We start from the raw sequence: 144179 nt of genomic DNA on the forward strand, positions 1-144179 counted from the left end.
ACTGCAGGGGGTCCGGCAAACCTTTGCGTGATGGGGAGCATTCGCCGAAAACAAGCTCAAGAGTTAAATTATTGTTTAACATCTGCATTACTTCTAATTCACAAGAAGTCTAACACTACAGTCACAATTAGAGAATGTATATATAGGCTACTGTATATTTTCTGATCAACGTTTGCCTGCATCTCTCCTATGGTACCAACATCAGTAGAGCATGGAATTGTGGACAACATATTGTCTAACAATAACAAAATAATGGATCTTGATATGAAAAGGGTTGAAAACCACTGGTTTAGACTGATACTAGGTTTGATGTTTACTGGTACTGTAGCTCTCAACTTACTACAAGTTACTTGAATGTTGTGGTTTTTTGCGCTCCATTTCCATTCATCCTGTGTAATTATATTATCGACTATGGGTTCATCTTGCACTTTGTATGTCGCTCTGGATAAGAGCATCTGGTAAAATCCTAAATTTGAAACTGTAATTGTAAATTGCTTACAGCTGTCAGCCTGTCAAGTATATGTTGTTTAAATTATTACATATGTAGACCTACTAGATGATGATGTTGTTTTTCGACAATTAGAATACTTTTCTTTCAGGAAAAATTCAGTCCTGGCAGGGACAGGCAGAGAATGTTAGAGAGGCAGGGGCTGGCATTTCTAAAGGGGCCTTATGGTGAAAATATCGAAAATAGCAGACCTCCAAGCTCACAATGCGTCGCGCTGCGACGCGTTGTGAGCTTGGAGGTCGGCTATTTTCAGCACTTGATACCACACAAAACTAAGCATAATCAAGTCAATTCTGGAGATGTGGCATAACGGCATGGATTTCTACACATTGAGGGCAATTCTTTCAACATAAGATGCTGCATTCAAGTTCAGGAGAGTTTGGACAAGGCAATTCTCTTGAATGCTGCCTTCAGGTATGGCATGGAATGGGGACATTTGCATTTCTTTCACCTTAGTGAAAACGGCATTCATGGTCTGGAGCAGGAACTTTTTTACAGACGGATAAAAGGGCAGGGGATGTCTATGTGTGCACGACACGTGCCCGGTAAGGTTCCATTTTGTTGCTGTCAGGGTTAGATTAACACTCTGGGTTTTACCGTGTCTTTTGGTGACTCCCAAATCTCACGTGCACATTTCAAAACACCTGTGACTCCCGGGCCCTTTCATAAACCCGCCGCTTCAAACACTTCATTCTCAACGTTCACAAGAGCTAAATATTTATAGAAAGGTCACAGTGCCAAAGTAACCCACCGCAATCTCTAAATCAGCCTCGTTTGGGAAATAACGTCCAGATGGTTCATGTTTTTTTGGAGGACCAGCGCACTTCTCTCAAACCTAATCCACAGTCCTTCCTATGACAGTGTCACACGCTGAAAATACCAGATCTACAAGCTCACGCGCGGCATATTTCGCGCAGCGCCGCAAGCTTGTTGATTTGGTATTTCTGACCCACTACGGCAGTGGTTCTCAACCTTTTCAGGCCGCGACCCCCAAAATAATCATATTTTAACTGGGGACCCCCCACCCTGCACAAGCACTTGGAATTGTAGGAGTTAGCATTACATTTAGTTTGACTCCCATCTGTTCCATTGTGAAAATAGCTGATCTACATCTGCTATTTTCACAAATTCTGCCTCTAATATTTGACAATTTGACCAATGTTTGACCAGAGTTACTAAAAAGGTCTTTAAAGTCCTTAAATTGTCACTTTAGAAATGTGCAGATACCCTGTATACACTTATACTGTATGTTGGACTGTTCACTGTTGAGAGAGAAAACAACGTTGCACATTAAGTTAATCATCTGGGGACCCCCCCAAAATCATTTGGGGTCCCGACCCCCAGGTTGAGAACCACTGCACTATACGGCACGGCCATGTGGCTCTAAGTATAAACCAGGCCTCAGCCTGCAGTTGCAGTGTTTTCCACGGAGGTGGTGTTTTCACTGTTTCCATGACCGGCCGGGGGGAAGTTTTGATGTCGGCCCCTCTGCTCTCCGTAATTTCAGTGCAAATCCCCCGCAGCCCGTGCCTGACTTCCAGGAAGTGGAAGGCAGCGGAGGTATGCCGGAGCCTGCGTCATCGTCCAGTGAGTCAACTAAACCCATTTAGGCCTAGAAGAATTATTGAATGCTTTAACCAGTGAAAAATAGCAGATATACATGCTCACAGCGCGGCACCGAGTGCCGCGCTGCGAGCTTGTAGATCTGCTATTTTTGAAAAAGTCGTGAAAATGTGTGCAAATCTTTGAATATATGTATTTTCAAAGCGAACGTTTTGTAACTCAGATTTTGCTTCTGGGTGGTCCCTGGAACTACATATTTTGAGATGGGGGTCCGTGTGGCCAAATAAATATCATTTTGGGGGTCGTTCACATGACAAGGTTTGAGAACCACTGACATAGTAGTCTCTCAAGAACAGACTAACTGAACTCCAAGTTAAGTGAAAAGGACCTTTTCTTTGACGATGGCTATATCCAGATTGCTGACATAGAAACATAGGGTTTTCAAAAAAAATATTAGAAGGATTCAAAAGACACTTTTAGAATCGGGTCAAAATTCGAATTTTCAAAAATAGCAGATCTACAAGCTCGCAGCGCGGCACTCGGTGCCGCGCTGTGAGCTTGTATATCTGCTATTTTTCAATAGTTAAAGCATAAAATAATGATACACTATAATGTGTTCTAAATGGGCTAAACAGTCTGCTGGGATATCTGTGAGGGAGAGCAGACCCACAGCCATTTCCATGACTTGGCCCTGCGTACCCGCGGCCGCGTCATGCCGGGTCTGACTGAGGGAGGTATTTGGACTTACGTATGAAAAGTATTTTTCAGACGTTGTTGCTGGATGTGTCATCTTGTACTGTAACAGGCCAGGGTTACATCCTGTTTCTTTCTTCGCCCTCTCACTGTCCTGCGATGCAGTGTTTTTTTTTCCCTCATGAATCACGATTAGATTTTTTTTCTATCTGGAATGTAAACATTTGCGACTCCAATCTGCAACTTGGACACAACGCACCGTTGTGAGCTTGTAGATCAGCTATTTTCAACATTTTTATATATTTTGTGAAATGGGATATTCTACGTAATCATTACTTTTACTTTTTGCACTTTAAGTATATTTTGATGCCAATACTTTCATACTTTTACTCAACTAAATCTTAAATACTGGACTTTAGTACTCGCATCTACATTGTTGTATTGATTCTTTTACTTAGTTAATACATGTGAGTACTACTTCTTCCCACACTGCGGGTAGGACATCTAGCCTACTTGTTGACATGACATAAGTGCAATATCCCCCTCTCACCAAGGGGGCGTGCCTTCTTGGCTGCAGTGGTATAAATCTGCTCTTTCACGCAGGCGATCAAAGCTCGAATCCCTGGTAGAACATGAACTTTTTGAATTGCAAAATAGAATAAGGAAAATAAAAAATAACAAAAGTTTATTGATTTAATTTACCCGTAATTGCCGGACTATAAGCCGCGGCTTTTTAACCATGTTTTGAACCCTGCGGCTTATACAACAGTGCGGCTTATATAGAGATTTTTACAGCTAACGGCCAGTTAGTTCGTTTTACAATAGTCTTTAACAAGGATTTATAAATAGATTTATACAGCTAACGGCCACCAGGGGCGCTCTAGCGGGAATCAGGAAGGACACCTGTGGCTTATAGCCAGGTGCGGCTTATATATGTAAACATTTGTTTTTTGTTCCAAATTTAGCTGGTGCGGCTTTTATTCAGGTGCGGCTTATAGTCCAGCAATTACGGTAATCTGTCGATTTGATGAACAATAAGCATGACATACCGTAAATGTTAAACCTGTAATGGATGTACTGTTTGGAGTTTTTATTAAAAAATTAAATACAAATAAAAATCATACCCATTCATTCATTTTATCCTAACATTAAACCAAGCAAGTGTGTTTTATTTAGAAATATTTAGTTTCAGGGTGTGCAAACAGGCCTACTGCTTACACTACAGTAGGTAACTTACATTGCAAGCCTCCATAATAGGGAGATAAGTGACCGTCACGTCGCATACACAAACTTTAGAAGGCAGTCGTAGCCAATCAGGAGGGGATATGGGAAATGGGACAGATCCATGTTGATGACAAGATACTGTGTACTGCTTTGCGTGAAATGTGTTTTTCAAAAATCGGCCTAATGGTGGCGCTAGAAGATGGGCATGTGAGAAATCAGGGACGGAGGTTGTGATTTGCCATCCAATTTGTGTGATTTTAGGCAAAAATCTGTAGGAGCAGTGTTCAAAAATGTGTTTAGCAAAAATCTACCTGACGGTGGCGCTAGAAGAGGGGAATGTGAGAAATAATGGGGGAGGTTGCCTACACTACAGTAGGTAACTTACATTGCTAGCTACAAAAATGTACCCTTATGGGTCTAGCATTCGGTTCCATTGTACGATCTAAGAGTGAAACTGAGGATTTTACTGCGTATAGAATTCGGTGTGCAAGTCAACCAGTCAATGGTATATGAGTCAGGGTGCCGCCGCGAGAGTGGGCTAATAAGAAAACATATACAAGGATGCACACAAGGCTAGCTTTGAAGACAGACTCATTGATACTGATATCACCCATCATCACAGCAGCAGCAGCACCTGATAATAAAGCTATCCCTGCCAGAAGACGAAAAATGAAAGGAAGAAATAAGAGAGGAAGAGAAGAAAAAAAAAGAAAAAAGGCCTTGCCAGGTTGCTCTCGCTCTCACATACCCCCGGGGCATGGGTTCTTACCTTTCCTTTTGTCTGAACAGGGATATGGACAAGTCTGTCATTTGACCGTCTCCTTACGCTGTGTACACTTAAGATCTAGTTCTGACAGTCTATGAATCATCCGCTTGGAAACTGGGTTAGAGCACAATGGCCTCTTCATAAAGCAATGGTAGCCGGGGCCAGCTAGTATGGCACTATACTGCGCGCACCGCGGCAGCCATTTTGGAAATGTCGAGGGGTGGAGCGGAGACTGGATGACATATTTGAAGAAGGTCATATGACCAATTTTTTAGAAAGAAAACTAAAAACTGACCTTGGCAAGGCACTTGCAAGAGAATGTACAGTTTCGGTTCTACAATAACCTACAGTGCATGAAGTCGGAATAGCTTTTTAACGCCTCACATTCTTTACGTTAAAACTAGCATGTGTGCATGACTGTTGGAAGTAGAGGAAGTCCGCACACTGTTCCAAAGCTCCAGCGACAATTTTATTTCAAGTATACAACGTTTCAACCCACGCAGGTCTTCGTCAGGCACGACTGTTGACATCAGAAGAAATGTTTAATATAAACATATTACGTTGACTAAAAGATCAAGATTTATTTTTGAAGCTGCTAAGTTATGCAATACATATGGTACATGATATTTGAATCTCAGGCACGCACGCTCGCACACACACAGTTAAGCCCCGCACAAGTATTATCTAGTGGTGAAAACCTCCTCCCCCCTGCACATGATTGAAAATACCATCAATATTGACTTTGTAGGCCTATAGTGGAGAGAGAGAGACTGGGAATTCTGCCTAAATATTTAAACAACTTCTCCTCAATTTATACCTGTATATTCCCAGCGGGTTTCTCTCCTCACCTATTCCAGTGCAAGCTCCCCCCCACCCCCTTGGCCCTCGGGGCAGAGGCGTCAATTGGGTATGGCAAGCTATGGCAGCTGCCACAGGGGGAAATAATAAAATGTACTTTTTGCTAAGGTATGGCAACATGACTGGTGTCTTGCGCGCGTGCAAGACACCAGTCATGTTGCCATACCTTAGCTTTTTCTGAACTGACGCCACTGCCTTGGGGCCCCCGGTCTTCCCTCTCGCCTATAAGTTTATGCACCGGCGCACGTCGGTGCGTCGCGTGTCGGGGGGAAAAAAAACTGCCGACTCACAAGACCACGAGGCGTCGCAGGCGCGACACCTCATGGTCTTGTGGGTCGGCTTTTTTTTTTTTTTTTTTTTTTACATACGCAACGCGGTAATGAATCGGGTCTGTAGCGCGTTGCGGCGTCTCTCTGCATGAGCTGCTCTGGCTGTGCTCTCTGTCCGGTTCTACCTTACAGCGAGGAAATTAAATGTTAAATATTTACCATTCCCCTGGTATGTGACCCAGCGGATTCCAGCTGTGATGGGTAGCAGCCACATTCCTCCCACAGGAAGTTTATCCTTTCCACGTTTTCTTTTTTTCTCTTCTCTCTCTCTCTCTCTCTCTGTGGGTCCTCCCCCCCTCCCCTCTGTCCTCCCAACCCCCTCCTCCTCCTCCTGACAGTTGCTTTTGAACGTGGCTGTAAGCCTCAACCTCTGTCATGGCTGATACATAAACACAGGACATGTTGTGCAAAGGGTGTCAAACGAATCGAATCAGTCGATTACAATCTCGAAGGTGATGATGATTTGTTATAGTTGTTTATATTAGCGATTGTTTTCTAATGCTCTTTAAACCATTTTTTCATATCAAGGACCTCCAAATTAAAAATATATGTGGTGCCAGGGACCCCACACAAGATTTCTGTTGAAATGTTTAAAAAATATCCCAAATATTTGTCTTTTTTCCCAACAAGCTCAAAATGTGTCGCGATGTGAGCTTGCTGATCCAAGTTGCTTCTTTTGGGCTTGTTTTCATAGGAATGGGTGCTTCTTTCTTTAGCAAAATCTGGCAACACAGCTGATTACCTACATTACACCAGCGGGACGAAGTGAACAGATTGAGGGTGCGTTCGGAAATACAGCACGGAGCGCACTGGCCAATATAAACTAATCCGTGAGTGCGCTCGGGGTACGCATTTCCGAACGCACCCTGAGCGCACCCTGAATGAAGCAGCACACAGAGAAAAACTCATGGCGCCCGCTGTAAAGAGGCAATGGCGGCGCCCTGGAGAAGGCCAGGAATTATTTTGGAGTGGTTTGTTGGCAGATCTACAAACTTTCTGGGAGTTTGATGTCCTAGGACACAGGCGGTAGAGCTTTCAATTAATATTCAATAATTTAACCTATATTTGAATATTAAATATAAATTCATGTTTGGTTGAAAAGAGGAACCAGGGCCTCACCAGTCCTTGCGGCCCTGGGCCCTGTAATCTTGCACAGTACCTGGCCTCGCAAAATCACAGAGCCGTACATGTCTGCAGACTGCAAGATACACTTGAAGGACAACTTCAACCATTTTCAACCTATCTTCATATAATTGGTCCTCACTAACGCTCATGATAATATGGTACCATTTTTGTCTACTCGATCTGTGTCTCAGAGGAGGGCTAGCTGTGGACAGTTCCAAAACCTGCCTACCAGTGACATCATCGATGGAGAACCCAAGCTAATGGAAACGGCAGGCTGTCTATTCCTGGAAAGTTAGCGTGCTATAATGGAAGACACGGTTCTCACGTTAATAACATAATTGAAATCTGGTTTGAAAATAATAATAATAGTCCTGTGCCCGGGGGTGGGCACAGTATATGAGGGATTGAATTTCCCTGAGGAGTCTCAGAGGTCCACAGCCTTCCTATGAGAGACAGACCAAGTAGAAGAAAATAGTACCTAGTATCTATCATGACGTTTGCTTTTTTTCTTTTCTCTCTCTCTGTGGGCAAAATCATATTTTCTACCCTTGACATCAAGTTGGCCTCCATCATTAATAACAACATAATCAAATTTAAAGTGTGTTTTGGAATCTCTCAGCAGGGAAAAGTCATACTTTTGTCCAGGCGGTGAATGTGTCAAGAATGATGACCATTGCTCAGGTGAAAGGATGAGGGGGGTCGTCACTCTCCCTATAGCACGAAGGGCCCCAAGACCCATGCACCCCCACCCCGCCCTTCAATGTATATAGCCTTTTGATGCATGCATATGTGACTAGAAATCGTTTGGTAGGAAATGCCAGACACCCACAAGAAAAGAGAGAGAGAGAGAGAGAGAGAGAGAGAGAGAGAGAGCTGAGGTACCAAGAGCGTAAAATAGTTGTGGGAGAGCGACAGCTCTGCATCAATCGCAGCTCCGACGAGGAACGTTTTGCAGCTGGTTTATCGTTATTCCTCTGCTGTTTAAGCTGTCTTTGCATGTCAAAAGTATTTTCCTGCTTACAAATCAGAGGAAGCAATCCCTTTGGCCGCGGTGCCGCGGTCTAAGCCCCTTCCCCCAGGGCTCCGCGCTTTGATCACCTGTGCCGTCGGCCATCAAGCAAAAAGGAAAATAAAGAAAGAAACTTGCTGCTGGGATAAGCATGTGTTCTTTGCCCTGAATAGAGGAACTACACGAGACCCCCTCCCCACTTCCCCTCCCCTACACCTCCTCTCCGGCCTTCTCTCTTTTCAACAATCCCTTTGTTCTTGTCTGGGCTCTCCTGATGATCCTGGGAACAAACCGTCACAGCGAGGGGTGGGGAGGGAGGGGCTATGCCACTGGTCAAATTGTTTGGGGAATGCTTCGGCCTCGGCTCCATTAACGAGGACCCCCTCACAATAAACACATTAGAATCAACTAATTAGCTCGCCAATGGTACGCCGACAAGGGTTTGTCTGGGTTTGCCCCCGGTTTCAAGCTGGGTGTCCAGAATCCCAACAACGCAAGATGTCCCGGGTTTTCAACATTCACTAATTGTCCCGGTTTTCACCACAGTAAAAATCAATGGGCGTCCCACTTGGTACAGACATGCACAGAGCTACTTCTGTTAGGGAACTCAGTGCAGTTGCTGTTTATTGGCCGACCACTGGTCAGTCTCAGCACCATGCTTCTTCTCAACCAATCACATTTCACACACTTTATAATATTTGTCCCGGTTTATTTTTTGACTACGGCACAACGCAACGCTCCTAGTGGAGCCCTGGCGTAATGCTGCTGCTGCTGCTGCTGCTGCTTTAAAAATGCTGCTCACCCTCCACCGCGACCTGGCGTTTCCCAGGAACCCTGAGCGCAACGGTGGGGGCCAGTGGTGGGCAAGGAGGTAGGGAGCGCTTCGCTGTGTCCACTTGGACCGCGCGGAGGTGCCGAAAGTCGGGGGGACAAAGATTTACAATTTTGTCCATAACGGCACATAACTCGGTAACGGCACTGAGTCGGCTCATGCGACCGTCGCAACGCTCGACACGGCGACTCGCTTGCTCGGTGGTGTCTCACGTGGCTCATGGTAGCCTGAGACGGCGCGCCTCTGTCGTCAACACCGAAAACAAGCGCTCCTTTCCCTTGCAGCCCCCCACGCCCCCACCGTTGCACTTAGGGTCATTGGGAAAAACGTGGACGCCCCACCACCTGTCGTTTTGCATCTATACTTTTATGTACTGGGGTTTCGGAACCCCTATTGGTAGGGGAGTACCTAAAAGCAGATCCAATTCATCACAAAACCAAAACAAATATATTGCTCATTTTATATTCAATAAAAAATATTTTATAAGTTGCTTGACAGAATAATCGTTATTTTGAGTTCTACTACATACCACCATACCCCCTACCTTTGTGCTCAATTCATGGGAAAAACCTATGCTATAAGCGTTCCCCATGGTGTGCATACTGTACATGTGTGCGTTTATGATTGTGCATGCATGACCATGTGTGTGGATGAACGTGTGCGGTCACTTTGAAAATACGGTCCTTGTAGATGGCTGAGAGGGAGAGAACTACAAGCTCGCAGCGCCTCACTTCGTGCCGAACTGCGAGCTTGAACAGTTGCTATCTTTATAGATATTGAATAATTTGGGGGTCTTTGAGAGGCGCTGCTGTAAATGCTGAAAAGGCTTCAGTGTGCAACAGCAGAGACCCTCAGTGATATGTGTGACCCTCAGCCCCACCAGAGACCCAGACCGCTTGTCACCACTGCCCCAAGTTTTAAGACAGGCTTAATTGGCTTCCCCCTCCCCCCCAAGAGGAGGAGGGAAGGACGGATGCACACACACACACACACACACACACACACACACACACACACACACACACACACACACACACACACACACACACACACACACACACACACACACACACACACACACACGGATACATCATTGCTGTTGGGCAAAACACCTTGTAACTGCAAAAGTAGTGAAAATAGTGACCTGCCAGCTCAAAACGTGTCGCATCGATCAGCTATTTCCACTGAATCCTCTGAAATGCATTGCATTGTGAGCTTGTAGATCTGCTATTTTCAAAAGATGTTTATACATTTCAAAACTTGAAATGGGACATTCTGCATAATGTGTACTTTTACTTTTGGTAAAGTAAATGTTGATGCCAATACATTTTGCATACCGGACTTGTATACTAGAGTATACTCAGGGCTGTAGCAAGTCTAATCAGCGCTCTATGCGAGCTCTCTCTCGAATGCGCCTCTCTCCATTTTTGCGGGTTTTGGCGTGAATTTAGTCTGTTTTGGCCGGTTTTGGGCCGGTCTGGGGCTGGTTTGGGGCTGGTTTGGGTCCACTCCCTCCATTTCGGCGTCCCCTCTAGGATGGCGCTATAGGCGGCCACTTAGCTCGCCTATAGCTAAAAACAGCCCTGAGAGTACTTCTGTGTTGCAGTATTGATACTTTTGCTTAAGTAAAAAAATGTGAGTACTCCACCACTTCCACCACTGGTACTTCTTCCACCAATGCTAGCAACCCTCTCTCCTCTTCCCCTCTGTGTGTTTCAACCCGCCCGGACGGCTCGGGCCTCCTCACTCCTCAAATTGATTTAGCCCCCCCCCCTCCGGCCGGGGGCCCCATCCATTCCAGCACAGAGTGACAGTTTTACATTTGCCCCCTCGCCGTGTTATTATTATCGCTGTTGTGCTGCCAGCTACAACTATTGTGCAAATGAAAATGTAGCACCAGGCACAATATTCCCCCCTTCTTCACAAGATGTGCACTCAGCGGGCGGAATATCTCCCGAGTGTGTTTACAGCACGGAGAGCCCGCTCATTATTTTTTAATGTTAAGAGAGAGAGAGAGAGAGAGAGAGAGAGAGAGAGAAAGAGAAATGCAGAGAGCATGGGCTGAAAAAAATGTTTTATGGACAGGAAAACAGCTAATAGTTGCTGTCAGTGTCGGCATGCTCTGTAAATGAATTGAATCTTTTATTTGACTTGGCCTTGGCTTTTTGAGTTCATTTCTTTTGTTCGAAAGAAGTGAGCCAGACACTTTATGGTATCAAATACAGCATATATCAGTACATTTGTATTTTGTACAGTTTATTCTTATTTCTTTCTTTCTTATCTTCTTCATATTGAGGCCTTTTCCACCGGTTTGGGTCCTTTCTCCCACCTATGGGATGAACCAGAGGTGAGCTTTTCCACCGAGAAACAAGTTGGTTCCGAACCGTAAAAGTTGGTTTCACGGCCGGTTCGCAAGAACGAACCAAGGTTCCAAGACATTTGCCATCCCATAGGCGGGAGAAAGAACCTGAACCGGCTCTTTGCCGGTGGAAAAGGCCCCATTGTGGGCATTCACCTGGCTTATCTGAAACGAATTACAAAAAATACAAATAACATTTGATGCAGTCTCAAAGGGATTGTTCCCCCCGTTCTCACTGGCATGTACATGGATTGAAACAATATTGTTCCCCCCCGCAATCACACACATACACACACACTAAGAGATCTTATTTCCAACACGTACTTGCAAAACTGCTACACATGTTTGCGTGAAAACACCAACCCAACGCTGAGAAGCGTCAGTAGGGTTTTGCTACAGCAGGGGCCATGGGGACGCGTTAATGAGACATAGTGTACAGCAATGCTTCTATCCCGCTCGGGGCTTCAAAAGAGACTACCAATCACTTAACGAACCCTAACCAATAGTGATAGATTCATCTTTATAGTCGTTCGCATAAAGTCATTAATTTACGCTCCGTCGCGCGATGGCGTCACGGCGCGAAAACAGTAGACCCACAAGCTCAGAGCGCGTCGCATCCGCGCGGTGATCTTGGAGGTCTGCTATTTGGGGGTGTGAAACGGGCTTCAGATGAGAGGGGTGCGGGGCGGGGTGGGATGGAGGGCGGGTGAAAACTTTCTGATGGATTTCAAGTTTTAAATGGAAAGCTTCTGTGGAGCGCGCACACTACAAAGTGCCATGTGTAAATACTGAATAATGGAGAGAGAGGCCTTTCAAGTCCCCTCCGCTCAGTATCTGGCGTGGAAAAAACGAACGCCATTAATGGTGGCTTTTGGTGTGGTTTAACATCACACGGATACGTGAAACACCATCGCCAAGAGATGAATTTGTTATTATTAGTCTCCAAAGGCGCAAACGATTTACAAGCACCCCAGGCATTTGTCGTCAAGATGTGCGAAGTGCTGACTTGATTTGTTTGAGGCTCACATGACAATATTAATGAGGCCCTTAGTTGACTTGCTGCTAATGGTAGATGACGCTCGCGATTATTCATACTCTATAGTCTAGCATGTCAACAAAATGCTGAATTATTGTCACTGAGCGCATCAGTGCTTCACTTATTCGTAAGCTTTCTCTGCCATCTTTGTTGGACAAAACGCAACGCATATTGAGTTGAGGCACTTCCTAGGACATTTGATTTTATGAACCCTAGGGTGTACCTATTCTGGACTTGTCATAGGCGAACGGGCAACAGAAATAGCAGATCTACAAGCTCACAACCCATTGCAAACGTAGTCTATTCGGTGACCAGTCACTGAAGTTACAGTAGGGTGTAAAGTGGTTAATAGCCTAGAACATGGGTCTTCAATGTTTTCAGGCCAAGGACCCCTTAGTTGAGAGAGAGATGAAGCAGGGACCCACACAACCTTTTCATAGATTCCATATAGTTTCATCATTTGACAGCACAATCATCAGTGTATTTTGGATTCATGTCAATTTGTGTTTTCAGATATTTAACCACTTGAACTGTCAATACTTAATAAACTTGACCTTTCACTCTGTACTTAGTCTGCTCCTTTTCCCCTCTACACCAAACCCCTTTGCCTAAAATAGCCGATCTACAAGCTTACAACGCCTCGCAGCGCGAGGCGTTGTGAGCTTGAGAATCGGCTATTTTTTGCTAAAGGTCTCAGGGAAAAAAACTTTCTATCACACAAAAATTTGGAGGACCCCCTGTAGTAACTCTGAGGACCCCCTAGGGGTCCCGGACCCCCTGTTGAAGACCCTTGGCCTAGAACATTAAGTCAGGATTTCTCATGCCTAAAAGGAACAGAGTCATGTAAACAACTGGCATGCACACACACACTCTCAAGCGCTCACGCAGGCGCACACACACACACACACACACACACACACACACACACACACACACACACACACACACACACACACACACACACACACACACACACACACACACACACACACACACACACACACACACACACACACACACACACTCATTTTAAGACTGTGTATCGTTGCCAAGGAAGTTGACTCAGCGGTTGCCTGGCACCCGTTCTGATTGGCCAGAGCTCGGCTCTTGGAAATAAGTGTTGAAATAAGTGTTGTTTTTTACAGACTCTTAAAAGTGATTATTTTTCTCGTCCCATGGTCAAATGAATTTAGATGACTCATGAACTAAACTACCCACAATACACTGGTGGACGTGTGTAAGTAACACAAACACCGTTGCCAGCTCCTTTCAACTAAATGGAGCTGACAAAAATCTCCCAAAGGGACGTTTGCCAAATAAAACCCCATGCAGTACAAAAAGGAATAATATTACTGCATAACCAACTCGGGTGCGCAGCGCTGTTCCGACATATCATTATTCTGATGTTGCGTAATCAGACAAACACTATATCTAACCCTAACCCTAACCCTAACCCTAACTGTACTACGCGGGACCGCGAGGCGTTGTGTGCTTGTAGATCTGCTATATTCACTACTTTTGTGCGACAGCCTTGTATGATGAAGCAAGCAGGGCTTCGCTTTGCGAAACAATGTACAAATTTGAAACTTGGAGATACGAGGTTTCTGCCCGACAGTGATGATAAGACACATTTGAAACTGATGACACTATGATGCCGACATTATACAATATCATAAACAAGCACTGGGTAGGACCTGACATGCTTTGATCGACTGGTTTTGGCCATATACTTAACCGTATGACAGATCTCAGCTTGAAACATACATAAACCCATAGAAAAAAACATCCATGCCCTAAAACTGTTTCTCAACGTATTATCATATTTATATAATTTGTCATTGATTACTCTTATCTGTCCTACGGTATACAGGCTTCAACCCTGAAGAGCACAATAAAGGGTTCTGTACAGGGATTTGAACCTTAATAATAAATCAGCACACACACACACGCACACGTGCACATCACACACACACACACGCACGCGTGCACACACACACACGCACACACACAGAGAGAGAGAGAGAGAGACGCATACCAGTGAAACCTAAGAATGAGCCAGATATTAAATCATTCTTTGGCGTATATGAGAGTCTCTGATATCAGCGTGCAGGTTGTAGCTGATGTCACTTCTCCTGAATGCGTCAGTACTGTTAGTCTGAACAATAATCTGAGGAGGACTTGGCAGGGACGACACGTTGTGCTGCACCGTACAGGTGCGCACGCACGCACGCACGCACGCACGCACGCACGCACGCACGCACGCACGCACACACGCACACACACACACACACTCGGCCTGTCACGGTTATGACATTTATGTGACGATTAATTGTCACTCAAATTATTGCGATTAACGATTTCATTGTGTATTTGTCGTTGACAATTACATTTCTGTTTGGCTTTTAAGCTTTGAAGTTGCACATGGCAATCATGACACATAACCTAAATATACAAAGAAATTACTGACATGTTTGACGATTTTATACTAAAAAGAACATTGATAGTGGAAATAGCCGATCCGCAAGCTCACAACGCGTCGCGACGCGTTGTGAGCTTATAGATCTGCTATTTCCACTACTTTTTGAAAGTGTTTGAAACTATATTAATCACAGTATGTCAGGCAGCGCGACGCGTTGTGAGCTTGTAGATCTGCTATTTCCACTACTTTTTGAAAGTGTTTGAAACTATTAGTCACAGTATGTCACAGCCAGGCAGTTAATTAAAATGTCTTCGTAAAAAAAAAAAAAGTTTGGCCCCTTATTGCTGGAGAGTTTAGCGTTGGCACTCGATACGCTCCAAATCAGTAACAGCTCTTTTTTTTTTAGAGACGGAGAAAAACAAATCCCTACACAGATTTATTTCTCACAGGTATACCATCCCTCCTTTGAATCAATATCTAATTTCACTAAACAGCACTGCTGGTTCCAATACATCTGACAAACAGCCCTGGGGGCTGTTAGTGCCAATTCCTTGGAAAAGAAAAAAAAGGGGAAACGGCTATTAACTTTGGCCATGGTACAGCGATAACTGGAGGGCAATGGTTACACAATCAGCTCTCATGCTAGATAAGGTCATTGTGTTAGCACAGGTTCGGAAGTAAACCTGAAAGCCCTGTGTGACAAGCAAACAACAGGAAGGAAAGAATCAATTTGGTGCTTTTAATGAACAACTCCATATCTCTCTCCCTCTCTCTCTCTCCCTCCCTCCCTCCCGGGGCGTCACAAGGGGGGGGGGGGTTAAAGTGGGACTGAGTTCATAGGGCCCAAGGAGCAGGGCCGTGCTTACCATACAGGCAAAATAGGCAGCCGCCTGGGGCCCCCTCACAGCCTGGGGGCCTCATGAGATTATTATTATTATTTTATTTTTTAACCAACATGGCCATCAGGGGGCCCCAGTTGAGCTCTCAACTGTGAGACAGAGAACAGTTGAAGTGAGGGTGAGGGTTAACATTAGCTCATTAGAATCTGAAAAGAGCGTGGCTCTCAAAGGTGTGACCAGAGAACAATGGTCCTGATTACCCAAGCGGTTCTTTTGTGTCTGTTCTGTGATGTCACGTACATTACTTTAACTTTAAGAAGGATCGATGCAGGGAATGGATACATTATTTCTAAAGTGTGTGTATATATTTATATTTAAAAAAAGTTTTGAGGGCCCCCATATTTATATATACATATAATATATGTGTATCAATTCCATTTCATTTTGGGGGCCCCAGATAGTTTGAAGTGGGGCCCGGGATGAGATCAATATAAAAGAAGGGTAAAAAGGGCCTTAACATGAAATGTGATGTTTAACTTGAAATACTTTCACAGGGTTTACTGGGGCTTCTTAAAGATGGCACGCATAGTTTGTATACTGTTTATTTATATTTAACATTTTGAGGGGCCCAAATATATCCATTTGGGGCCTCTCAATCTCTCAAACAGAAACACCCAGGGGGCTCCATGAGTTATCGTCAAATATAAATAAACAGTAAAAAGGCCCTTAACATAGTCATGTAATGTATGTGTTTAACTTCGAATATATATGTATAGCCTTAACCCACTGACTGTCCTGTGAGACAAACTTTGTCTTTGAAAACCACTGCAAAACATGCACTTAAAAGTTATTCTTATTCTTATTATAATTACGTTTTTTTAAAACACTATAAGTAATAACACTGATTCAATTCATAGGTTTAATAGTGTATGAAACTTGAGCTGAAGTGTGTTATTTAACGGGCACATGAAGCAACCATCCTTAGATGACATTTCTGCCACAGACATGCAGCTAATTACCACCTGAAAGAAGTTGGCCTGTCGCTGCAACAATGGGCTCTGATTATCTGAAAAGAGCTTTAATGTCACAAGTTACTTTAGTCTCCTTAAAAATATAAACAAGATTTATACTGTATATATTTATATTTAACGTTTTGAGGGCCCCCAAATTCATTTGGTGCCCCACCAGCTCTCAAACTCAAGCTCTCAATACCCTCATATATAAATAGTAAAAGGGCCCTGAACAAAAGGCTGTTAACATGGTCATGTAATGTAATGTTTAACTCAGTATTCTTATTCTTATTACTTTACCTGTCCTGTGTAAGTTGCTTCTGGTGAGAGAAGTTGAAGCTCATTCTTTATCTTCTATATGTCAAACATTGTGGCCATCCATAGCTGAGTGGTTAGTGAGCCTGCCAAGGGAACCAGATCCCTGGTTGTCACAGGTACGATTCCAGGCCAGGTTAGCAATGTGTTGCAGTGTCCCTGAGTAAAACACTCAACCCCTGTTTTCTCCCTCCTCCTCTTATTATTTTCTCTGGAATTCTTTTGAAAAAGTGCTAGAGTTTATAGGCTATTAAACTTGTGTTATTAAAAAAAATATATATATATATATTTTCAAATAATTAAAAGCTAAAATATAGGAAACAAAACATAAGGGAGTATTTATTCGCGACCCCTTGAAATTGGTCCGCGACCCGCATATGGCTCCCGACCCAGGGGCCTCAAACTGGGGTTTGCCTGGGGCCTCCAAATCGCTAAGCACGGCCCTGCCAAGGAGGCCTTAAAGGAGTAGTTCACCCCCAAAAAGTTTTTTTTCTATTGATTACTCACACCATGGAGACTAAAGTAACATAATATTCTTTGTTTTTTTGTCGCATTCCTAATACAAAGATGTGATAACAATAAATGTACCCCCATTGATTCTGGATGGGGACCCAAACGCATTCGGGTCCCCATCCGGAATCAGTGGGGGTAAATTTACTATAATCCATTTTTTTTTGTCTTAGGAATGTGACAAATAGAAAAAAATATTATTGAACTCAAGTCTCCATGCTGTGAGTAATCAATAGAAAAAAAGTCATTTTGGGGGTGAACTACTTCTTTAAGTTAATTATTGCCAGACCCATGAAATGGGTAGGCCTACATAAGCAAATGTCGGTCTGTCCGGGTTTTCTATATAAAGGGTATATATGATGATGACATGATGATGACATGCCTACAAAAGGCATGATGTCATAAATGATGATGACAGACAAGGGGTCTGGCACAACCAGGTTGACCTGGTCTAGTTTTATACTTTAACTATTGAAAAATAGCAGATATACAAAATCACAGTGAGCTTGTAGATCTGCTATTTTTGAAAAAGTCGTGAAAACGTGTGCAAATCTTTGAATATATGTATTTTTTTATTTGTAACTCAAATTTTGCTCCTGTTGGGGGGGTCCCTGGAAGTAAATATTTTGAGATGGGGGTCCGTGGCCAAATATAAGTAATGTTGGGGGTCGTTCACATGAAAATGTTTGAGCACCACTGACATAGAAACATAGGTTTTTCAAAAAAAACCTTAGAAGGAATTGAAATCAGCAAAGACAAAGAATTTTCACGATTTTTCAAAAATAGCAGATCTACAAGCTCGCAGCGCGGCACTCGGTGCCGCGCTGCAAGCTTGTATATCTGCTATTTTTCAATAGCTAAAGTACCCAGGGCCCAGAATTTGGTAGCGACACCCTTGCTCTCTCTCTCTCATATTGCCACACACTAGTTAAACATTACTCCAGAGATAAGTACAGTTTTAAGGTAGTCATGGGCAGCGAAGCAGAGAGGCGGACAGGAACTCTTAATGCAGGGCTCTGTGTATTGTTTTTGTGTGCTTAGCACATGTTCGAGGACTTGTGTGAGGTCCGCACAGGGTGGTGTGAAGAAAAAGATATGTGAGTGTGACCAAATTATTTTTGGTCCGGCTGGCTGGCGTTTGCTGTTGACCCACACCTATTTTACACACAGTTAGATAAGTGCTCTGTACCCAGATAGGTCCGGTACTGTACACACACACAGCGGCGGGTCTTTGAGGTGCTGCTGGCGGATGTAGGAAAAGGTTGTTTAGTCTTGATGTTGGCTGTCATTTTGCCAACACAGTGTCCCTTTGTCTTCAAGTGGTGGATGTACTGTAATGGGCTGTGCAACGAATAATGCATCACATCTGAAAAAAGTTTGAAAAAAATAGACAAATATCTGCCATTGCAACGAAAACAAGATTGCCCTCTGCAGATTTGGTCTGGCACCGCTCGGTGCGGTCTCACCAATGTTGTGAGGGACCAATCAGGGCCAAGTATGCAAATACTTTTTTTTTATCTCCCCCTTGGAAATGCAGGTTCCATATCTACACAGTGACATTAGTCTGGCCACGCAGGGCTATTTAAATGAGACACTTTCTCAAATGCAGAGATTATATTTTGTACTGTTGTTAGTTGTGCCGTTGTCTATCCAATTTGGCTGAGTGTTGAATGTTTAATGGACCACAATGGAAACCAATCTTATTTTTTGTTTGTTTTTGCTATGGTGGTTTTAACACGTTGTATGGTACTGTACCTCTAAACCTTGTATTGCTATAATATCAATCAATCAATCAAACATCAACATTTACAATCAATCTATCATCATTCTCTCTATCTATATCATTCTATAGATATCAACAAACATTCTATAGATATCATTCTATAGATATCATTCTATAGAGGGTATGCACGTGACATCATCATCATACCCAGAAGTTATGTGGGAACGCCTACTGAGTGGCAAAAACTACTTTCTGGCCTTGACAGCCCATAGATCCAAACAGAAAAGTCCTATCTGATTGCATTAAACAGCGTTAAACTTTGCCACTCACTTTGCCACTCGATCTGCCATTCACTTTATGCACGCGCATATCCTCTATAGATATCAACCATCATTCAATAGATATCAACCATCATTCTATAGATATCATTCTATAGATTAGATATCAACCAACAGAACAAACCAGAAAGAGTCTTAGACCCCCCCCCCCCCCCCCCGCCTCCCCGCCCCCCCCTTCACCCCCTCCAAGAAAAAAGGAAAGATGAAATAAAAAATCAAACCTCGGTTCGAAGTGGAGCGGTGAATTTGAGCAGTTCTAGGTCTAAATCAATAGAAATAAAGTCATTTTGGGGGTGAACTACTCATTTAACAGAGTATCTACATTACAGTACTGATACTTTTACTTAAGCTATACCCTTGTGGGCTCAGGTGTGTGTGTGTGTGTGTGTGTGTGTGTGTGTGTGTGTGTGTGTGTGTGTGTGTGTGTGTGTGTGTGTGTGTGTGTGTGTGTGTGTGTGTGTGTGTGTGTGTGTGTGTGTGTGTGTGTGTTGGCTGCGTTGCGAGCTTGTAGATCTGGGTTTCTTCAATATTTCAAGTTAAAAGTGACTTCACCACTCAAAATGTATGCAATGATATTTATTATAAAAAGTGTACAAGTAAATAAAAAATAATAAAAAATATAAAATGAATTCGATTAAACATCAACACATCGGGTGCCCATGATTATTCACGATTTAATCGGCAGTTGCCATGGACACCCGGCATTTTACCTCGTTGTGCAGCTTAGTGGAAAATGTAATCCGAGTAAATGTAATCGGAGTATGTCCGGGTTTCACAATAGTATTATCTTTCACTCAGTCAGCATCAGTTCTTTTGTAACGGCCGGTAGAGAAGGCCGCGTTTAAACATGAACATGATTTAAATTCTACAGTAGGTTAGAAGATAAATGCACTTTTGTGCAAATAAGCAGAGGAGGACTTATTTTTCCATTCAAACCACCATGCCATTAAGAGTCTTTCATTGCAGCAAGTGATCCTGGTTAACATTGTGGAGAATGCGACTGTAGCCGGATTTTGTGTTCTCTCGCTTCACATTTGCACAAGAACACTTCACACACTTTATAAATGTAAGTATATTTCCATAAGCAATGATCCTCCTGTGTATCTTCACATTTGTCTCGTTTGCACGAGCAGCTGCATAATGACATGGTGGCGGATTTTGATCAAGGTTTACAGAGGACGTTTGTAAGTGGAAGGACTGTACAGGTTCTCACTACAACTTCATCCAGGCCCCCATGATGAGTAGACAGCTCCACCAGCCCTGGAGCTGTACTGTAGGTCAGGGGTCTTCAACGTTTTCAGGTCAAGGACCCCTTAGTTTTTAAAAGTTTAGATTAGAAGATAAATGCACTTTTGTGCAGCAGCGTAACACTGCTCTCTATGAGGGAACAGGATTTAAGGTTGACGTGTTGGCACGTCGTGGGCGTCAAATGAGTTAAGGAATGAATATGATTAATGCTTTGGTGCGGGCCCAATTGGAGGATCGGATCAGAAGCCTTTGATCAGACCCTGCCAGATGGAATTCAGAGGGGTTCGGAGCCTAGTCCCAGTTGATAGGGCCTGTCCTGGTGGTGCCTGCTGCTGGGTGGTGTCAGGGAGGTGGCTGGTGACCTGAACAGATAGCACAGACAGGTGAGATAAGGAAGGAGGAGGCGTCATTTTGAAATTTGTCATGATTTAGGCTGATGTGATTGGAATGGGGGAGGCATGTTAGAAATGACAGCTGGTTCAGTCTCTCAGTTGAACTTACGTATACAATATCATTTTTGTGTGGGTGCAGTTGTATAAGTTTGGGTGGGGATGGGGTGCAGCGGGAGTGGTTGAATTTGAAATGAGATGGTATAATATATTACAGTCTGAAGTATGCAGTATTTTACATTATATTATCACTTGTGCAAGATCCTTAAGTAAAATAAATACTGTACTGGTATGTGTTATGATGTAATGTATACATGTTGTAAGGCATACCTAGAGAGGGGTTTGGAGGCCACCCTCAGTAGATAAGGCCTGGTGGTGCCTGCTTCTGGGGGGTGGTGTTGGGGAGGTGACGGGTGACCTGAACAGATAGCACAGGTGAGATAAAGAAGCAGGAGGCATCATTTTAAAAGGAATGTTTCATGAGTTAGGCTGATCTGATTGGAACAGAGGCAATGAATTAATGGGGAAGGGATGTTAGAAATTACAGCTGGTTCAGTCTGTCAGTTGAACTTACATTTAAACTTCCATTTTTGTGTGGCTGCCATTGTAGTGTAAGGCTGGGTGGAGATGGGGTGCAGTGGGAGTGGTTTAATCTGAAATGAGACTGTATAATATTTTAGTCTGCAGTATGCAGTATTTGACATTATATTATCCCTGTCAACATCAGTGGTGCAAGATCCTTAAAGTTAAAATATACTGGTATGTGTTATGAAGTAATATATACATGTTGTATGCCATACCTAGAGTATTTCTGTAGTTTTCTTTACTGTTATCAGCAAAGCATCATGGTCTCTGGCTGTGTAGTATGAACTGTACAGAGCGGGATGTGCAGTGAAGTGTTCATTATTCCGGAAGTAGGCGTGGTCTAGGTGTCCTCCTTCAAAATGGGTTGCTTCGTTTATGAGTTGAGTGAATCCTAGTTGCTGAAGAGTTTGGGAAACGTGATTGTCGGGGTTTTGAGCAAAGCATATGTTGAAGTCACCGCAGATCAGAGTTGTTTTGAGGGGGTTAATTAAGCATACCAAATTGTGGATCAAGGCTTTATTTGCCTTGCTTTTGTAGACACTGATTATGTCAACGTCTGCTGAGACCATCATGGTGATTTGCATAGCGTCATCGTTGAAATCTGCTTGATGTTGGAATTTTTCTGGTCTGTAGTAAGTGGCCAATCCCTTACCAGGTCCGGTACTGTTTAAATGCAGTGAAAAGCCATCAATCTGCAAAGATGGGTCCTGGTTGTTGTTGTGTGTGAGCCATGTTTCACTGATGCATAAAATGTCAGCATAAGCCAGAACAGGGTCTACTTTAATTTCGGGTAGTTTGGGCACTAGGGATTGGCAGTTGAGAGCTGAGACTTTCATTGTCCACTCATGTGTGTTTTCCCATTCTGTAGGGTTCATGTTGATGGACACACTCTCCATCCTCCTCAGTTCCTGTAGGGCATTTCTATCTGCAAACAGGTTTTCCTCTGGCAGAGAATTTATGATGTAGAGTTGTTCTAATGAAGGGACTCTGCTCAGCATGACATATCCCATGGCTGCGTCGAAGATTGTTGTCAAGTCCATTGCTGCGTTTTTGGGTTTGGGAATTTCTTGTCCTTGGAATTTATGGCATGTTGCGGCATAGCAAAGTACAAGTGGGAATTGATAGACGGTTGCATTGCTGGATGCATGACTTTGTTTCTTTGACAGGCTGTATGTGAATTGAACTTTCTCTACTGGTGTACAGCCAGGGTACATCAACTGGAGTGCTGGTTGGGTTGTACGCTTGTTTGCCCCTTGATATTCTTCAGTGAATTTGACCATCAGTTTGATGATGTTTTGTTGTTTGTCTTTGATGACTGCAGCAAGGGTTCCTCTTGTGCCATTGGTCAAACCATCAAGAGTGTCCAGATTGTGAATTAGCATCACTGGGGCACCTATTTTGAGCTTTAAGGTTTGGAGAAATGCTGAATTTCCAACTGTTCCTTTTGCATTGATCTTTGGTTGAAAATTTTGAATTGTAGGATGATGATTAATGGCTTCTACTTCCAGAAGTTCTGTTTGAAGTTCTTTTAGTCTGATATCGTTATGCTTGTTCACTGTTGCATTAGTGCAGCTAATGTATGTTGCACCAACTGTGTCAGCATGACCTTCAGGTCTGATTCTGGTAGTTAGAATTCTTAGATCTTCTTCAGTCTGGTGACCCACTCTGAGTCTGTTCAGTATGTCAGCATATGTATGGTCCTCTCCTTGCCTGTGATTCTCTTCTAGTGTGATGATCTCAAACAGTTCCCAATGAGGTTGGATATGAAAGGGTAGTTTGTAGTCAGCACACTGGGGCTCAGCAAATATGTACTTTGCTTTGCATGGTTTGAGCTGCATTAGATCACCAAAGAAGAAAATTGCAAGGCCTCCAAATATCTTGTTGGGTTGGAGCATGATTTCACGAAGTCGAAGATCAAGCATGTAGAGCATATCTGCTTTGACCATGGAAATCTCATCAACAATGACTGCCCTAAGGTTTGTAAGCTGCATCCTTGTATTGTCTCGTTTCTTGTCACCCAATGGATAGTGCTGATTGCCAAAGTTGAATCCAAATGTTGTGTGGAGTGTTTGTCCTTTGACTCTAGAGGCTGCTGTTCCAGTTGGGGCAGTGACCAACACATGTGGGCATTCAGGGTTGTCACCGGTTCTGTGTAGAATGAGATGAAGCCATTGTTTCAGGATATTGATTACAGTAGATTTGCCGCAGCCTGCCCCACCATTAACCATCAGCAGTGGAGCTGTTGGTAGTGCATTTTTCTCTTTGAGTGCCTTAACAAGACCTCTAGCATATCTTATGCCCTTTTCCACAACCTTCCTCTGATAATAGTCAAGGTTTCTTGTCTTCGTCCACAGAATATGTTGTGGTTCTATTTCAATGGGTCGAAATGTTTTTTCCAAATGATTGCTTTCCTTTGGTAGTGCATGATTATCAGGATCAAGGTGAATAAAATCTGGATGAGGTAGAGGACCTTGCAGATTGCAGTCAAGAATTTCTTGCTCACCTTCAGGATTTAACATGTCCTCCATTTCTTGATTTCGTGCAGACTCTTCAACCGCCAGTCTTGCTTCTTCCACGCTGTCTAGGTGTTCCATGACATGTTGCTTAACCATCATGATGTCTTGCTGTAGGTTTGTGTATTCAGCCTTTTTTTCATTTTCATCAGAAATGCCGTCAATTCTCCCAAGTAGCTTGTCAATGTCTTCCTCTTGTCTGTATGGCTTATATAGTAGCAGCTCTGAGAACCAGTATGACTGTGTATGCTTGCTTTTGTTGAACTTGTGCATTCTCATAACAATAGGTTTGGTCCTCTTCCTCATGTACGGTGGTTCATCTGGATGTACTTGTGTCAGTTCGATAATTGGTGGAAGGGGTTTGTGAGATATTCCTTCATGGGAAGTGATGAAGAAATTTAGCTTGTCTTTAGGATTTGCATGTGATGGTGGAATTCCTTGAGAATGCTGTTTGTCTCCTGGGCCTTTCCAAGCAGGGTTGTACATTTTGACAAACTGGGCCAAGCAAATGTCTTCCATATCTTTTGGCCTTCTTTCATATTTGGTGTGTATGTCATATTTCTCTACATATTCACCTTCTCTTCCTGGAATATTAACCGTTGCAATGCCAGTGTATTGTGGATTATTGTCAACTCTAATGAGAAACTTGCTTCTCTCTTCTCTGCGGCTTGTGGAAAGGAAGACTGTTTTGACATTGGAGTCTCTGAAGTGGAAGTCTGGGAAGACCTTATAGACTGCCTCTGCTTCTCCCATCTGTCGGTGTGAGATGAAGGTATTCATGAGTGTTACCATCTTTTCCTTTAGAGTACTGGACTGTGTTTGTTTTAATGCATCAAGAAGAACCTTCATTGTACCAGTATCATCCTTTGTGTAATACTCAGAGATGTAGGTTATGACTGCATGGTAGTCCAGTGTAATTTGCAGATCTGTGTTACCATTCCAGGCTTCAGCCCACTCAGGATTGTAGGAATTGACAAATATTTCATCTATGTCCCTGGCCATGATAAGACAGTAACCTCCCTTACTGGTCTTCAAAGCTTCCAAGTAGGAATCAAAGTTTGTGTCATTCAGACCAGCTCGTTTGAGGACTTCCTTAATCCTGTTCTCTCTGTTTGCTTCATATTCATGTTTGTCATTTGAATTGATGGTGGGGAATTTCGCAAGGATGTCGGATACCATTTCGTCATCAAGCAGTACCTCCTTTACTGCGTCTAGTAACTCCTCACGTTTCTTTCGGTTAGGTGCATCTTTTTTTAATGCATCTCCCACCAGTTTGCAGGGTGAAGCTATTACAGTGGTCCATACAGGGAACTTGGGGAAGAAGAATCTGCAGGTGGTGTTATATTTTCTGCATGCTTTTGTGTGTCTGTGACAGTTGACTGCTTTTGCTATTTTAGACACGTTTTCTCCGACAACTGCAGGACTGAGAGTGACAGAAGTAAAGGTGTTTGCAAAGTTGATGACAGCTCTTTCCTCATAGTCTTGTAAGTCATCTAGGGTTTGGAATTTCTTGAAAGCTGACTTGAGGCCAAAGAATTTGAATGTGTTGAGAAGGTTATCGGAGGTCAAATCGGATAAGTGGAGTTTATTGAGAATGGGAAGCAAAGTTAGTTTCTCATGTTCACCTACAGTGTCCTTCTTAACAATGACAGTGTGAAGAACTTCTTTGAGTCTTGTTTGCACGTCCATGGCTTCGTTCTTGGTAAGCAAATTGGCAATGTTATGAATGTTGTTTCCATCATGAATTTTCATTTCCATTTTATCCATATCCACCCACAGAACTCCATGATTGTGACCGGCTCCTCTGCCTTGGAACTCCAGCTTGGTTGAGTAGTATTCCACAGACATTGGATTGTGAGGATTGAGTATAATTTCTTGAATGAAGGTCTGCACTCTGTGCTTGTAATTTCTTGTGGCAGTCACAACATTGTTTCTGAGAATCTCGTGGATTGACTGAGCTGTCTGTGTTTGCAGATAGTCATCTAAAGGAAGAGACATCTGACCGTCATTGAAATGGACCATTGTTATTTCTTCTTCCTTTCCTCCTTCTCCATCATTATCTTTGGTCACGTTTTGTAACACATATTCAATCTTCAAGCCCCTTTCTCTTAAAATTGCAGTGACATTCTCTTCCCAACGCATATCTGCACAGCTGACAGTGAAGAAGAACTGGAATGGACCATGGTTGTCTAATCTTGCCATCATCTCATTTTTTCCTTTCTTGTGGTAGCTAGGAGTGTTGGAGGTACTGTCAAACACAGAGAAAGCATTCTCAAGGTTGTACGTAGTTCCAGATATTGAGGTGGACCTTTTGCCTCTCATGAAGGAAATATTTATGTTCCTCTGAAGCTGTTTCTTTTCAATGTAGGACACTGCTGCAAAAAGATAGCTAGGATCATCTCTGAATCTTGAATCCACATTTCTTAGTCTTTGAATGAAGTAGTACTGATCAGTGAGGTTGGCTTGTCTTGGATGGTGTAAGTTGAATTTTCCATCAGGATGTTTCATTGGAAAAGCCATGGCATCCCAATCTTTACTGTGAAGGATATTTTCCGGGGTTTTTCCTTCGCCAGGTGCAAAAATAATGACATGGGAATCTGTCTGCTTGTTTTCATCATGAAATGCTTCTGGGAATCGTGCTGTTGCACAGACTGACTGGTCATAGTCAATTTGGAATTTCCTGATTGGATCATTCTCCCTGTATTCTGCCTCTTCCTTTTCTTCATCATTTTGTACTTCATTTCTGTCTTCTGTGTCAGTGTTGTCGTCATTTATGTCTTCACCGTTTTGTGAGAGTTGTTCAGTGATGGATATGTCTTCAATAGCATCATCAATAATGTTCTCAATAGCGGCATCAATTATTTCATCAACAATCGCATCTTCATTTATGTAGAGCAGCTGTGAACCGCTTGGATCCTCTCGTTCACACCTGTGTTGGAAGGTTGAGGGATCTGTGTAGAATTGATAGCCAGGATGTCCGAAGTCTTTCAATAATTGCATTGCTTGGAACAGTTGTTGAGGGTCTATAGTTGTGTGGTGAACATAATTCTTTAATGTCTTCATGCGCTTCAGCATGACATCAATGGTAGTTATCCCAGCCTCAGATGGAGTCCTGGGAAGGGTTTGCAGAGTGTTCATCACATCATCATCTCCTATAGGGATGTTAATAAGTCTGTCTTTCACAGCTGGCATCAATGAAGTTGGAAGTCTAAATATCTTCTGAAACAAGATCTTTTTGGCAATTAGATTGTTTGCCAGTTCTGTCAGTTGGAGATGTTTTGGTACAGCGGTAACTTTCAGACCATTAGCAGCTGACATGGGTGGCATTTGTCCTTTAGTGAGATATCTCTTACAGGTGTGACAGAGATACCAGTTTGTGTTTGAATCAATGTAAACACTGAATTTTGGATCGTCCAATTTGTTTTCAAAGATATGATCAAATAACTTGTCATTTTTTACATTGGATTTTATTTCAATGGTACTGCGCATATTGTTATCAATGATGGTAACTCCATTTTCAAACATCATTTGTTCACAAGATGTGCATGGAAAGACTGGGCCATATTTCACAGCCCTTCTGAAGTTTCGTAGCCTCTCTTGTTGTGTATGTCCTCTCTGCATTCTGACTTGTTTCTTTTGAGTTGCATTGTTTTTGCGATGGAGTTCATTTTCTTCAGGTGTTTGCTGAGATCTAACTATGGCCATGTTTTCTACCTTCTTTTTGTTATCAGCTCGTTTCTGTTCAGGTGTTCTTTCAGCCCTCCTGCGTCTATTGTTTTCAGACATCTTTTTGTTATCAATTCGTTTCTGTTGCTGTATTCTTGCAGACCTCCTGATTCGCTCATTTTCTGCCTTCTTTTTGTAATCAGCTCGTTTCTGTTCAAGTGTTCTTTTATCCATCCTGATTCCCTCATTTTCTGCCTTCTTTTTGTTGTCAGCTCGTTTCTGTTCAAGTGTTCTTTTAGCCATCCTGTTTCCCTCATTTTCTGCCTTCTTTTTGTTATCAGCTTGTTTCTGTTCAAGTGTTCTTTTAGCCATCCTGTTTCCCTCATTTTCTGCCTTCTTTTTGTTATCAGCTTGTTTCTGTTCAAGTGTTCTTTTAGCCACCCTGATTCCCTCATTTTCTGCCTTCTTTTTGTTGTCAGCTTGTTTCTGTTCAAGTGTTCTTTTAGCCACCCTGATTCCCTCATTTTCTGCCTTCTTTTTGTTGTCAGCTTGTTTCTGTTCAAGTGTTCTTTTAGCCATCCTGATTCCCTTATTGTCTGCCTTCTTTTTGTTGTCAGCTTGTTTCTGTTCAAGTGTTCTTTTAGCCATCCTGATTCCCTCATTTTCTGCCTTCTTTTTGTTATCAGCTTGTTTCTGTTCAAGTGTTCTTTTAGCCACCCTGATTCCCTCATTTTCTGCCTTCTTTTTGTTGTCAGCTTGTTTCTGTTCAAGTGTTCTTTTAGCCACCCTGATTCCCTTATTGTCTGCCTTCTTTTTGTTGTCAGCTTGTTTCTGTTCAAGTGTTCTTTTAGCCACCCTGATTCCCTCATTTTCTGCCTTCTTTTTGTTGTCAGCTTGTTTCTGTTCAAGTGTTCTTTTAGCCATCCTGATTCCCTCATTTTCTGCCTTCTTTTTGTTGTCAGCTTGTTTCTGTTCAGGTTTTCTTGCAGACTTCTTGATTGCCTTATTTTCTGAATTTTTTTTGTTGTCAGCTTGTTTCTGTTCAGGTTTTCTTGCAGACCTCTTGATTGCCTTGTTTTCTGATTCTTTTTTGTTGATATTTCTTTTCTGCTCTGGTGTTTGTCTGGCTCTTCTTAGTGAAGTGTGCAATCGCTTAATTTGACGTTTTTGTTCTTCAGTTCGGTTTTTAGTTGCAATCTGTAAAAGATTATTAAGAATAGTGGTTTTGTCTTCAACATCAGTGTTTTGTTGTTTCATTCTGTGTGAATGGAAAGGGTCATCTTCTGAAAGCGAGTCTTGGTCATGAAGTTGTTTCTGGTGGGGTGTTTGTTTAGAGGATATGTCGAGGTGTTTGTCTTTGGATGTTTGTAGTGTTGTCAAAGTTTTCTGCTGTGTTTGCTGTCTTTCTTCTTCATTTATTTTTGTACTTGTTTGTGAAATATTATCAAGAAGAGTGTTTTTGTCTTTGATTAAGGTCTTTTGTTTTTTACTTTTCTCCATGTGAACATCATCTTCACGTGATTTCCTTTTGATGGAATGCGATTTGGTGTGATAGATGTGTTGATGATTCTCTTGGTCATGAAGTTCTTTCTGGTGGGGTGGTTGTTCAGAGGTTATGTCAAGGTGTTTGTCTTTGGATGTTTGTAGTGTCGTCAAAGTTTTCAGTTTTGTTAGCTGTGTTTCTTCTTCATTTATTTTTGTACTTGTGTGTGAAATATTTTCAGGAAGACTGTTTTTGTCTTTGATTAAAGTCTTTTGTTTTTTACTTTTCTCCATATGAACATCATCTTCATGTGATTTCCTTTTGATGGAATACGATTTCTTGTGATAGATGTGTTGATGTTTCTGAAGAACATGTTTTGGGTTAACGCTTTCTTCACAATGATCATAATCGAATGTGCGTGTTGTGCTTGCTGGTGAGATCAGCCATGGGATGTCATGCTTCTTGTATTTGTAGGTGCCTCCAATATATTCTCTCATTAGGGCAATGGTTTTCTCTTGATCCTGACTTGTTTTAGGAACAAGGTTTTCATAATGTGTCTCGTTGTAAGCAAGAAGTACAGGAACATGGGTGTCCAATACCCCGCCAAATGTTTCAGGTTGAATCACATGAAGAGGACTTGCAGCTTCAGGACTTGTGTTGAAGATGAGCAAATTCTTTCTACATCCTCGAGATATTGCATTGGGCATCATATCACCAAAAAAGTCCACATTCCAGCAACCAGAATGCTTAAGTTTGTTCCACTGTTGTTGTCTGAAGTGTGTAGCCAGCTCAGCAGGTATGATGCCTGGATGGTTGTGTTCTATTTCATGTTGAAAATCAGTTATCCATATTTGTCTGTAGTCATCTACATGTAGGATGAGATTGTCAAAGCAGTCTCTGTCATTGATGTTGAATATAACGGCTTCATAGCAGCAGTTTCCGTTGGTGGTTGTCCTCCTTCCAGGATCCACATCAATTTGATGTTTTTGAGCACTTCTGATTGCACGTGAAAGCAAGTCATCGGGTAAGGATGTCGAGCTGGCCATAAACAAAGGAAATGTGTTCTTCTCCATGAAGACCCTGTAATAGAATGGAATGATTTGTTTCTTGACACATTTTAGATGTCATGGCTGACCATGTAAAAGGTTTGTAAAGTCTGTATGCAGTTATTCATTGTGGAGTGACTGACCCTTTAAAGTAGCGTAATGTTTACTCAGTGGATTGGTAAAAAGATTATAATGTGATAGACTTTACACGTAATTATATATATATATATATATATATATATATATATATATATATATATATATATATATATATATATACACACACACACACACACACACACACACAATAATAAAGAACAATAAAGACAATACTCAATAGCGTATGTTGTCTGTCTTTTAAATTTAATTGAGGTATTAATTTTGCCCATGATATAGTAGGCCTATATTATATAGTTGCTAGTTACTTTGCATTTATAAAAATTATAATATTATAAAACATACATAATCCACTTTATACCTATTTTATTCCTTGGCCATTTGAAAATAGCCGATCTACAAGTTTGAAAATATCCGATCTACAAGCTCACGTTGCTATTTTCAAACATTTTGTACTTTTGATAACAATAGTTTTGTACTTTTACTAAAGCACATTTTGAATTAGGCTATTTCTGAGTAGGCCTATTGATACTTTTACTTGAGTAAAATACTCTGCTGTTGTGTATTGTTCTGTATTGGTAGGCCTATATTATTCACCTTTAATTGCTGCAGCTAGTCTTTTCACGGATCTCCTTTTAATAGACCTTGTACCAGTGAACTGTACCGTCATGAAACTGTACCTTCTCCTATGCAAACTTCTAATAAAGTCTCCAATCAATCAAATGTAAGTACTGTAGCCTACTTACACTTGAGTTAGATTACTTTAGTAAATCCAATTTCCAGTATTTTTACTCTAGGCCTACTCCACTACATCTCGGATCCAAACTTTTACTCCATATAAGCCCTACTGTACATTTTGGCCATTTGAAAATAACTCACATTGTGAGCATTTAGATCTGCTATTTTACAAATATTTTTATTTAATACCGGACTTGTAATAGTACTGATACTTTTACTCAAGTAAAGAAGTATTCTTTCCTATTATGGCACAAAGTTCTATAGGCACCGGTTCTCGTATAGTGAGTGGATGGACCGTTCTCATACTATGGGAATGCGTGTGCTACACCCTAACTCGTGGCCTATAGAAATTGGCTACCCCACACGCGGTGGCGGCGGCCAGATCAAACATTATCGTCGTTTCTATCATGTATTTCTATGGACTCCGCAGCGTTTTGCAGTGGAGAGAGTTGAACAGAGCGATGGACATGAAATAAACTGTGTCAAAGTGAGCTTTTATATTACTCTAAAGGTGCAGAGATTGTTTACAAAATGTTAAGTCAGCGCACCAACAAGAGTCAAGACTACAGAGAAACAGAATTCTACCTTTAAAGTTCTTCGAGGTCCGAAGTGTATGAACATGTGTCTGCATTGCAATATCCAACGTAGCCTACTGCACAATGCAATGCTGTAGCACTACAGACTGTCTACCAAAACAATATCGCATCGTCTTTTGGATAATTATATGGAAAGCGAGCGCATTCAGTTTAATTCTTTATGAACATTAACCCCCCCCCCCCCCCCGCGCCGCCGTACTGAGTAGGCCTACAGTACAGCAGAAACGACGACGTGTGCTTCTTTCATTCATTTTACCACACGCACACAGGCAGGCACGCACGCATGCACACACACACACAGGGAGCCTTGAATAAATGTGCACTTAAGCCACGCATGTGTCTCGTTTCGTTTTGGCCTTCCCTGACAAGAGTTTAATGAGCATAGTATAAAAATGGCCAATTTGTTGTTTCTTTCTTTTCGGGGGAGGGGGAGGGGGGGGGGCGCATCGTGAGCTTGCAGATCCGCTATTTGCGAAGGATTATTTGATATTTTAGACATTTGAAAACTTGTGAAATGGGACATTCTGCACAATGAGTAGCTTACTTTTTACTATGCTACCCTACTGATACTTTTGTAGGCTAGCCTACTCAAATAATGTTACAAAGTAGCCTACCTACTGACTTCTACTTGTAACTCAAGTAGGCCTACACTTGTATGCCTACAGACAGGAGGTTACTTAACCTGGTTTTATAAACAAAGATATTGATTAATTAACACTTGTTGCATTGTGTTGATTTAGGCTCTGCATATCATAACCTGAAAACGGGGACTGACTAACCTCTTTCTTGCAGAAAAAGCATCATTTGTTCTGGTAGCTGTAGAGAAAGGTCCTTGTCCAAATGTCCTCCGTCCTTATGTGCTTGTGTATGAGTGAATACAAATGACGATGAGTTGATGCTTGGTCCCAGTGGTGTTTGTTGACTTTAAGATAATGTGTCGTTACTGAGGAATGTCAACAATGTTGCCAGGTCTTCTCATTATAAGTGACTTTGGTCTTCTTTTCCTGTAAAGTCTCTAGTTGCAGGTTGCTTTTATTTGGGCTTGTTTCTGAAGTATAGTTGCTTATGTGGCCTTGTTTTCAACATGCTTTTATAAAATAGCGAATGTAATAGAGGTCAAGTGGTGAAACCTTTGGCCTCGTTTTCATAGACCTGTTTGCTTGTTTCACTCACAGAATCTGGCAACCGGACTCCCGGGGAGCCTGGCTTCTCTCTCCAAAACAAAGCACTGCATGCGTGTGCATGCGTGTGTGTGTGTGTGTGTGTGTGTGTGTGTGTGTGTGTGTGTGTGTGTGTGTGTGTGTGTGTGTGTGTGTGTGTGTGTGTGTGTGTGTGTGTGTGTTGATTGATTGATTGATTGAAGACTTTATTAGAAGTTTGCATAGGAAAAGGTACAGTTTCATGACGGTACAGTTCACTGGTACAAGGTCTACTAAAAGGAGATCCATGAAAAGACTAAGCTTATTTCCACTGGAAACCATTTAAGTATCTCATATAACATTGAATGACAGACAGATAGAACACAGTACTATGCAGTAGATATGTAAAGAAAAACAAAACAAAGACAGTAATTCTTAAACAAACAGTATATACAAAGAAGGGGCAGGGGAGGGTAGGGTTGGGGCTAGGTTCATTATTACCAGTTGCGAACGGCTGCTGCCTGTAAGTGGCTTTTCAGGGCAATTTTAAAGGATGCAAGTGATCCACACTCCTTTATGGCCTTCGGTAAGGCTTTCCACATTTTGGTGGTATAGCAGAAAAAAGAGTTTGACCCTTTGTTGGTTTTGACTCTGGGTTGAAAGTGATCTGTGGCGCTGCCTCTGGTGTTGTAATTATGGACATCCTTAATGTTTATAAAGTATTTTGACAGGTACTTGGGTATCATAGTGGTGTAGTGTATCTTGTACACCAGGCCCATTGCAAGCTGCTGTACTCTGTCATCTACTCTGAGCCACCCCACTCTTAATTGGTGAGTAGCGTGTGCCATACAATGACCATACATGAAGCTAGTTAGCATTTGTCTTTAGGTTTTTAGAACTTTGATTATATTGCGTTTTTTGATAGATATCCATTTACACTTGTTATATTGCACAGCGCCCCTCCTTTAACTAGTGAACTTTGATTATATTGCGTTTTTTGATAGATATCCATTTACACTTGTTATATTGCTGTTGATGTACTGACATATTATCTTGTGATGTTTTGTATCAGCCACCCACATGCATGGACATACCTGTCTATTGGGAGCTTGCTGTTGATGTAGGCCTACTGACATACCTAAACTGTAAACTGTAAACTGTGCCTGTGAGTGAGTGGTGAGTGTGCCTGGCCTGCACAAAACAGCGCCCCTCCTTTAACTAGTGTGTTGTGTGTGGCCACTCAAGGTATTGCCCAGGCTACGGACAGGGCCAGCCAGCCACCCAGCCAGCCACCCAGCCAGCCAGCCAGCCAGCCACATACCCACGGATATACCTGTTCATTGGGAGCGCTTTCACCGCTCCAAAAATAAAAAGCTCAAAAAGAGCATGCTCTGACACCCTCAGACCATTTGAAGTGGTGAGGAAGGAGCCTCATTAGCAGCACGCCGCTCTGTATAGAAGTGAGTGAGTGTGATAGAGAGAGAGTGTGTGTGTGTGTGTGTGTGTGTGTGTGGGGGGGGGGGGGCACTCCCAGACTGGGTTTAATGGCAGTAAAAGGAAAAGGCTTCAAGGTTACGAGACGCTAAATAGCTGTGGAGGAGACGGCCTGCTCTCTCCTCTTGCCCCGTATCCACGTCACTGGAGCCAGTGGAGTCGTAAAGGGCCTGCTAACACTAACAGTAAACGGATATAAAAAGACTCCCGGTTTCCTTCATATACAGGCCCCCCCCGCTCCACCTCCACTGCTGCAAGGGTTTGTTGACGGGAGGCGGAGGTTGGGTGGGGAGGGGGTCGTCTGTAAATAGAACTTATAGAAGGGGACAAGCGGAGAGTGCGGAGGGGAAAAGAGGATGCGGGGCCCGGCCTTTTACCGGTCAGTGAGAACATCCTGTAGACTGTAAGGTCATGGGTTCAACCCCTGTATGTGCCACATTTTGCCCTGTGTACTGCAGCAGGGACGTGCTGGGCCCCTGATTCAGCCCGGGAAAAAGAGTTGGAGAGGCCCTCATTGTGCGCTATAGAGAGAGATCTCTCTCTATAGCGCTGCTGCTACTCAAAGATTTGCCATTTCAGATCATGACAAGTAACAAGCGAGTGGGCTAATTACTGTACATGAGTTATATTTCGTCGTTGTCGGGTGGAAACCTTGTATGTCCAAAACCGTTTGTTTTGTATTTATCATTTTAAAAATGATTTAAACTAGTGAAAACAGCCGATCTACAAGCACACAACGCCTCGCGGTGCGAGGCGTTGTGTGCTTGTAGATCTGCTGTTTTCACTACTTTTGTGCAACGGCCTTGTATGATGAAGCAGGGCTTCCTAATGGCCGGCCTGGACCGGCCGGGAATGAACCGGCCGTTCGGGAGTTGTCCCGCTTTTCCCAATGGCCAGCACGTCCCTGTACTGCAGTAACATTTTGAAGACATTTCTGATACTACAACCTGATTAGTTTGGTTGCTATAGGCAACACACTATTGTTCTCGGAGAGAGCTTTTTGCTGAACCTGCTTTTTGTTAACCTTTGCACAACAGAAAAGTGAAGCTTTTGGTCATGCTGTACTTGACATCACAAAATATATCATATAAATGGTAAGACAGAATTTATTTCCCTGTGGATTCCTCACGACTCGCGTCGTGAGGAATCCACACCTGAAATTTCCCAGAAATGCACCTTTCTAGTTTATTTAGCTTAGTTGCGCGCCTGTGTTTCACACCAAAATGCTAATGCCCAGGCTACTTTGGACCCGTAACCTTGACGTTCTAACAAGCCAATCTCACCCCAATCGAGACAACGTTAGGCATCGGCCAACTCGGGAACGCTGTTGGGACGTTGGGAATGCATGTCCCACCGGGTTGTGCAATAGCCTTTACCTGTTGTACCTGTCTGTCTGTCTGTCTGTTTAACACAATTACTGCCTTTTAATCTGAAGTTTGCTTGGTGCCTTGGTGCCGCGCCGTTTCCTCCATAGGCCGCCGCTATTATTTTGAAGGGCCGGAAGGGGGTTGTTTTTGTTTTTTTGGATTATCACTTGACGGCAACGATTACGTCATCTAGTCACATGACAGTGTGAGCCCAGAAGAGAAACATGGCTGCGCCCAGCCGAGTGTATTTGTGTACCTTATACAGGCCATGTATAGCCTACTGTACAATGTCTCTTTTGGAGTAAATGAAGTCTCTTTATGGGCCTCTCAATGGATTTACTATGGAGGACGTTCACTTCGCGTGCACGCCCGACGTGCGTTGTAAACAAATCGCGGACATTACCGATGCGGGCGCGACGGGAGCGATGTACAGTAAGTAATCATACCTTTTAGTGTATATACAGTAAGATTGACAGTCCTCACCGTCAACGGCACCATGGTTTTAACCCTTTCAATGACGGTGAGGATTGTCAACGGCAGCAGAACAGTTAAGGAGATTTCTGTATTGGTTTGCCCTTTTGTACCTTTGATGCCCATATATGGAGATCCCTGCTACTGATCCCCATCAGTAGCTTACATGGCCATATATGGGCATATTGGTCTGATCAGCGGTCTGGACAACCACCTTCCAACAGATTTCAATGGGAATAGAGCGGTTTGCTGCCATTTGTGGATTTCGGCAAAAAACAAACAAAAAAAAAACACTCATTGAAATGCATTGGCACTCTCATACAGTAGGTAGAACATTATTCTAGTGTGACTGTGCTCTAAGGGTATGGTCACACTAGAATAATATTCTACCTATGAGAGTGGATTCCACCAGTGCATTTCAATGTGAAATGCAACGTGGATTTCTGCTCCATTCTCATTGAAATGCATTCATTGGAAGAATCCACTCTCATAGGTAGAATATCTCGTGCCAGTCGAGGATATTTGCGCGCCACGCCGACCTTGCGTTTATGCAGGAGCAGATAAATTCTCCGGTTTTCCCCCCTCTGTCCAATCGGGTGAGTCGAGGGTGGAATGGGGAGGGTTCTGGAAGTGACTGACAGGCAGGGCGCTGGCTTTGGGACAGAATGCGCTCTCTGCGTTTTTAGTCAGCTGCACACAGAAAGAATTTATCCGCTGGTGACCATATTTCTACATTACAGTATTGTTACTTCTCCCACCCCTGTCTTTCACTGCAATGCAGTCAAGCAATATGAACAATGAGATAGGGCATTCACAAATATTGAATTATAGTATTCAAATTATTCAACCTAGTATTTGAATAGTCGAATATTCGACAGGACTGGCCAAGCCGGCCAAACTGTCAAATATTAAGTAAGCAAGAGGCGAACATTGTTGCGAGGCGTTGTGAGCATGTAGATCGGCTATTTTCACAATATTTATCTGCAGAACTGAGTCACATTAAATGTAATACCTACAATTCCAAGTGCTTGTCATGGTGGGGGTCCCCAGTTCAAAAATATTTATTTTGGGGGTCTAAAAAGGGGCCTAAAAAGGTTTGAGAACCCCTGGTATAGAGCATTAACAAATTCATCCACCAGGGGCATTGACAAGTAACTCATTCTTATGACTTCCTATCTCGCCAAGCTTTATAAAGTATATATTGTTTAAAGAGAAAACAATACAAAAATATAAATAAGCGAATATTCGACTTCGTTGAACAATGTCGAATAGTGACTTTGATATTTGAATATTTGAATATTTGGCGAATGTCCTACAATGAGATGAAACAACTTTTGATAATTGCAGTCCGACGGCACATATCCAACTGCAGGGGCAGTAGGACGTGCGGGGCGAGCAAAGGGCCAGCCAGGACGTACAGCCAGAAATGCAAGGCGAACGCTTTACGAGCCCGACGTTACAACGACGTCGCTTTCGCTCCGAAAAACAAATTGCATTGGAAATATATGGCCCATAAAGTCTGCCAAACCTCAGTGCATGTGTGGCAAAGCATGAAAGCGTGCCGTAAAAGAAGAAAAAAATGGTCCATGTCTGGTTTGCCCGTACCATGTGTGCAAATTACTTCCATAAGAGAGAAGGACACAAGGTGGGGGGGGGGGGGCTGGTTTTTAGGATCCATAAGTCAGAGCATTATATACAGGTGTCATAGTTACAGTGCTAGCATGCAGTGCAAGGACATTTGCTCATAAACAGCCAATAAACCACAGTATTCATAATGACTGGCTCATGAAGTATGATTATCAAATACTCTTATTTTAAGAAACAAACCGCTTTGCGGTCGGAAAATCTAGTAGTGCTGTTGAGAGCACTATGCCACGCAAAGCTTGGCCAATCAAATCCCGATGTTACGTGTGTCTGATGCCCACTGGCCAATCAAATCTGGATGTTACGTTTGCGATGCTCTCTGGCCAATCAAATCCTGATATTACGTTTGTGATGCCCTCTGGCCAATAAAATGTTATATTTGTGATTCCCACCATCAACCCACAAAGCAATTTAAACTCATTTACTACCGGAATATTTAACCTAGCTGCTCGTCATATTTGTATCCAGGTTATTTTTCATTTTTCTTACCTTTTAATGTGCTCACAGTGTGTCCATTGCGCACAATGCGCAAAAATAGCTTGTCATATCTCGTCATTGGTAGTAGTGAGTAAGAGTATAGCTGAAAGCAGCAATAAGGGGGCCAAGCAATGCAACATGCAATATTCTCAATAAGAAACAGAATAGACTGAACTTGATAGAAAGAACACCATGCAATTAACAAATGAGTATTGGAAACAACTAAGTAGAGGTCTGAGGGATAGTGGATAAAATGGCAGATTTCAAACTCTTGTTGTTGTCCAATGTCTCTCCTTCATCTACACAACAGAAACAAATTGTAGTATTCTAATTAGGCAATAGCTTTTCATCACTTTTCCAGGCCAGTCGGTTTAGCCGTGGCCTGGGATCAAACCTGTGACCCTCTTCATCCCTTCAGGTACATAAATACTGTCAAAACGTCATTTCATGTTGTCTTTAAAAAGTGGAAATTGACCTCTAGATGTAATAATTTGTGCTCAGGAAGTATCGCAATAATGGAACAACACCTCATCTTTCTTCAGTGTTCTGCAATTTGCAGTTTGTCGACAGAAATGCATTTTGGCAGGCCTTGATGCCGTCGTAATGGCAGATTTTACACCTTGTTGTGCTCTGAAAATAGCGGATCTACAAGCTCTAAAATTAAATAAAATGTTGTTCAAAAGACTATGATTAAAACCAAATCAAAATTTGCTGTCAAAATCAACACTTATGTGGAGGATGCAAATCGTTCCGGCAGAAACCTGTATTTCAACTATGTAATCGTCGTTGTCGGGTGGAAACCTTGTCCAAAACCTTCATTTTTCATTAAAAACAATTTAAAATAGTGAAAACAGTGTGTGCTTGTAGATCTGCTATTTTCACTAGTTTTGTGTAATGACCTGGTTTGATGAAACAGGGCTTTACTTTACGAGAAACGTACAGATTTTAAACTTGAAGATACACGGTTTCTGCCTGACAGTGACAATTTCAACAATGCAATGTTGTTGTTGTTGTTTTTTGTACCTGAATTGCCTGCCTACTAACTATCTTATGACCACGTGAGCTGCTATTTTCGAAAGAATGTTTGAAAGCCAAAGTGAAAGTGGATAAGCCTGACCATGAAAATTAACCGCTTTGGACATAATATGGTTTCCACACGTCAAAAATGCTAAATCCAATTTTTCCTGTGCAAGTACACTGGTGTTGGATTACCTTTCCAGTTCAAGGGTCAGAGGACACACAGTGGCCCCTGGGGGCCTCTGAGGAGAGAGTTGAGGGGGACAGCCTCAGCCTGAAGGTGCATACAGGGGTCACCAGTGGTGGAAGAAGTAGGCTACTCAAATCTAAAATATAAAATGAGTGGTATTCCCCTTTAAGTAAAAGTATCAATACGGCAATGTAGAAATACTTTGTTACAAGTAAAAATATAGACCACCAACCGAAGACTGACATCACTGCCGCCAGAGGGCGCTATCCCCCCGGTTCCCATCGTTATTCATTGTGTTGAAATCCCCATAGGGCATCATCTTAGATCACTTCATAATTTGACCTGATCAACATCCAATCTCTCTTTTGGGTCATGACCTGAAAAGTTTGTGAACCACTGCTATAGAGAGTCTAGTCCGAGTATCCAAGCTAATAGAAACTGCAGGCTTTCTATTCCTTAAAAGTTAACTTGCTATAATGGAAGCCATCTTTCTCGCGTTAATAAGAATATATTTTTAATCGTGTTAAAAATGTATCTGTCTCGTGCACCCGCTGGCCTATTGGTCCAGGCGCATACCACTTCGGCATTGCAACATAGGCATGGATGCCTGGCAGCGTCACGGTTCCATTCTCGATCCGGACGACTTTTGCCGCATGTCACTCCCCATCTCTCCCCCCATTTCATGTCAATAAAGGCATAAAAGCCCAAAAACAAATCTTAAAAAAAAAAAAAAATAATAATCTGCCTAAGCATCATGTCACTGCTAGGCGGTTTCTGGACTGCCCACAGCCCTCCTAAGAGACAAAGACAGAAAAAAATGCTATTTTATCATGAACATTAGTGCGGACCAATCACCGGTATATGAAGATAGGTTGAAAAGTGGCAAAGCCGTCCTTTAACCATGACCTTTCATGGGAGCTTGTGGTTTTCAGGTGAACTGTGCTGTAGGCACCCCGAGTTTAGATCTGACCTCAACCAGGCATCCAAAACATTGAGTTGACACATTATCGCAATATTCCCAGACAATGTTTTTTGCATGTGACCCATTCAGGATACCTCGCAGCTTGATTCTTAGACCAAGGGTCTTCAACAGGGGTCCGGGACCTCTAGGGGATCCTCAGAGTTACTACAGGGGGTCCTCCAAATCTTTGTGTGATAGAAACTTTTGTTCTCCTTTTTTATATTAACCACTTTTTTATATTAACCAACTTTAGCCAAAAATAGTAGATCTACAAGCTTACAACGCCTCGCTGCAAGGCGTTTTGTGCTTGTAGATCGGCTATTTTCGGCAAAGACGTTTGCCGTAGAGGGGAAAAAGAGCAGAGTAAATACAGAGTGAAATGTCAAGTTAAGTATTGATGGTTCAAGTGCTTAAATACGTATCTGAAAACACAAATTGACATGAATCCAAAATACAATGATGATCGTGCCGTCAAACAATGAAACTATATGGAATCTATGAAAAATGTGTGGGGGTCCCTGCTTCATCTCTTTCGCAACTAAGGGGTCCTTGGCCTGTAAACGTTGAAGACCCCCGTCTTTAGACATTGGAACTGTATGGGACCAGCACTGGCTGAAAACATGAACTGAACAAGATGGAAACCATTCGCCCGGCATAATGACCGTTTGGGTGACTTGCAAAGAACATCACAGGGGGGGAATGTAACCCCTGGCCAAGAGGTTAACAAGGCATTATGATCATTACTGGTAGAGGAGCCCTCGGAAACTACCTTTAAATGATATAGAGCTGCTGCGTATCAATTTTCAGGGCCATGTTAAGCACAACCTAAAGGCAAGCTAATCTTTAGAGTTGAGTGACTGAGCGTGGGCTTAGTGTGATGGGTGTGTTCACTCCGAGATAAGGACGCAGGCGCTTTTCTGGTCCCGATCACATGATGCGCTCGACAGAGATGGAAAAAGTTCTCACGTTTTTACTGCAATATAGAAATACTCCGTTTACAAGTATAAGTCCAGAATTCTAAATTGACTTGAGTAAAAATACAAAAGTATTGGTATCAAAATGTACATAAAGTACCAAAATTCGTTATGCAGAATGTCCTATTTGAAGTTTTCAAATGTATAAAAATCTTTTGAAAATAGCAGATCTACAAGCTCGCAATGTGTTGCTTTGCGCCCCGTTGTGAGCTTGTAGATCAGCTATTTTCACTACTACTTAAAGATATATTTTCTAATCTATGGAGTTTCTTAGATTTTTCTTTTATTTATTCATGAAATGACTTTCATGAAAATTTTTGCTTTTGGGGAATGATTTTTGAAAATGTTTTGATATAATAATTCAAAACAAAATGTAGGAAACCAAAAATGTGTCCGCGTCCCGCGACCCACAAAAGGGTCCCGACACACTGTTTGGGAACCAGTGCTAGTCTAGACTAGATCTGTAGATCTACTTGTTTTTTTCTTGTAAGCAACACCGTCTTACAATGGAGTATAAATTCAGCCATAGAAGCAGAATAGGTAAGGGAGGGAGAGAGAGGGCAATCAAGGCATGTGTGAGTTGATGCACAGTCTTAAAATGTGTCTGTGTGCGTGCATGTGCGTGCGTGTGTGTATTATGGTGGAATGTCTGCAGAGGAACCTGGCTGTCATCATCAGGAAGCTGGGAGTAAAGTGGTGGAGGGGGGAGGAAAGGAGGGAAGGGAGGAGGCAACGAGGGAGGAGGGGAAGGAAGGTATTGAGTTTGGAGACGGGAGTCTCTTTTCCCAGGTGTTTCACCCAGGTGGACAGAGCTCTGAGGTTAGGTTTAGGCTAGCTCTGGTCCAGACGCTCTGACAGGCGGCTGACTCTAAGACTAGACCAGGATTTCTCAGCCCCTACGATGGCTCAACTTCAGTCAAAATAAACTAAACTACTTCGCTTCTCACCTAACCAAAGGTAGTTTTGCGTTGTTGAAAGTCTATTATCCGCGGTGGGAAACCTCTCAGCACCCCACCCACTCTGTAAAATACATTATTTTTGTCATGAAATAAAACGCATCCAACTCGAGCCACCGCAGACACAACCCGGAAATAAGCGGCGGTCGAGTTGGATGCGGCTTCGGTCGAGTTGGATGTGTTTTATTTCATGTCAAAAATAATGTATTTTACAGAGTGAATGGGGTGCTGAGAGGTTTCCCACCGCAGAGAATAGACTTATAACAACGCAAAAATACCTTTGGTTACGTGAGTAGCGAAGTAGTTTTGTTTTGACTGAAGTTGAGCCCTCGTAGGGGTACAGAAATCCTGGTCTAGTCTTTTAGCCAGCCGCCTGTCAGAGCGTCAGCTGCCAGAGCTAGGTTTAGGCATACTTTCTGTAAGGTTAGGGTTATAGGTTAAACATCGTTTTTGTTAAAATGTTAAATGCTAGGGTTTAGGTGCAACCTGGGCGAAACACTAGTGTTGATTTAGTCTACTAAAACTATAACAAAATATTTGCGTCGACTACCTTTTTTCACTGACGAAAACGAAATAAAAATAGCTATTTTCAGCGTGCAGCCAGGTATAAAATCACCACCAAGGCCCGCCAAAATAGTTGATGACAAAATCAACTGTAGATCTTATGATATTTAGTCGACTAAAACAAAATGAAATGTTATTCAAAAGACTATGACTAAAACTAAATAAAAAAATTCTGTCAAAATCGACACTGCAACACGGCAATAAAAGAGTCCCGTTTTGGAGCGGTTTGGAGGCGCTAGTTTCAGAGCACATCCTCTACCTGGCTACGGCCAGCGTGATGAGCTGACTGACACCATGGCGTAGCCGCATGTGTGAGGAGGACATAAAAGTCTAAAATCCAGAGTCCTCAGTTATCTCTGGGGAGTGTCGAAATTTGCTTCGGGACCCGTAAGGGTCATGAGCTGGAAGAGACTGTTTTACTATGTGCTCTTCTGCTCTTTTGACAGACAGACAGTCAGAATGACAGACAGACAGGATGACAGACAGAATGACAGACAGTGGGAGTTACTCTACGGACCAGCAAGATAAAAAACTGTCTCAGAAGAGACAGTTTGTCAGAGTGAAGTTCTTAATACAAACCATCTGTCTCAATTAGGATAGAGATCGGGTTGGTTCTCAGTATGTGTGTGTGTGTGTGTGTGTGTGTGCGTGCGTGCGTGCGTGCGTGCGTGCGTGCATGCGTGCGTGCGTGCGTGCGTGTGTGCGTGTGTGTGTGTGTATGAGAGGGAGAGAGAGGAATAGTGAATGTGTGTGTGTGAGAAAGACATAATGGGAGACATTGGGGGAAAGGGAGAGGGCGAGCAGGATGTGAAAAGCATGGGTCTGAATATAGGCTCATCTAAATGATTGTATACGTGCATAGTGTTTACGTGGGCGATATGTGCTTCCTGCACGCACAGATGCACTTGTGAAGGTTTTTGTGTGCACATGTGAGAGGGAAAGTGAGGCATGTGTAATGTAACTAAGTACAGTACATGTACTCAAGTACTGTACTTAAAGGAGCTATAGTCAACTTTTTTATTGTAGGGCCGACACTTTGTTTACATCCTTGTCTATAGACTAGAATGTAAACAAAGTGTCGGTCTGACAATGGTGATTATTTTATCATTATTTTACGCTTTTTGTGGTCATTTTTGAATAGAAACACATATATGAAGCTTATTTTTTAATAACATATTTTCGAAACATTATTTTGATATGTTTTCACTTTACTGGAGCATATTCCAATTTGCAAGACTTTTACTTCTACTCCACTGCATCTCAGAGGCACATATTCTACTTTTACTCCACTTCAGTTATTTGAAAACTTGAGTTACTTTATATATTTTGATTATTATTATTACAACACATACATCAACCACTTTAGCTCTGTATACATTTCGACCATTTGAAAATAGACGGTCCGTTGCGTAGCATTGTGAGCTTGTAGATCTGCTATTTTCAAAAGATTTGTATACATTTGAAAACTCGAAATGGGACATATTCTGCATAATGAGTACTTTCTACTTTTGTTAACTCTAAGTACATTTCGATGCACATTTTACTCGATTACATTTTGAATTCCATTTTCGTTATACCGGTAACAGAGTGTTTCTACATTTACTCTTACTAAAAGTAAGATATGTGAGTACCTTTTCCACCACTGCCATTTTGGGCGCTTTTCGACCAGCAAAGAACCGGTTCTGGTTCTTTCTCCCGCCTATGGGATGAACCAGAGGTGAGCTTTTCCACCGAGAACCGAGTTGGTTCCGAACCGTAAAAGTTGGTTCTGAAAGGGGAACCACAGAATCCTTGGTTCCACTGGTTCAATCTGGTTCAATCTGGTGGAAACGCAAGCCGGTTCGCGGCCGGTTTGCAAGAACGAACCAAGGTTCCAAGAAAGTTGAACGGCACAGGTTCATGGAACCAAGGTTGGTTCGGTGGAAAAAGGCCCCTTTGACACTCTCAGGGGTTCAATAAACCACTGAGGATGTTGACAGTGTGCTCCTGGAAAGCGTCTGCGCTAAGGCTCATACTGTCAAGAGAAAACATTCCACATGGTGGCTAATTTACCTCATTATCTGCATAGTGAAATGGCTGCCAGATGACAAAGGCAGGAAATCAGCACTCGCCCCGGCAGCATTATCACTTCATCAATGCAGCGTTTCAAAACCTCAACAGTCGCCGTATGAAATCATAACTTCATCGTAACGTAACGCAGTGCTTCTCTCTCTCTCTCTCTCTCTCTCTCTCTCTCTCTCTCTCTTAATGTCAAGGACCCCCAAATTATTATGTATTTGGCTGCAGACCCCCATCAGAAAATATCTCGTGGCAGGGACCCCCATGCAATTAAAACCGGAGAAGCATCTGTGTCATTTTAGATTTAGCATTGGCTATTCAAAAATAGATGATGTACAAGCTCACAGCGTAGCTTGTATATCTGCTATTTTTCAACATTTCTTTACATAAATCTTCTCTTCTGGGGGGTCCCTGGCACAAAACATTTTCAGATGGGGGGTCCGCGGCCAAATACGAATCATTTTGGGGGTCCTTGGCACGGTAAAGAACTACTGATTTAGAACAGTGGTTCTCAACCTTTTCAGGCCACGACCCTCCATAATATTTGAACAGGGGACCCGCCACCCTGACAAGTACTTGGAATGTAGGAGTTGAGGCATTACATTTAGTTTGACTAAGATGTTGTGAAAATAGCAGATCTACAAGCTCACAACGCTCACGATGGAGTAAATGTAAAATATTTGCCTCTGAGATGTATTGGAGTAGAAGTAGGCCTACTAGTAAGACGCCTCAGGGCGACATGCGACCTCGCCCTAAAGGGCGAGGTCTCGCCAATTCTTGGCCATCTGGCCAGTGATGTACGTATATCGGACCAGTTACCCATATATGGAGACCCCTGGTACCCCGGAACCACAGTGTCAGGCATGACCTTCAGAGATACACGGATACGTGGACAAGATGTGCCAGTTTTCATAGTAAACTTGCGACCTACGGTCGCAAAAAAGTGTTGACAATTGGGAATACTCCAGTAAAAATACCTCAAAACTGCACTTAAATACAGTACTTGAGTAAATGTACTTAGTTACTTTACACCACTGGATGTTAATGATAATATAACATGAACAGTAAAAAGAAAAAAAGTTACTTCTTTCTTCAAAACATCCACGGTGGAACACAATCATTCGACATACAGTAAGGCCTGTCCATACTGTCTCCGAGACTCCCACCACAAAACCTTTCGTTGGAAAGGTCCGGTTCAACTAAAAAAAGGCGTCACTCGCAACTTCTGAAAAGCATTACCCCGAATTTGAGTTCGGAAAGCTGCACGTCGGAAAAGTCTGACCTTTCCGACAAAAGGTTTGGTGGTTAGAGACAGTGTGGACACGCCTAAACTCTGAACATGCAATACAAACAAGCATGGTGCGCCTGTAGATGGCCGAATGTTCACCCGCGAACAGGCCGGGGCACATGGGGGTTCATGCGCTTGGATATCGCATTCCGTAAAAAAAGAAGGGTGCGGAAAAAAAGCCCCGACATAAAGTCTCTCCGGAAAAACAACAACACAAGAGTGTTATTCTGCTGAAAATAACTCATTATGAACACCCCGGCAACATGGACAGGTGCTTCTCCCAAAACCCCATCTGCCAAAATACATTTACTGCAAGGGGTCATGTCCTCCGCGAGGGGCCAAGCAATGTGCTTTGTGAATGCGCGCGCGCGTGTGTGTGTGTGTGTGTGTGTGTGTGTGTGTGTGTGTGTGTGTGTGTGTGTGTGTGTGTGTGTGTGTGTGTGTGTGTGTGTGTGTGCAGGCACACGTGTGTTTTCTCCCAAATATCCTGCTTGGAACGCAAGGGGTTGAGTTGGAGCAGGGCCTTCCTGACATCAGGGCCTTCTCAGTTGAGGGGCCTGTGTGTGCGACTGTGCGTGCGTGTGTGCGTGTGTGCGTGTGTGTGTGTGTGTGTGTGTGTGTGTGTGTGTGTGTGTGTGTGCGTGCGTGCGTGCGTGCGCGCGTGTGTGTGTGTGTGTGTGTGCGTGCATGTGTGCGCGTGCACGTGTGTGTGTGTCTGCTGAGCAGCTGTTTGGGATCACTTGCTATAGAACAGTGCATGTGTAAGAAGCTCAGCAAACTCAGGCGATTAGTCCCAGCAGAACTGAGAGCCTCGCTAGCGCTGCATTCCAGCAACTTGATCTCAAGCTATTTCATCACCAACGCTGATGGCTGAATGGGCTGTTGGGTGGGGGGGCGGGGGGGCGGAGGGGGCGGGGGTCAACATATCACAAATATGGTCGATTTACTGTTTACCACTCTTGTTAAGCAAACGTCTGACCGTTTGGTACAGGCTAATATTAAGTCTAATAGCTAGTGCAGAAATGAATAGGTCAGATCTGTTGTAATTTTAGATTTTCGTGCTTGCTATTGGAAAATAGCAGATCGTCACTGTCGGGCAGAAACCTCGTATCTCCAAGTTTCAAATGTGTACGTTTTTTCGTAAAGTAAAGCCATTGCACGAAAGTAGTGAAAACAGCAGATCTACAAGCACACAACGCCTCGCGATGCGAGGCGTTGTGTGCTTGTAGATCGGCTGTTTTCACTAGTTTGAATCACTTTTAAAACGATAACTACAAAACGAACGGTTTTGGACATACAAGGTTTCCACCCGACAACAACGAGATATACTGTACAAAGCTCGACGGCGCATCACAAAGTACACATTTTGAAACATTGGTAGAATGGGCCTCTGGTCTCGATGGGTTGAGTTTTATGTAAGCATGTTTGCGTGTTCTTTGTGACCGTGTGGTGTTTATGTGGCATTCTGCGAGGCAAGCAGTCCACCGGTTCCACACCAGAGGAGATTTATGGTCGCAAGCGCTTGGAGCAGGTGCTGTCGATCGAGGCCCTAGTTCACTTCCTCTCTCTCTCTCTCTCTCTCTACAGCAGGGGCCAAGGACCCCTTAGTTGAGAGAGAGATGAAGCAGGGACCCCCACAACCTTTTCAGAGATTCCATATAGTTTCATCGTTTGACAGCAGTCAGTGTATATTGGATTCATGTCAATGTGTGTTTTCAGATATTTAACCACTTGAACCGTCAATACTTAATAAACTTGACCTTTCACTCTGTACTTAGTCTGCTCTTTTTCTCCTCTACATCAAACCTCTTTGCCAGAAATAGCCGATCTACAAGCTCACAACGCCTCGTAGAGCGAGGCGTTGTGAGCTTGTAGATCTGCTATTTTTGGCTAAAGTTCTCAGAATATGGACACTAGGGTTCAAGTGGTTAATATAAAAAAGGAGAAAAAAGGTTTCTATCACACAAAGATTTGGAGTACCCCCTGTAGTAACTCCGAGGACCCCCTAGGGGTCCCGGACCCCCTGTTGAAGAGGAAATCAGAAGAGATATAGGACATATAAGGAGAGGAGGAGAGGAGAGGAGAGGAGAGGAGAGGAGTCCAGTGGGGACTTGAATGCTGGGCGCAGCTGCAGAATGGCATTTCATTGGGATCTGTCAGCTCGTCTCTGATTGGCCTGACACTGCTAATCCCTCCAGATGTTCAGTATTAGCTGATGACTGCGTGACTGTGTGGTGTGCTGGGGGTAGAGAGAGAGAGAGAGAGAGAGAGAGAGAGAGAGAGAGAGAGAGAGAGAGAGAGAGAGAGAGAGAGAGAGGACCCCGGGTAAACAGGGGGGGGGGCTCTCTGGGACCACTGTCCGTGGGATTTGAGGGGGGGGCGAGGAGGAGGGGTTGGATTTGGAGGACAGGATCATCCGGCATCCGGGAATTAAGCGGCCCAGCACAGACCACTGATTGTGTCAACAGTTTGGGACAGAGACTCTGCACGTGATGTCCCCCTTTTACCCCTTTTCTGCTTTCCAGCTCGTTGAGTCTGTTTGTTTGCTCAAACCTCAGACTAATGCAGCGGAAGAAAGGACAATTTGCTGAATATTAAAAAACTATGAATGCCTTTTTTACCTTGCCATCATTCCTGGTTGGTGAACCGAACATTGATTTGAACTGAGCACAACATCCAACGTTTGTTTTTACTCATATCCCCTTTTCGACTGCAGCATTAGCACCACACTACACGACACTACACCGCACCACACCGCACACATAGAAATATCTAAATTTTCCATTAAAGAAAAGTACCCCTATCGGTAAGAAACAAATTGACCCTTTTAACTGTGATTATAATACAGTATGAATTTGTATTACAACTATCCTAATTATAATACACTATAATGAATTACAACTGCGATTATAATACACCATAAAGTATTAATGTATTACTATGATAATCATAATACACTATAATCAATTATAATAGTGGTTATAACACAATATAATCTATTATCATGTATTACAACTATATCCTGGTGGTCTAAATGAAACGTCAGTGAGTGATCAGTCATTATGAAGTGTTTGGCCCTGTTTGGCCTAGCTCAGACCGACTCTAGATTTTAAACTTTTTAGTACCTGCACGTTTAGTACCACTTTCACTCTCTACCCAGGTCCTTGAGGTGGAAAACCTGGCACAAGTGGGTGGTGTGGTGTGGAGTGGTGTGGTGTTGAGCCAGTGGAAAAGGGTCTTTTGGGAGCTGCCTGTACTGTATGAAGATGACTGTAAATCCTCCCGTGAACATCTGAATGAATAGAAGAATGTGTTACTTTCAGCATGTGCTTCCCCCCTGTGGCATTTCTGTCTAATGATCTTAAGGGGATTGCATTGCCACAAACCTCTGCTTGTTCGCAAGTCTTCACTGCAAGAACAGCCAAGCATCCAAGGTCCTGGTCTGTATGGTAACCTAACATTTCTCAATCTGAACAATCTGTTGAGTAGAGGGTGGGGTGGACATGGGAGTTGTTTAGGAACGGGCAATTGCACACATAGACATCAAAGGGGGCTTGAGCCCCTGCCCTTTTATCCGTCTGTAAAAAGTGCCCTCTCCAGACCAAGAATGCCGTTTTTACTATGGTGAAAGAAAGGCAAATGCGCCCCTTTCCATGCCATACCTGAAGGCAGCATTCAAGAGAATTAATTGCCTTGTCAAAACTCTCCTGAACTTGAATGCAGCATCTTGTTGAAAGAATTGCCCTCTCCTGTGTAGAAATCCATGCCTTTACGCCACATCTTCAGTATTCACTTGATTATGCTTAAGTTCAGTGTGGTATCAAGCACCGAAAATAGCCGACCTCCAAGCTCACAACGCGTCTCACTGTAACGCGGTGTGAGCTTGGAGGTCTGCTATTTTCGATATTTTCACCAAAAGGCCCTTTTAGAAATTTCATCCCCTCTAACATTCTCTGCACGTCCCTGTTTAGGAAGGTTGGTGTTACGAGGTTTGGAAGGGAGCAGGACATTGCTATCCGTCAGAAACCTTTTATATCGTTGCTGTCAGGCAGAAAACTCTTATCTCTACCGTCTAACTTTCTGCTTGTAGATCTGCTATCCTTGAATTTTAATCCTGAAAATTAACATTATTCCACCTGACAGAGACGACGATATCCATCATCTTTTTATGTTACTTAATCTTTTTTTCATTTTTGTATGGGATGTTCAATCTTATGCTTCATTGTATGACAGTATTACAAAAAAGTTGCCAAACTAGTTGATTTACAAGCTTCAAAATGCATCGATATGACTTCAAATAAATACAAAATCATTTTTTTTTTTACTTGATATCGATTAATAAACCATTAAGAAAAAAAGCAACATGCCTACAACGTATCGCACTGCAACGTGTGAGCTTGCAGATCAGTTCCCAGTCTATCGGGGCAACCGTCAGCGTCAACCGCCGCATTGCGCCAGAAATGCACTTTTTTCTCATGGTCCCATCTTGTTGTGTAACCTATTGACTGGTAGGTTTTCTAAGCAGCATATGGCCGCCGTGCCTGGCCGGGTCTCTCTCCAAAATAGACAGGCAGAATGGAAGCAGCTGCGAACAGGCCTCCTCTGGGATCCGTGCCGAAATGAAACTATCAGATGCCTCTGGGCCGAGGACGGATTTCTTAATGTGTGAGAGCTGCACTGTATTCACGCTATGGTGTTTTGTCTCCGTCTTGCCAGGGCTCTTGTACCCCCCCCCCCCCCCCCCCAGCCAGGGGTGTCACACCAAATTCTTGGGCCCTGGGTACAAGGATTCACTGCGTTATTCTGTGCTTTAACTATTGAAAAATAGCAGATATACAAGCTCACAGCGCGGCACCGAGTGCCGTGCTGCGAGCTTGTAGATCTGCTATTTTTTGAAAAATCGTGAAGATTTATCTTTGAAGGTTTTTGGAAAAACCTATGTTTCTATATCAGTGGTGCTCAAACCTTTTCATGTGAAGGACCCCCAAAATTATATGTATTTGGCCACGGACATCCATCTCAAAATATTCAGTTCCAGGGACCCCCCGAGAAGCAAAATTTGAGTTACAAATGTTAGCTTAAAAATATACATATATTCAAAGATTTTTCAATAGCTAAAGTATAAAATAATTAAGGCCTCCTCCACCTTGGGCCCTCGTAACTCAGTCCCACTTTCCCCCCCTTGTGACGCCCCTGCCCCCAGCCTCCATCCTTCGTCAGACTGGTGCTGGGGGTCACGGAGGAGAGAAATCAACAGGTCAGAATAACTCTGCACAAAGTCCTCTGGCTCTCTGCTAATGAGGAAGGGTGGTGGTGGGTGGAGGAGGCTGTGTGTGTGTGTGTGTGTGTGTGTGTGTGTGTGTGTGTGTGTGTGTGTGTGTGTGTGTGTGTGTGTGTGTGTGTTACATAGTAACTTCAGTAACTTGAGTTACTTTTGCCTCTCAACTGAGTTTTGTTTTATTTCAAAAAGGTTGACATTTTCTTTAGTAAACATCTGTGTTCCTAATATAAAGTTAAAAAAGATGAAAATTATGATCTGTTGAGGACATTTGATCGTCAATCTTAAAACTTAAATGCAAAATTATAACTTCGCTTGTAACTTCTTGTAACTTGCAACTTGAGCCAAAAATGACCCCAAAAAGTATCTCAGTTACTTGGCGAGTTTCGTAAATATGAATGTAACTCGGTTACCAGCAAGTTACAGCAAAATGTAACTTAGTTACGTAACTCAGTTACATGTAACTTTAACTTCCCCAACACTGCGTTTGGTGGGGTTGGTGGTGTTGGGGCTGCAGGCTTTCCTGGTGCATAGATTTTCTTTCTCCGAAAGAGACCCCCAGCTAGCCTCCCCCCCCTCCCACCTACACACACACACACACAGACACACACACACACACACACCCCTTCCTTAGCGTGTTTCCGGCCCCCGTCCGTCAGAAACCCCCCCCCCCCCCCCTCCACAATTCCTCTATTAGCATGCTCAGCTGTGCCTCTGTTTTTCTTTATTCACGCAACATATCACAACCGACAAGCCACATGATGCCATCAGAAAGGAGCCTGTCAGGGCCCCATTGTGCCTTTGGCCCTCAGCCCCCCACTACACACACACACACACACACACAAACGTGCGCGCACGCAAGCATGCACACATGCATGCACACATGCACGCGCACCACACGCACCATCCCATTGACTCGGTTGTGGACGGGAGCCAGTGAAAAGTCAGATGCATCATGGGAGCAGGGGTGCATGTCGCACCAAATTCTGGGACCTGGGTATACAAGGATTCGCTTCAGTTATTTTGTGCTTTAACTATTGAAAAATAGCAGATATACAAGCTCACAGCGCGGCTGCAAGCTTGTAGATCTGCTACGTGAAGGACCCCCAAAATAATACGTATTTGGCCACGAACGCCCATCTCAAAATATGTAGTTCCAGGGACCCCTAGAAGCAAAATTTGAGTTACAAATGTTCACTTAAAAAACACATATATTCAAAGATTTGCACACATTTTCAAGACTTTTCAAAAATAGCAGATCTACAAGCTCGCAGCGTGGCAGTCGGTGCCGCGCTGTGAGCTTGTATATCTGCTATTTTTCAATAGCTAAAGTATAAAATAATTAAGGCCCCTCCACCTTGGGCCCTAGTACCTCAGTCCCCCCCCCCTTGTGACGCCCCTGATGGGAGCTCTAAGGTCACTCGTGGACTGCAGTTGATTGACAAACCACTGGCAAAGGGATTATTTTATATTGCTTCTGTTGGATCAAACCATGCAGCTGTAAATGCTTTTAAAAGGATTTGTTAAAATATGAAGAAATAAAGAATGCTTGTTGGCCAAGAACATCGACCAGAACTCACTGAATGCCTCTCCTACAAAGACTAAACAGCCCTGTTGTCACAACTCTTCTGTTTCAACATACAGCCCAATCTTGGGTAAAGTCTTGTCAAAAATGATCCAAAATGTTCATGTTGCTTTATTATATTGTGTCGGGCAGAAACCTCGTATCTCCAAGTTTCAAATTTGTACATGTATTCGCAAAGTAAAGCGCTGCTTCATCACACAAGGCCGTCGCAAAAAAGTAGTGAAAACAGCCGATCTACAAGCACTAGATCGGCAGTTTTCACTAGTTTAAATCATTTTAAAAATGATAAATACAAAACAACATCTACAGCAGAGCCAGACCAATATATTGGAGTATTTATTTTATTTTATTACATCGGCATCTGCAATTATGCAGCCGACCTGTGTCTCGATTTTTAATCTCAGGCATGTCTTTATAGGAAAATCAGCTACACTTTTGGCGGGAGTGAAAGAACCTTTAAACCTTTGTTTACTACTGATGCTGTTCCTGATCTTTACCGCTGCCAGGCCAGAAGGCTGGGAGGCCTCCGTCTACGTGTGTGTCTTCTTGTGTATATCCAGTGGTGGAACGTAACCAAGTACATTTCGTCGTTGTCGGGTGGAAACCTTGTACATGTATGTCCAAAACCGTTGTATTTATTGTTTTGTATTTATTTAAACAAGTGAAAACATCTGCTGTTTTCACTACTTTTGTGCGACGGCCTTGTATGGTGAAGCAGTGCTTTGCTTTGCGAAAAAAAAAACAACAACTTGGAGATACAAGGTTTCTGCCCGACAGTGACGATTTACTAAAGTACTGTACTTGAGTACTTGAGGTACAGTACTTTTACTTTACTGGAGTATTCCCAATGTAACAATGTTCAAAATGATGATATTTTGCTGCTATGTAGTCCAAATTTAGTTAACCCTTACCCTTTGCAAATTTTATTTCATGATCATGAACGCCTCATCACATCAACCCCAAATATGAACAACTCAGAGGCAAAATGCTACAAACAGGGGCTTTTTAAGTTGTAGATAGATGGAGAAGAGATTCCAGGAACCGTGGCCAAGGTAAGTGACATCTAGAGGCCATTTTGAGTGAGCTGGGGTCCCAAAGACCACTGGTTAACATTAGAGGTGGCTCCTCTTGCTCTGCCATGCTACCACAAGAGGAGCTCAAAATGGATCCTCTTTGTTGTGTTCCTTTTAACGAGATACAAGCATCACCAGATAATTGTGGAACATGAAAGACAAATTGCATTTCACTGACATGTAATTCTGTTACAGCCGCACCCCACGCACATGCACACAAGTACGCGCACGCACGCACGCACACACAAGCGCGCGCGCACGTGCACACACACACACACACACACACACACACACACACACACACACACACACACACACACACACACACACACACACACACACACACACACACACACACACATGACTCAGTCTCTCTGTCTCTCTTTCTATTTTGATCAGATTCTTCTTACACAACTCAATAACCTATAAATAATAACCTAACCTATAAATCTAGTTCTATCTTAATCCCACTGTCAGGGACCAGGTTGGTTGGCCGGTATTCCTTTAAAATAATGTTTAGTTTTAATGTCTTTATTGTTCTTTTCATTATCATCAATGTTTTACCAAATGACAAAAATTTGTTCAAGAAAAGTAAACTACCGTAAACAGAACGCAACTGCACAGCATCCTATTTCTAGGTGAGATATGACATTTGACACAGCCATTCATTTTTTTTAAAATTACATAGTGCTGCTTTAATTTATTCATTCATGGTAATCTGCTGGGTCTAAGCTGAACATGTATGGGGAAAGGTGTAGAAGGACACATGTGTAAGGACAGAGGCTATACTGTAGTATTAGTGTTAAAGGAGTAGGTCGCCCCAAAAAATAACTTATTTTCTATCAATTACACGTCCCATGAAGCCTTGTATTCATGTATATTTATTTGTTTTTGTCACATTCCTGAGACAATAATTTGTCAGTAGGACACTATTTGGCAACTATTTTAGTCGCCTACCGGAGACTCCGTCGGTCATCAAATTATGGGTTTAGGAATGTGACAAAAACAAAAAAAATCTGAATGAATTCAAGGTTCATGGGTGTTAACTACTCCTTTAAGCACTGTTCCACAGACCGTAGTGACAAGCTGCGTCAGTCCTTACTTTGAAAAGCATCTTTCAGGATGACATTGCTTTCTCCCTGTGCCCCGAAGCAGTGGTTCTCAAACCTTTTGGGCTTCAGTACCCCCTTTTCCTGATTGCTGAATCCAAGTACCCCCTTTAATCAACAACAACATATTGATTAGAAAATTCATATCTTTATGCGGTGCTTAAACATAACAGAAAATAAATGTTTCCATTTTCCATTTTCTCTCAAGTAACCCCTGAATTACCTCTGAGTACCCCTAGGGGGTATTCCCATTTGAGAAACACTGCCCCGAAGGATCGCAATCAATTACAAATTGCATTTCAGTTTAACTCAGGAGCCGACTCACCACATTGACACAATGTTTGTGTAACAAAGCGGCAAGGACATGGCATCAACATCCTTCAGAAGAGAGAGAGAGAGAGAGAGAGAGAGAGAGAGAGAGAGAGAGAGAGAGAGAGAGAGAGAGAGAGAGAGAGAGAGAGAGAACGTTTGTTTTGACTAACCACAATTTTCATTTTACCACAATGGCAATTATAGCAATTTGTTACAAGGCTAGATGCTGCTATGTGGGGGATTTCCTACCTCTGTGTTCTCAAATAATTATGTGTCAACGACGGTTGTATTTAAACAACACAGAGAGGAGAGGCTGGCTCAACTTGGAGCTGCCAAAGTGTGAGGTTTAACCAGTGGTGAAAAAATGTGCTCAAATGTTTTACTTGAAGTACTGTATCAATACTGCAGTGTAGAAATAGTTTGTTACGAGTAAAAGGCTGGAATTCAAAATGTACTTAAAGGTCCTACACCATGCATTTAAAAATAATTTATATAACACTGTTTGTGTCCCAAAAACGTTTTTGAAAAGGTTTGAGGCTAAATTACCACTCCTGAATACAGAGCCCCTGTCATTTCTGCCTGGCTTTCAGAGCATTTTCAGCTGCAGTACCACCTTGTCCTGAGTGGGAGGACTGCGCTATTGAGCCAGTTTTGGCCCCACACTCCTCCCCACCTCCTGCTCAGCAGGCCTGCCCACCCCTCCCCAACCCTCTCCCAGCTCCTCCTGCCTCCTTCTCAGGCCTTGTGACATCACAAATCTGACCTTTCTCAATCAGGACCGTTCTGAGACATGCTAACATAGATCTGCCCATAAACTGAGAAAGACACAATGGTCAGAAATAGGACTTTGTGAGGATAGAAGTTGCTGGTGGGACACCAAGAAAATACATAAAAATTGGAAAAATGTAAATTCATGGTGTAGTCCCTTTAAAGGAGCTATAGTCAACTTTTTCATTGTAGGGCCGACACTTTGTTTACATCCTAGTCTAGTACTTTACATTATGGAAAATGTCCCATTTCGATGCAACGCATTGTGAGCTTGTAGATCAGCTATTTTCAAAAGGCTAAAAGGTATACTGTAGTGGGTATGTTTGTAAGAATTATCAAAATCTACAAAGTAACGAGTAATGAAAGATTTCAAATAATTGTAGTGGAGTAAAAGTACAATATTTGCCTCTGAGATGTAGTGGAGTAGAAGTGAAGGCATTGAAAATTGGAAATACTGCAGTAAAGTAATAATACCTCAAAATTGTACTTGAGTACATGTACTGAGTTACTTTATACCACTGGGTTATCATGACCTAGAACAGTATTTCTCAACCGGTGGATTGACACACCACCAACGCGGGTTGTAAGGCATTCTGAGGAAATGTGGACAAAGAATCATCTATAAGAGCAGGAATATTGTATTTCATATCTTTGGTCCCCCGAATATGTTGGCAATGCAAAATGTGGATTCTGGTCTGCCTCTATTGCTTCTTGCGCCTAGCCAGACACCTTTGAGTGTGTGTGTGTGTGTGTGTGTGTGTGTGTGTGTGTGTGTGTGTGTGTGTGTGTGTGTGTGTGTGTGTGTGTGTGTGTGTGTGTGTGTGTACACACACACATGCGTGCATCTGCATGTGCGTAAGCGGGCTTGCCTGCGAGAGAGATGTGTACTGTATACACAAGAGTGCATGTGCAACATTTGTGTTGCATGCAAACACTAGGCAGATTATCTGAACACTTTAACGGTAATCTATACACTGCTAAACACTTTAAGCAATTTCTAAACAGGAAAATACTGTAACTCCTCCACTGCTCACCGGCCAAAGGAAAGATTTCATATGCGGCCATCTATTAAAATGGCTACATTCTGGCCACATTCTAGTTCCCCTGATGTATTATTTGGCCATCGGAACGATGTTGATAATAGCAAAACCATGTGAGGTCAGCCGTTAGCTCGCTCCACATACTGTATCTCCGTCAGACATATGGCTTTCTAAGCACAGCTGAGGATGAAGTCGAAGGAGTTGACGAGTTGGCCTTGTTTTTAGAGCATTGGTTCTTCAAACTTTTAAAATTCCAACACACACGAGGGGACGGAGAAACACCTAAACACCTAAACCTTAACCCTAACCTCAGGTGGAAAACGTAATCACATATTTTACTTAAGTAAAAGTATCAATACTGCAATATAGAAATACTATACTAAGTAAATGTCCAGAATAAAAAATGTACTTGAGTAAAAGTATGAAAGTGTTGGCATCAAAATGTACGTAAAGTACTAAAAGTAAAAGTACAACATGTTTGAAATAGCAAATCTACAAGCTCACAACGTGATGCGACGCGTTGTCGCAGGTACTCTATTGTTGTCTACCTGTCTGTGCACAATTAAAAACGGGAAGGCATCAGTGTCATTTTAGATTTAAAAAAAAAAGATATACAGATATACACGCTCACAGCACGTCAATTCATGCCGCGCTGCGAGCTTGTACATCTGTCATCTTTGAAAAATCTTCAAAGTGTTTGAAAAATGTTGAATAATTTAATTACATTTTTTAGAGGGGGGGTCCGTGCCAAATATATATCAATTTGGGCGTCCTTGGCACGAAAAGGTTTGAGTACTACTGCTTTATTGTACCTGTACACAATGTGTAACAATTAAGAAACCTTGACCTTGAAGCTTTATACAGACAGGACCTCTCGTACTGTATGTTCTGAAGGATGCAGTTGTTTGTATTCTGTGTGTGTGAAATGCGTACATATCAGTTGTTCTGATGTATTGTTTTCATTTCCTCTCTCGTTGCAGCCTTTCTTCAATTGCGGTTTCTTGTTGTTGCCTGCGTTTCATCTTTATAATTGTATATGTAGTGCCTCTTGTAAAGCCACTTTGAACTACGTATACATTCTGATTATGAAAGGATGCAAAATGCAATAGAAGCCATGTTATCATGTGCTTCTCATTCCCATTATTTCCCCATCCGGTTCTCGGATTCATTTATTTTTGTATTGTATTTTTAGACCATGAGAGGAGACAGCAAACTGTGTGCGGGCAGAGATGCCATATAAGCCAAAATTAACCTTGCGACTTTGTGGCTGACTCACTATCCGGTCGTCTGCCGACTGCCGGTCCCTTTGTTTAAAAAAAAAAAGGCTGAAATCCTACCAAAAATTGGGAAAGTAGATTTTTTTATTGGGAGCTTTTTAAGGGGGAAAGGGACCGTCTACCGTTCTCTATCATGCTTTTAAGACAAAGGGATATCTGTTACATGGCTTGTTTGGGTGGGAGAGTGGCTTTGATCTTTGTGCTTCTTTTTTTTTGGTGGTATAGCTTGTTTTGTTGCTGATACAGGATAGGCGGACGCCCCTCACCCCATCATTCCAACGGCAGGCTGAAAGGGGATAAGTCTGTCTGTGGGTGTTGCATTTTAACCAGTGCAAAGTATTAACAAGAGCTTGTGTAATAAATCAGTGGTTCTCAACCTTTTCAGGCCGCGACCCCCAAAATAATAATATTTTAACTGGGGACCCCCCGACTCTGACGAGCACTAAGAGTTGAGGCATTACATTTTGTATAACTATGGTGAAAATAGCCGATCTACATGCTCACAACGCCTCGAGCATGTAGATCGGCTGTTTTCACAATTTCTTGGCCAATGTTTAATTTGTCATTTTAGAGGCATTAACAAATTCCTTAAATTGTCACTTTAGAAATGTGCATATACCCTCTATACACTTAAACGTTATGTTGGTTTGTTTACTTTTAAGTGAGAAAACAATGTTGCACATTAAGTTAATCATCTGCGGACCACCCAAAATAATTTGGGGACCCCCCTGGGGGTCCCGACCCACAGGTGGGGAACCACTGTACTAAATAATAACTATTGGAGTCACTGGAACACAGGTTATTTTTCCCCCCATTTCATTGAACAGTTTTGGACATACAAGTTTTCTACCCGACAGTGATGATGGTATGTACAGTATTATTAGTGTGGATGTACTGCATTCACACATCTACTATAGGTACATAATTATGTCCAAAACTGTGTGACTTTTCAGGATTCCAATTCAAAAACAGCAAAACGAGCTGATCGACAAGCTCAAAGCGTGTTGCTTAGCACCGCGTTTCGAGCTTGTGGATCTGCTACTTTTGAATACTTTTGTGTGACCAGGGGGCCCCCAGCTATACAGCTTCACTTACATTTTTAACCACTTGATCCATATTTTATATGAAGCTGCATACATGTCTTGCCAGGCTGCGAACTTGTACATCTTTCTATATTGGGGAAACATTTAGAAAAGGAATCTAAAATGTTTGGAAACATTTGAATAGGTTTGAATTTTGTAACATTTATCTTCTCTTCTGGGGGTCCCTGTGTGGCACAAAACATTTTCAGATTGGGGGGGCAGGGGTCCGCGGTCAAATATAAATTGGGGGGCCTTGACACAAAAAAGTTTGAGAACTACTGCTGCTGTATAACATCACTGTCGGGCAGAAACCTTGTATCTCCAACTTTTAAATGTGTATATTTTTTCGCAAAGCAAAGCCCTGCTTCATCGTACAAGGCTGTCGCACAAAAGTAGTGAAAACAGCAGATCTACAAGCACACAACGCCTGTGCTTGTAGATCTGCTTTTTCACTAGTTTAGTTCATTTTTAAAATGATAAATACAAAACGAAAGGTCTTGGACATACAAGGTTTCCACCCGACAACAACGACGATAAGCAGCTTGGGTCCTCCTCAGTGCATCACTGCGGCCCAAAGGAGGAAGGCTCCTCCATGAGGAGCTCCATGGCAGCGATACGGGGAATCAGCTGCATTGTGTCCGCATCAAAGTGGGTGCCGAAGCTGAACCTTAAACAAGGACTTAAAGGGATGGGGGGTGACGGTGAGGGGGGGGGGGGGGGGCTGCTGGACTGCTGTCATGGTTATTATCCCTATGAATCCTGTGACCCACACACACACACACACACACACACACACACACACACACACACACACACACACACACACACACACGCACACACGCAGACACGAAGAATATCAAATGGAATGCAACCACCTTAAAAAACATTGTATATATCCCTGCTCTGCTTGCACGTAACCTTGATGCATGAAAACTGTTCTCTTTTCACCTGTACATATTTTGTTCCGATTGTATTGTATTGTGTACACTTCTTCTTTGGCAATATAAACGTAAGTTTTCGCATGCCAATAAAGCCCTTTGAATTGAATTGAATTGAATTGAATTGAATTGAGAGAGAGAGACAGAGAGAGAGAAAGAGACGGAGAGACAGAGGCAGAGAGAGAGAGACAGACAGACAGACAGACAGCGACAGAGAGACAGGGAGACAGAGAGAAGGAGGGAGTTGGAAGGATCAAGGGAGGTGGCAGGGGGAAAATCAAAGGCACTCTTTAATTTAAGAAATCCCCCTTCCATCCAACCACGCCCCCCCCCCCCCCCCCCCAACAACCCCCCCACCACCATCATGGCGACTGATACTTCATGAAGCACGCAGACAATGGCCAGTGGAAGAAGTCACCCGTAATTCTCCTTTTGATCACCCAGAAGCCTTTGTGTCCCAAGGCTCTTTACACATTCTTTCCTCTTTGTGCCCGATCCTCTAAGTTGGGAATGATTAGTGTCTGGGAATAAATCCTCTTATTCGACCCCCCCCCCCCCCTCCTCCTCCTCCTTCCTCAGGGATGCTCCTGCTTCCAGTGGTGCAAAAAGTACTTTTTTACTTAAGTAAAAGTATCGATACCGCAATGTAGAAATACTCTGTTAGAAGTAAAAGTCCGGAATTCAATATGTAAAAGTACAAAAGTATTGGCACCAATATATACTTTGTACCAAAAGTTGAAAGTAGTCCACTCATTATGCAGAATGTCCCATTTCACAGGTTTTCTACCGATCTTTTGAAACTAGGCTACCTACAAGCTCACAACGCGACACATTGTGATCTTCCAAGCTGTATATCTGTATATCTTTTTATTCTGTATCTTTTTGTCCAGTTGTTCAGTGTTGAATAATGTACCACAATGCCTTTTTTTGTGAGTCTCATCCAGTAGTAACAAAAAGTGTGTTTTGAAGAAAACACAAAATGTTGCACGAACTACGGTTCAAGAGTCATAGGCCAAAAGGTGAAGCAGCCTGTTATAGCACCACCCTGTGACCAATTTCAAATGTGCGGTGGAGGTCCCCCTTTACAGGGAAGTGTGCGTGCAAAGTTCCATATGGATGGCTCCACCTGCTCACAGACTGCTCACACAGACACATTATTATGGATTCCACCAACGTTCTAGGGTAGACCTGCCTTACTGGTGTCTGATTGGCTTCCATCCTGACATGGCATAGTTTTACTGAGGTTAGGGTTTGGGTTAAGGTTTAGGTATAGTTTTTGTGAGGTTAAGGTTAGGTTTAGGCATAGCTTTACTGAGGTTATAGGGTTTTAGGTTATAGGATTTTAGGGTTAAGGTTTGGTTTAGGCATAGTTACAAAATCGGTACTGTCAATCAAAGCGACTACTGGCCAATCAACGGGTCTCCCTAGAAAAACGATGGTATCCATAAGCACGCCTCACAGACACACAGACACACACACATACGGAGACTTCGGACTGGAGCGATAACATAAATCCCCCCCTCTACATTGTGGTTTGCACTGTTGCAACCATAAGCTTTAAAGAGTGAGTATTGCTGTTGTGATTTAAAAGGGTGGATAATTTGGATCTTGTTTTACTTTTTCAAATGTAATTTCTTTGCCTACACTTGGCTGGCGTTCAACTCGCAACCTCCTTCTGTTAGTGTCTGTGAAGGAGTTACGGGAGATGATGCATTATTATCTATGTCGGGTGGACATAGATAATAATATCGTCACTGTTGGGCAGAAACCTTGTAAGTTTCAAATTTCTATGTTTTTTTTTTGTAAAGTATCCCTTGTAAAAAAAGCCCTGCTTTACCATAGAAGACTGTCGCACAAAACAAGTGAAAATAGCAGATCCACAAGCACACAACGCTGGCTATTTTCACTATTTCGAATCATTTTTAAAATGATGAATGATCCGTTTTGGACATACAAGGTTAACACCCGACAACAACGATATGGATCGACTTATCGCCAGTTAAAACGACTGTCATATCGTTCATAACCCTAACTGTTACTTTTCAGGATTCAAATACAAGCTCAAAACGTTCGAGCTCACAGATCTGCTACTTTTGTGATGTTTTTTTTATATGCTTATTGTAAGTCTTTTTGGATTAAAAGCGTCTGCTAAATGCCTAAACTGTAACTGTAACTGTAAACTTTTGATGCTTTTGTGTGACGCTGTAGTGTAATCAATATGGCTGTTAATTTACAAAAGAAACAAAAAGTTAAAATATGGAGATTTTGTGTCCATCAGTCTTTCCTTTTGGTGACACATCGTTGCTGTCGGGCAGAAACCTCATATCTCTGTATTCCAACTTGTTGTTTGGTGAAGTAACGGCCGACTTCATCATACAAGAGTGCCGCTCAAAAAGTGTTGAAAGTATCCGATATAAACGGCCAACGTTGTGAGCTTGTTTATCGGCTATTGTCATCATTTCAAAAAGGAACCGCTCCGGACATACAGGGTTTCCATCCGCCAGCGAGGATATGAGGGTGGAGGCAGGTGGTCGCTGTGAGAGAGAGGGCAAATCAGGCTACAGATCGTTGCATGCAGAGAGAACTGGGCCGCAAATCACAGCATTGTTCACTATCGCACGGTTAGCCCCTATCTGTTTAGTGGTGTGTGTGTGTGCGTGTGTGTGTGTGTGTGTGTGTGTGTGTGTGTGTGTGTGTGTGTGTGTGTGTGTGTGTGTGTGTCTGCGCGCACGTGCATGCATGAGCCAGCATACACCTTTCTGCTTCAGCATCTGTGCATCTCTTGTCCTTAGTACACACACACACACACACACACACACACACACACACACACACACACACACACACACACACACACACACACACACACACACACACACACACACACACACACACACACACACACACACACACACACACACACAGCCGAAAGTGTGTTTTCAGACCACTTCAACCACTTCCTCCTTTATCTCTGACACAGCAGCTCCTCACTGGGGCCGAGATAACAGCGAATCCCTGCTGCCGCTTTGATGCGCATACACACACACACACACACACACACACACACACACACACACACACACACACACACACACACACACACACACACACACACACACACACACACACACACCGTTAAACAAGGGGGAAACCCACATGTTGTGGCCTCCGGGCCTTCCGTCTGGAAAACTTATCGTTCCACTGTGTGATGTGGGACCATCACTCACATCAACTCATTAATTAACATCCTTTTGTTCACGGCGAACACACACGCGGGGAGATTTCACACACACACACACACACACGCACACGCACACACACACACACACACACACACACACACACACACACACACACACACACACACACGTGCGCTCGCCGTGGTTCAGTAACAGCGAGATTTCTCCATCTCTGGGGCGATAAGGAGGAGGACATTCAAGCAATCATATGTACCTTGAAATCACGACAGAAAGGACATGAAGAAAAAAAGAAAAAGAGTTCATCATTTAGGCCTTTATCAGCGTCCATAAGAAGGAAGCCAAGCAAATCCCTGCATGGATTTCATCACGTTTGGCTCTTGCATAACACGCACGCACACACACAAACACACACACGCGTGTGTGTGTGTGCGCACGGTACGAGCCGAAACATGTCTAGGCCTGCAGGGCACTACTCTGAGTGCTATTGAACGCTATTATGTCCAAGATGACACCTCCAGGAAGCAGCGCTCTGAGAGGGGCTCACCGTACCATAAAGGCCACAGTGTCACACCCCGAGAAAGAGCAGGGCGTACGAGATGGCGATTGTGTCGTGGCGTGACACGTTCATTGTCAGCCGGTGGATCAGCTGCGCTTGGTGCGTGACACCGCGCACAATGGAAGTGTACAGTTATATCAAGCCCTTAAGACTCCTGCACTTGGAAAGAGGAACTAATTCTACTCCTGTAATTACAGGATGAGAAGACATCAAAGGCGAGGTGTCATCGCGGGTGAATGAAAAGGAAAGCGCAGATGAAACGTGTGACAAACAGTCCCCCCGAGAAATTGACATTTTGCCCACTTAAGCCCTTATACTTCATCGCAAGATGAATAGTGAAAATAGCCCCCAAAGATTTTCAAGCTCACAAAGCAATGCCATGTATTTTCTATTTTCGCAATTCTCTAAATGTTTGCAAACTTGTCACCTACTGTATAATGACATACCCAAAATAGCGATGCCAGGATGAAAGTAGTTCAACCATATGGAGGTTTAAGTGATTAAAGGGGTAGTTCACCCCAAAATGACTTTTTTCTATCGATTACTCTCCCCATGGACACTTGAATTCATGGATAGTTTTTTGTTTTTGTCGCATTACTAAGCCAATAATTTGAGAACTCTTTGCGTCTCCATAGGGAGCAAAGCAGGCTCTTTGTGTCTCCATAGGAACCACTGTCATCAAATTATTGGCTTAGTATGCGACAAAAACAAAAAAATATCCATGAATTCTCCATGGGGAGAGTTATTAAAGGTATCACACCTACAGTACACTGACATTGGTACACACATAGACCTACTATACTGTAGCTACATTGTATCTGGAATAACCAGTAAGACGGCCTAAGGGCGAGAAGCGATAACGCCCTAAGGGCGCTGGCGCTTTGGCATGGGATCAACTTTGACCAAAAAAAATGCCCAGACCTGGTGGAAAATGTGGCCAAAATGAGGCCATATTTTCCCAAATATGGAGATGACTGACGTCTGACATCAGATGTTTGACGTCATAAACCTCACAATATGTCCATATATGGGCATTCCCAGATAAAGGCTTAAAGGAGCTATAGTCAACTTTTTCTTGAAAAACGGGTGCTAAAATAAAAATAATGTTTCGAAAATATTTCATAAAAAAATAAGCTTCATATATGTGTTCTTTTCAAAAATGACCACAAAAAGCTTAAAATAATGATACAATAATCATTTTGGCCATTGTCAGACCGACACTTTGTCTACATTCTAGTCTATAGACTAGGATGTAAACAAAGTGTCGGCCCTACAATGAAAAAGTTGACTATAGCTCCTTTAATATTGATGACATCAGGGATCTCCAAAAAACAGCATAAAAGGGATTGTATTGTGTAGTGTGGTTGCCCTAACAGGGCATCATCTGGGAATGCCCATATGGATGTAATATTGAACTTTTCGGAGCCAGGTAGGGCGTAAAATGTATGCTAATTAGTCAGACCAGACAGGGCCTTGGGCCCACACAGTTAGGGCTCAGTTATAGGGCCCAGTTAGGGCCAGACCTTAATTTTCTGGCCCATTAAGAACGCTGAGCTGGTCGAGTCATCATTGTTATGTCAGAACAGGTCAGTCATTCAATGTTATCCAATGTTTCCAACGTCCCTATAGTGCATTGCGCAGAAGGTGTACGCACTCATGCAGACTCATGCAGACTCACGCCTGCACTGTGTATACACTCAAAGATGCATGCACATGCATTATGCAAGTTCTGGCATAATGCATTCAAAAATATCAAAAGTAGCTACTTGTGATGCTTTTGTGTGAGCCTGTGGGTCTAGGGTCTATGTTGGGGTGTTAATTAAAAAAAAGAAAAAGAAAAGGTTAATTAGTTTAAAATGATGCTCCAACATCACACATTCAAGATGTTTCATTGCAACACCTGTACAGTGGAATGCCAGAGAAGTCGCCCTCTTTCAAAGTCGCCCCAGACTCGTTTCCCAACGGGTCTGTGGCCTTAAGCTAGATGCAGATTAGACTAAAATCAAATCTGTGCTTCTGGGGGTCCCTGGAACAAAAAGGTTTGAAATAGGGGTCCATCCGTGGAACAAAATATTTTGAGATGGGGGTCCACGGCCAAAAACACATTTTGGGGGTCCTTAACCACTGATAGGCACATTCTACAAATGTCTTCTAAATCAACAATTTTCTGGAAAAAAACTTATGTTGCAATCAGTGTTTCTCAAACTTTGTCATGTGAAGGACCCCCAGAATGATATGTATTTGGCTACGGACCCCCATCACAAAATATTTTGTTCCAGGGACCCCCAGAAGCAAATATTTTATTTTTGTCTATTCTGCATCTAGCTTAAGGCCACAGACCCGTTGGGAAACGAGTTTGGGGGCGACTTTGAAAGAGGGCGACTTATCTGGCTACCGTACAGTGTACACCACTATTATTCAAGTTTAAGAGAGTATCATTTTGGCTCCTGGACAACACAGCAACAAGACAAAAAGCAGTAATAGTGCTAAAAAACTATAGTACAATAACAATTGCACAGTGTAAGGTTCCTTTGTTAGATGCTGTACCATAATGATAGTGGAAAATAGCAAAGGCACAACATTAATAAAATACAAAAACAAAATAACTGGTCTTTGTAGCAGTAAGTATTTAGTAAGTAACTAAAGTCCTCGGTTGATAAAACCACAAACCATGGTGTTCTGTTATGAAAGAGCGTCAAACGGAGAGACAGGGAGACAGAGAGAGAGACAGAGAGCACCTGGGAGGCAGGGCAGGACAGCTGTGTTGTTCTGGAATGCTCTGTTATTTCCAGTTCAGCGGTTCTCTTTTGACCTAAACCAAACTGTGGGTTTTCATGAGGATCAAGCCCAACTTATGCTTCATCGCACGACGGTGCCGTGCGGCGAGAACAGCCGACCTACAAGCTCACAGCGCGTCGCGCCTGCGACGCGCTGTGAGCTTGTAGGTCGGCTGTTTCTCGGCGCGCGCGATACCGCCGCGCGACGAAAGTATGAACCCAGGCCCTCGCGGCCTGCAGGCCCTTCCACATGCAGCGGAGGTCTTTGTGTGTGCGCCTGTTCTCTTCTGACCCCCTTTATAGTCTCGCAATATTGGTTTAGGAACAAAAGGCTGCTGGTTAATTCAATAGAGCACCTTTCCCAATAAACTAAACGGACTGCTCTCGCTAGGGGGGCAAGGCCGGGGTTTTCCCCCAGGTGTTTTTTCACATGAAGACAAACTATATATAGGCTCTGCATAATGTTTTAAATAAGAGTGTGTGCTTGCATAATGCATGTGCATGCATCTTTGAGAGTATACACAGTGCATGCGTGAGTCTGCATGAGTGCGTATGTTACGCGCAAGTATGTGCACGCATCCACTGCACTCAGGGGTGTAAAGTAACTACAGTAAGTACATTTACTCAAGTACTGTACTTAAGGTATGTTTTACTTTACTGGTGCATTTACCAATTTTAAATACCTTTACTTCTACTCCACTGTCCTCCTGTCCCCAAAACAGTGGAATAAACTCCCTGTCGCACTTAGAACAACAGACTCCCTCCCTAGCTTCCGCCATGGACTGAAGACTCACCTCTTCAAACTCCACCTAAACCCATAGCACTACTGAACACTCCCCTTCCCTCGATGACCACACATGAAGCTAGATAGATTTTTTTCTAGATTGATATTCCAGTGATGTCGTTACGTGCGCATCCCGCATCAAAAACTCATTAAAGTCGCCCAGGGACTCATTCATGTCATGGTCCTGGGGTCCCAGGGATGCGCCTCCATTGGAGTCCATGTTAAAATAATTTACCGGGTCGCGGTAAAAGAAAAACCTTTTAAAATTCCACAGACACCACCATTGTTCATGGGTGAAAGCATCCTACTTTACCCTACGTTAACACAAATAAAATCCACGTAGAAAGTCTTAAACAGGCGATAGAAACGTCAATGATTCCACCGACGTCCGACGCCATTTTGCGCGCCCGAATTCATTAGGGGCACATGTTTTAGTAGTTCTAAGTTCAAACATTAGCCAAATTGTAAAATAAATATAAGAAATAGGCAAACATTTTGAAAATAGCCGATCTACAAGCTCACAGCGCTCGAAAACATTGTATTGAGGACTCAAAAATTTTCTGGGACCCATTTGAATGACCACCAGTGGGTCCTGGGACCCATTACATTGAAAACCTAGTAACATCACTGATATTCATTTGCTGTATTGTTGTTGATGTACTGACATATTATCTTGCTTATTATATTGATGTATGACCTGCTTATTGTAAGTTGCTTTGGATTAAAAGCGTCTGCTAAATGCCTAAACTGTAAACTGTACAACGTGATTTTTTTCAAAAGATTTGTATACATGACGAACTTGTGAAACGGGACATTCAGCATAATGAGAACTTTCTACATTTGGATATTTACAGTAAGTGCATTTTGATACTAAAACCTTTGTACTTTTGAACACCGGACATTTACCTGTAAAAGCCATGTAGAGTATTTCTACATTGTGGTAAATGTAAGTAATTCCATGTACTGTACTGTACTGTACTGTACTGTACTGTACTGTACTGTACTGTACTGTACTTAGGGCTGTCACGATTACGACATTTTACATTACGATTAATTGAAACTCAAATAATTGCGATTAATGATTTAATTGTGTTTTTGTCCTTGACAATTACATTTCTGTTTGGCTTTTAGGCTTTGAAGTTGCACATGGTAGATATGACAAATAACCTAAATATACAAAGAAATTACTGACATATTTGACAACTTTATACTTAACTCTTACCATGCCAGATTATTTATTTATTTATTTATTGGGTCTGGTGCCATCAAAAAGCGGCTTACCTTTGCAACGTTATAGCAGATTGATATTTTTTTTTTCTTTTCTTTTTTTTTTTTTTTTAAGTGCCTAGTCTGCGCTTTCGCTTTTCGCCCAGCAGAGGGCGGCGTCATGCAAGAATTAATGTGAATTGGCTGTTCTGGCATACCGTACATTCAGAGCACTCTGGCCATAGAGACTCTCAGAGCCAGAGAAATCAACACGGAAGAGAATTGGTCTCCGTTGATGTTAACGCATAATGGATTTTTATGACCATCACTGCTCGCGATGTGATTACAGTACATGGCGGCGCGACCCCTCATCAGCTTAAGGACATCAACAAGGTAAACGAACGAGCGCCGTATTGGCACGCCTCACTCTCTAGAATTGGGGCGAACAGGAACGTCCAAAGCAGTATAAGAGTTAAAAAAGAACATTGATAGTGATACTATACGCGTTGTGAGCTTGTAGATCTGCTATTTCCACATCTTTCAACATGGAAACGATTATGACGATTATGAAAAATAATCGTGATTATGTCAAATAATCGCGATTAGATGATTATGTAATAATTGTGACAGCCCTAACTGTACTGTACTGCAGGGGTTTTCAAAGTGGGTGACGGGGCACCCTGGTGTGCCGCGACGGCAGTCCAGGGGTGCCGCGAGATGATTTGATAATATTTGGAATTCATTTGGACACTTGAACAAATATTTAGTATCATTTTAAACTTGAAGTACCAAGTTATTTTCAGTCGGTTCTAACCAAAATGGCTATTATCTCAACGTTTTCCTCGCAACATAATCGCTGAAGATATCGTCACTGTCGGGCAGACACCTTGTATCTCCAAGTTTCAAATGTACGTCTTTTGCCCTGCTGCATCATACAAGACTGTCGCACAAAACTAGTGAAAACAGCCGATCTACAAGCACACAACGCCTCACGATGCGAGGCGTTTTGTGCTTGTAGATCTGCTGTTTTCACTAGTTTAGTACATTTTATAGATGATAAATACAAAACGAACGGTTTTGGACATACAAGGTTTCCACCCGACAACGACGACATGCTATAAAGATAAGGTGCTGGGAGTGAAAATTATAATGTAGGGGTGCCTCGGATAAAAAAAAAAATATTTATGGGGTGCCCTGAGACCAAAAAGTTTGGGAACCCCTGCTGTACTGTACTGTACTGTACTGTACTGTACTGTACTGCACTGCACTGTACTGTACTGTACTGTACTGTACTGTACTGTACTGTACATGTTGATACGTGTGTGTGTGTGTCCCTGAGGTCATCTCTGATGTGCCAGCAGTATTAAAACACTGACGACAGCTTGATAAAAGGCATGGCTCCACGTGTCTCCGCTGAACTGTCAACAGGAGCTGGTTAGGTGCTGGAGCTGTGTTTGTGTCCCTGTTTCACTCTGTCATTTCTTGTTTTTTTGCACCTTTTATTTATCCAGGGGGAACCTGACAGTTTCTTTTTTAATAGCGTGCTCCACAGCTATACGGTTACGCTCATTCGCCAGTGTTGCCAGTGATTTAGAGAGAGAAACAAGCCAACCGTGTGTCTATGCAAACAATAAGCCCAAAATAAGCCACTGGTACAGTATATTAGGGCAGGTCAGTCAAACTTCATTGTCAAATGTTGTATCGTGTGTTTGGCCACGGACCCTGAAATATTATTAATTAATTAATATTGTGGCGCCCTCTCCCCCAGTACAAGAATTGTGTTGTATTGTATTTTTCTTTCAAGATTTCTTTCAAAATAGCAGTTCCACAAGCTCACAATCCGTTATTTCCAAATGGCTGATTGCCAACTACACTTCAGAAACGATCCCCTCCAAAAACGCAACTTCCAATATTCGCAAGCGACTTTACAGGAAAACAAGCCCAAAGTCGCTTATAACAAGCAGAACTTGGCAACACTGTCATTCACACTTGGGAGTTGCCAGTGGAAGCTCTCCCTCGGAGGGTTTAAGTGACTTATTGCCTCGGGGAGGATCAACGGATGTTGTTGTATTATTATTATGTCAATTGTCGATTTGTACCCGCGTCGATGCCAGCTTACAAATTCCTGTCTATTTACAGCACTTGACTTCCAAACCGTCTGATGATGCATGTGGTTACCCCCGTATGTCAGCGTGACATTTCACGTAGACAGTAATTCCCGAGAATTAACGAGCACGATGATAACAATGATGATGAACGATGGAATGGTTATTCCGGCGCGTGATGTCCCCAAACATCCCGAGCCCATTTATGTGTGCTCGTCAGAGGCGGTAACCATGTGTGGCATGACTGTTGTGTGTCTGAGTACTGGTGGTGCATGCATGCATGCATGCATGTCAGGCAGAAACCTCTTATATCCATATTTTTAGCTTTTCTGTGTTTTTCCACTGCAAATCAACCCCCTACCCTACTTCATATATTGGCAACTGGTGGCCCGGGGGCCACATGCGGCCCCCACCTTCACAGGTTGATATTGGAGTACTGATATGCTATTGATTTCAGCTGTTACAATTCCAAACATGGAAAAATGACCAACTTTAATTACTTCAGTCTATATTAGTAGCTTAATGACTAGTATTAAAATGTTATTGTATTTTTTATGTCCAATGTATTTATATTTAAGTTCATAAAGTTAATATAAGAACATATAAATGCATTTGAAATTTTAACAAATAGAAAATGAAAAAAGTTATTTTTCAGGATTCTAATTAAAAAATAGCAGATCCACAAGCTCAAAATGCGTCGCACTGCAACACGTTTTGAGCTTGTAGATCGGCTATTTTTGCTATGTACTGTATATGCATTGTGGCCCTCTGGAGTGAGTGTGAAAATGTAGTGACCCTATCATCAAAGTTGCCCACCCCTGCCCTACTTGATCATACTGCAAAGTCAAAAGTAGCAGATCCACAAGCTGGAACCGCGGCGCGAAGCGACGCGTTTCCAGCTTGTGGATCTGCTACTTTTGCTACTTTTGAAATCCTGAAAAACAAAGAGCTTTGGACATAATATGAGCTTTCCACCCGACAGACGATGTGCGCGTCAAAATGTGTGTGAGCGTGTGTACGAATCAACAACAAAGTTGTGTATCTAACTAACTGCTAACCACTTAAATACCCTATACTTCGTTGACCGGGGTGCCTCAGGGCTCAATCCTAGGCCCACTCCCCTTTTTCCCCCTCCTCACTAAATCTCTTTGCAGAAAATAACCGATCTACAAGCTCCCCCGGGCCCCAGCGTGCCGCAATGCAAGCAACCGCGTTGTGAGCTTGTAATCGTCTGTTTTCGCGGAAGGTTCCTTCTATGACATGCCCAGAATAAGAAGAATGAATGAAGAATGAAGAAGGTGTGTGTGAATATGGATGTTCACATATGTTCAGTCTGCATGTACGGACACGGTACAGTATGTATTATTGTGTATGTACTGTATGTAGTTTTTCCTACTATTTTTCAGTCACAGACCAATATTTATGGGTCGTGAGTAAATATTTTTTATTATCGTTATTTCAAAGATTTCCAAAATCTTTTTTTTAGTAGTATTGAAAATATCTGATCGGGCCCTATAGTAGCTTGGGTCCCAGGGAGACGTCAAATGTTTCTATTGGGTCTCGAGCTGAAAGGTTTGGGAACCACTGTGTTTGTACAGTATGTGTGTGTGTGTGTGTGTGTACGAGTGCGTGTACAAGGGACGTGCTGGCCATTGGGAAAAGCGTGATAACTCCCGAACGGCCAGTTCATTCCCGGCAGGTCCAGGCCGGCCATTAGGAAAAAAATAAAAAATAAAATGTCCATTTTGGGGGCTGGGCGGCCAACAAAGTAAATCATCACTGTCGGGCAGAAACCTCGTATCTCCAAGTTTCAAATTGATAATTTTTTTCGCAAAGCAAAGCCCTGCTTCATCATACAAGGCCGTTGCACGAAAGTAGTGAAAACAGCAGATCTACAAGCACACAACGCCTCGCGGTGCGAGGCGCTGTGTGCTTGTAGAACGTCTGTTTTCACTAGTTTAAATCATTTTTAAAATGATAAATACAAAACAAACGATTTTGGACATACAAGGTTTCCACCCGACAACAACGAAATATAACTCATGTAATTGGCCCACTGGCTTGTCAATTTGTCATGATCTGAAATGGCAAATCTTTGAGTAGCAGCAGCGCTATAGAGAGAGATCTCTCTCTATAGCGCACAATGAGGGCCTCTCCAACTCTTTTTCCCGGGCTGAATCAGGGGCCCAGCATGTCCCTGACAGTATGTGTGTGTGTACGAGTGCGTGTGGGTGCGTGCGTGCACCCCTCCAGGCCTCCGCTGACTTCTCTTCCTAACACATGTCATCAGCAGGAGCCGCGCTGACGAGGTGCTGCCACTCACAGCAGCACTTTTAGGCTCAACGTGACAGCTGGCCTCTCCTCTCCACTGGCATGAAGGGCCTCTCCTCTCCACTGGCATGAAGGGCCTCTCCTCTCCACTGGCATGAAGGAGCCCAAACATGAAAAGAGCTGCCGGCTCTCACAGCCTGTAAATGCTGATTTTGTTTCACTTCCCGTTTTTTTTTTTTTTTTTCTCACTCTAAAATGAGCTATAATCCACCATCTCTCTCTCCCTCTCTCTCCCCCTCTCTCTCTCAGGCACGTGCACACATAGACATGAAAGGGGGCTTGAGCCCCTGCCATTTTATCCGCCTGTAAAAAAGTGCCCTATCCAGACCAAGAATGCAGTTTACTATGGTGAAAGAAACGCAAATGCCCCTCTTTCCATGCCATACCTGAAGGCAGCATTCAAGGGAATGTCCAAAGTAACTCTCCTGAACATGAATGCATCATCATACCGGTATGTTGAAAGAATTGCCCTCACTCTGTAGAAATCCATGCCGTACGACACATCTCCAGTATTGCCCTTTTTATGCTTAATTTAGTGTGGTATCAAGCACCGAAAATAGCCGACCTCAAAGCTCACAACGCGTCGCAGCGCGACGCGTTGTGAGCTTGGAGGTCGGCTATTTTCACCAAAAGGCCCTTTTAGAAAATTCAGCCCCTGCCTCACTAACATTCTCTGCACGTCCCTGCTCTCTCTCTCTCCCTCTCCCTCTCTCTCTCTCTGTAGAATCAAAGCCTTATTGAACTGCGTCCAAAACCAGCATGTTTGGCCCTGCCAGGTCGGAGGAAAGACAGCCATGTTATTTATTTCTTCGCTAGAGGTTGTACTTAGGGGAGGTGTTGATCACACCCCACTCAAGCACACAAACACACACACACACACACACACTCACTCACACACGGACACGCACGCGCGTGCGAGCGAGCACCATACCGTGGTCTTTTCCACGGTGACTGCAAAGCGCAGCGTGAACATCCTCTCCCCCCCGGTGTCGTCGCTGCTGGGTAATTAACCCATTTAGGCCCTAGACTTATTGAATGCTTTTTAACCAGTGAAAAATAGCAGATATACAAGCTCACAGCGCGGCACCGAGTACCGCGCTGCGAGCTTGTAGATCTGCTATTTTTGAAAAAGCCGTGAAAATGTGTGCAAATCATTGAATATAATATGTATTTTCAAAGCGAACGTTTGTAAATCAAATTTTCCTTCTGGGTGGTCCCTGGAACTAAATATTTTGAGATGGGGGTCCATGGCCAAATAGATATAATTTTGGGGGTCCTTCACATGAAACTATGTCAGAACCACTGACATAGTAGTCTCTCAAGAACAGACTGAGCTCCAGTTAAGTGAAAAGGACCTTTTCTTTGACGATGGCTGGCCAGATTGCTGACATATAGAAACATAGGTTTTTCAAAAAAATCATAGAAAGATTCAAAAGACACTTATAGAATCGGGTCAAAATTCTAATTTTCAAGATTTTTTGAAAATAGCAGATCTACAAGCTCGCAGCGCGGCACTCGGTGCCGCGCTGTGCGCTTGTATATCTGCTATTATAGTTAAAGCATAAAATAACGACACACAATAATGTGTACCCCGTTCTGAATGGGTAATGCAGTCAGAATGTTTTAGCGTTGTAGCGCTTTGCGCTCCTCAGCCAAGTGCGTGCCCTCTGGCACTTCATCCACATGTCACATTAGTGAAATATGGCGCATGTTCGGGATTGCTCAATTTCCAGTTCAACTTTTAAACTTTGTCTGGCTCCAGCCTTTAAATGATGTAAGAGTTAAATTGAGCGTTAAAGTCATTTGGGAGGCGGCAGCAGCGATCGAGGTCCAAAACAAAAGAGAAACGGTTGAAAAAAAAAAACGACTAAACGGCAATAGGCAGCACGCCTGCAGAGGCTTTCATTACCGTGTCAAAGATGACTACTGTTATGCGTGTTTGGACCTTAACAATAGATGTTCACCACAATTAAGTGGTGAAGTGTTAAAATATGGCTCGAGTGGTCCAATGTTTTTGTAATAATAATCTAAATAGTGACTATAGTCAACTGTCAAATAACTGTAGTGGAACAAAAATACAGTATTTGCCTCTGAGATTTAGTGGAGTAGAACAAGTCCAAAAATTTAAACGTTGCGTTTACATCGTATAGCTCGTATCCACGGCTTTCCAACGCCCCATAGTGCATTGCGCAGACGTTGTACCGAGCTTCCGGCGCCGCAGCCGAGTGTGATTTACAAGCTCACAACGGGCTGCATCTGCGACCCGACGTGAGCTTGTATGTCTGCTGTTAAACCGGAAGTGTGGTCCAAATAATCTCCAGTAAACTCCCGCGGAAAGAGGTGGATAGTTTTCTCTAAAGATCACACGCTATGCTTTTTTAGTTTTCTTCTCTTCTTCGCGGCAACAAACTGGGTCAACATCACAGCTTGGAAAGCTCACGCCACCTCACGTGTTCCTTCCAGAGGAACACTAATGAAACAGTGGAGGGATGGCAGGAGGCCAAAGCACAGAGAGACAGACCCAGCAGGGTCTGACTGTGTTGTGTGCCGTGGAGAACAACAACAACAGCATTTGTATCACGCGTATCTTCAGAGAGAATTACAACGTTTGTAACGGTATTCAGGGGCGTCACAGGGGGAGGGAAAAGTGGGACTGAGTTACTAGGGCCCAAGGTGGAGGGGCCTGGAATTATTTTATACTTTAGCTATTGAAAAATAGCAGATATACAAGCTCAAAGCGTGGCACCGAGTGCCGCTCTGCGAGCTTGTAGATCTGCTATTTTTTGAAAAGTTGTGAAAATGTGTGCAAATATGTGAATATATGTATTTTATAAGCGAACATTTGTAACTCACTTCCGCAGCCAAAAGCATGTAATTTTGGGGGTCCTTCACATGAAAACGTTTGAGCACCACTCACATAGAAAAAAATAAAAAAGGATTTGAAATATTCAAAGACTTGCGTAATAATAATGCATTCCCAGTCTAAATGGGTTAAATCCCCACCCCCTATGAAGAACATTCATGGGGGGGCCCGCAGTGAATCCTTGTACCCAGGGCCCAGAATTTGGTGCGACAACCCTGGCCTGGTGCACGGCAGCAGCCCCCTGATGTTTCATCTGAGCTTAAAGCCTGTACTTATCTGCCTGCCTGCCGTCTCCCTGTTCTGAACATTAACAAGTCGCGTCATGCCACCACTGGCCCCATTATTTCCCCTAAATAAAGAAGCCAGTGGTAAGTACATTTACTCTAGTGCTGTACCTGAGTACGATTTTTACGTTTCCATTTTTCAATACTTTACACTTCTACTCCACTGCGTCTCTGAGGCAAATATTGTACTTTTCTTTAGTCCAATACAATTATTTGAAAATGGTGTTACTTTGTAGATTTAGAGTATTAAGCTGGTTGCACACTGCACTGCGTGTTTTCGTTGCGTTTTGGAAATCCGAAATCCTCGAAAGCATTTTTCAGGCCAAGGAGGGAGAGAGAGAGAGCAAGGGACCCAGTGGTGACAGTTGCGAAAATCGGAAAGAAATTAACCCTGGTCCGAAAATAAATACGAAACAGGCGGCAGTGTGCAAACGTGATTGACATAACGTGAGGTTGAATTCTTTATTCACGCGCTCCGAAATTCACTCCGATACTCAGCCCGAAAAACGCAGCAGTGTGCAAAGACCTTTAAGCCCTGTTTTATCCGAATAAAAAATTTACGATCTACAACCTCACAAAACGCGACGCGTTGTGAGCTTGTAGATCGGCAATTTCCGAAAGTTTGCGACACATTTGGAAAACTTCTGCATAATACCATGCCAATACTATTCAACTCTTACCCCCAAGAGTACATTTTGAATACAGGACGTCTACTTGTAGCAGAGTATTTCTGCATAGAGGTATTGCTACTTATTCTTAAGCAAAATAATAAAGAGTAGTGAAAGAAGCCTATGACAGGCTTCCTCTCGGGCCTCTGCAGAGCTGCACGCGGTGTACCATTTCTTCCTCCGGGCTGCACAGATTGACAGAAGGCATTTCCTACAGTTTGCACGGGCAAGGCCTTTGGGGCAGTTCAACGTCAATCAGAGGCGTCAATTGGGTATGGCAAGCTATGGCAGCTGCCATACCTTGGCTACAGGGGAAAATAATAAAATGTACTGTAATCGTGCCTGTTGCTATAAGGTATGGCATCATGACTGGTGTCTTGCACGCGCGCGAGGGTGCGCGTGCAAGACACCAGTCATGTTGCCATACCTTAGCTTTTTCTGAACTAACACCGCTGACGTCAATGACGAACACAGCTCTTTTTTTTTCTTTCTCCTGGTGCAAATAAAATACATTTATTTCTCTCACCAGCATGTTCCTACTATAGGGTTTCGTGTTGTGACACATCCACGTGCATGCGTGCATGCAGCTCACATGCACATACACACACACATACACACGCACATGTACTGTATCATGTGTCGTGCAGAAAGCTCATATCTCCATAATGTAAACTCGTTTTTCTAAATGAATGCCCTACTTCGCAATACCACATTGTCGCACCAAAGTAGTGAAAATAGCCAATCTACAAGTTTACAACGCGCCACAAACGACGCGTTGTAAGCTTGTAGAGCTTTAACTTTTTTTGAATATGATAATAAAACAGGAACTGTTTAGGACGTACAAGGTTTCCAGCCGACAGTGCACGATATGAACAACGAACCTGCGCACAGGTTCACGCGTCACATACACACATGCGCGCGCGCACATTCACGCACGCACCCACACGCTTCCAAAATTCTGTATCAACATAAACAAAGGAGAGTTCTGTCCGACCGAACGCAAATTTATGCCCTTATAATTACTGTTTCTGTCATGCCATAAAATGTACCATTGAAGAAGCGTGATGATCTCATTTATTGTCATTGTTATTGATACTATTATTGTAACAGCTAACGGCACGCCAGAAGAGTCAAAACAAGACGGGAGTGGAAGTGGTGCAGCAAGTCCCACATCTGCTATAATCCGGTATGGAAGGTATGCTTTTACATGAAACCAGACCAAGAGGATATCCTTGCTGTCAGCCTGTCAGGGGTGGAAACCTTGTATGTCCAAAAGAGACGTTATCCTTTTTTATTGTTATTTGCAAAACATTTTAAAGGTAGGGTAAGTGATTTTCTTTGGTTAAAATAAGTGTTGAATATCGTTCGGTTACATTGTAAATTTGTTCTCTGAGTGAAGAGACTATATCTCTCCAGTCTCCACCCAACATATTTCATATGCGTCGGTTCATTCCCCATACATATGAAATGTGTTAGTCTCAATACGATAGAACTCTATATTCTAATAGTACTAATTGCAATAGAGTGTTTGTTCAGTAACAGGAGTCTCCATGTCTCTCCAGCTATTTGTTAAAAAATAAAATGCATTTTCAGGCCAGGATACCAATTTTATCCAATCAGGATAGAGAACTCATACAGGATACAGATTAAACAAGTGAAATTGGAACTGTAACACTATAAATATTAAGCTGATAAATGGGTACTGTCTCCTGATTGGCTGAATATGTGTCACCTACATGAACATGTATTTTCTGTTTATCAAAGAGCAGGAGAGACTTTATAGCAATGATTACTATCAGAATTAGGGATGTAACGATACATTTTAATAGCGATTCGATACATATCACGATAGATGGTTGACGATACGATACATGGACGATATTGGTTCGTTCATGGCAATACAATACGATTCGATTCAATGATTTAAAATCGATATAGTAACTATTTAGCAACTAAATTAAATCTGTGTGAAAGGTGTGGATAGTGCAGGTTTTTAAGGGAAACATGTATTATTATGGATATAAATAAGTAAACACAGTGATTATCTGCCAAATACATGGACATTGTATATTGACAAACCTGCACCTTGACATGAACCCAGAGATTACACACATTTATCGATAGACCAGTGTAGCTATATGGAAAGGAAAAGTTTTTCTTCTTAAAAATGCTAAAGTAGGTAGTATCGATACATTCGATTCTTTGCACTGCCGATTCGATACGATACAAAATAAAATGATAAGATTCGATTTTAGCTGTTTTCATTTCGATATACTTCGATTTTTTAAGTTAAAAACGATATTTCGATACAGTTACTATATCGTTACAGCCCTAATTAGAATATAGCGCTCTAACCAAAAAATCTTTTATCAACAAATATCACTTACCATACAGTACATTTAACGCAACGAGTTGTGAGCTTGTAGCTCTGCTATTTTCACTGCTTTTGTGTTACACTTGTGTATGATGAAGTAGGGAAGTGATTTTCAACCAGTGGTCCGGGGACCACAAGTGGTCCTTGAGGGGGTTCCAGGTGGTCCCCAGCTAAATGATGCAGAGTTGGTAACTAAAAGCACCCTTATAGATCTTTAACTCTTGAGAGAGCAGAATGAAACCAAATGGACCCATAAGCTTTAATGTACAAGAAGTCTACACAATTATAGAATGTAGAAGAATTGTTATTTTGCCTGTCATGTGGGATACCACATCAAAATAGCATGGAATTGTGGACAAAATCTTATCCAACAATAACAACATATTTTAAGCTTGGGTCTGGGAGGTTAAATCTCATCAAATGGTGGTCCGTGGCTCAAATGCCGAATAAATAATGGACCTTGATATGAAAAGGGTTGAAAACCACTAAAGTAGGGTGTTCATTTATGAAAAAAAGAAAGAAAATAAAACAAGAAAAAAATAACATAAAAAGTTGCTTAAAACTGGGCTACGGGGTTGAGAGCTCCTGTTAAAAATGCACGGGGATGTGTGTCACGCGTATAGGGTGCTCAAAATCAACAAAGACCTTCCAGTTCACAGAGAGGTCAGGTTACTCTAAACTTTTGAATTAAATAACACTCTCAAAGCCGGTCTGTAGATGCAGGTCTGGTGTATGCTCGTTTCATCTGCATTAAGCGGTCTTTGTGTGTTGCATTGTAGTGTCTCGTTGGAAACACTCACCTCCAGAGCAGCACACTATCCCCGCTGGCCTGGGATCAAATCCCGCCAGAGCCCCAGTGTTGCCAGATTTTGCCAGACAAAACATGCAGTGAGATCTACGAAATCAAGCCCAAAAGAAGCGACTATTGGCCACACAAACACACGCATGCACGCACACACTCGCAACATTTGTTAAAAGTTTTTTTTTAATGTAATACTTTTTTGACAGTTCGCATACAGTAGGAAAAGCAAAATGACAGCACAGTTCAGATACAAGGTCTACTAATAGGATTTAAACCCAAGAAAGCACTATGGCACATTGCGGCCCATACTCAATTCATTGAGTAAGCATAGCATCGTATAAAATAGAATGAAGATCAGTTTAACCACTTTAACCCTATAGCTATTTGTTTTTTAAATGTGGAACGTTTTTCAAACATTTTAAATCTTGTATGGCGGTCCCTAGCTGCCACAAAATGTTTTCAGATGGGGTTCCGAGTCTTTGACATGAAAACGTTTGAGAACCACTGGTTTGAACAACTTTAGCAAGCCCAAATAGTCAACTACACATTAACACACCCCCGGAAAAAGTGCAACTCGCAAATAATCAATATTTACCAGCAACTTTAAAGGAAAACACGCCCAAACGTCGCTTATAATAAGCCGACTTGGCAACACTGGCCAGAGGCTGCCTTCCCTCCTACTGCATCCCTCTCAGCTTTCCTACTGTCTATCTCCATAAAGAGAGGGAGAAACAAAGCACACACACAAAGGGGCGCGGACTGCCTAAAAGAGAAACATATTGGTGTAAAATGTACTTTTATCTACTATCTGCTGGGTGGTGTAGGTATAAAATGTCAACGGCGTTATTGTCAGCGCCACGGAAACCTGGAAGAGGGAGTGGTGACAAGTTTTGATGGAGATGAATAGGTGACAGCGTTAAATGTTGCGAGCAAAACAGAGACAATGCCGAACGCGGCCGCTTCTTTTCCCGATTCCCAGGCACAAGCCGGTAATCCGTCACAAGGTGAAGTGTTTTGAATGCCAATGTGGAACGACCTGAAAGCAGAGACTCCCGTGGAAGATGTATTTTTTCTGTGTAAACTATACGGTGTCGGGCAACAATGGGTTGCTATGCACACGGCACACACTGCGTATGTTTCTAAAACGTGAGGCTTATATATTCAAAGTAGTCCACCGTCTGTTGAAGTTTCAAATAACGCCAGAGGAGGAGGGTGGGAAGATTTTTTTCTTTTTTTTTCGGTGGAGCAAAGGCAAGTGGGATCATAGGTGAAATAATCATGTGCAGTGTTTTGCACCTGCACACACAGGTTTTCACAACCTCACTCCTATATACCGATGGCCAAAACTCGAAACCTCCCATCTGAAAATTTCACTTTGTTGGGAAAATGAAAAAGAAAATGTGTGTTCAACATTAAAAACCTATCTACTATTTCTAGTCACATGACATTTTTGGCAAAATGAGGGGCAGAACTATCTTGCAGACAGACTGACCATGTGCAGCATAGCCTGTTGTCCTCATTTCAAGTGAAATCCAAAAATCATGAAATTTGCAGATAGGAGGGTTTGCGTTTTGGCCATCGATACATTTTTTAAAAGCTCTTTTGAGCCGTTATGACAGTATTGAAGCTATAAGCACTTGCAGTATATCCCTCTTAATATGATATGTTGCATTGTGACACGTTGTGAACTTGTAGATCTGCTACTGTATTTTGGTGAGGGGAAGAATTGGACATTTTTGCACGCCTATAATGTCATGCCCAAAATAGGGATGGCGTGATTTAAAGCGGTCAAGGTGCATCACAGTGAATTCAAATCATTTCTGGTTTTAGGTTCCAACTCTTTCTATGCAAGCTACAAATGCACTCTTATGTGTCACACCCAGCCATACTGTGTAGTATGCTGTATGAGATTTGGTTTAGATTGAAAAAGAACATACTGTACAGTGCAAGTAACAAGTATACTGTAAGTACAGCACTTGTGGTTAAAGTGATATTGATGAATTCCAAATTATTTACATCACGGCACCCTAGGGTGCAGGGGTGGGCAATATAATCGATATGGCAATACATCACGATAGTTTATTTGGCAATACTGTATCGATACTTCAGGCCGTAGTATTGCAATATTTTGAGGAAAATAAAATATGTTCCCATGCATAGGAACCAATGGTAGAAGTCCGATCCTGACACTCCGCTGCCTCTAGATGTTGCTGTACTATAGTAGCTACTTCCCCTTCCCGCGGTTTCTCTCGAGAAAATGGCTGTGAACGACGAAAACAACAACATTAGAGCAGCGCCATCAGCTTTTAAAGCTGATATATCGCAATATTATCGCAATAATATCATATCGCAAAGCTTCGCAATATATATAGCCGATCGACATGCTCACAACGCCTCGCGTTGCGAGGCGTTGTGAGCATGTAGATCTGCTATTTTCACAATATTTATCTGCAGAACCGAGTCACATTAAATGTAATACCTACAATTCCAAGTGCTTGTCAGCGTGGGGGTCCCCACTTCAAATATGTTTATTTTGCGGGTCACAGCCTAAAAAGGTTTGAGAACCCCTGGTATAGAGCATTAACAAATTCATCTACCAGGGGCATTGACAGCTCATTCTTATGACTTCCTATCTAGCCACGCTTTATAAACTATATATTTTTTAAAGAGAAAACAAAAAAAAATATTCGACTTCGGTGAACAACGTCGAATAGTGACTTTGATATTCGACTATTCGAATATTCAAATATTTGGTGAATGTTCTAACACACACACACACGCACGCACGCACGCACGCACGGAGGGATGTCAAGATAAATAAAAACATTTAAAAAAAAAAAGAGGGAGAAAGAAAGAAACCACCCAGTACCATCAGGTTTAGTTATCTCCCAGCACTCCATGACCAAACAAAAACAACTCTCTTCCGTTTGTCCTTGAACAAATCCGGAGAGATGTCCCGAGGAAAGTACAATTTCCTCTCCTCTCTGGGAATGGTCCTGAGAGTGGAACGGAGTGGGAGGTTTTTACAGTAAATGGAAAGAACACATGACTGGACGGACGGACGGATGGATGAACGGACAGACGGACAGACAGCTGCTGGCCGGAGGAGGGACTCTTTTTTTTTTTGTCCCTGTAGGGTAATGGTTCTCAACCTGTGGGTCGGGATCCCCAGGGGGGCCCCCACATGTTTTTTCTTTGTTTTTTTTTGTCTATAAAGCAGTGGTCTTCAACGTTTTCAGGCCAAGGACCCCTTTAGCTGAGAGAGAGATGAAGCAGGGACCCCCACAACCTGTTCATAGATTCCATATAGTTTCATCGTTTGACAGCACAATCTTCAGTGTATTTTGGATTCATGTCAGTTTGTGTGTTCAGATATTTAACCACTTGAACGGTCAATACTTAATAAACGTGACCTTTCACTCTGTACTTAGTCTGCTCTTTTCCCCTCTACACCAAAGCTCGTTGCCAAAAATAGCCGATCTACAAGCTCACAACGCCTCACGCTGCGAGGCGTTGTGAGCTTGTAGATCTGTTATTTTTGGCAAAGGTTCTCCGAATATGGACGCTAGCTAGGGTTCAAGTGGTTAATATAAAAAAAGGAGAAAAAAAAAGTTTCTATCACTCAAAGATGTGGAGGACCCCCTGTAGTTACTCTGGGGACCCCCTGGGGTCCCGGACTCCCTGTTGAAGACCCCTGGTCTATAAAGTATAGTACAGTACATGCACACTAATGACTGACCTGCAGCCAGGAAGGCCTGTGGTTCACGAAACTTGCAGTTCATAGAATATCCATTAGAGGGCACCGGTCTGCACCTTGTGTCTACTAAGTGTTAATCTTTGGGACAACACAATAACTCATGCCCTAACCCTAACCCTCAGCAATCTGGCCAGCCATTGTCAAAGAAAAGGTCCTTTTCACTTAACTGGAGCTCAGTTAGTCTGTTCTTGAGAGACTACTATGTCAGTGGTTCTCAAACTTTTTTTTTTGGCCACACGGACCCCCATCTCAAAATATTTAGTTCCAGGCAAAATTTGAGTTTACAAATGTTCGCTTAAAAAACATACATTCAAAGATTTGCACACATTTTCATGGCTTTTTCAAAAAAAAAAATAGCAGATATACAAGCTCACAGCGCGGCACTCGGTGCCGCGCTGTGAGCTTGTATATCTGCTATTTTTCAATAGCTAAATAATTAAGGCCGCTCCACCTTGGACCCTAATAACTCAGTCCCCCCCACCCCTTGTGACGCCCCTGCGTGCGAGTACATGCCTGCATGCCCTGGCATTAAGCCCTATCTATTTACAGACTACATATGTTTGGACAATACACCCTGACTTCCTCACTCTTGGAAAACAGACAGACGGGCAGCCGCAGTTTTTGTGTGTTGTTGCAGAACGGTGCAGTTTTGTTGCTACTTGAAAGGGGTTTCGGAGGTCTGCGCTCGCGTTTGATTTATGCCTCCCTGCGTGTTTGATATCAATCATAAAACGATAACACAGCTGAAGGAAGGAAAAGGCATCTCCTGTCCAGGTCTCTGTGCTTTGAAGTCAAGGTAGACAAGAACAATGAGCCAGGGCTTCTTTTTTTATGTCATATCCATCCCAGAGTTTCTCATGATGTGCCCATTCTTGGCTGTCCCATGGATGGGACCATTAAGTTCACCATTACAGGCAGCAGCCGTTCGCAACTGGTAAAAACAAACATAGCCCAGCCCTACGTACCCTCCCCTGACCCCTCTTTGTATTTACCTACTGTATGATGGTTTTTATTTTTTTAGTTTTTTAAAAATTGTTTCCCCCCCTTTTTTTTTTTCTGACTATATCTACTGCATAGTACTGTGTTCTATCCGTCTGTCATTCAATGTTATATGAGATACTTAAATGGTTTCCTATGGAAATAAGCTTAGTCTTTTCTAGGATCTCCTTTTAGTAGACCGTGTACCAGTGAACTGTACCGTCATGAAACTGTACTTTTTCCTATGCAAACTTCTTCTCATAAAGTCTTCAATCAATCAATCAATCAATCAATCAATCAATCAAGTATTTTGTGCCTGACCTATTTCTTCTTTTTCTTTAGCTTATTGTAACTTAAAGATCCACCAGATGTCGCACTTAAAACGCCTCTGTTGCATAAGGTTCATTATTGTCTTGATTCACATCTACAGTGCCAGTAAGACGCCTACGCGCGAAAAGCGACCTCGCCCTAAAGGGTGAGGTCGCGCAGTGTGGTTGCCCTAACATGGCATCATCTGGGAATCAGATGTAGAGGTCAGCTCCATATATGGAGATCTAGGTGATGATCCAGTTGTCTCCATCTGGGAATCAGATGTAGAGGACAGGGATCTCCATATATGGGCATAAAAAGGACAAGGTCGTAATTAATTTGCAAGTGTGACTCGTGTCGCGGCAGCCACACTGGTTAAACTGACACAATATGTCCATATATGGGCATACCCAGATATGGGCTTAATATTGATGACATAAAAGGGATTCTATTGTATGGGCATTCCCAGATATGGGCTTAATATTCATGGGCATAAAATGGATTCTATTAGTGTGGTTGACCTAACAGGGCATCATCTGGGAATCAGATGTAGAGGTCAGCTCCATATATGGAGATAGGTCATGATCCAGTCGTCTCCATGTATGGATCTTTGATGAGGTGATGTCACAACAATGTGATGTCACAATGTCAACAGTGTGATGTCACAACAGCTATAGCAATAACAATAGCTATATTTATTCTATGCCTTCTTAAAAGCTCTGTGGATTTTTTTTTTGTCATTCATTTACACAAATTACGATATCAAAATACGACCATTAATATGTTTTGCTGCCAAATTTTAGGTGCAGCATCGATGAAGACCACTGTTTCCTAAACAACTATAGTAAAGAGAGTAAATATCCCTCTTTTTCTTCTATATATTATTTCAAAAGACTTTTTAAAGTTTAAACAAAGAAATCACAACTAAAAAGTAGTTTGTAAATAAAAAATAAATATAAACGAAAGAATTTCCATAAATAAAATAAAAAAAGTAGTGAAAATAGCAGAACCACAAGCTTGCAACGGTGTGAGCTTGTAGATCTGCTATTTTCACTTTTTGGTCGTGGGTAAACGTCTAATTTCTCTTTTTGGCCATGGGCTAAAAAGTTTGTGAACCACTGATGTAGAAAGACAGGGACTAACCCCCACTGTACGCAACAGTGAGGGAGGGCACAACTACAGTAGTTATCCTGTGTACTTAGTAGAAGGCAAAAACTACAGTAGTTATCCTGTGTACTTAGTAGAAGGCAAAACGACAGTAGTTATCCTGTGTACTTAGTAGAAGGCAACACTACAGTAGTTATCCTGTGTAGTAAGTATGGAGCACATGTAGGGGACATGGAACACTGGTTCTGCATGGGTGTTCTACACAGTATGAGTATATGGGTCGACTGTCACCACACTGGCCTCTGCTGGTTTACTTTGAAACTGCAGTTTGTGGAATGAAAACAAAACACTTTGGGGGCCATTCTCGAGCGTTTAACATGCATGTGCACGCACGCACGCACGCACGCACACGCGCACACACGCACACGCACACGCACACACACACACACACACACACACACACACACACACACACACACACACACACACACTTAAAGCTACACTTATTGGTTTAAAGAACATTTTCCCTCATGTTCAGGTATCAGGTATCCTGTGCATCAATGTGTGGAAATAATGCCTATACACTACAGTAGGTGATTTCCACAGACAGCTTACTGTCTGCCAAATGCCAATCCAAATGAATGAATGAATGAATGAATGAATGCAATAAAACCAGCTGCAATCCTACCAGAATCAAACCGTGGTTTTAGTTCTGTCATCACTTTTATAAACCGGTTTTATTCAGCCAAGGCCTCGGCGAGGCACTTTTATGTAACAGCATTGTCTGCGTTCATTCAAATGTATGGCTGCTGCTCACCACCTCGCGCATATCGCCCCTGATCCATTCACCACCTCGCGCATATCGCCCCTGATCCATTCACAGAGGCTGCAATGGCATGATTTTCATCTTTCATCCCTTTCTTCTCAATGTATCATTCTTGTCAATTCCCAAGTCCCCTTGGACAGGCTCCTCCCCTTTCATAGTCCACCTCCTCCTGGGTGCTTCATGTGTTTGTTCCTTCGAACAACAACACACCCACAGATTGGGAGATTAGGGAGTCCTTGACATGAAGAATTTTGAGAACCACTGCTGGACTATAGGACACTGGTTCTCAACCTGTGGGTCGGGACCCCCAGGGGGTCCCCAAATTATTTTAACTTAATGTGCAACATTGTTTTCTCACTCAACAGTAAACAAAGCAGCATAAAGTTTAAATGTATGGAGGGTATCTGCACGTTTCTTAAGTGACGATTTGAGGACTTTTTAATACCTCTAAAATGACAAATTAAATACTGGTCAAATTGTCAAATATTAGAGGCAGAAATTGTGAAAATAGACGATCTACATGCTCTTGAGGCGTTGTGAGCATGTAGATCTGCTATTTTCACAAAAGAATTGTGTAATACAAAATGTAATGCCTCAACTCTTTTTGCTCATCAGGGTGGGGGTCCCCAGTTATAAATGATGAAAAGGTTGAGAACCACTGCTGGACTAGGAGAGCATGTGTTTCCTCTGAACCACGTGGCTGCTTTTTTCCCCCCCACCATGACAGTGAGGAGTTTCACTGGGAGAAACGTACATGTAATTTGTGTGGAGGACTGGAGGTTGGTACATGTTATTCCTCAGACACAGGCACCCTGCTGTCTCTGACCAACCTGAAGGGTCCGTACAAACAGAAGGGGTTTATTTTGTGTGGTCATTTCTCATTTCCTATTAATTCAATCTGCTCTTTATGTTATGAGGACATCCACACAGGATGCGAACATACTGTATAACGCAGCAATAAAGCAACGCATCTCATTTTCTGAAACAAGGTGACATTTCCCACCGCAAATAATATCATCAAACTGCATGAATAAGGCATCACCAAACTGTGAAATAACCGTATCGTAATTTTTGTTTCATACTGTATGTGTGTATAATTTTTGCGCATCTTTGTGTAAGGACCTGTAGGAGGAGTCACTTTTGGATTCGGGCCCACTGGTTCAGAAACGATAAATTTAAATAAATGTATGTATTTGTAGATCGGCTATTTTCAAAAAAATCTATGTACCAGGGATGCAGTGGTCGAACTGATTTTGATGCTGGATAAACAGATTTCGCAGGGGACGCCCTGCAACCCCCTCAAGGATCCCTGGGGGGGGAGAACCACTGTCTTAGAGAATGAATACAAGGTTAAGTTATGGCTTCTGACAGATCATGTGCATCCTGGCTATTGTCCAAGGGAAAAATATGGTGTTTTCCCTCAGACCGACCTTGAGTGCTTAGGGGCTTTGGCTGAAAGCTTAAACCTGATATATACTGCGACATATCATCACTGTCGGGCAGAAACCTTGTATCTCCAAGTTTCAACGCAAAGCCTCGCTTCATCATACAAGGCCGTCGCACAAAAGTAGTGCGAGGCGTTGTGTGCTTGTAGATCGGCTGTTTTCACTAGTTTAAATCATTTTTAAAATGATAAATACAAAACAAACGGTTTTGGACATACAAGGTTTTCACCCATCAACGACGACATGATGGTGTTGCGTGTCGTAAAAAAGCCACTCTACAAGCTCACAACGTGTGAGCGTTGTGAGCTTGTAGGTCAGCTATTTTCGGTACGGGATACCGAGCATTTTTAAACCCAGGGTTCATGGGAGTAGAACAGGAAATGAAATGTTTTACTTTAGGTAAAATTTATGGTAAAATAATGTACAGATGGTGTGTCATACGTTTTATTAAAACTAAACGTGTTAAAAGTCTCATTCCAGAAGCATTGCATTCCTTTGCATGGTGGTGAGTCTGGGTGCGAGTTCAACTTGAGACGTGTTTGTTTTTGTTCCGATGCAAGAGATGAATTGATCTTTCATGTTTCGTTGGTTAGGATGTGTGGAGCACAGCAAGCTGTAATGCTAGATTATTTGTTAGGCTGGGTTTTAATGCCTTTTAAGGCCTCCTACTAGTAGTCCTCGTGGAGGATAAGACATCAATGACTTTAACATCCGAATAAAGTTTTGGGTCAAGTTAAGACCATTGTAGACTTTCACACAGAGGTGTCCTTATAAGGCGAACTGGAAGGACAGGATTCAAGTTAAAGTGATGTAAGTGAGATATTTGTTAAACTAAGTGTTAAATAGCTTGATTCCAATGTTATTAGCCTGGGATCAATACCATTTTAGGGTTTCTGATCGAGTCGGAACGGAAATAACTTTACATCATCATGTAACCATCATGGAACCATGGACCGCAACCACCGGTGCAGTGCACCTCCAAAATGTGTTTAAAATTAGTTTAAATTGGTATAATCGTTTTGTTTCTTTTGGTATATCTTTTATTCTAACTCGTAGCGCGACTAGTGAGAATACGCAAATTCATTTGTCTGTGGGCAAATACTGTACATATTAACTTGGGGGACCTTGACATGAAAAAGGTTTAGAAATATACAACATACAGACAGGCCTACACCGTTTTGTTTTGTTTTAGAATCCAGAATTCAAAAATGTCACAAATCTGTTAGCACTTGGAAAGGGAAGCGTTGGCATTTTAATCTGTGTAGCACACTGTTAGACTGATGGTTCTCTTGTAACTATCATGATCAGAAATCCCAAGAAAAATCTGTGGAATTTCTCCAGCGGCTGTTTCGTGTGTGTGTGTGTGTGTGTGTGTGTGTGTGTGTGTGTGTGTGTGTGTGTGTGTGTGTGTGTGTTTGTGTGTGCGTGTGTGTGTGTGTGTGTGTGTAAAGCACCCCTCCTTCAATGTGTAAGAATGTTGGGTAAAGGTTGTTAAACGGCATCATCAATAATAATATTTGGAATTGGAATTAAACATATAAAACGTACCCTATACTTCGTTGACCGAGGACCCTCCGGGCTAGGCACTCTGCCCTCTCTTTCCCTCTACACCTTTTTCCCCTCTCTACACCAATCTCTTTCAATGCATTGTGAGCTTGTTCGGCTATTTGGGCCGAATGCTCGCCTATTTTCAGCGAATGTTTTCTTATTATGATATATGCCCGGAATAGAAGACGCTAGCGTTCATGGGGTTAACTTATACCAGTTACAGACATGTAGGGTCCATTTGGAGCCCCCTCAAGGAACCCTGAGGGGGCTCCAAATAGACCCTCACACGTCTGAGAGTGTACAAATGGAACCATTTGTCCACTCTCGGACGTGTACAGGGTTACTTGAAATTTAAATAACCACTGGCATGAGCCATTCCTTTCCTGATTATCATGCAGCACGTTTCAGAATTGTCGGACAGAAACCTTGTATCTCCAAGTTTCAAATTTGTACATTCTTTCGGCTGTTTTCACTAGTTTAAATCATTTTTGAGCGGTGGTCACAACGCTCCTATACGTGGCCGTGTGTGTGGGTCTGTCTGTCTGTCTGTCTCCGTGTCTGTCTGTCTGTCTGTCTGTAGCCTGCAGTAACCTTTTCTGACCACACATGTTAAGGGAGGGGCGCTGTTGCAGACACACACACACACACACACACACACACACACACACACACACACACACACACACACACACACACACACACACACACACACACACACACACACACACACACACACACACACACACACACACACACACACACACACACCACCGCTCAGTTCACACGAGTGTGATTTTTAAAATGATAAATGCAAATCGAATGGTTTTGGACATACAAGGTTTTCACCCGACAACGACGATAAGTTAACTCTAGAATAATACGAACACAAAATACTGCAAATTGTGTCAATCAATACGTTTTGACTGTGGTGAAACCAGAAGAGAGGCTCAGTCACTGGAGAGTCACTTCATGACTTTCAAGGTGATTGAGACTTTATGGGTAAATAAACACTAAACTAAAAATACTGACTCTTGTGAGACGGTCTAGCGAGGCTTTTAGCGTGTTCCACTGTGGGCCGTCTCGCTCCAGATGAAGCAATTAATGGCTTCCATATATCAAGAGGCATGGGCAGGAGCAGCCGGAGAGGGCTCTCAATCTGCACGACCCTGTTTACTCAGTGTGTGTGTGTGCGCGTGCGTGCGTGCGTGCGTGCGTGCGTGCGTGCGTGTGTGTGTGCGTGCGTGTGTGCTCGCGCACTTGCATACATGTCACTTGTGTGTTTGTGTGAGTGGGAATACATGTACTGTACATTGGTTGTGTGTGCACATGTGTGTATGAATGCAGGAAAAGCGTGCATCAGTGCATGCGTTTATGTGCATGGTTTGTGGGAGGTTTATGTTAGTTTATGTACAGTGAATGTGAAATTGTGAACGTACCGAGTTTACGCCCAGCTACAAACTTCATTTATGTCTCTTTCCAGGCAGTGTGGCAGACAGACACATGGCCTCAGGACATTCTACTACAAGGCCCTTCATAGGCTCCATCGGAATCATTTTAGATGCTGATAACGATGCCGAAACCCTCTTCTTTGATAACGACCCAGAAACACAGCAACCCCTTCCGCCACCCCTCGAAAAAATCCATGCCGCAGACAAACTGTCTGCTGCTGGGCACAAAGAGTGTGAAGTCAAAGCAAGGTCCTGATGATGTTTTGACTGCAGCCTCTTCGACTTTACTGCACATCAATCCTGGGAGGAGAGAGTCGGTGGTGGAGCGGAGTGCGGTGCAGGGTTATTATGTTTAAACTAAAACTAACGAAATGAAATAACTAAAACTAGAATTGAAAAAAGACTAGTATTACTAGTAAAAAAAAAAAAAACATTAGCTAATTGAGATAAAAATGTATTTAAGGCTTTGCAAAAACGTTTACAAAAACTTTTGTAAAAAAGCGTGTTTACAAAACTAAGTAAAACTAAAGCAACAGGGATGCCCTTAAACTTTTCGTCAAAAATCTTCAAAGTTGTGACCTTGTATCGCCTTTTTTTTTTTTGCTATTTCTCTGAATCTTGCCTCACACTAATCCATATTACTAAGAAATAATAAAAACTAAACTAAAACTATTTTTTTTAATGAAAACAAACAAAAAACTCGATATGGAATAAAAAATAGAAACTAAATGCAAAACTCTAATAAGCTTGGTGGAGTAGGGAGGGGAGGGGAGGGGAGGGGGGGGAGGGGAGGGGAGGCAGGGGTGTCGCACCAAATTCTGGGCCCTGCCTGGGTACCAGGATTCACTGTGGGGCCCCTGTGCTTTAACTATTGAAAAATAGCAGATATACAAGCTCACAGCGCGGCACCGAGTGCCGCGCTGCGAGCTTGTAGATCTGCTATTTTTGAAAAAATCATGAAAATCTTTGAATATTTCAAATCCTTCTAAGGTTTTTAGAAAAATGTTTCGATGTCAGCAAAGCTCAAACCTCGTCATGTGAAGGACGGACCCCCAAAATGGTATGTATTTGGCCACAGACCCCCATCTCAAAATACTTAGTTCCAGGGACCCCCCAGAAGCTAAATTTTAGTTACAAATGTTTGCTTAAAAAATACATATATTCATGGGGTGCCCGCTGGCCTGGTGGTCAAGGCGCATACCACATACTAGGCTATGATGCCTGCTGGCGTCACCGGTTCGATTCCCAATCCGGACGACCTTTGCCATGTGTCCTTCCCCATCTCTCTCCCCATTTCCTGTCAGTCTACTGTCCTATCAATAGAGGCATACAAAGCCCAAAAACAAATCTTTAAAAAAAAAAAAAAACATATATTCAAAGATTTGCACACATTTTCACGACTTTTTCAAAAATAGCAGCTCTACAAGCTCGCAGCGCGGCACTCGGTGCCGCGCTGTGAGCTTGTATATCTGCTATTTTTCAATAGCCAAAGTATAAAATAATTAAGGCCCCTCCTCCATCACCTTGGGCCCTAGTAACTCAGTCCCCCTTTCCTTACCCCTTGTGACGCCCCTGAGGGGAGGGATGTGTCTAAGTGGAGACCAGAGACCCCAGGCTCACCCTGGTGGGAATGCTAAGGGTCTGTGTGTGCCTGACATGCAGGTTACCCCATGCTGCTCCCTGGAAGGCCTGGAAGCTGTAATTATGGCTCACAGCGGAGGAGGAGGAGGAGGTGGGAGGGTGTCTAAATACAGACACAGAGGAGGGATTCTGTGCACGCTAAAAGAGAACACATAAAAAAACACACTGACAGAGGCACGTGCACATAAGATGCTTTGCACTGAGATATGCTGTTATAGGCAGACATACCGTATGTGCACAAGGGAGTAGCTATAGACACACACGGCCACAGGCAGACACGTCCAAAGAAAAATACAGACACACACACACACACGTACTGCACACACACAGATCGAGAGGTGTACACACATGCACGTACACGCACAAAGACACACACACACACACACACACACACACACACACACACACACACACACACACACACACACACACACACACACACACACACACACACACACACACACACACACACACACACACACACACACACAGGGGTGTCGCACCAAATTCTGGGCCCTGGGTACAATGATTCATTTCAATTATTTTGAGCTTTAACTAATGAAAAATAGCAGATATACAAGCTCATAGTGCGGCACCGAGTGCCGTGCTGCGAGCGCCGTGCTGCGAGCTTGTAGATCTGCTATTTTTGAAAAATCTTGGACATTTTAGCAAGTCTTTGAAAAACCTATGTTTCTATGTCAGTGGTGCTCAAACTTTTTTCCATGTGAAGGACCCCCAAAATGATATGTATTTGGCCACAGAGTCACAAATGTTCGCTTAAAAAATACATATATTCAAAGATTTGCACACATTTTCACGACTTTTAAAAAATAGCAGATCTACAAGCTCGCAGTGGTGCACTCGGTGCTGCAATTGTAGATCTGCAATTTTTCAATAGCTAAAGTATAAAATAATTAAGGCCCCTCCACCTTGGGCTCCTAGTAACTCAGTCCCACTTCCCTCACCCCTCGTGACGCCCCTGCGTGCGCGCGCACACACACACACACACACACACACACACACACACACACACACACACACACACACACACACACACACACACACACACACACACACACACACACACACACACACACACACACACACACACACACAGAGAGAGTGGCTGCCAGCCCCGTCATAAATCTGCCAGCTCAATTAATCAGGCGGGTTCCCCTGGGGGGCTGCTGGAGCCAGCCACGAACCTGGCTGACATGGCCTCTCTGCAGCCCAGCACTCCCACAGGGCATTAGGGCCTCCTTCTCCCAGGAGAATGACAGGAGGAAATAACTGTCTCAACTGCAGAATGCGACCGGACTCCAGCGAGTGTGACCTTTCTGCTGTGTGATTTGAGGAGGAGGAGGGCGGGTGGGCAAGACAGACAGAGACAGAGCCGGTCTGGTCTGAACTGGACTGGACTGGACTGACTGACTGACTGACTGACTGACTGACTGACAATAGGAAGCCATTTAGGGATGTGACTGGAGCAGCCGCTCTCACCTTTTGACGCGGGGAGAAATCAATCATTTACCAATTCTTGGACCTTTTTCTGCTCTTTGTCGCCTCTCACCTTTTTGGAGCTGTGTGGAACACAAGCTCCCTATACGTGGCCGTGTGTGTAGGTATGTGGGTATGTGGGTGGGTGGGTCTGTGGGTCTGTATGTAGCCTGTATGTAGTAACCCTGGGTGACCAGAGAGGTGCTGTTGAGTCTAGCCTGCCCTGAGCATCAACTGCAATACACACACACACACACACACACACACACACACACACACACACACACACACACACACACACACACACACACACACACACACACACACACACACACACACACACACACACAGCTCCACTTCGAACAGAGGTTCGATTTTTTAATAACGTCGTGGTCGGATGGAAACCTTGTATGTCCAAAACCGTTCGTTTTGTATTTATCATCTAAAAAATCACACCCGTGTGAAGTGGAGCTGTGTGTGTGTGTGTGTGTGTGTGTGTGTGTGTGTGTGTGTGTGTGTGTGTGTGTGTGTGTGTGTGTGTGTGGATCATGTGTACCGATTTTTGTGACATTTGAAGAAAATATGTAGGAAAAGGAGCAAAAAGTGTGTTTTGGAGAAAATTCAAGATGGCGGAAAATCTATCATGGCGCAAATGGGCGTGGCCTATATGGGGAGATGCGTCATGACCCAAGGAATCCAGGGAAAAAATATTTTTAATTTTCCGAACTACGGTTCAAGAGTTACAGGCCAAAACGTAAAGTGGGGTGTTATGGCGCCACCATGCGGCCAAATGACACAATTATTTTTTATTTAATCCTTGAAATCATTATGAAGTCAATGGGGAAAATTAATTCACTAATAAATTAATATCAATTAAACTATAGAACCTTTCTCTTAGAAAAGTAATAGCCCACGATTCCCGAGTAAGCCGGTCGATTTGACATATGGCGCGAGTGTGTGGTGGCAAAACTGTGGGACTAGTGGCGTGCCGAAGTTTAGGAAGTTCAGGCTACATACAGACACACACACAGACAGACAGACAGACACACAGACAGACAGACCCACACGGCCACGTATAGGGAGCCTGTGCTTCACACAGCTCCAAAAATGTACTAAACTAGTGAAAACAGCCGATCTACAAGCACACAACGCCTCGCGATGTGGCTTGTAGATCTGCTGTTTTCACTAGTTTTGTGCGACGGTCTTGTATGATGTAGCAGGGCTTTGCTTTACCAGAAAATGTATACGTTTGAAACTTGGAGATACGAGGTTTCTGCCCAACAGTGACGACACTGCATGTTCAAGCTAGTAATTACATTTTGATGTTCAGCTCTCAAGTGTCAAAAACGTCCGGATTAAAATTCTAAAGATAAAATGTAAAGATTGATCCTCTAAAATGAACATCCATGGCATACCGTAATTGTGTTTGTTTTACATAGAATACATAGAATAATGGACGATATATTGTATCTAAAAACTTGAATAGCTTTTGTCTGGATATTTGTGCTTCTGGCTAAAATCCACTTTAAAGAATATAACAAAATGTTAATCGTGCGACGTCACAAACAGGACCCACTTTTGAAGTCCTATCTTCTCACCCCATGTAAACACTTGATCCAATACCTTCAATCGGGTTTATTTAGATCAGATTGGAATGAAGCTGTCATGTAAACGCAGCTACTGTGTTGTTGAGCTGAGTAGCCTACATTTCTTTCTATGTTGCACGATCAGTGCAACATAGAAAAGATACTTTTAATGTTATTATATTTTGTTTAATTCATAGATTTGTGTTTTTAACAAACCAACAAGTTTGAGTTGTACCCGTGAGTGACACATCAAATATGTGGTATTCAGGAATCTGGGTAGTAAGCCAGGGACATGAAGATACATACGGTCAGTGGTGCTTTGGGATTTTTTTTTCCGGGCGGACGGTCATTTATTGACGTCACGTACACGCGCGTGCATGCGCCTCTAGAGGCTATTTAGATAGAAAGGATGTCAGCAGATCTAATGGTGAGAAAACAATAGTTTTCTAGTCTTAATTGCATTGTTACTTAAGATTTTATATAGGCCTACTTTCTTTTAATTAATTTAGAAAATACAGCGCTGCAGTAGGATGGAGAAACAAAGTTTGCCTTGAACGCATCTTAAACACTAAATACCACAGTAATATGGAGCCATGTATGAGGACACACACACATCGACACATGCACATGCAGTCACAGCTGGAAACCTAGGTGTTAAAGTAGGCTATATGAATAGAGGCTTGAGGATGCTCACACATTCACCACTAGAAACCTGTTTATATGCATAGTATATAAACATGCATAGTATATAAACTGATTAAAGTATTACTTGTAGTTATCGCGGATTCGTGGGGTGGGGGGTTGTCGCGTCTCTCGCAGGGGGGGTATGCACGCGTTTACACGGTTGTGCACCGTTCGGTGCCGTCCGTGTGCGTGCATGTGGGGAAATATTTCCGGCCACACGGCGTCCGGTCGCGTCCGGCCCCCAAAGCACTACTGCATACGGTATATGTTTGTAGCTACTACAAAAACGTTGTGCAGGTTTCAACTTCAACTACAAAGCTACAAATGTGCTGTGTAGCTCTGTATCATTTGTAGCCGCCGGTGTAAGGGCATTGTTAACACACACACACACACACACACACACACACACACACACACACACACACACACACACACACACACACACAGGCAATAAGTAAACCAACCACTAGAGGATGCTATTCACACAATAATGTCTGAAGCCTCTCAAACTGTGAGGAGAGGCCCATAGTTATTAGACCAGTGGGGAACCGGGCTGTAATTCAAGGGTGCTGAATCTGAAAAACATGGTTCCCAAGCAAAACTTTTTTTTTACCAGAGCATAACAAAATGGCTCCCATTTGTTTTACTATTTTTTCAATAATTTTAAAACAATTTACCTTACTCCTAAATATGCAAATTAGAGGCCATACAGAAAACAGTTTAGTACTCAAAGGAGTCCAAACTTCGACTTCGTCCTTATTTTCTTCACTAATAAGTGAGTCTTGTAAGCAATCAAGAAATGGCGAAATGGATCATTTGAGTTAACTTTGAGTGATAGATAGATTTGCACATCATTCTCATAACAGTGAAAAGCTATGTTATGTTCAGCAAAAAAATATCCTCAAGGTAAGCATATAAAGGGGGAATAGCGTAGGTCCCATGATGGAGCCTTGGGGCACCCCACATCAGAGGGTGGCCGCAGGCGACGAGAATTCCCCTAAAAATGACTCTCTGAGAGGTAGGACTGGAACCAACTAAGTTGTACCTCTTATTTTGAATATTAAAACTAGAAAGGCGCAATTCTGGTTAAATTGCAAGTGTGGTTGCACGCGTTGTCCTGAGGAATCCACTGGGAAATTAATTACGAAATGAATTACGTCTTACCATAATTGCGACCACCGAAGGACGCAGTTTAGTATGTGAAACGGCACATCATGACTCCTTCTGGACGTGTACATCATGCTCTGACTTCACTTTTATGTCAGGGGAACCACACTAACAGAATCCATTTTATGCCCATATATGGAGTTCACTGATGTCATCAATATTAAGCCCATATCTAACAGGACTTCATATGGGAATGCCCATATGTGGAGGCCACATTGGCCACATACCACTCTAACAGAATCCATATATGGCCAAGACAGATGGCCAAGACAGCCCATATCTGTGTGGCTGGTTCTACAGACAGAGATCTCCATGTATGGGCATAAAAGGGATTAGGATGTCAGATATCATAGACATCATCGGAATTTCACATAACGAATAACTGAGTAAGCATGTTTGGGCTCTCACAGCATATCTCCATAGAGTACATGGATTTCCATATATGGGTACCAGGGGTCTCCATGGTTAACTGGTCCTATATATATATGTGTGTGTGTTTGTGTGTGCGTGTGCGTGTGTGTGTGTGTGTGTTACAGTCAGTTTGGGTAACTCAGTGAGATTTTTATTTATTTATTTGAAATTTCGATAGAGGATCAACCATTGAGTTGCAACAACTCGTTTTCGAGGTGATTGGGGTAAGAGCGCCACCTGGATCAATTCAGTTTGATAGTCTCTTATTAGCGCACCTGTGTAATTCTACGTAGTCACCATGAGATGGCGACAACAGCCATTCACTTGTGTAGTCGCTGACGTCACTCGTTTGCGACACCTCTTTCGTTGTTTATCTACTAGCCTAGCTCGGCTGTGTTTAGCCATTAGCTTACTATATGCCTAACTCTAATCCTAACCCTAACCTTAACCTCTGTAAAACTATGCCTAACCCCAACCCTAACCACCGTGGGGTGAGGCGCTATCATTCCTGCTGACGCAACGTTCGTTGTCGTTGTTGTGGATTAAAGCGACCGCTTGTTCCGCCCCGCGCCGCACGACGAGCGCTCCCGTTCTCAATTTCACTGAAACTCAAAAAAATGTGACATATATATATATATATATATATATATATATATATTGTGATGTCAAGTGAAGCATGACCAAAAGTTTCACCTTTCTGTTTACAACCCCGATAACATCACTCAAAAGGTTCATAAAATACAGGTTCACTTTCTGGCAAAAGAATCTCGGACCGAATACAATGTGTTGCCTATAGCAACCACACTAATTTTGAATGAAAAAATAATAATAATAAACTGTGTCTAATAACGGCGTGGCATCTACGTGGATCTCTTCCATCATGGTGGTGTTGGCATATTGGTGACGTCACTCTAGCCCAAAAATATGGAGGGGCGGCAGCCTGCGCTCATCGGTGTTGTCAGGCATGCACGGCAACCGGTTGTGTTGTGACAGAGGTCAGACCAGAGCTCTGCTCAGCATGTACAGTATAAGAGTTGAAGATGTTTTTTAATTAACTTCATTCCACAGAGACCAGAGGGTTTGGTGTGTGTAATCAGTGTCGTGAGAACAGATAGAAAACATAGGGAGTCAGGAAGAGGATAGGTAATTTGTCCTTTACAAAACAGAAGCTAAAACTCTGTCCCTATCACAGTGCATGTATAGATGCAGATTTGATGATGAACCGCCACTCCAGGAAGGAGTGTTCCCAGACTAAGGTCCGCTGTTCTGATTGTACATTCTTCAGATCTCAATCGAGCCATGATGACATCTACTGCCAAATTCCCATAAATGGACAGATCCCCTCAGGATCCTTCCAGCCAATCACCAGAATTGTAAACAGCCAGGAACAAGGAAACACTGATGAACCAAAAACGTACAGTCATCAAAGGTTTACCAAGACTTTGACTCAACCAGGAGAAGTAAAGACACATCAGCTGACTTATACAGGGAAGACAACTCACATCTGTAAACAGTGTGACAAGAGTTTCAGTAAGTTAAGTCCCCTGAAGATTCACCAGCGTATTCACACAGGAGAAAAACCTTTTCACTGTAAAGAGTGTGACAAGAGTTTCAGTCAGTTAGGTGACCGGAATAGACACCTGTCAATCCACACTGGAGAAAAACCTTTCTCTTGTAAACAGTGTGAAAAGGCTTTTAGTCTGTTAGATAAACTGAAGATTCACCAGCGTATCCACACAGGAGAAAAACCTTTTCACTGTAAAGAGTGTGACAAGAGTTTCAGTCATTTAGGTGACCTGAAGAGTCACCAGCGTATCCACACTGGAGAAAAACCTTTCTGTTGTAAAGTGTGTGACAAGAGTTTCCGTCAGTTAGATCACCTGAGGATACACCAGCGTATCCACACAGGAGAAAAACCTTTTCACTGTAAAGAGTGTGACAAGAGTTGTAGTCAGTTATGTCACCTGAAGATTCACCAGCGTATCCACACAGGAGAAAAACCTTTTCACTGTAAAGAGTGTGACAAAGGTTTCAGTCAGTTAGGACACCTGAAGAGTCACCAGCGTATCCACACTGGAGAAAAACCTTTTCACTGTAAACAGTGAAAGCCACATCTTCACAATGAAGCAAAACCAACCACCATTTGCACGATTGAGAAGAATTGATACCACCTGTGCGATGGTATCAAACACAACACACGTATATCTCCTTGTATGAGCCGTTCTGTCCCTGACGTCAGTTATCTCCATACATGGAGATCACTACTCAAACACACAAATCCAGATGTAGGAGGAGCACCGCTTTGACTACGGAGTCCACGTATGGTATCGTGACGCCCCACAAGCCCTGAAAACTAAACTCCAAACAGCCCAAAATAAACTAATTAGGGTCCTACTTCACCTTCCCTATCAGACTCACCTCACCGCTACTCACCAGTTAAGAGTGGGGTGGCTCAGAGTAGATGACAGAGTACAGCAACTTGCAATGGGCCTGGTGTACAAGATACACTACACCACTATGATACCCAAGTACCTGTCAAAATACTTTATAAACATTAAGGATGTCCATAATTACAACACCAGAGGCAGCGCCACAGATCACTTTCAACCCAGAGTCAAAACCAACAAAGGGTCAAACTCTTTTTTCTGCTATACCACCAAAATGTGGAAAGCCTTACCGAAGGTCATAAAGGAGTGTGGATCACTAGCATCCTTTAAAATTGCCCTGAAAAATCACTTACAGGCAGCAGCCGTTCGCAACTGGTAAAAAACTAACCTAGCCCAACCCTACACTCCCCTGCCCCTTCTTTGTATATACTGTTTGTTTAGACTTACGGTTTTCTTTTTTGTTTTTCTTTACATATCTACTGCATAGTACTGTGTTCTATTTGTCTGTCATTCAATGTTATATGAGATACTTCAATGGTTTCCAGTGGAAATAAGCTTAGTCTTTTCATGGATCTCCTTTTAGTAGACCTTGTACCAGTGAACTGTACCGTCATGAAACTGTACCTTTTCCTATGCAAACTTCTAATAAAGTCTTCAATCAATCAATCAATAGCACCGCTCAAAGAATGTGGTCACACCGAAATATGTCTGTAGCCTGATAAATGCAGGTCGTGCAGCCAGTGCAGCCCAATGTGATTTTTTGAGCGGTGGTAGCCGCTCCTGTGATTCGCTTTCAAGATGTTACTGGCCGTGTATGTCTGTCGCCTGCCGTGTATGTCTGTCGCCGGCCATACCTCTCCTGACCACACACACAGACCACCCACACACACACACACGTTAAAGGAGGGGCGCTATTGAGCAGGGCAGGCAGACAACACACTCTCTCTCTCTCTCTCTCTCTCTCTCTCTCTCTCTCTCTCACACACACACACACACACAGCGCAACGGTGGGGGCTTGAGTGTGGGGAACACGCACCACTGAGGCAGACAACACACTCTCTCTCTCTCTCTCTCTCTCTCTCTCTCTCTCACGCGTTGGTCAGGGACCGCGTTGGTCAGGAACGTGCAGAGAATGTTAAGAGAGGCAGGGGCTGACATTTCTAAAAGGGCCCTTTGGTGGACAATTCTCTCTTAAAAGGGCAGGGGCTCAAGCCCCGTTTGATGTCTGTGTGCACGTGCCTGACGACTGGCGTTGGTAAAAGCAAGAGCAGTATCATCGCATCGTCTATGCGAAGCGTGGAACAACCACGATGTGAAACGAGCAATTATAATCACACCAATGGATTATGTTTTCGTTTGAACCAAATTAGGTAGTCTACAGAGGGACGGAGGGAGTTTTACCGTGAACGTGGCTGCGTGCAGGCAGACTCGTGAGAGAAGAAATCCATGCTTTACACAGTGTTTTCGGTGGAGAAGTCTCGTAAACAGTCTGCCTTCCCGTCCCTACCAAATGAGTCGCCCGTTTCAGCTTGACTCGTTATCATTCTGAATCAATTAAAGTTACATTGTGTGAAACGTGAGCACGTTTAACTCAAGAGGCAAAGCACTGTCTGCTAGGCGGAGGACGGTCAGTGTAGGGAAAGTTCAGTAGCTGGAGGTTTATTCTTCGCTGTATGTCGGTGTCGCTAAACAAGCACCCTTTTAATTAATCTACAAGCCCACAACCTATTGGATCAGTGACGCATTGTGGACTTGTAGATCAGCCCACTTTTAATACTTTAATTAAATATAAATTAATTCGAAGCTCTAGGGGTTGGTGGGTAAACCACCGCTCAGTTCACACGGGTGTGATTTTTTTCTTCCTTTATTAGTACACAGCCACAGAAAATGTTTTCATATCGTCTGCATGTGTGTGTGTCGCTGTGTCTGCACATGTTGTGCAAGTGAATGTGGGTGCACGTGCACGATATGGGCGCTCCCCCAATTCTAAAAGTGCCACTACTGTACAACACTGCTTGTTACAGAGCTATTGAAGAAATAGTTCAAAATTGGAAATTCCGGCAGCCATTTTGTTATGCAAATTAGAAGGTAAAAACATAATATTTTCGCTTTGGAACTATGTTTTTTTTTCTGATTCAGTACCCTTGAATTATGTAAAAAATGCCTCTAACCTCCTTATAGAAGGCCTTTTTTTCTGATATCCCTCCAGACTATTGGCATGCATGCATACTCCTATAGGAGTATCATACTCCAAGGTGAAGAGCTACACTACACCTCACCGCGGTGTAGATTTCTAGCTATCACCTAAAAATGTATAGCAACGCCTACTAGGTGATAGCTAGAAAACGACACCGTGGTGAGGTGATAGCTCTTCACCTTGGACTATGATAGAGGCTTGAGACACCTTCTCTGCTGTGGTCAGGAGGTGGGCAATGTATAAACAACTTAATTTAACTTAAACTAACACATTATGCAACACAAAGCAATGGCCCACCAAGTATACAGCAACAAGATACAGCTGTGGCACACATGAACTGAACGAAATGAATGAAAACTATAGACCAGGGAACATCATATACAGAGGAAATTAGGCAAAGTCTCAACCGTGAATGGCTGTTAAGTCTTTTGAGTGGATAACACCACTCAAAAGGTTCACAAAACACAGCTTTACATGGTTTCTGAATCTCAGATCGAATACAATAGTGTGTTGCCTATAGCAACCACACTAATTACTGAATGAAAGGAATAAATAAACTGTGTCTAATAACGGCGTGGCATCTACGTGGATCTCTTCCATCATGGTGGTGTTGGCATATTGGTGACGTCACTCTAGCCCAAAAAATATGGAGGGGCGGCAGCCTGCACTCATCGGTGTTGTCAGGCATGCACGGCAACCGGTTGTGTTGTGACAGAGGTCAGACCAGAGCTCTGCTCAGCATGTACAGTATAAGAGTTGAAGATGTTTTTTAATTCACTTCATTCCACAGAGACCAGAGGGCTCAGTGTGTGTGGTCAGTGTTGTGATAAGAGGTAGAAAACATAGGGAGTCAGGAAGAGGATAGGTAATTTGTCCTTTACAAAACAGAAGCTAAAACTCTGTCCCTATCACAGTGCATGTATAGATGCAGATTTGATGATGAACCGCCACTCCAGGAAGGAGTGTTCCCAGACTAAGGTCCGCTGTTCTGATTGTGCATTCTTCAGATCTCAATCGAGCCATGATGACATCTACTGCCAAATTCCCATAAATGGACAGATCCCCTCAGGATCCTTCCAGCCAATCACCAGAATTGTAAACAGACAGGAACAAGGAAACACTGATGAACCGAAAACGTACAGTCATCAAAAGTTTACCAAGACTTTGACTCAACCAGGAGAAGTAAAGACACATCAGCTGACTTATACAGGGAAGACAACTCACATCTGTAAACAGTGTGACAAGAGTTTCAGTAAGTTAAGTCACCTGAAGATTCACCAGCGTATTCACACAGGAGAAAAACCTTTTCACTGTAAAGAGTGTGACAAGAGTTTCAGTCAGTTAGGTGACCGGAATAGACACCTGTCAATCCACACTGGAGAAAAACCTTTCTCTTGTAAACAGTGTGAAAAGGCTTTTAGTCGGTTAGTTAACCTGAAGAGTCACCAGCGTATTCACACAGGAGAAAAACCTTTTCACTGTAAAGAGTGTGACAAGAGTTTCAGTCAGTTAGGTGGCCTGAAGAGACACCTGTCAATCCACACAGGAGAAAAACCTTTTCACTGTAAAGAGTGTGACAAGAGTTTCAGTCATTTAAGTGACCTGAAGAGGCACCAGCGTATCCACACTGGAGAAAAACCTTTTCACTGTAAAGAGTGTGACAAGAGTTTCAGTAATTTAAGTGACCTGAACAAGCACCAGCGTATCCACACAGGAGAAAAACCTTTTCACTGTAAAGAGTGTGACAGGAGTTTCAGACAGATATGTCACCTGAAGAGTCACCAGTGTATCCATACAGGAGAAAAAAAAAACTTCTCACTGTAAACAGTGAAAGCCACATCTTCACAATGTGGCAAAGGCAAAACCTCAAAGAATGTGGTCACACCGAAATATGTCTGTAGGCTAATAAATGCAGGATGTCCAATGTGATTTTTTTCCTTTATTAGTACACAGCCACAGAAAATGTTTTCATATCGTCTGCATGTTTGTGCGTGTCCGTGCATGTTGTGCACGTGAATGTGGGTGCACGTGATATGGGCGCGCCCCCCACTTCTATAAGTAGCACTACTGTACAGCACTGTTTGTTACAGAGCTATATTGAAGAAATAGTTCAAAATTGGACATTCCAGCAGCCATTTTGTTATGGAAATTAGAAGGTAAAAAATATATATATATTTTCGCTTGGGAACTACGTTCTTTTTTTTCTGATTCAGCACCCTTGAATTATGTAAAATGCCTCTAACCTCCTTATAGAAGGCCTTTTTTTCTGAAATCCCTCCAGAGTCCAGACTATATATGGCATGCATGCATACTCCTATAGGAGTCTATGTTTGAGAACTACTGGATGTGGTGGCAGCTGGACCAGAGAGGGACTAGAGCAGCGCTATTCAACCTGAGGCCTGTGGGCCGCATCGTATGCGGCCCCTACGGCATGTCCCAATAAAATATATTTTGTCTACTTTCAGGGTGGACAAATCATTTCTGATGTCATTTTTCAGTTTCTCTCCAAAAAATGTTTTATTTGTATTTATTTATTTATTTTGTTTGTTCCAAAAGAAGAAACTTCATTATTTCATCATTAATCATTCCATGACAATCTTTTTGTTCAATGAGATTTGGCCTTATAGATGGAAATGTGGCTGTTTTCTGTGTGTTTCCTTAATTTTTAGACTACTCGTGTAGTGTGTTACAAAATCATTGTCTGATTTTTAGCTTGCAGTACGTGGACTTTTTGTATTTTGCTGAGTGGCCCCTGAGCCATCTTAAGTTGAGTAGCCCTGGACTAGAGCCTCCATCATAGTCCAAGGTGAAGAGCTACACCTCACCGCGGTGTAGATTTCTAGCTATCACCTAAAAATGTATAACAACGCCTAGGAGTTAGCTAGAAAACTACACCGTGGTGAGGTGATAGCTCTTCACCTTGGACTATGATAGATGCTTGAGACAGCAGAGACACCTTCTCTGCTGTGGTCAGGAGGTGGGCAATGTATAAACAACTCAATTTAACTTAAACTAACACATTATGCAAGTGCAACACAAAGCAATGGCCCACCAAGTATACAGCAACAAGATACAGCTGTGGCACACATGAACTGAACGAAATGAATGAAAACTAGACCAGGGACCATCATATACAGAGGAAATTAGGCAAAGTCTCAACTAAGCGTGAATGGCTGTTAAGTAAAGTCACCAAGGGCTCAATACCTTATCTGAACATTGAATCTATGTTTTAGCCTTGAGTTTTCACTCTTTTGCCTGGTCAGCAAAGTTGAGCTGCATTTTCGTTCCAGCCCAGCAGGTGGCGGCAGTGTGTTGCACAGAGTTCCTGTGGGCCAGGGAGGGATGTGGGCACTGTGCCTGACTGCCAACCAGGGGCGTCACAAGGGGTAGGAAAGTGGGACTGAGTTACTAGGGCCCAAGGTGGTGGAGGGGCCTTAATTATTTTATACTTTAGCTATTGAAAAATAGCAGATATACAAGCTCACAGCGCGGCACTCGGTGCTTGTAGATCGAGCTTGTAGATCTGCTATTTTTGAAAAGTCGTGAAAATGTGTGCAAATCTTTGAATATGTATTTTTTAAGCGAACATTTGTAACTCAAATTTTGCTTCAGGGGGGTCCCTGGAACTCAATATTTTGAGATGGGGTTCCGTGGCCAAATACATACCATTTTAGGGGTCCTTCACATGAAAAGGTTTGAGCTCCACTGACATAGAAACATAGGTTTTTCAAAAAACCTCAGAAGGATTTGAAAGATTTTCATGATTTTTCAAAAATAGCAGATCTACAAGCTCGCAGCGCGGCACTCGGTGCCGCGCTGTGAGCTTGTGTATCTGCTATTTTTCAATAGTTAAAGCACAGGGGCCCCGCAGTGAATCCTTGTACCCAGGGCCCAGAATTTGGTGCGACACTCCTGCTGCCAACTCAAGCATTATCTCATTCCAGTTCTTGATTCCATTACACAGGAAAACAGGGAGAAATAGGCTTGTCTTACTGCTTGGTAAATACTGCAGCTCTCCCAGTTAAAGAGTATAACTAAGTGCTGCTCAAGGCTGAGGGGGAAGGATAAGTCTGTTGGAAATCAGACTTGAAGCAAAGCCCATTCAAATCAACAGGGATTTTTCACAGCCTTTCCCTGGGATTACAATAGCAATAGCTGCTATGATGATGATGATGATGATGATGATGATGATATTTTCATTCTGGTCAAGGCTTATGAAGTGCTACTGCCTTTTATTTTCAGTTTAGGAAAGTGTTTGCTTTCACTTGTTTTTTCATCGCCAATGCCAAATCAGACTCTTCTTCATGATGATAATGATTTCATCAGCACCCAGCTATTTTATCTACCAGTGGTGTAAAGTAACTAAGTACATTTACTTAAGTACCGTACTTAAGTACAGTTTTGAGGTATTTGTACTTTACTTGAGTATTTCCAGTTTTCAGTAGAGGCAAATTTTGTACTTTTACTCCACTACAATTATTTGAAAACTTGAGTTACTAGTTACTTTGTAGATATAAATTATAATATTAAAAAACATACATTAACCTCGACTTTAGCCCTATTTTATACCTACACTATTTGAAAATAGCCGATCTACAAGCTCACAACACGTCACATCAAACATTATTGTACTTTTAATTTTGGCACTTTAAGTACATTTTGATGCCAATACTTTCGTACTTTTACTCAAGTACATTATGAATTCCAGACTTTTACTTGTACAGAGTAGTTCTACATTGCAGTATTGATACTTTTACTTAAGTAAAACATTTGAGTACTTTTTCCACCACTGTGGGGTTTCCAGGAATTCGTTCGGCTGGTATCTCCCCCCACCCCCCCCCCCCCCTCCCCCTCTCACACACTGGTAATCCTGGTCTAAAATTGCCCACTCTAATCATTCCATTACTATGTGTCATTTACCATCATACATGAGGATGATTTTGCCAAGCAGAGTTTCCATCTAACGTATGTCCAATATGCATCTATCCATCTATCAATCATTGTATTCCAACGTTATAAGGAAATGTGAAAATATAGTAGGCTGAAAAGGGGCAACGCAGGGAAGGGCGAAGGGAAATGACCACTGCAAAATTAAACACAAAATATATCAGATTCCTCGACATGGTGAGGGTAAAAAAAGAAAACATTTTACAGGAGAAAAGGTTTCATCCATGAAACAGTTATGTCATGGAGAGTATATTATACAATTAGAAGCAGATCCAGAAATTATTCCTCTCCACTTGATTAATTTCACTGTGTCAGACGATATGTTAATCACTAGCCTTCGGGGCCTTTTTACAGGCTGGCATCCACACAGAGCTTGCATTTGCAAAACGTCTCAACTGAGATGGGGGAGCCGATCGGTCTCTGCAGAGAGCTCTTACGCAACATTTTAAATCACTAAGCCCACATAATAACAGCATAGCGCCCTTTTAGAAAACTGCAACTGCAGCAGCCGACCCTGTCGTTGCAAAAATGATGTAACATGGAAGGGTGTCGGTGGTACCGAATACCTCCCGTAAGCTCATCTACGGGATGCTGGGAGATTTCAGGGCTAGATAAGCACTCGCCGTGGTTTGCAAGAAGAGGCCCCCTGAGTGAAATATCATGGACGACTCATTACCTCCGCTGCCATTTTCGTTCTCATTTTGAGCTAAGGTGGCATCGTCGCTGGGTGCACAGTTTTAAGTTCATACTGTAAAGCCTCGATCAGAGTCTGCGGTGAAGAGCTATCCACCGCAAATTTGAGGTGGAAAGCTTTCCACCTCAAGTCAGAAAATAAGTGATGGCCATCATAGTCCGTCGCGGTGGAGTCCTATTCACCGTGACTGACTGGTCCAGTTCGACCAATCAGTGAACGGGGTGAAGAGCCTGTCTGTCTGAAAGTAAAAACAGAGAGATGTGTCGGGACTCGCGGTGGAAAGCTCTTCACCGCGAGGAATGACGTAACGTTGTAGTTTCATGACTCAAAAAGACTACACCGCGGTGCCGCGGAGCCGACTCTGATCAAGGCTTAACCCTCTGAACCACTGATCTGTTTTAGGTGCAACGATGTGCTGATTACGTGTCACTGAATGAGAGTTTAAAACCTGTCAAAAGGTTAAAACTCCTTTCTAGGCTATATAACATCGATGATGTATGGGGAGTGTATAAGTCACTGATGAAATTAACACTACGGACTGTGAGTTTAAAAACAGCCATCAACCATTACTGGAGCTCCACAACTCAAGTCTGTAGCCTATACTCCTACCAAAGACCTGAGGCCGATATCTACAAATACCTTCTTAATCAGAGGTTTTCACACTTTCAAGATTTTTCAAAAATGTTCAAACAAAATAGAAGCGAAGTGGCATGAAGTGGCACGAAGTGGCATGAAGTGACGCGCTGTGAACTTGTACATCTGCTAGGTTTGAATAGCCAACGCAAACATCTAAAATGACTCCGATGTTTTCACGGTTTTAATGGAACGCTCTGAATCGCAAACGGACCGCAGTTCTGTTACTGACCCTAAGCTTGAACAATAGCAACAAAAAAATAGAACTTTGCCTAGGAGATAAGAATATAATAATGAAAAAAATTAAGAATATAGATATAAATGTTAAAAGTAAATGTAATCAGACCCTTTTGCAAATATATAGTGGTCCTGATAATAACACCAAGTCTGTTCGTTTTGTTGGTTCAGTGGTTTTAAACAGGACAATTCTTACCTGCAGGTACCAAAGGTCTACTTGAGCTTCACCTTCTTCACTAACACTCAACTGGCCAGGACTCTGTGATGACCTCTTCGTACCTCCTCGCCCCATCCTCGCTACCTCCTCTACGCTACCGCTCTTCCATTCACATGTAAATTACCATTAATTTATTTTCTCACTGTAAGATCTTCCTCCTAAACCTATTGACGTGTTTGAAGAACTAATGGCTTTGGAGGCTATAATATGTCATTAGGAAATCAATTTGATAAGTGGGGTGAGATTAATAGGTTATCATTCATCGTTGCCAGCAGGACACCAAAGTAAGTCATCAGTGTGTCAGTCCTGAGTAACAAACGTGGTTAGGTCACAAAAACAACGAGAACGTTGCATTTGTTCAACATGTTTGACACACGAGTTCCTCGGGGAGGTCGCTCAGCGTGGCAGCTCAGCAAGCAGTGGAAGCTATTGCCGTATGGGCCACAGGGCTGATATCAGTTATGTCATTTTTTTATCATTTTCTTCATCCAGGGAAAAGAAAGGCTATAGGTACGGTATGTGATAACAGAGTTATACATAAGTAAAATACTGACCATGAATATGTGGAGATGATATGCAACAAAGGCATCGTTGCTCTTGGTTCTCACCAGCTTAAATTCTAGTCTTAAGGTGGTTGCACACTGCTGCGTTTTTCGGGCCGAATATCGGAGTGAATTTCGGAGCACGCAAATAAAAAAATCAACATCACGTTATGTCAGTCACGTTTGCACACTGCCGCCCGTTTCGCGCACCACTCGGTCCCTTGCTCTCTCTATCTCTCTCTCTCTCCTTGCCCTGAAAAACGCTTTTCGCAACGAAAAACGCAGCAGTGTGCAACCACCTTTAAGCTGGTTGCGTTTTTCCGTTGCGTTTTGGAAATCCGAAATCCTCTAAAGCATTTTTCAGGCCAAGGAGAGAGAGAGCAAGGGACCCAGTGGTGACAGTTGCGAAAATCTGAAAAAAATCAACCCTGGTCCGAAAATAAATACGAAACGGGCGGCAGTGTGCAAACGTGATTGACATAACGCGAGGTTGATTTTTTTTATTAAAGCGCTCCGAAATTCACTCCGATATTCGGCCCGAAAAACGCGGCAGTGTGCAACGACCTTTATAGTAGACGTCTATTCTTTTATAAAATATCATCATTTTTTAACATTGCCACCACTGAGCCAGCCTCTCTGCCTCCCGTCATTTGTCACACTGCATCGATCGTGTCTCTCTGCGCGGACTGAGCCTGATGACACACAAGGGGACAAGAATTGTCACCGCTCCCCCAGTGACCTCTCGAGAGGAGCAGGAAGGTGTCAACCTGTCAGCTGGTGGTGCGCGCCTGTCATCACATATGAATTGGAAATCACGGCACTTCTGTGTGCCTCTCCAGCTGTGGAGACGTTCAGATTCTTCAAGGAATGATTCCCTTTCAATTTGCCAAGTCAATTTCTGCTTTTAGCATAAACGGATAATGGCCAGTCCTCACACAACAGCATTTTCTTGTTATTGACAGAAGGCAGTAGAATTGGCGACCTCAGAGGGAGACTGCATGTATGTTACACAGCAGGAAGGCTCTGGCAAGAAATAAATCTAGAGCAGCAATGGTACAGTATATATGGGGTTCTCCAGAGACAGTTTATCTTTCATTGTGAACTGTAATCTCATCCTGTTTTCAATCAAGTACATTATGAAAGTTATTTGTCAAAGGGTACAGCAAATACATTTGATTTAACTTGACACATCTAACAGCATCGCTCGGTATTTATTACTATTAATTAGAGAGGATTTTAATTTAGCGCAGAACAACCCGGTGTCCAAATGAATGAGGAAGATTGAAGGCCACTCTCTCTGGCACTACAAGTAATCTATGCTCCATCCGCGGTTTCTAATTACCTTGATGTACTCAGGACAGAAGGCAGACCAACGGTGCAGTCCCTGACCTCTTCCGTTTCCGAGGATATTTGATTGATACATATATTTCCTTTGAGCTTGTGTTGTATGCTTCAGTGCTAGGAATAAATGTATTTTCTGGCCATTAAATGCATCAAGATTAGACTGTGACAGTTTGTATATTCATTTCTTGTCGTTTTTTAATAAAGCCGTTGGACAGTACGTGGCAGCCATACGATTGTCAACCATCTCCTCAATCACACATTCTTCGCTTCCATCATCCTCCAGTAAAAGGATAAGGTGACATGAGTGGCACCAGCCTTTATACAGAATTCCTTGCAAAGAGGGAGGCAGGCTATTTAGCCTGGCGCCATCTTGACGAGCGATAATGTCCCCTTCTACACAGTAAAATCCGGCGTGTTAAATTAACACGCCAGATTTTATTGTGTATCTGCAGTGAAGTTGCTGGCTCATATTGTTTGTGGAGACTGGAGAGAGCCCCCCATTTGCCCCCCCTCCCGGGTAGTATGCGTCGATCACTGAGGCATAGGAAGGCTCCCCTCTGGCTACAGTGGTGTCAATAGTGTCTGGTTCTCTGAGCCCAGTGGAAGCAAAGGCCGTGTCTCTTCTCCTTTTCTTTCTGCCGGGACCCAAAGAAGAGCTGCTATCCCGTCAATGTGATTTAACCACTTGCCTTGGGAACCGCATGTGCCTCCGCTGGCCAGGGACCAAGTCCTGCCAGTGTCCCTGCTCCTGTTGGCTCCTCGTTTACTGTCTGCCTTTCTTTGTTTCACACAGTACCTTTATTTAAACGTGGAAAAAGGTCCCGCAGTCCGTTTCTGGGGGCTGCTCAGTGTTGTATTCTTCCAGTCATGTATAACAATTATGCACACAGTCTCAGCCACAGGACCATGCAGTCTACTCATGACTGATTTGAGGAAACCACTTTCGTATCCAGGGCACCGGCAAGTTATTTAAAACTAGTAGCTCATTATGAAATTATAATTGAATTATTTCAGTTTCACCCATACTGATGGCTACCCAGATGGCTATGATGAGCGCTCAAGGGGAAGCAGATGGGGATAAGTGTCTTGCTCAGGGACACTTCAACATCAATCTGGCTAACCATCGTCAAATAAAAAGGAACGCCCACTCTGTTTTCTTCCTTTGGCATCAGAGTCTGTTCTCGAGAGATTACTTCAACACATACCGCTATAGGGAGGGGAACCTGTGACCTTGTTTACTCTCTATCCACTAAGCTATGACCAGAGTGAAATGAGAGAGAGAGAGTGCTGCCAATGAGGGGTCAGAAAATGAACTGGTCACGTGACCCATGTTTCAGCTCGAGAGTGACAAGCGGGCGATTTAAATAACATTGGTTTCAATAGCAGCGTCGCGAATATCGGAATCTTTTGGTAATATACAACATGACAACTGTTTTAAAGTATTATACAGTGACACAACTAAAGTCTCTGTAATATTTACTTTATACTATTGCCAAAAAACAATGTAAAATAACATGGTTTAAATCATTAAAGTCGGGCTGTTGCATTGTTACTGGCTATTCACTGCGTCGTCATAACGTTGATGACATGCCCAATAGCACCACCAAGTGGCAGGTGAATGTAAGGCAATGAAAGGCATGTACTCTGTTATCGTGAGACTGTCAGTTATTAACAGCTTGCTAACCAATTCTCGCGATACTTTTATTTCTATTATTTAGCTCTTTCGGGACGTCGATATAATTATATCGTTTGCAAAACAGAAAACAAGATATCCAGAAATAACCTGTGATATGTTTTCTTTCATTTGTCTTAGAAAATTGTGTTTGTTCATAACTTGAGCAGCTGCTCTCATTCATATTGTAAACTTCCGGTTCAGAGATTTGTCACTTTAGAAGCCGCCATTGGACTCGCCCCATGAAAGTGAACGTAGGTGGCAGGACTCTCCGTATATATGGCTCTGGCTATGACCTCCCCTTGTTTCTCCAGCATGGTGAAGGCAAGACGTCTGCCCCTGATTGGCTTTCACTGAACTAATGCCTAAACCTAAACCAAAGTCAGATTTGGGCAGGTCATGCGTCTCTACCATTCTTTGCTGAGCTGAGGTTATAATGAGTCGCCAGATGACAATAAACCATAATAAACCTTATAATCCGTATTAAGTTATCAGTAGGCCTAAGTAGGCCTAACAAGCTAATTCAAATTTAAGTAATTGCGTTAGTAGTACTAGTAGTAGTAGTAGTACTTACAGTACACTACTTTACCGCAAAAAGTATAGTGGCGTTACAGTAACACATTGCTTAGTAGCGTTTCTACTCTCAACACTGTTCATGATGTCAGTGGAATCTACAGCTGCAACCATACAGTATGCTCCTGTGTCATATACAGCTGCAACCATACAGTATGCTCCTGTGTCATATACAGCTGCAACCATACAGTATGCTCCTGTGTCATATACAGCTACAGTATGCATTATTGGTCGTAGAGTGAGTGATACAGTGTGAGCCTTCTCTACAGTGGGATATGTTCAGCAGTATTTGTGAGAAACATTAGATCTAAGGTACTGTTTTATGATGTGTCATTTTACTGTGAGCGAGGTGTGATCCAGCTGAGGGGTCACAGGAAGGTGAATATACCAGAGTAGTACTAGTACCGCCTGTTGAACAAAGCCTTATGTCTCTCTCAGTCAGTGTTACCAGATGGGAAATGTTGAATTATCGTACCGGAGGCTCAGAATTATCGTATTTGACATGAAATTATCGTACACAGCCAAAAAAGAGAAATCACCTGCGTAAAAAAGCAATTTCGCCAAAAGAAATGTGTCTTTAATGCAAGAAACCACCTTGTTTGAGACTCCTGTGTGACAAAAATGCATCACATATGCTGCGTGGAGACAGGAAACGTCCTGGAGCTTACACAAATAAAAGCCTAAACTGGTCAGGAAAGACGCGACCGGTGTTTTTAATGCCTCCAAGTACAGATCTAGGGTCAGATTTCCTGATTTCCTGGCTTATTTTGAGACGCCAAACCGGATCCTGGATCAGCAGCCAGGGAATCTAGTGAATTCACGCTCTTTTTGGCGATATGCCGAAATTATCGTACATTTGGGCATTTTTGGAATTATTGATCGTACAGAGGGTCAAATTATACATCTGGCAACACTGCTCTCAGTCCGCTTGGACTGAGCAGTAGATGTTGGGTTTACAGCGTTAAATCCAATCGCTTACGTTTCTGTGTTCTTGCAAACCAAGAATGATGTTGGCTATCCTAGTTGTTGCAGTTGCCTTGATTCTTTGGCCCTGCCTAGTGGCATAACACATCTCAAAGCTACCAAATCAATTTTTGGCATTGCGCAAAAGCCTAGCCTTAATAGAAAGAGAGCAGGGGAGCCAGGGTTTGTTTCTAATGGCATGAGAAATTAATGATCTTGTTGCTAGCACTTGTTAAGACTTGACCTGCGGTCATGAGAAACCAGAAAGCCAAGGCCTTTAAATTTTGTTTTTAAGTAAAAGCTAATGCTTGTTTTTTGTACTGCATGCCAAATGTTAGTGTGAAATAGGGATGGGACGATACGCGATATTATCGCTTATCGTGATAAAAAACACTCACGATAATGGTATCGTGTAGATTTAATTTATCGTGATATCGTCCTCCGTCATGCACTGGGATCAATTCACCTTTTATTTAGCCAAGCTGCATATCTGGTACCACTTAAACCCTCTATAATTGGTAATAGGAACTTATAATAAATGTACTTGATACAGTCTTTTTTCACTCTCTATCAAATGTCTTTGCCAAAAAATAACCGATCTACAAGCTCACAACGCGCCACGTTGCGACACGTTGTGAGCTTGCAGATCAGCTTTTTTGGCAAATGTTCCGCCCCAGGACAATGAATTTTGATTATCGCGATAATAGAGTAAATATACATTTCTTTTGTCACAATAATCGTGATATGAAATCTTCATATCGTCCCATCCCTAGTGTGAAATGCTACATCTTCCAGACTCAAAGAGTGCTGAGGGCTACTTGGGTCTTCTTAATACATTTCTTGAGTTCCACATATCCAAATATGTTAATGAGAACACATTAGTATGCTCAGTCAGATTTGCTGGAAGAGTTCAAAGACAAAAAGAGCCTCAGACCATCAGCATGAATTATGAACTACGCGACAGCAGCCTTCACTACGGCAGACATACTTTGTTCAGTTGGGGATTGCTTTCTGCTGCTTTGTAATACCATGAATATCTTCAGAAGCTGTAGCTGTGTGCTCAGATCAAACAAGGGTCACTGACTTAACCACTTAAACCCTATATACTTTAGTTGACCAGAGTTCCCCAGGGCATCCATCTATACTTGGATACCCAGACTTCTTTCCCTCTACATGAAATCTTTGCCAAAAATAGGCAATCTAAGCTCACAATGTGACGCATTGTAAACTTGTAGTATCTGCTATTTTGGCCAAAATGTTTCCCCCAATAGGAAAGCCAGGGTTCATGTGGTTAAAATAAAGACAATGTATTCAACTGAATCATCTTGGGTTTAAATCAGGTTTGAAGTGTAGGCATTTCAGAGAGGGAGAGGGAGAGAGAGAGAGAGAGAGAGAAATAATGATTCAACTGAATCATCTTGGGTTTACTTGGCTTTGAAGTGGTCATCTCAGAGAGAGGGAGAACTAATGTGAATGCATTCAGTTGCCATATTTGCAGCATCTCTGTAGGAGGACAGCTCACAGTCTTGCACAAGGACACACTGGCTGTTGACAGAGATTGATCCTCTGACCTTTTTGGTGGCAGAAACCGCCATGGCCACCCATCAATGTAATTGTTTTCCAATGCTTTGTCATTTGAATTACTAATGCTATACTGGGAAGCTAATGTTACCACATAAAGCCATAGCGGAATGACAGTTAAGTGCCTCAGCCACTCGTGGGCCACTGCCGCTCATTTCTCAGAATGAAGGCATCTCTTTATTGTGTGAAGAGTCCGACTTGTCCTGCAATTCCTGTGCCAAATGGCACAACATAATACGCCTCTGTACGTTCACAGCCTTTGATGAAACATGGCGATGTACTCACGCACACGCTGGCGGCTGCAATCGCTTGCCCGCAACTACTGTATACATCCTCTAAATGCTGGTGTACACCCGACATTTGTATACAGAGCCTTGCCTTTGTGGGATGGCTTTGCATTGCCTTGTGGGATTGGAACGGTGCCATGTGGTAATGGAAAAAGGAGAGTCAAAGAGCAACTCCACAAGGTCTGTGAGGTCTTTGTTCCTGCTATTGTCAGCAGACGCCTGCCGATGGTGTAGGAGGCCACATGCTGTAATCATTTCAGTCTCTCAAGGGCGTGACTTTGTGGCCATCCTTCGAATGATGATGAGGGTATTTTGTCAGACCATTGTCACAAAGGAATATGAGACGGGTAATGCAGGCCTACACCTACAGTGTCATATACAGATGTGGTGAATCACTTATGTTGGCCTGGGCTTTGAGTCTCTGATTCTGTGAGTAAATATATATATTGTGTGAGCGTGTGTGCGTGTGTGCGTGTGTGTGTGTGTGTGTGTGTGTGTGTGTGTGTGTGTGTGTGTGTGTGTGTGTGTGTGTGGGTGTGCACGTGTGTGTGTGCGACTGTGCGCGTGCGACTATATACATGTACACATAATAGTTCATTATATACATTTACATTACACTCATGTTAAACTTCCAGCCCTTATTCGAGGCCATTACTTATTACTAAGGGCACTGATTGAAGTTGTGAATTGTAGACGAATCTCACGTTGTAACATCATGAAATATCTCACACAGTATTACACCTTACTCCTTTGGAGCTCTAATGTTGCAAGCGTTCTAGCATTGTAATCACTGAAAGCCCCTCTGGGTACAAAAAGGTACATGGCTAAAATGTTAAAGTTGTACTATGTAACTTTTTTTATAAAACAAATCTTAAAATTCTCCTAACTATTAAATCACAAAAGTTTTAGAAGATCCGCGCCGTGAATTTCAGCCTGTAAAGCCTTCTCTGTATGTAAACTGAGATCCTTGCCGTGGACCGGATCTCGCGCCAAAATTGCGTCATCACACTACCGGCCAATCACAGCGAGGGTTATACAACTGCCGGCCAATCACAGCGCATCTTGAAGTGGGGTCGCTATGGCAGCCATATTTGTTGTCGCCCGTTTGTACCATCCCTTCTCTAGGTAATTTCGCCTACCAGGCAGGGTGAAGGAGTCCGTATCTCTGGAATTACTGAACGCACAGGAACAAGGGACCCCTTAAAAGATAGATCTCAGCGAGGTGGAGGCAGACGCGGGGGTCTGAAGGTACGAAAAACGTCCGAAAGACGCGGACGCGACCGCGGTTTGCTATAGGGCTAATGACCACTAGTTGGGCATCTTACACAGTATGGCTTTAAAGAGTTTTAAAGTAGTAACTCTATAGACAGGCATACATTCACTTGTATGGATTCTTCAGTGCAAAATAAAAAATTTGCACTAAAAATAAAAGCCAAACGAAAGGCAGCATCAAAGGCACATCAACTATATACTGTGCGTAGTCGTAGACGTGATGATAGGCTAGTAGAACAAATTCAACCTATGTGCTTCTGAATCAACTGTACCTAATTATCTAATAACCCATGCAGCCACAGTAACGTACAGTAAAGCATGATGTGATTTATGCGGACACAGGATAAGATAACATACTGCTAGATGTTTCCATTTCCAGTATTGCAGGCCTCTCTTCATATTACAGCACTTTGAGACAAACTACTTTTGGCCTGACTTTCATGAAACCCCTTCGCACTATACCCAAGTTAAGCAGAACGTTGCAGATCTCTCTTCTATCTCCTCTCTTTGTTGTGACAATTGTTATTACCATGTCAATCACTGACTGAAGCCATGTGACAGGTCGGTAGCCACTGAGGAATTCAATTATTCATTTATTCTGACGGTCTCACATTCGTTTCCCTCCAATTACACACTAAGCGCCTGTCCCTGGGTGCGTGGCAGTCAGGGGCATAGTTCCGCCGATTTAAAACGAATCCAATACGGAACTAAAACTTCCTATGTTTGGCCGCTAGTTGCGCTGTTTTCCCCCCGCGAGGTACCAAAAAGAATTTGTCTACATTGGACCCCATTTGTTTTCCCCTTTGATTTTTTAACCTTAACTCATTGCATGCCAGGCCCGATAGTCCCGAGATTATTTTAATGTCTTTCCCTGCCAGGCCCGATAGTCCCGAGAATTTCCGCCATTTTGAAAAAAAAAGAAAAAAAAAAAATCAAAATTTTTTTTTTTCAAAATTTTTTTGGGACCCCAAAAAATGTAGTAGGCATGATAGAAATCGCGAAATTGCATGTTTAACCCCCATAGCAACCCCATCTATCAAACATGGCAGCCATCTTTGTTTACATTTTAGGAAAACATAATGGCTTGTATCTCATGAATGCCTGAACGGATTTCCATTCGGATTTTTTTGTTTGAAAGCTGTGAGCAATGTGGACACACGTGGTGCATTATCTAGGCATGGGTGTGCATGATCCGTGCACTATGAATTACATGGAAGTCTATGGAGACCAGAGGCACCATAGAGTACGAAGGTATTGTTAAATGGCGGGGAATGTGTTAATAAACGTTGTCATAAATACTTTATGGTTCCTGTCGCTAGTGAAAAACTCCCTTTCAATCACCATGATATGCGTTTTGTGCAAATATGGTCCCATTTATGTTAAAATTGAAGATACATTTGCGGGGGGAGTGGCCAACTAAACTGATACTAGCCTGCTGTGTTCTTCTTCGTGTGCTTTATTTCGGGAGGCTCAACACCACATTCTCCCATGTATCCCTGCGGTTCCACGTGACCGTTGGCAGCCAATAGCATGCCTTGTGATTCCTGGGGTACCATTAAAACAATGATGGCGACACCCATACAAGGGGGACAAAAACTTAATTTTCGCAGCATAGAAACCAACGGCTTCGCAACGTCGATATTGTTTTTTACAGTCTATGGTGGCAGTTAGCAGAGCTTAGTCTTATGGTGGGGCAGCTGTAGGATTTCACCTGCCCTGGCACCACTGTCTGTGGCGACTACCAGAGGTTGGAAAAGGTTTTTCTTTACTTACATTTTATTGTCTAATCAGGCTTTTATGAACACCCGGCCTGAACATATTTTAATTTGCTTGATTCAATATTTAGATATTTGATGTAAATGTTACCAGGCCCTCCTCCTCCATGGCTTCTCCCCATACACACCAATTGTAACTTCAAACTCCATTCTAAACCATGATAGATTAATCAAAAACACCCATTATTTTTTCTGGTGACTCCTAATACATGAGCAGCCCGTGTTTTTTCCATAACTTTTTTCATTTATTTTTAATAATATTTTATTGTATTACATTTTTAATGTAAGAAAGTTATTGAAAAAACACGGTCTGCTCAAATATTAGGAGGGTAGTATGAGTCACCAGAAAAATATTATGGGTGTTTTAATGAATCTATCATGGTTAAAATGGAGTTTGAAGTTACACTGGGTGTGTATGGGGAGAGGCCCTGGGCCTGGAGGGCCTGGTAACATTTACATCAAATATCTAAATATTGAATCAAGCTAATTAAAATCTGTTCAGGGTGTTCATAAAGGCCTGATTAGACGATAAAATGAAATATCCCTATAAATAATGCAATGTACAGTAGAAGTAAAAGTAAAAGTCTGTGGTAAATTTACTTGAGTAAGAGAGCAAAGGTATTAGCATCAAAATATGCACCAAAAAGTACTCAAGTACTCAGTACAGAATGTCCTGTTTTACAAGGTATCATAATGTATAAAATCTATTAAAATATTTGGAAATTGCTGATCAACAAGATCACAACGAGTTGCGATGAGATGTGAGCTTGTAGATCTGCCATTTTCAAATAACCAAAGTTTAAATAGGGCTTAAGTGGTAAAGTATATAACACACGCGCGCCCACACGCACGCATGCACGCACACACGCACGCACGCACGCACAGACAGAGCACAACTCCCTTATCCACCCCCTGCTACACCCTGTTTTCCAGACTGGATCCTTATCCAGAGCTCCACACTGGTAGCAGAAGAATGCTTTTCATCCAGATTTGAGCATGCCAAACAAACTCCCTTTGGACTCCTATGAGTGTGAGTGTGGGTGTCTTTGTGCTCACTAATTAGAAGCAGCTTGGCGAGGAAGCCCTGTGTGCACAGCGAATCCATACAGAATCCCTCCTCCCTCCCTGCCTTGCCCCATGGCAGAAAAGGCAACAATAACCTCTTTAAATGTCATGTATGAGTAGCTATTGCTGACCCAATAAGCACAAAGGCTTACACAGTGGAGTTTGGGCATTGAATTGATGCGTTTCCGTGCTCCCGTTGTGTGCGGTTCAATGTACAGAGGCCTAGTTGTTCATATTAGTCTCATTGTCTGTTAGAGAGAAAGGACAGTGCTCTCAGCACATACGTGACATATTTATATGACGAGCGCAGAACGCAAATCGAGGCATGACAGTCGCGTAATATTGTAGAATGGAGTTCGCCCATCTTGATAGAGAATTGTGAAAGCAGCATTCTGGAAAGTCATGTTTTTAGCCCTGCTATAGTGGCAGTGCTCTAACTATAGCATCGTTGGTCCGTCCCCCCTAAACATTTAACAGCTGATACAAGCCCACAACGCATCGCTGCCTCGACACGTTTTGGGCTTGTAGATCTTTTATGTTCGGTTTGCGCCACCGCCGGTTGTGGTGGGCCGGTCTGGGCCAAGATGCCTGGGCCGAATAGTTATGTCCCAGTCCAGCACTGCCGCTGCCACTTTACTTATGAAGGTTAGCAATTTACTGCCACAGGTTAGCCTGACCCTAACCGGCCCAATGGGGAAGGAGATGATCCAGTATAAACCAATCACCAAACAGTCTCACTTTGGCCACGCCCCCATCTCAGAAAACGGATGCACAGAGGGGGCATTCAGACTGAATAATGCAGTGAAACAAAATGAAAATTCAGGCTTAGTGTCAAACTAGGCACAGGTTAGAACAACACAAAATCACAGACACAGACCTTACAAGGAGAATGCATCTGTAGCCTAAATGTTTACAATTACATTATGGAGTGGATTATATCTGTCTGTCTGTCTGTCTGTCTGTCTGTCTACTCAATCAACACTACTGTAGTTAAACATCACAAAATAAAGCACTCTAATCAAGGTTCATACCAGTGTGTGTGTGTGTGTGTGTGTGTGTGTGTGTGTGTGTGTGTGTGTGTGTGTGTGTGTGTGTGTGTGCGTGCGTGCGTGCATGCGTGCGTGCGTGCGTTCGTGTGTGTGTAATCCCACAAATAACATTCAAGTGTTCCAATAGTGAGCAAAAGAAAACACACAAAAGCCTTTTTCCGTTTTGTAGGTCAAGTATGCAAAGATAGGTATTTGGAGAGAAATATTCTTCTAACTGACAACAGTGCTTTGGAAAAACATCTTGAGCGCAGCAGCAAGGCTTTTTGGATTTGTGAGCTGTGACAGAATTAATCTGGAACCCACTGTTCATGCATTGCTGGCCAACTATTACTGGCACATGAGAGAAAAAAGGGCAAGGGAGAGCGAGAGAGCTGGGGAGAAGAAGAAAGAGAGGGAGCAAGAGAGAGAGAAGGAGAAAGAAAGGGAGCGAATGAGTGCAAAACAATGTCACCTCCGGGTTTAATTGGAGGAACTTGGCATTTTACCGAAATGAAACAATGGGGAAACAGGAAATGCAATTAGGACCTGCGGAGAAATGTGTCAAACAGGTTGAGAGCGATCCCACCACGCTCACTCATTCCTCTGTAACGAACAGCTTCCGACGCCAAAGGCACACAGGGTGCCTTGTTCCATAAAAGGTGTGAAGTGCAGGTTCTTTCTGGGGTGGCACTCGGACAAGAGAGAGAGAGAGAGAGACACACAGAGACAGAGTGAGACGGTGGTGCATCCAGGGCATGCTGAGAGTGAGATAATGGCAAATAAATAATCACGAAGGCCTGCCTATTTTTCACCATCCCTGCCATCTGGAAGTGGAAAAAACAACATTAACACAAAGCTGCGGCGGCCGGCAACGAATTAAACCTTGACCGCTAAGGTTCATTGCTCATGTTAATAGCTCCTTTAATTAACGTAAACATATAATTTGACGGGTGATAATATTAACGGTCTGCCAAGAGGGATTAGGTCCAAGACAAAAGGTTGGTTTTGTCAGGGTCTTAGCTCCTCAATAAGCCATTGTGTTTGCTGGAAGATAATCATCTCTTTTATCTTAAATGGCATGCAACACAATGGCACACCAGTTGACCGTCATTCAGTTCATTTAGACACAAATGTCATGGTGATGAATAAGAAGGTGCAGCACCGATGACTAAGAAGGTTTGGTGATGACAGGAGTGCTTATTGGACCGTTTTAATTGAGCTCTGTAGTGGTTGCTGGTCCTTTTCAAAGCACAGAGATGAAACACGGTGGTATATTCAACATGGCCCAATTTCAGAGGATTTAAACAAGACCGACTCAATATTTGTGTTTTGACAAAGTCTACCGCACAGCCAAAACATGTCCATTTTAGTAAGTGGCATTTCATTTTGTGTTCACTGAGGCAGATAGTTCCAGTTAAAGGACAAAGCCTTGTAGATAAAGTGCCATTTCAAAATGTGGAATGCATAGGAGACAATAAAAACAACATGATCTATCAGGTTTTGTTGAAAACTAAAAAATACCGAAAGAGACGTATTGAGCCCTATTTAGATGATGTATGGCACAAGGTACTGCAATACTGCATGGTCTAAAGCTGTGCCTTGGGGGCATGACAGCTCAAATGTTGCTAGACAGTGAATAATGTGGGCAAAAGTAAGGTGCAGGGCCAATGGGGTTGTTTCTCTGAATTAGCCCATTTAGGCCTAGAATTATTGAATGCTTTAACCAGTGAAAAATAGCAGATATACAAGCTCACAGCGCGGCACCGAGTGCCGCGCTGCGAGCTTGTAGATCTGCTATTTTTTGAAAAAGTCGTGAAAATGTGTGCAAATCTTTGAATATATGTATTTTCAAAGCAAACGTTTGTAACTCAAATTTTGCTTCTGGGTGGTCCCTGGAACTAGATATTTTGAAATGGGGGTCCGTGGCCAAATAAATATCATTTTGGGGGTTCTTCACATGAAAAGGTTTGAGCACCACTGACACGGTAGTCTCTCAAGAACAGACTAACTGAGCTCCAGTTAAGTGAAAAGGACCTTTTCTTTGACGATGGCTGGCCAGATTGCTGACATAGAAACATAGGTTTTTCAAAAAAATCTTAGAAGGATTCAAAACACACTTATAGAATCGGGTCAAAATTCTAATTTTCACGATTTTTCAAAAATAGCAGATCTACAAGCTCGCAGCGCGGCACTCGGTGCCGCGCTGTGAGCTTGTATATCTGCTATTTTTCAATAGTTAAAGCATAAAATAATGATACACAAAATGTGTACCCGTTCTAAATGGGTGTGTTTTTGAGCATAACGTAAATTAGACCCATCAGACTGAGACGTCTCACATTCACTTCACAAGGGCACCTGCGCGCATACGCAAGTTGGAGAAGATGAACAATTTTCTGCTGAGGAAACTGATCTACATGTGTGCAATAAAGCATGCGAATATCTTGGGGAGCAGCATTAATAATGTGATATAATGGATGTCAGGGGACAGGGGAAACACATTACACAGACTTAAAATAATCACCAGACAACTTGTGTTTACTTGCTGCATTATAATACAGTATTACAGCATTATCAACTACATGAATCACTAAATACTTTGTTGACTGGGTTCCCCAAGGGTCTATACTCGGTCCCTTCCTTTTTTCCCTCTACACCAAATCTCTTCAACCAATACAGTATATCAGCTTATTCGCCTTGAATAGATAACCCATAAACCTAAAAAAACACTGCACTGTGTTTTTGTGCTGCTTTGAGTTGGTTCTACTTCTAACCAGAAGATATGGCCATTAAAGTTCCAGGCATTTTTTCATCAGTTAACATTCTTTTTTATTCTAATGCGTCATCTCATTATCATGTCCTTGCACTCTCCTGTGCTACTTAAAACACAGACAACATGCATATTTTCAGATTTCATTCTACTGAAATGTTATATTTGTATCCCCTCAGTATGCTCAAAGTACTCACCACCTCCCTCTAGTCTAGTAGATGGAATATTGTAATAATTTCTAGTCTGCCCTTTCATCATTGTCTGAGTTATTCAGATTTATTCTCATTTTGTTCCCTACATTTTGTCTCCTTCAGAAGGCCAGGAAAACCTTGTCTTTCCTTGTCGGGTCACAAAGTCACAAAATAAAAAAAGCTCATGTTTGTGCGCTCACAGATGTGATACAGCCATCTTTCCACCTTGATATAGCAGCGTCACAATCATTCAGCACACTGTGCATATCACATCGGCCAACAAGAAAGACTATAGCTTTGATTTCCTTCAAATGAGCAGAGTTCACCAGGTTGATTCACAGTTTGCAATATACGCAGTAATCACCATTCAGCTTGCCCTGGAGGGGTCATGGTTACCCTGTCTCCCTCACTCAGCAGGAGACCAGGTTTCTTACATCTGGAACTGTTATCTCCCAAAAGGACCAAACGTCAGTTGAGGCTGAGGGACCGTCAGCCATTTTATTTTTATAACTGCGGCTGGCTCTATGGCGGTAGCTTGATCAAAGCTCAGTGCAGGGCACGAAGATGGCTGCCGGCGCGGTAGATGTTTCATCCTGTCACATGGGGGGGACGAAAAGCCTCGGAGAAGTGAACGGCAAGGCTGAGGTTGAGGTAATTAAAGTAGAGATGCAACTTAATGCTGTATGAGAACCTCACATCTGCGGAAAGTATGGATTGCAGAAAGGAATAAAGGAATACTTCGGTCCTCAAGGACCCCTGTATATCTTTGAAATCATAGTGTGGGTTTTAATGAGGTTACATGGGGCCAACAAACTCACTCAACAAACAAGTTTGAGGTTCACATGAGGTACATGGTTGTTTTGTTCTTTGACAAGTGACAAAAGTGTCTGTAAAGCAAAAGAAAGTAATAAATATCTAGGCCCAAAGCAAAAGAAAGTAATAAATATCTAGGCCATTGTATATTTCTTGACTTTGTCTATACTTCAAGGTATGTTTAATGAATCAAATCACTCTAGTAATTATTTCTACATTGTTATATTTTCTGAATGTTGTCAAGATGTTTAAGTGGGATATTGAGCTCTACCAACATTACAACCAAGTGATTAACAAGTATGTAACTTGTATTGCTGCAGGTGACATTTGAATGTCACATGATCATCCTTGGGACACTCTAACAGTTCTTTTCCCCAGAGGCAGTGAGGCCCTATAACAAGGCCCACTTCCACTCACAGACAGGTCTCTGAGACTAGCACTGCTATGTGAATGAATACTACTATTGCCGCCTACATTTGATATGTACAAATGCAAAAATTAATTAATACGTATATTAACGTGCAATGTTTACTTTCAACATGTGAAAACCGAAAATCCACAAATCTGTCTCTCTGTCTGTCTCTGTCTTTTAATGTTATCAATAAGATGTCATAGTACTGACTGACGTCATATACTGGCCTCCAAGTACTATGATAATGGGCACTGCGGTGCTGCGCTACTACTGTACAGTAAGTAGTCTGACAACGGGGACTAGGGTATGTTGAAGACTCCTGTCCAATACTATAGCATTATAGCATCATCTTTTGCTTAGCCTCATGACAGAGATGCCACTCTGGTCATTAATCGTGGGGCCAGAGTGTCCCCAGGCCACCCTTGTATTCCTACAGTCGGTATTGAAGACTGGAGTCTCAGAAGCCTCTAATGTACTTCCTGGGCAGGTGCTGTGACTGGCGGGGCCTGTAAAATCCTCCTTTATATATCATCATATGACAGTGTTGCACGCCAAAAACAGATGAACTGCAAGCTTACAACGCATTGTGGATGCACTGATGTTGAGAGTTTGTAGTTTTGGCACATATAAGAGACATGACGTTGGATCATAGCCTTAATCACCCATCAAGTGTTCCAATACACACCGTATACTGTAAGTGCTACATGCCCATACAAGTATCTCACACACACACACACTGCTGCACGTTAGGCTAGTTATGTCCTATTAGTTTAGAATTGGCTAATGGGAACTTTGGGAAGCTCCTCAGACATACGTATCGGTCGGACTGGCGGTGCGACATAGGTGTGTGAGGGCCAGTTAGATTAAATAAATATGGATGAATAAATCCATAACCAAACTAGAAGCAGTGCTCTTCCGAGCACAGGTCTCCACCAGGCCGTGTGTCCTGGTGGTGCTACTGTATAATAGGCCAATGTAAAAAGGGTGGCATATGTTCTTCACCATAGATCTTTCATGGAAATCGGACGCTGCATGCATGATTTGAAGCATTGTGTTTGAAGCATGTTCCAAAAATGTGTTTTGCTAAACTCTACCTGCTGGTGGCACTATAACAGGCCAATGTGAAAAAAGGTAGCATTTGTTCCTTGACCTAGTGGGAATATGTGTGGCAAATTTCACGGTAATCGCAAGCTGCGTTGATGATTTGAAGCATTTTGTTAAAAAACGGAGCAATCCTGCAAACTTTGGAAGCTAATATTAGCCAATCAGGATGGAATATGAAATATCAGACCGATCGGACTTGATCACATGACTATAGAGATACTGTGTACCGATTTGCATGATTTTTGGATAAAATCTCAAGGAATAATAGGAAAAAATGTGTTTTACATAAGTCGGCCTCCTGGTGGCGCTATAAAAGGCTGATGTGAAAAATGCAGGGAAAGGGTTTTTCCTCTAGGGAGTGCGCTTACAAAGTTTGAAACTGATCGGTGGAGTTATAGGTAAAACCACAAATCGGCCTGTTATAGCGCCACCACGAGGCTGATTTCAAAAATTTGAAGTGGCATTTCTTCCTCGACCTAGTGGGAACGTATGTGCGCGATTTCATGATAATTGCACTTTGCGTTTGGGATTTGAGGCATTTTGTTCAAAACGGCTCAATCCTACAAACTTTGGAAGCCAATGTTAGCCAATCAGGAAGGAATATGCAAAATCGGACAGATCTGTGTCGATCACATGACTGTCGAGATACTGCCTACCGATTTGTAGGATTTTTGGACAAAATCTGTAAGAGTAGTGCACAGAAATGTGTTTTGCGAACATCGGCCACTAGGTGGCGCTAGAAAAGGCCCATTTGAAAACTTTAGGGCAGAGGTTCTAGATTGGCATCGAGGGAATGTGTGTGCTCACTTTGGCAGCGACTGGGCCAACGGCGACTGAGATTAGCTGCACACAAACTGCGAGGACACACGGACGGACGCACGGACGCACGCACGCACGGACGGACGAAGGGGAAAACATACTCTCCCCCAAGCCTTCGGCTGGTGGAGACAATAAGACTCAGAGACAGCCAAAGGACTATATCTTAAATTGTTGCATTTTGAGAGAGACAAGCAAGGAGGACAATACAGAAAACACATCCAGTCCGTATCACGGTCGGAGCTCTCTTTGACAAAATGGTGGTCAGAGATTGTATATAAGAGAATACAGTACATGACAGTGGAGTTGTGGGACAAGTTCATAGGTTCTCAAACCATCACAAGACAGGGACGTACAGTAGGGTCCTGGTAACTTTCCACATACTGTGAGCATGGAAACATGGCACTTCCGGGTGGAGGTGGCATGGCAATATAACGTTATGGTCACATATGAGCCTCATACATGAAACATACATTTATGTATCATAATTCATATCCATCAGGGCCGTCAATAGTTATTAAAATATTACAAAAACTGCGTGAACCAAAACCCTAGATTTTATACTTTAACAGTTAAATTAACATTTTTACCGTGTGCACCTGTCGGGGTAAAAGGTGAATAGATGTTTTTATCTGCCTCTGTTCCAGCTTCTCTAATCTCCCTGTCCCCATTTACTCTGAAGAGAATTACATTTCTTTCCTCTCATGCCCTCCCTCTCACCTTCCTCTGCCTCTCTCTCTGGCTCTGGGATCTCAGCAGGTAGCTCTACATAATGCATGGCCTTTCCCATAATAACACGTTTTTGGAAGTTACATGTACATTGCCTGATGAGTGCATGAAGCCTAAAGCCAGATTACTGTGCAATGTGCATTCCGTTTGATGTGGAACACAGTCCCGCAACGGAATGGTGCGAGTGGTGGAAAAAGTATCAACTGCAATGTAGTACTCTGTTACAAGTAAAGATCCGGAATTGAAAATGTACTTACGGTACAAAAAGTAGAAAATACTCATTATCAAGAATTTCACAATTTTGAAAATGTTGTATATACTGTAGGGCTGAAGTGGTTAATGTGTAACTAAAGTTTTCAAATAATTGTAGTGGAGGAAAAAAGTACAATATTCACCTTTGAGATGTACTGAAGTAGAGTAATAGAAATTTGGAAATACTCCAGTAAAGTAAAAACATACCTAAAAAATGTACTTAAGTACAGTACTTGAGTACTGCATGTACTTAGTTACTTTACACCACTGGCTTGTAACAGAGGGACTAATTGTCCTTGCAAGGCACCTTTACACAGGAGTACAAGCCATCCCAAGGTTCAAGGAACGAATGTGTTCTGCAAGTTTGCCAGTAATACCCTACAATTGGAGCGACTAGTTCATTTGCACAATACACATGTACCTGTACACACAACCTGACTGACAACACATCACTACTACATTTGTGTGAGCCAGGCAATGAAACGTCCAATCTGTTTGCTGTTGGCAACTTAACATTTTCTGTTCAAACAGGATAAACAGAGCCTTGCTTCACCGCAGTTGCCAGGACAAAACACACAATCGCACGTACGCACGTACGCACACACGCACACACACACACACACACAATAAATGTAAATTTAAATATTTAAATATTTATTTCTTTTTTTAGTGGCCTGCTGTTAGTTTTGCCTTGGTGGATTACACACACACACACACACACACACACACACACACACACACACACACACACACACACACACACACACACACACACACACACACACACACACACACACACACACACACACACACACACACACACACACACACACACACACACACACACACACACACACACACACACACACACACACGATAAATGTAAATGTAAATATTTAAATATTTATTTCTTTTTTTAGTGGCCTGCTGTTAGTTTTGCCTTGGTGGATTATTTTGTGTGTAGACAGACAGGCATATCTATCTCACCTTTCTCATAACAGGCAGAAGATTAGCCAGTAGCCATTCTTGAGAGTACTGCAGACTAACACTCAAACCCCAAGCAGTTCAGCCATAAACAATCTCCATACCGAACCAAACAGGACTGTGAAGTGTCTGAAACGCTGTAAAATGTCCACCAACTGTCGGAATGAACTTCTGACCCCTGTGAGCTATGAGAAGATCGTAGGCGAACGCCAAACATCAGTCCCTAGTGTCACTTGCACAGTGTCTGCAACGGTGAAATAGATGAAAACCAGACTGTTGGTTGTAGCATGCGAAAAGTAACACAGCAGTTACATCTGACAAGTACGTGTGGAATGTTCTGCCAGCACTCGTAGGGTTAACTAACTCCTATCCTAACTGATTTGTACAGTTGCGTTCTCCTTGTTATTATCATGGATATCATGAATTGTCTTCTTGCCTTTTATGCCATTCAAACGATAGAAGGAAATCTGAATCTGAATTAAACATGTGCTTTCGTGGATGGAAATGTCTACACAGGCATCCGTGGATTACATGAACCATGCAACTCACCTGAAACATGTTCTCCCATTTTCAAAGATTGGCATAGGACACTGAAATTTTGAAACAAGTCTGCCCATTACCAGATTTTTTATTTTTATTTGACCGGCATTGATATTCTTAGTGTGCTCTCAATAGTGGTGCCAAAAAGTAAAATTATTATTAGTGCTATAATTGGGGTGGATATAATTTTAACTAACAGATTAAATCTGTCAAATACTTACTTATCAACATATATTTTCCATAATGTTACATTTGAAATACATACAAACTGATTCGCTTTGTTTTAATTATCTCCGCCAGCCAAATGAGGGGGCAGAGATTATGTTTTCTCCACTGTGGGCATGCGCGCGCGCGTGTGTACAGTATATGTGTCATGTGTGCATACAAGTCTTTGACCCCATAATGTACAAATGGAGCCTCACTCAGAGCACTGCAGTAGGCTCTTCCTCTTCTTATTACTGTGCTTTAGCAACATTCAGTCATGGTGGATGAATGGGACTTAATGAGAACAGCGGCTGTTGTTGATGTCATGCAGTGAGGAGTGTCCAAGCTTGGAGAATCTCTAGGCTACTTGGACCATCTGCCAACAGCCACATCTGGTTCTCCACCCCTGCCCTTGTTTTGGATACCATGCCAACAAGCTCCCACACAATATACAAGAAGAATGGGACTTTCTTTTATTTATTTTTTCCATTTCAGGGATCCTTTTTGTTTTGAACACACAGCCCTCTTTCTATTTTTCGTTTTGCTGCTTTCTTGTGGGCTAGCCAGATTCAGAAAGTTGTGATATATAAATATATAACAACACACACACACACACACACAACACACACACACACACACACACACACACACACACACACACACACACACACACACACACACACACACACACACACACACACACACACACACACACACACACACACACACACACACGTGCAGTTGTTTATCACGAAACTTGGCAAAATGGTAGAGGTGCAAAACAGCCAAGAAATGAAACTCACAACCATTGGCCAAAGGGTGGTGCTATATAGCACTCAGTTGAAAATGCAAACTTTGAACAGGTGTAACTCATGCCCTGTTTCACCAACAGACTCTATGACATCTGCCTCTTAGATCTTCTGCCATTTAGAATTGTATGTAAAAAAAGTTAAATTCTAACTCCTCTTGGGATTTTCTATATATAGGCTACACAGCACATAAGACAAACCGCAGCACAGCAATTAAATAAAAAACAAGACACAGAGAGAGAAAGAAAGAAAAGAGTGAGTGACAGTCAATCCACTCGTGTCCTCCACTTGCATGTTATTCCCGCCTCCGAGCAAGCAGGAGAGGATTATATGCGAGTCCAGAGGAATCAAGCCGGCTGGATTGACGGCCACATTAGAATTCCTTGCATTCCTGCCTTCTAATTCACTTGCTACTCCTGCATCGATGCTGTATTTCTCATATATGAGCTGTTTGACATGCATTCTCCCACACCATGTACAACAAACAGCACAATTGTTAAATAATTCACACTAATGGTTGCCCGACTGCCGGTGGCAGGTAAATAAAACTGCAAGTACTGTACACGTTTGAGTGAGGACACAACCGTCTTTAGCAATTTATAATGGACGATTTACTTTTCAGGCAAGTGGGCATGGCTTGGGCAAATAGAACATGACCTGTACTTGCCCGATGGGCAAGTGCCTCTGAGACCTTAGTGAGACCTTAGCTGCTTCAGTAGCTTTGATCGCAGTTATTCAGAATGAATTACATTACATTAAATTACATAAAAAATGCACTTCAGTATCTCTGCATTCAACATTTCCGGCGAGTGAACGAGAAAAGGCTGTACTGTACTGGACCGACTTGCTCTCCGGTCTCGGTTCCTCCAAAAGCATATTACCATTTGGGAATTGGGGCACAACGTATTTCCTGGTTAAGCTGGAGGACCGAGTGTAGGGTGAGTGAGTGAGCAGAGATTGGGGTAGTGAGTGAAAATGCCCATAGGAAATACTAAGCCTACATAAACTTGCCACCAACATGAACCAATACAGCCACCCTGTCACACAACTTACAACCTTCAACATCAACCACAACACGTAGAACACACATACTGTAGCGTAGATCAACATCAGTCTTCAATTCCAAATGAACATTTGGATTTGGTGGCTGTTATGTCAAAGCCCAAACCCGCTAGCTTGACCTTAAAAGAAAATAGCAAACTCACACATAGGATAACTGAAGTGACCAAAAGCCATACACATACTGTGTATATTGTACCCTGTCACACAACTCACCTGCAACATCAGAAACAACACAACATACACACTGTAGATTCACATCACCATTCCAGAGACACAGTCACTCAACATGTTTCATTGCCACCCAGTCATTGGGTCCCAAAATGACAGCAATAGGGGGAAATCGTGCTCTTGCGAACGACCATCATTTGACCGGAGGGTTAGGGTTAGGTAACACACAGCATACAACACAAGCAGCAGCAGCAAAATAAGGTTCCTACCTTCTTCTTGCAGTCTTGACTTCAACAGATGAGTAAGTGTCGGTCAGGGTCAAACTCTGGAACTCATCATAGACAGAACTCTCTCTGGTTAGTCCTTGGACAAGCGCTCCAGCGGCGTCTCCAGTCATCTCCATCCTCCATATCTGGCCAGCTTCGGCAGTACTTTCCTGACTCCCCTACTGGGAGCCCCCGGTGTCACCGACCACCAGCCTCATACTCCCATGGTTGACATCTTGTCACTCAACCTTGGTAGCCACCCATCCCACACAGATGCTCATTGGTAACATGTTCATCCCGGTTGATGTTTAGTATTGCACAGAGCGTTCTGGTGTAGCAAAGGGGCACAATTCAGTAGGGCAGGCTTCAGGGTCCAGCACTGACAGCCATATAGATGAACAGACTTTAAATTCGCTGAAAAGAAGCTGAGCTTGATATGGTGGGGGATATGGTTGTGTTGACCATTGAGGGCCAGGAATAAAGTCAATCACTTATTTCAGGACATTGCCTCCTGTTGTCATTAGAGGTGGACGGTCTGAGAGGGTCTTATAAAAGGTAATAACCTTGGTTTTCTCGGGTAAAACTCCAGCCAGTATGTCAAACTTGTCTGGTGTCATCACATCACTTTTGTACCCAAGTACAGTACATGGCTCCTACCCCATTGTTTGGGAGAGACACCATAAGCATTGAGTATCTGCAAAAAAAAAAAAAAAAAAAGGATTTAGGATTTTGTAATTACCGACTATCAACAAATTACATTGTGCAGGGGGATGTATGTGATAGATTTCTCAAAACATGTTCAATATATTTACATTAATATGACTTTCCACCAATATCACAGGCACACACGCGCACGCACGCACACAAGCACGCGCACACACACACACACACACACACCACTTTATGAGCTTTGCCTCCTGCATGTTGCATCAGCATTTGGCTACAATCAAACACAACTCAATTCAACATAATATAAACACATGTTTCACTTCCTTTAGCCCATTCACTTCACCACTACAAACTGGCAAGGTAAATATATAAGTGAAATGACACGAATTCAGTACAATTATATAAATATTAATGCTAAGCAGCTAACTATAGCTAGGTAGCTAAACTCACCTGGAGATTCTAGGCTACAATCAGCGAAAGAAAACAACCTGCGCAGTTTGTCATGATGGCCTAATTAACTTCTCTCTCAGCTGTTGCTGTTGTAACCCGGTTGTAACTCCCTGAGTAACAACACAAATCAACTCACTCAACTGCCATGTGGTGGCCGTGGAATATTACATTACATACAAGTAAGTTGTTTATTTCACTCTTTACTTTAGTCTTTTACTTACAAATTAAAACGGAGTTGTACTGTCAAAACAACTGACAGGCTCGTGCACGTCAGCTCTGGGCAAGGAAGGAGGCAGGGCCAGGGAGCGTCTGAAATATCCTGTTCACGACGTAGGCCTACTGTGTGTTTACCTTCTAGGGAGTGTCTGACAATAACGCTGCAATAAGGCTGCAATTTTCTGCTTTGTTTCTGCTTTTGAAATTGATATTATCCTAGATAAAGTACTATGTTCTATCCGTCTGTCTTTCAATGTTATATGAGATACTTAAAGTGTTTAATTGATTGATTGAAGACTTTATTAGAAATTTGCATAGGAAAAGGTACAGTTTCATGACGGTAGGCCTACAGTTCACTGGTACAAGGTCTACTAAAAGGAGATCCTAGAAAAGACTAACCTTATTTCCACAGGAAACCATTTAAGTATCTCATATAACATTGAATGACAGACGAATAGAACACAGTACTATGCAGTAGATATGTAAATAAAATAAAATGAATGAAAAAAACAAAAACAAAAAACAGTAAGTCTAAACAAACAGTAAGTATATACAAAGAAGGCCAGCGGAGGGGAGGGCTGGGCTAGGTTTGTTTTTTTACCAGTTGCGAACGGCTGCTGCCTGTAAGTGGTTTTTCAGGGCAATTTTAAAGGATGCTATGCAATTATTCAATCAATCAATCAATCAAAAACGCTTATGAAGCCTATTCTGGATAAAGGAGTGTAAATCCCTAAACCTCCTTCCAAAATCGGTCTGAAAAGTCACCTTCAGAGTTCAGAGGCTGCTACTCGAAACTTGTAATAGACTAAGGGTCGATTCATACCGTTATAAGGAGCCTAACTAATTTCGGTTCGGCACTGGCCAGACCCAAATATGGGTTTCCCCTCCCTGTTCGGGGGGGCGTCAACCGACTAAATTCGGCTCCACGGTGCTGGCGAAATGTTGTGACCTCCCGACTTAATTTCGGTACTCAACGGTGTCTTCTCATTCATTCATCCCGGCGCCAAGTTCATATGCTCGGCTGTGAAGCCAATGAAACAGCGGTCGTTTGGGAGGGAGGCACGCCGACTTCCAATGCTTGTCTGACCGTGTATTGATCGTCGCAGAGCAGATACATTGACAGCTGGTTGTCGCTGGGAGGCGCGTGGGACACACACACACACACACACACACACACACTCACACACACACACAGCTTTGCTGCGTGTATCGCTAACGCGTCGCCGACCGTTTTAAAGACAAAAGAAGAGCTTAAACACAACTTTGCTAATTGCTAGTGTTCCGTGTTGATAGGTTTTCCACGACGAGTTGTGACTGTGTGATGACATGCATGCAGCAAGGGAGGCGGCACGTCTATAATGTGAGCTTGTAAATTAAATGTTTTTGACAGAGCTCGATCGAGCATTTGTGAGTGTGAGAGAGAGAGAGGAGACCCCGCTGGTGCTGCTGCCTACTGGAGCTGCTACTCACTGGACCTCCTCCAGTCGTTCAGCTGCAGCGCGAGGGCAAGTCAAATATGTATCCGCCCTGCAATGCTCATTCATCGGCCACAAACGTTGTCATGCCACGGACCTCCAATATTTACAAGCGACTTCGGCACTAGCCGTTAAGAAAGTATGGATGAACTCCCCCCGAACCTAAATAATTTTGGGTCGGGGAGCCCTCCCGAACCGAAATTAGTTAGGTTCCTTATTAGAGTGTGAAACGACCCTAAGCCCATACTTACCTCCCCTTTTCCACTGCAAATATCTTCCTTTACTTTTTTCTTTTATTTTCCTTTTTTTCTTTTTGAATGCTGTTTTCCCTTTTGGTAATGATGATATATATATGCAAAGTAGCCTACTGTGTTCTATCCGTCTGTCTTTCAATGAGATACATAAAGTGGTTCCTGTGTAAATAAGCAGAAAAGCTTACTAGGATCTCCTTTTAGTTGACCTTGTACCAGTGATTTGTACTGTCATGATGAAACTGTACTTTTAGTTTTTCCTATGCAACCTTCTAATAAATTCAATCAATCAATCAATACACATACTCAGAGCCTTGTATTATAGAGTTCTGCCAATGTGGGGTCAGAAACAGCGCCGGTCGAAATGTCACTTATCCTCATAGACTCCAATGCGTTCTGTAAACTTCCGGTTCACGCACAAGGTGTCACATTGCGACACGTTGTGAGCCTGTAGATCTGCTATTTTCAACAACAAACAATCTCTTTTTTTACACAACATAAATCTTGTATGGAGTCCATGGCACAACATTTTTACAGATGGGGGTCAGTGGACTGCGGTAGAATACATATTGGTTTGGTCCTTGACATGAATACATTTGAGAACCACTGGATTAACAAACCCAATAACTGGATTCATGTTTTTTGGTCCCAACCAAAAAACATCCTGGCAGCAGCTGCGTACCGTAAGGGCACTGAAGTTATTCTCTTGCTTTTACTACCTCTTTAGACAGTTTGGTGTCTATCTTTTTAAGCTTTTTTATTATCTTTCTCACACTTGTTCTTTTATGTTCTTTTATCATTCTCGCACAGTTGTAGCCTTTTATGGACTTTATGTTTCTTGCATAAATGTTATGCTCTTTTTATATTGTTTTATACAAGCGCTGTGTGAGTGCTTTAACTCCATTTTAAAAAGTGCTATAGGCCTACAAATAAAGTTATTGTTATTATCATTATTATTTTTATTATAGAAGTTTTGGGCTGAGCTTTATTTTGGAAAGGGAAGATGGAGGCGACATTTTTTCCCCCCTCGTGGTTTGCTCTCAGGTCTGTCTGTAAAGAAAACATGTGGTGAATACACTTACATTCTTAACGATTTTGTCATTGCTCTTAGCCCGTGCTTCTATTAATAATGCACATTTTCCACTCTGCATACCGCATTGGAGATCAAAATGTCATTGTCTGAATAGAGGTATGTTTTTGTAGCATCAAACATCCTGTGAGTCCTACACTTCGTTATACGTGGTTCACACAGCTTGGCTCAGTACTAGCTCAGTACTAGCTCAGTACCAGGGACAGACAGTTCATACAGACACTGATAACAGACAAACTTGGCAGTGTGGGTCTTCTCTTGAAATGTTATAATCCTTTGATGGCATAAAAAAATCAAACCTCGGTTCGAAGTGGAGCGGTGAATCTGAGCAGCTATACCCTGTCTGTGTGTGTGTGTGTGTGTGTGTGTGTGTGTGTGTGTGTGTGTGTGTGTGTGTGTGTGTGTGTGTGTGTGTGTGTGTGTGTGTGTGTGTGCCTGCACAACAGCGCCCCTCCTTTAACTTGTGTGGCCACTCAAGGTATTGCCAGGCTACAGACATAGCCAGCCAGCCAGCCAGCCACATAGCCACCCACGGACATACCTGTCTATTGGGAGCGCTTTCACCGCTCCAAAAAGCCTCACACATTTATTTTATGTTCAATGTTCTGCCATCGCAGTATACAATAAAAAGAGACATTAGATTAACTGATTAGTATTTAATTTAATGTTTCCCAATCCAGCCCTGTCCTGGAAATATTCAAATATCCAACTCCAAACTAGCACCCCTGAACCAATTACACTGATTAGGTGATTACGTGAACTGATTAGTATTTAATTTAATGTTTCCCAATCCAGCCCTGTCCTGGCAATATTCAAATATCCAACTCCAAACTAGCAACCCTGAACCAATTACACTGATTCACACAAATGTGAATTCAAATGTGATTCACCTGAATGTTAATCTGGGGCTGTATTCACTAAGAATGTTATGTAGCCTAGGTATTTTTTTATTATGATCTTAAAGCCCTTAAGGAAGCTGCACGCTTGGGAGCATTTCTTTCTAAGGAATGAAAGAGAATTTCAGGCAAATCTATCAATAGCGGAAGGTACAAATGATGTGCCATAGTCAAATAGGTAGAAGTATGTTTCATGTTTGGCATCTCATTAAGCAATGTATGCAGCAAAAATGTCTTTCAACAGCCTACAATAGTCCTTTTTCTTGCCAGCCTTATTGACATAAATAGATGTGTCGTTTTACTTTCTTCAAGTGTTGCATGCACAATAGTAGAACCCCCTTATTCTGTTTGACCTGAATGAAACACAAGCAGTTAGTATCATTGGTAACACATACCTGTAAAGGATTACACAACTATTTATGTCATTGCTGCTTTGAGTACAGCTGACAGCTATACAAAAACCATAGTAAATGGCATAAAGCATTGAGATGTTTCTGAATACAACCCTGGGTACAGTAGCAGGCGTGCGTGCGTGCGTGCGTGCGTGCGTGCGTGCGTGCGTGCGTGCGTCAGCGAGGGTGGCATGGGATTGATGTGACAGCGCGAGACACCTCTTTTTCTGTGTGTGAGAATAGCTCATCCAGTCACACGTGCCTCACTTTTTCCGTGGCCGCACGGTGAAATTAAATGCTTTGGTGATAGATTGTGTTCCATTTGGATGGGATTGCTTTTTGATAGAATACTAAAATCGCTCGTACTTGATTCGCCGATTGATTTGTCTGAAATGAGTCTGACTACTTAAGTGCTCCAGCTGCCCATTTGGAGAGACAGATGGAGTGTGAGAAGGAGCCGGAGGAAACTTTTGAAGCCTACTTCGTCGAAACGTTGGTCTCTTAAATAATAATAAAAAAGTTACTGCATCGTGACTATGCGCTGTGCGACCTCCTTTCTCTGAAGCAAGGAGGAAACTGTGACATCTTGTCAGTGCCAGTGAGGGAGACAGAGGGAGAAATTCAGGTGTCATAGCAGAAGAGGCACTAAGCATACCACAGGATAGATACAGGTAAGCGTAGAGAGATAAGAGACAATATGAGGAATGGGGTGAGAATAGGATGAATAACAGATAATGAATAAGAAATACTGTACATAGTCTGACCACATGTAATCTATCACATTGCGTATACATCTTTCGCCTATGAATGGATATACTGTATGTACTATGTAGTGTACGTACGGCTATCGACAGTGGCTATAAAACAGGCCTACAACATGGATAATACTGTAGTAGGTACAGTCTATCAACAGTAATGATGATTATATACAACCGTCTATCAACAATGAAACATGATTACAACAGTTATCCTTGACAGGCATAGATGGTTTCTGTAGTGTACATCCCAGTAGTCTGTACGAATGTGCCAGAGTCAAGCAGGAGTCAGTAATCCAAGAACAAAGTACTGTCCAAGTAGCTTCGCGGTGTGCCAGGGGAGGATGATTCTGTGGCTGAATGTGCTCCTGATCCACAGTAGCACATCGCAGAAGCTAGGGATGAGACTGGTTCACCAGGATAGCGTCCAGCTTCCTCCCCCCAGCTATGGAGCTAGCCTTCCTCACAAGCGTGTTCCTCTTTGGCTACAACAGTCTGGTAGGACATCTACAGTATGAGCAAAGGCAACATTTTAGAATATGAAGTGTGTTTTTTGGCAAAATGTTTCCATTTGCAGCCCATTTGGCTATTTCACAAACCCAACATCAATCAGTCTACTGACTACTGTAATAGAGTATAAGAATTTGGTCGCCACTCATTGGGGTGTTTTTTAGTCACTGTAGATTTGCACAGCATCCTATAACTACTAAGAGTTGTGAGTGCCACTATACAGCACTTGGGGGGGAAGTTAACCCTGCAAGACCCGAATTAATTTCTACTGGCCAATTTTTTTTTTTTTAAATCAGATGGTGTTGTAGGAGACCTAATCACAGGAAAATGTAATTTTTAAAAAATTAATAATGTTTTCGTAAGATTTTATAGTATAAATCATAAATCATGCTCTAATTTGCATTTTGGGGATATTTTCTAGACATTCTAATGATCAAGAAAAAAAATATGACAGACATTTTACTTATGTTTTAGTGAGGAATAGCTTCAGTTAAAAAGTGAGATGTTGTTCGTCCAGACGCTGGAATTTCAACTTCTCTGGGAGGTGTGAATGTCAGTCTCTGTGGGGGGTATTTATATGCAAATATCGTGGCCAATGGCATTGTAATACTAAACAATAGGATTTAATGGTGATGTTAATGTGACAAAAGAACAGGAAAACTAATTATAACGTTTTTTTAAAAATGATTTAAAAAATGTTGCCAAAAAGCAACGCTTGGCCTTGCAGGGTTTAAAGTGTCTTGCTCAGGGATACTTCAACACGTTGCTGAGGCCTGGAATCGAACATAGAACTTTCCAAGTCGGGCTCTCTAACCATTCAGCTCCTATAAATCGGGTTTATGATCTGAATGACTAAACTTTTTTCTTTTGCTTGCATTCTCATAACCATTTTTGGTGCAGTGCAGCACAATCCTGAAAAGTCAGATTTAAAAAAGAAAAAGAAAAGAAGAATGACATCTTTGAAGGCAGATGTTCCTTCATAACAATGCAGCTCCCCACAGCCGGCAACGCCAGCAGAATCGGAGCATATATGCATATATTGTATGCTTTTGTTGCTTTTTAGGCTTACATAATCCCCAAGGTCTCTTCAAGGAACGCGGATGAAAAGCTTTCACAAGTTCTCAATGGAGAACTCGCTCTCTTTGAAGATGAGACCACGTCGCTCCCTACAGTAGGCACACGCAGGTGTTCTGCTTTGACTCTCTCTCCATGAATGAAATACATAAATAACCCCTCCTCACCGCACCACATTCATAACAGCTCTGGCGCTGTAATCTTTTTTCTTTCTTTTTTTTGTCAGACCCATTCCTGAGCTCAGAGAAGACAAACATTTCTCAGAATGCTTGGTCTAGTTTTGTTGGTACATGCTACAGGGTACTGTTGTACTGTAGCATGCATCATTAATCATTATGTTTAAAGCCAAGGACAACACATATTGTATACAAGGCCAAGAACTTCCTGTCTGGGACCGTACAAGATTAAGGGTGTGTGTGTAGTGTATGTGTATGTGCGTGCGTGAGAGCGTGTGTGTAACTCAACGAGGGCGGCATGCAATTGTTCTGTGCTGCCTTTCCTTCATATGGGACACCAGGGAGGTGGAGGAAGCACTACTATAACAAGCAGCTGGATCAATGACACAATACAATCCTCAGAGCTACTGTAACTCTGAAAGTGTGTGAACATGTAATGAAATGGCCCCGCAAGAGTCGACTCGGGTACATTTGTACTTGAGTAAGGAATGGATAAATGCAGGGGTCTTCAACGTTTTCAGGCCAAGGACCCCTTAGTCGAAAGAGAGATGAAGCAGGGACCCCCAGTCCACAACCTTGCCATAGATTCCATATAGTTTTATTGTTTGACAGCACAATCATCAGTGTATTTTGGATTCATGTCAATTTGTATTTTCAGATATTTAACCACTTGAACCGTCAATACGTAATAAACTTGACCTTTCACTCTGTACTTAGTCAGCTCTTTTTCCCCGCTACATGAAAGCTCTTTGCCGAAAATAGCCGATCTACAAGCTCTGCTATTTTTGGCTAAAGTTCTCAGAATATGGACGCTAGGTGGTTAATATAAAAAAGGAGAAAAAAGTTTCTATCACTCAAAGATTTGGAGGACCCCCTGTAGTAACTCTGAGGACCCCCTAGGGGTCCCGGACTCCCTGTTGAAGAGCTCTGGATAAATGAACAGTGAGGATTCTGACTGCATATACCACCCGCACTATACTCCCACCTCCTCAGGATTACTTTAACTCTGGCAGAGGATTAATATTATGAGTAGCCGACATGATGAGACTAATGAGAAACAAATTCATCTGAAACAAACAAGGCTGTTTGCCCAGCGTGCTGCGAGGGCTACAGCTCCACCTGGGTGTTTTATGGGCAAAGTTAGTTAGCCAGCTGCCAGATTGGCTTCTCATCACGTGAGCTATTATTAATGTCAGGAGTCGGGGTAAATTCCCAATGTGTAATGTCTCTCTCTCTCTCTCTCTCTCTCTCTCTCTCTCTCTCTCTCTCTCTCTCTCTCTCTCTCTCTTTGTTTCTGTTTGTTCTCCTCTCTCCGTCTCTCTCTTCTGTCATTATTCTTGCTTCGCCGTCTCTTTCATTCCTCCCTGTCTCCTCCTCTCCCCCATCTCTCTCTCCCTCTGTCTCCTCCACTCCCTCTCTCCCTCTCTCTTTTTACCCTCTCCCCCTCGGTATTCCCTATCTCTCTCTCTCTCTCTCTCTCTCTCTCTCTCTCTCTCTCTGTCATTCTTGCTTCGCTATCTCTCCTGTTGCTCTCTGCCTCCTACTCCCCCAAGCTTTCATCCATCTGTCTCTCTCTCTCTCTCGCCCCCGGTCTCCTCCATCATCTCTCCACCCCCTTTCTCTTTGGTATTCTCACTCTCTGTCTCTCTCTCTGTCTCTCTATGTCTATCTCTCTCTCTCTCTCTCTCTCTCTCTCTCTCTCTCTCTCTCTCTCTCTCTCTCTTCTCTCTCTCTCTCTCTCTCTCTCTCTCTCTCTCTCTCTCTCGTAGGGTTCAGCTGAGGACAAGTCTATGCTGCTGCATGCTCTCAGTAGGTCGACAGACCCAACGTGTTGTGTGTAGCGGGGCCCAGGAACAGACGGAAAACTCGGCACCAGAAACAGATACGGTAAACAGCAGACACGTGCACACATAGACATGAAAGGGGGCTTGAGCCCCTGCCCTTTTATCCTTCTGTAAAAGGTGCCCTCTCCAGACCATGAATGCAGTTTTTACTATGGTTTAAGAAACGTAAATGCCCTCTTTCCATGCCATACCTGAAGGCAGCATTGAAGAGAAATTGCCTTGTCCAAACTCTCCTGAACTTGAATGCAGCATCTTATGTTGAAAGAATTGCCCTCTCTGTGTAGAAATCCATGCAGTTACGCCACATCTCCACAAGTATTGACTTGATAATGCTTAGTTAAGTGTGGTATCAAGCACCGAAAATAGCTGATCTCCAAGCGTCACACTGCGACGCGTTGTGACCTTGGAGGTCGGCTATTTTCGATATGTTCACCAAAAGGCCCTTTTAGAAATTTCAGACCCTGCCTCTTTAACATTCTCTGCATGTCCCTGGTAAACGGAAAAACCCTAACCCCCTAAAATGTACTCTGGAGGACTGATCCTTTTGGGTGCATTTTGTACCATCTCTGAGTTAAATTTTACACTGTGAGATTTGAC

This window comes from Nannobrachium achirus (genome assembly GCF_963921795.1).
Source record: "Nannobrachium achirus genome assembly, chromosome: 17".
Taxonomy (NCBI): Eukaryota; Metazoa; Chordata; class Actinopteri; order Myctophiformes; family Myctophidae; genus Nannobrachium; species Nannobrachium achirus.